The following is a 117,980-nucleotide window of genomic DNA, read 5'->3' as shown; positions in this document are numbered from 1 at the left end:
CCCCACCGAATTCCAAGAGAATTGGCTGCCAGATCAACATCAGCAATCAGAAATAAAAAATTAAGAAAATGAATCTGTCTAAAACAAAAAACAAAACAAAACAAACAAACAAAAAAACCCACAGCTTCTGGAATGTGTGTAGGGGGGTGTCCTCCATTGGATCATTTAAGGAGAAGCCTCCAGGAGGTAAGTCCCACCCACAACCCAGGGCTACCAATCAGTTTTTAGAGCATCAATCTCTGTCTCTGCTTCCCCCATAGCTGGAAATTAAACCCAGGGATTCACATGCTAAACAAGTGCCCTACCACTAGCTACATGCCCAGGTTTAGAACCTCATTTTTTATGAACACACAGACAGGAAATTGAAGGTAAGGTGGAGAAAATAGCATGCTGCAGATGCTCCTCACATTTGCCAAATTTTCAGGAATTCTGCATGCTGGTTGATATCGTCATGTAGATAGCTCAAGATCAGCCACAGTGGAAGTATTTACACTAGAGAAATTGGGCAAACACAGGGACTGGGGATGTGGCTCCATGGTCAATGATAGAGCACTTGTCTGTATGCATGAGGCCCTGGGCTCCAGCATCAGCACATACACACACACACACAAAAAAAAAAAAAAAAAAAAAAAAAAAAGAAAGAAAGAAAAGAAAAGAAAAAGAAAGAAAGAAAACAAAAAACAATGAGGATTTTTTTCTCTCATCCATGAACCTGCACACCAATGGATAGACACTGAGAAATCCAAACCAACTCAAAAGCACTTCAGAAGGAACAGAGACAATGGAAGAAACTGAAGAAAATCATAATTTGAATTCTCAGAGCCATAAGAGAAAACACTAGATTCATTAACATGAATAGGGAAGAAAATATAGACATTTTTAAATACAAAATTTAACAAAAAGAGTTCTTAAAAATCAAGATTTCTCAACCTTAGCACTATTGACATTTTAGGCCGGTTAATTCTTTGTTGTGGAGGCTGCCCTATGCATTGTAAGATACAAGAACTCTGGCTTCTACCTACTAAATGCCATTAGTAATTCCCAAGTTAGGATAGTCAAAAATGGTAGACTCTGGAGCTAAATTCATCCCTCATGGAGAACCAGTGTTACAAAAAAAGAAAAAGAAAAAATTCTAGTACTGGGGATGGAGCTCAAGACCTCACATATGCTAAGCAAGCACTCCACCACTAAAATACATCCCAAGCTCTTTAATTTTAACTTTGTGAGAGGGTCTCACAAGTTGCCCAGGCTAGCCTCAAACTTGTGATCCTTCTGCCTCCATTCTCCTGCCTTCATGTCCCAAGAAGCTAGAATTACAGGTGTGTGCCACCATGCCTGGCATAAATTTAAGAAATAATAACAGGAATAAAATTTTAATAGATAGATAAAAATATAAAGTTGAAAATGTAAAATATGTGAAAAAAAACATAAAAAATTAGAGGACCCAGTGGGTCCTATGTCAGATTAACTGAAGTTCTTGAAAGAGAAGTCAGAAAATGGAATCTATCAGAGAAGTATAAAAATAGTTTCTCATAAATGAATAACAAATTTCCAGATTGAAAGGCTTCCCAACAAAATGCAGAGGGCTATAACAATAAATTTTCAGAATACTAGGGATCAAAAGACCATGAAATTTGAAAAGAAAATATAAGTTACAGAATTATAAGGTCATGCAACTTTTCAAGAACAATCCTAGGAAGTAAAAGACAATGAAACAATAAGCAGTTAGTTAATGGTGTCTTCATCAAGAGGTGAAATCTGGGCTGGGGTTGTGGCTCAATGGTACAGTGCTTGCCTTATACATGTGAGGAACTGGGTTTGATTCCCCCACCCCCAGCACCACATTAAAAAAGAAAAACAAAAAACAAAAAAAACCCAAAGAGGTGAAATCTAATCCCATGCTCTTGAATCTGAGCTGGACTTCATGACTTGCTTTACCAATAGAGTGTGGCAGAAGTACATTCTGGGACTTCAGAAGAAGGTTTTCAACTTACACCTAGGCCTCATGAGACATTTGCTCTTGGAACTCCGAGGTGCCTTATGAGAAGTCCAACTAATCTACTATCAGGAAGCCATGTTATAAGGAAGCTCAAGCTAACCATATTGAGAGACCTGTGTAGCTAAAGAGAGCAGGATACCAGGCAACACCCACTGCTCTGGCCCTCAGCCTTTCACAAAATCCCTTCTAAAGTCCCAGACACTATGGAGCAGAATTAAGCAATTCCTTATGTGCCCTATCCAAATTCATGACCTACAGAATCATAAAATATACTAACAAATCATTGTTTAAGCAACTGAGTTTGGTGGTATTTTGTTATGTAGAAGTAAATAACCGAATGCTATGCCTGCAAAATGCTGAAGACAAATTACTTTTCAACCTAGAATTTTATACCTACCAAAACTATCAATTTCATGTGCAAACAAAATAAAAACATTCTTAGACACACAAAGTCCAAAAGTTTACCTCTTATACATTTTTTTCCCCCTGGGGAAGCTAGTCAGGAACATAATCCATTATATTTATCAAGGGAGTAAGTTAGAAAAAGGAAAGGAAGGAATCCAGGAAATAGAGGGTGCCAACACAGAAAGTGGAGAAAGGGAGCTGAGAGAGCAATGGGTCTCCAGAGGGCTGTCTCTAAGAAAATGGAAACAGAGCTGATGGTTTCGACATTTTAGGGGAGATTTACACCTCTGGCTAGAGTGAAGAGTGATCCTACCCAGGAAACTAAGCAGAAACAGCAAAGGAGGTGGGTGGGAAATCTTTTCTGGAAAGGGCACAGGAACATAATACACTGAGGGGCTTGGATGTGAATGTTTCCATAGTCAGTAGGCTGTAAACTTATTGTGAGCATAAGGGGAGTGCACTGAGGTATAAAAGAATAAAATCCTCCAGCTGGACCTGTAGCTCAGTGGTGAAGTGCTTGCACACATGAGGCCCTTGGGTTCAATTCTCAGTACCTTAAAGAAAATAATAATAATGAGGAGAGAGAGAGGGAGGGGGATGGAGTGAAGAGTGGGGAGAGAGTAAAATCCTCAACTTTCACTTAGGAAAGTAACAGAAAATGTCTAAAGTGAAAAAAAAAAATCAGAAATGACCATATAAACATATTTAGAAACATGTTGACAAATGGAAGAAACAGCTAAAAAGACTAAAGCAGAGAGCAGTTTAAGTTAAATACCCACATGGCTTTGATCAGATGAGCATTGTTATGTGGATGAGGGGTTTCCCAGATTCATGGACACTGTAAGAGATGACCTTGGGTCAGGTAAGAACCCAGTGTGTTCCAGGAATTGAAAGAGGGTCTGTGTGGCTGGAACACAGGGAGCAGGGGAGAAGGGTGAAAGGGGAGGGAGGGGGAGTAGGCAAGTGCTATAGTTGGGATCTAGAGCATCCACAAAGGCCCAGGAGTTAAAGGCTTGGTCCTAGCCCGTGGCACTGTTGAGAGGTGGTGGAATCTTTAATGTCTAAGGAGCAGGAGGTCCTAGGTCATTGACAAGGTGCCTCTGAAGGAGATTATGGGCCTTCAAAAGAGGTTATGGAGGTATCTTCTCCTCCTTCCCCCCCCCCCACTTCCCAGCCATGAGGGAACAGCTTTGCTCCACCCCTCAAGTGCTCCTTCCACAATGTGCTGCTCCCCTGCCACAGGCCCAAAAGCAACAGGGCCAACTGATCATGGGCTGAAATCTCCAAATTATGGGCTAAAATAAACCTTTTCTCTTTTTATGTTGTTTATCTCAGGTATATGTTATAGTAGTGGAAAGTTGACTAGCAAAGCAGGGCCCAGATCATGCAAGGGCCCACAAGCACAATAAAGATGGCTTTTTATTCTAAGAAAAATTGAATAAGATTTTAGAGTCTTAAGCAGGGATTTTTGAGTAGCAGGCATTTTGCTCTTCTAAAAGACCTTTCTAGCTCTTGTGTGTTGGCAAACTGAACCGTGGCAATAGAGTTGGAGAGGAGAGGCAAACGTAAAGCTATAGTTTGGAAGCAGAATGTTTAGAATTCACAGAATTTTTTCACAGCAACCCGTTACAGATGAGGAAACTGAGGCACTAAGTGATGTGCTGAGAATCTCACCATTGGAAGTGAGTGGGATTCACTCCCAGTTTCTCAAACCCAAGACCCTGTTCTGTACTTGACACAGAGGGAAGGGTATAGCCCTGGCCTTTCCCTTGGACCCAACAGGAAAGAAAAAAAAAAGCACAGTTCAATGTGGACCCCAAACCTCCAAATGTTTATCCTTTTGGAACCAGTCATCCAACTAACCTAAAACAAGGAAGCTCTTTTTTTCAGAATGTTGTCCATCACAAGTGAAGATTCCAACCCTGGCCAGTTGGAAGTAACCTAAACATGGCGCACAGGGAGTGGGTGAAGAAGAGGAGACCAAGTACTGGGTGGAATGTTTGGCAGCCATTAAACACTCTGGTGATGAGCAGCAATAGCTACCACATAATGAACACCTACTGGGTGCCAGACATTGAGATGGGCACTATTTAAGAGCCACAAAAACCTTTTAAGGTAGGTACTATTAGACCCACTTTACAGAATGGGAAACTTAAGTTCAGAGAAATAAAGATCCCTCTGGGTGACACACTGCCCTCCTCCGAGCCTGTTTCCTCCTCTGTACAACAGGAATGGAAACCCTAGGAAGTGATGAGGGTGAGCAGGGTGTAGGGATGATCCGAAGGAAAGCTCTTTGTCAATGTCACGGCAACTTTTCATAAACATACTCATTTGATCATAACACGTGCTCAGTTGTGTTGGGAAATGCAGACGAACCCAGCCGCTCAGGAGGAATTAATAATCATCCACGGTCCTCACAATCTTTGGCAGTGCTGAGCCATGCTCAGTTCCTCAGTGAGATGGTGAGAATGCTGTGCATACACCATGCTGTCAGAGTGTGGGTGTGATGGAGTTAGGGCCAAGAGCAGGGACCCGGATGCTGCTGGAGCTGGTCCTGGAGGGTTTGACAGGGATAAAGCAGTGTTCACGTTGCGGAAGGGATGGCAGTGGGGATGGAAGTGACAATGGTGCGCTGATTAATGTGTATGATGGTTAGGAGGGAGATCCAGGAGGAGCTGGCAGAGGTGGTGATTTCGGGGTGGAGATGGTGGTGGACTGGAAATGGAGGTGCAGATAGAGTTCTTGGAGGCAATAGTTGTGGGATGGAGATGATGGTGGTGGGTGGAGATGCAGCTGAGCATGAGTGATGGGGTACACTGTGATGTCCACCCTGTGAGGAAAACTCAGGGGCCTTCATGCTGGGTGGACATGTCAGGACCTGGCATCCCTGAGGGGCTGTAATCGTCCACCTAATCTCTCATCTCTTCTGTTCTCTCCTCTCCCCTCCTTCAGAAGTGAGTCAACAGTTGCAAAAACAGTCATTAGGTGCACAGCCAGCAGGAGTAAAAGGTATATTTATCTCCATTACAAAGTCCATCTCAGTCCCTCTCCCAAGATGGGAGATTACTGTCCTCAAGATCCCTCTACCCAGTCCTCAAGAAAAAAATGGAGCTGACCAGAAGGGCCACGTGCTGTGAATGGCACTTTGTACCCATTATCGCTTAGCATCCGAGGTGGGGGAGAGACGGGGACCAGTCAGTAATGGGGGTCAGATCCAAAGCCAGGTAATCTGTGCTCTCTTTTCTGGGCTTCTGGTGTTTCCTTCCTGACCTGCCAAGATGGCCCCTCAGGTAGGGGAGGTTGAGGGAGAACAGCCTGAACCAGGACCCTCATTCCCCACCACCCCTGAGGCCTCCCCTCACAGCGCCCTTCCTCTGTGCTCGTTGCTTCTTCAGTTTGTCCTATTCCTGTCCCACTCTCATGGTGGCGGGGAGGTCAACAAGTCTACTGTCCGTACTCAACAAGGATGGGACCCTTCGTAAGCACATACAAAGTCTCCCTGCATCAGGTCCTCAACACCCCCTGGAAGGAAGAGAAGGTTCCTCAGCACCCCCCCCCCGCAACCTCCCATTTCCCCCGGGGACCCAGAGTCTCAGGGAAGCAAAGGCTCCTGCCCAACAGAGGCCGTCAGCCAGAGGGGGAGCTGGGATGGCGCCCTCCTGACTTCTGGCCTAGAGACCTCTTTCTTCTCCTCCCTCCGGTTCAGCTGGATAGGCCCTGGGTTTCTTCTCTCTTGCTTCCTCTTTGTCACACGTCACAGCAACTCTTCATAAACATACTCATTTGATCGTAATGAGGCCAAAGTTCAACATCACTCCCTGCATTTGGTTACTTAAGGAAAAAAATGTCCTGTGGGAGCCGGGGAAGACACCAGGGCAGGCTGCCCTCTCATCTGCCTTCCCATCCAGCTGGGGTCACTTGCTTCCAAACTCAGACTCCCCCACGGCTTGCCCTGGCCGCAGGACACCCTTCCTGCCCTTCCCCCCTGGCAGGCAAAGTCCTCACAGGGCCCGGGTCTCAGTGTCCATACAAGCCATTCTCTCCCCTCCTGTGGTCCAAGGACACGGAAAGCCTCTGTTCTTGGTCCACACCCTGCATTTTCTCTCCTTCCTGCATTTGCATCTGTCCTCCCCTCTGCCCAAAAGTCCTTCCCATGCCTTTGGCACGTGTGCAAATTCTCCCATCCTTTAAGGCCTAGCTCAGGGATGGAGCCATGTTCCAGCAATTGGTGTTTCCCCCTCTGGGCCCCTAAATTTCTGGGACTCCAGCAAGGTACCAATGAAAGGAAAGTGGGTGGACTTACCCATGGGCAACTTTCTCTGGGTACCCCCCTTCTCCCAGAAGGCACAGCCTCAGGCCAAGCTTGGTTCTGAAGCAAGGCACAGTTTGATTCCAGCCCCAGCCATCGCCATGCACAGCTGTATGGGGCCTCCTTTCTTTCGGTTTGTTTCACTAAGAGTTGGAGACTCTACATTCTGAAAAGTCTGCTTCCTTGCTCCCAAGCTCTGGTCCCACTCTTATTCTTTTTTTTTTTTTTTCTTTCTTTTTTTTTTTTTTTAAAGAGAGAGTGAGAGAGGGGGAGAGAGAGAGAATTTTAATATTTATTTTTTAGTTATCAGCGGACACAACATCTTTGTTTGTATGTGGTGCTGAGGATCGAACCCGGGCCGCACGCATGCCAGTCGAGCGCGCTACCGCTTGAGCCACATCCCCAGCCCCCCTACTCTTATTCTTTCCCACTCTTTTTTTTTTCTTGCAGGGCAGAGGGGGCAGGGGGGAGGGTGGGAGGCCGGGCGGGGGATGGTACTGGGAACTCAGGGGCACTTGACCACTGAGCCACATCCCCAGCCCTGTTTTGTATTTTATTTAGAGACAGGGTCTCACTGAGTTGTTCAGCACCTCACTTTTGCTGAGGCTGGCTTTGAACTTGTGATCCTCCTATCTCAGCCTCCAGTGCTGCTGGGATCTATTCCTACTTTTAAAAAGCGTTTGGGGCTGGGCATGATGATGAACATCTGTAATATCAGTGGCTCTGGAGGCTGAGGCAGGAGGACCGAAAGTTCAAAGCCAGCTTCAACAAAAGTGAGGCACTAAGCAACTCAGTGAGACCTTGTCTCTAAATAAAATATAAAATATGAGGCTGGGGTTGTGGCTTAGTGGTAGAGGACTTGCCTAGCATATGTGAGGCACTGGGTTCGATTCTCAGCACTGCATATAAATAAATAAAAATAAATGGACCATTGACAACTAAAAAAATTTTTTTTTTAAATACAAAATAGGGGGCTGGGGCTGTAGCTCAGTGGCAGAGGGCTTGCCTAGGTTTGAGGCACTGGGTTTGATCCTCAGCATCCCATAAAAATAAATAAGTAAAATAAAGGCATTCTGTTCATTTACAACTAGGGCTGGAGAGGTGGCTCAGTGGTCAAGTGCCCTTGAGTTCAATCTCTGGTACCAGGAAAAAAAAAAAAAAGTGTTTGAGGAAAGATCAGAGGCAAATGAGGAGATTCTGGACCACACCCCAGAGAATGCAGATAGTCCCTGGGTGTCCTCTTTGGCCCTGCTGGGCCCTGGAAACACCAGCTTGTCAAGCACATTTAGAGGAGGCTTCAAACAGCTGAGAACAGTCCAGGGATGTTCTAGACTTTCTAGAATTCAGATCCACTGGGATTCAGAGCCTCCAGGAGGATGAGAAGGGAGGCCTGCCCATCTTATCCAAGGGCCCAGCCACACCACCCGCCACTTACCACACTTTCATTTCTGCTTTCTCTTGTTGCCTTCCCAAGGAATTATCATTCAGATCACATCATTATGAGAAAACTGAGACTCAGAGATGTTCAGAGAGGGATGCCCAAGAGCAAGGGGCAGAGAATTAGACCCAGAGAAGCTTTAAACGCAGGAGACCCTGGCCAAGGTGTGGTTTGGGCTCCACTCAATCATTCCATGGGGCCTATATCTGCACCCAGAGGGCAGACACCAACTCAGCTAGGGTGTTCCAGGGTGAGGATACGGGACTCACCACCCCTATAGTGCGCCTCCCACAGTTTGCTGCATCTGAGAGACAGATATGGAGTCAGATGGATTCCAACATTTCCCCTCTCATGCAGCCCCAGGCCAATTCCGACCCCCCTCCCTGGGCTTCTGTTTCCCATACTGAGAAGTGGGACTAGGATAAGGTCATGGCCTGTTTTGTTTTATTTTTGCGGTGCTGGGGATCAAACTCAAACCCTAACGCTTGCCAGGCAAGTGCTGTACCACCGAGCCACATCCCCAGCCTGCCTGGCCTGTTTTGATCAAAAGACTCTCATGCTCACTGAGACCCTACCTTGGGCTTGTGCTAACCCAGTAAGCCAGTCCCTACCCTAGGAATGAGTCCGGGACCGAGGTGGCAGCTGAGTCTCCACCATATAGACCACGGCAAGGTGATGTAGTAGGGCCTGGGAATGAGCCAGGTTTGGGGGCCATTAGTCCCCCCTGACACCTCCTCATCCTGGCTGAGGTAGCACTGGACTTGTTCACTGAGTCTGGAGAGAGTATATAAGCACCTAACCCTGCCTGCCTCAGGGCTGTCCAGCTTCTTGGCTGTACTAGCATCCCCACCCTACAGATGAGGAAACTGAGGCCCACAAGAGTTATGCAGTCCAGAGCTTAGATCTAAACCAAGCAGTCAGGGTCAGAGCCCAGCTTTTTCTCCTAAACCTCTAGGGCTCCCAAGGCTCACTTACCTTGTCCTCATCCTTTCCAGTCTCCTATGAAAGGAGCCCAGGTGGGTTAATTAATTTCCCTGGGGGACCCTGCCTCCCTTCCATCCTGTGAAGGACTTGGAAGGGCAGGAAGTAGACATTATCCCCATATTCCAGAAGAAATGGAGACCTCGCAGCTGGTTGGGACTCAACTCCAGGTGTGTCCTGCCCAGCACCACAGCTAGCTCCATCTGCCAGGCATTCCCACCCAGCAGCAGGCAGGATCTTTAAAGACCCCCAAGCTTGCCTCATCTCCAAGGACCCTACCTTACCCCCAGCCAGAAAATCCCAGAGCCCACTGCTGCATCTGAGCCGTGTGTTCCCTACCTGTGCCCCGGAAGGGGCCACAGAGGCCGAGATGATCACCAGCAAGCACAGATAGGCACTGTCTAGGCCTGGCAGCAGCACGCCCTGCAGACTTTGGCACCATCTCTGCCTCTTCTGAGCAATCATTAACCCTGCCAGAGACCACACCTCCCGGGATGGGGCTGACTCCTCAGGAGGCACTGACCACAGCTGTGGGCCAGGGGAGGAGGAAGGGACAGTTCCAGGGCTCACAGTGATCCTGAGACGAGAGTTCAAACTGGAGGAGCAAGGGGGGAAGGACCTGGAAGACCCCCAGCTCAGAGCACCCGGGAACCAAGATCCAGCCCTGTGGTAGGCAGGAGATGGAGAGGGTAATGGAGTGGGGGATGTCAAGACCCTCCCTGCTACAAGAGTCTCCAGAGACCTGTGGAGAAGGTGGGGTTAGGACAGGAGAGGAGACTAGTAAAATGGTTTGACAATCAAACATGGCGACTCCAGGACAGTCCGAGAGGTTTATGCAGGGGAGCGAGGCACCCTGGAACTGCCCCTCCTGTCATTGCTATTTATTCTCTCCACTGAGGCCCTCAAAGAGCAACCACCCTTCTCCAGGAGTTTCATCCACCCCAGGCTGGCTAAAGCTGTCTCAATGCCAATGGCTTCCCATCAGGGACGAGCCCCCAGCCCCTTCTCAGCCAACCTCAAGGCCCAACAATCCCATGTGAACACAAGAAAAGAGGGGCCCAAGTGCAAGATCACCAGCCTTGGGTCCCGCCTCTTTCTGGCTGGGGAAGACAGTACCCCCTTCTGAACCATGCTGTCTGCACCCAGTTCCTCTGGCACCTGCTGGGAGACTGTAGGGTAGACGAGCAAGCACAGCGAACCCCGGCTCTTCCAGAAGGGATCACGGGATGCAAATCCTGGGAATTGGCATCTCATGATCCAGAGAAGTTCTAGTGAAGGCTGATGTTACGCCTTCCAAAGGGAGTTGGAATCAGCATTTACTGAGAACCTACTGTGAGCTTTACATCATGTTCTCAATTATGCCTGACATCACCTAGGAGAGTTAGAGACCCATCATGCCCATTCTACAGAGGAGGAACCTGAGGTTCAGAGAGAGGAAGTGACCATGCCAATGTCCCCCCCCTCAAGAGCAAATAACTGAACTGGCAACACATTCTGACTACAGCCTCGGGGCTCCACAAATGGAAAGGGCAGGGGAGTGGCCACTGTGTCCTTGCTCACTCACCTGGACCCTCCCTCTTGCTCCTTTAGAGGGGGGATTCCTCTGTGCACTTCTTTCCTTGTCTCCGTCTGCCTACCTCCCAGAAGGCCTCCCCTGTTCCCTGGCAGTGGGCACCCGATATTCCCATTGACCAGTAGTCTTTCTCCTGGCAACAGCACCCTAGTTTTTATTTGGGGAAACTCCATGCACCACTCTCCTCTGCTCCATGCTGGGCATAAATGAGGCTGAGCCAGTCAAATCACAGTGTCTCCTGGTCTGCGCAGGTGATCAAAGTTGGGCCAATAAGAATGAATGGGTCTCAAGTAAAGGATTTTTGTTGGAATGGTAGAGGGCAAGAACTTCCTCCCAGTTGGGATGTCTGAGTTGTAAGAAAGTGACTCTGGGGCTTCCAAATGCTATCTTACTATCAGGAAGGCAAAGTCTGACTGAGACATAATCGAAGACTGAGTAAAGCGGAGCTAAGAAACAGAAACACACAGATTCCTTGTGACTCTGTGTGAGCCCCTGATGCAACCTGTTGAACCCATCCATCACCAGATTTTTCAGTTACTGAACCAAAACATTGCCTTTTCTGCTAGAGCTTGTTAAGTTGGTTTCGGATCTGACTACAATCCTCTTCAAGATGGAAGTTCCCTTTCTTCAACATCCCACCCAGATGCAAAGAAAGGGCATAGACAGGTGAGCAAGAGAGGCAGAGTCTAAATGTGGCTTGGCCACTTCCCAGTTAGTAAGCCTCTTGGAGTCCCTGCTCCTCCTTGTATCATGATATCAGACTCCCTCATTTGTTTTGTTTTGTTAAACATTTAGTTTTTAGTTGTAGGTTGACACAGTGCCTTTATTTATTTATTTATTTTGCTGAGGATCAGACCCATTGGCGCACGCATGCTAGGCAAGTGCTCTACCTCTGAGCCACAACCCCAGCCCCAGACATTCTCATTTATAACTCAAAGAAAATATTACCTACTGCATGGGATCTTGTGAGGATTAAATCAGGTAACTGAGACACCACTCCAGTCATGGGATCTTCCCACACACCCTCATCTGGGCTTCCCCAGCATTGAATTCATAACTTTCTTAAGGCATATGCCCTCCATCTTGTCATCCCCATAGGGTGGCCTGTTCCTCATGAGCAGGAGCCACATCTGATTCACATTCAATGGATACACATCAGTTAGTTACTATAGCCAGAAATTTTAACAGGATAATTTGTTCCTCAGCTTCTCAAATTTAAAACAGATTACCAATATATATGCTACAACAAGCTTTATTTTTTTAATTTTTTTTTTATTATTAGTTGTTCATAACATTACAAAACTCTTGACATATCATATTTCATACATTTGATTCACGCGATTATGAACTCCCATTTTTACCCCGTATACAAATTGCAGATTCACGGCTGGGGATGTGGTTCAAGCGATGGCGCACTCCACTGGCATGTGTGCGGCCCGGGTTCGATCCTCAGCACCACATACAAACAAAGATGTTGTGTCCGCCGAAAACTAAAAAATAAATATTAAAATTAAAAAAAAAATAAAATAACAAATTGCATATTCACATCGGTTACACACCCACTGCTACAACAAGCTTTAAAAGGCAAAGAAATCTGGGGTTGGGATTGTGGCTCAGTGGTACAGCACTTTCTAGCATGCGTGAGGCACTGAGTTTGATCCCCAGCACCACAGAAAAAGTACTAAATAAAGGTATTGTGTCTACCTAGAGCTGAAAAATAATATTTTTTAAAAAGGCAAAGAAATCTGGATGAAGGGAAAATGCATGAGAAAACAAGGAGAATCTAAGCTTGAATGGAGTCCACAGAATATTTGCCTTAAAATTGTGGATAAAAGAGGTGGGCCATGAATCAGGTTCTGAGCTTTTCAGCAGGAAGGCAAAAAGGGAAACATGATCCACTGATCCATCTGTTTAAAACCACAAGTCTAGGCCAGGTGCTGTGGCCCATGCCTGTAATCTTGGTGGTTCAGGAAGCTGAGGCAGGAGGATCACGAGTTCAAAGTCAGTCTAAGCAAAAGCAAGGTGCTAAGCAACTCAGTGACACCCTGTCTCTAAATAAAATACAAAATAGAGCTGGGGATGTGGCTCAGTGGTTGAGTGCACTAGAGTACAATCTCTGGTAACAAAAAACTACAAGTCTACACCCAGGATCTGGGAGCTACAATGCAATTACCAAGTTTTGATAAGTAAGAGGTGTTTCCTCTTCCAAGAGGCATTTCTGAGGAAAGGTATAGGGGGCCGTTGCACTGAGTGACCAGCATTTTCCTTCCTGTGATCAGTAGAGGCTCTATTGTAGTGATCTGGCCAATTCACACATTCATAGTGGCCCTAGATGGCTGCCCCGATCCTCGAAGTAGCAGAATGTGTCTTCATGGGCAGGTGTGCCTTCCTGCAGCCCATGGGTCGAGCTATGCTCACCTGTACCTTTGTGATATTATCCCTTGCCCTGTTTGGGATAGAATGTTCCATGGAAACGCCTTTTGTGTGTCCCCTTCTCTTGCTCTGCCTTTAGGTGTGGCCTACCCAGGTGTCAGTCAACCTGCTGACAGTGGACATCAAGAAGCTAGACTCAACCCCCTGAAAACTGACCCCTTGCCTCATTTGAATGGCTTCTCCTATATAAAAGGGTCAGTACGTGCTCTCTCTCTTTCTGTGAACTCTTTAAGGTCAGAGGAGCCGCCGCAGGACGCCCCAAAGAAAAAGGTATCTCTGTCTCTTGTGTGGTTATTTCATGCAGCCCAGTTCCTGTGGAGTGACCCTTAGTGTTTTTGTCGCCAGGAATGTGACAGAAAGGATGCTGTGAACAGTTGGACAGTACTTGACATGACTGGCACAGAAAAGCAGTTAAGAGAACAGGATCAGGATGAGACTCCTGGGTTCAACTTGTTGGAGAGGCAAGCTACATAATATCTCAGAGCCTCAGTTTCCTCATCTGTAAATTGTGGTAATGTATGACACCCTTGGAAGGAGGTGGTGAAGATGAAATGAAGTCCCATATTTAAAACCCTAGGCTTGGCTGGGGATATAGCTCAGTTGATAGAGTGCTTGCCTCACATGCACAAGGTCCTGGGTTCAATCCCCAGCACCACACACACAAAAATAGCCCTAGGCTGGGTGCCTGCACAGAGTGAAATCCCAGTAAATGCCAACTTTTGTTGTGGTGGTGGTTGCATTGTCATTACAAATATTATCTTAGCCAGACATGTTGGTGCACACCTGTAATTCCAGTGGCTCAGGAGGCTGAAGCAGGAGGATTGCAAGTTCAAAGCCAGTCTCAGCAAAAGCAAGGCGCTAAGCAGCTTGGTGAGACTCTATCTCTAAATAAAATACAAAATAGGGCTGGAGATGTGGCTGAGTGGTCAAATGCCACTGAGTTCAATCCTCAGTACCCCAAAAAACAAATAAAAATATTGTCTTATTTAGTCCTCCCCAAAACTTCAAGGATGATTTTTTCCCCTATTACAGATGGGGAAAATAAAAGCCCAGGCAGGTTACGTCACCATCTAAGGCCAGACTGTCAGTAGGCAGCAGAACCAAGACAGTAATACATATCTGCACAACTATTCTTGCCCCTGGATTTCCTGCCAGTCATCAGATTCTCCTCTGAAGAAAGTAGGCACTAATTATCACTGGTGGCTTGATATGTAGAAGGAGAGGCAGGTGACCTCACCCAAGGCTCCAGGTTCCAAACTCCAGCTCTATTTCAGATCACAGAAGTAAGCCTGGTCTCTCTGCACAGACCCCAGACACAACCCTCTGCCCTCCTTCCGTGCTGTGATGATTGGGGCCATCAGTTCTGAGTCACTGTTCTGGCTGTTAGATGTACCCTGGTCTACCCAGACCTTTGGACAGCACCTAGATGAGCCAAATGTGATCCTGCCCATCTCAAGGGACACCCTTTCACCTACCACAAGGCAGCCTGGGAAGCTCGCTGTATTCTAGGCTGTGATGAGCCAGGTCTGAGTAACATGTGCAGGTTCACTTACTTTCAGGGAGCAAGAGCCCAGGATGACCAGGATCCTCATGTCTTCTCCCAAATTTACCATCTGAAGCCTTGGGCAAGGTACTTCATCACTCTGAACCTTAATATCCTTATCTGTAAAATGGGTATAAGGGCAGACTCCAATTCACAGAATTATTTATAAGGATCATTTAATGCATCAAAGCATCCAGCATAGGATAAGTAATAGTGATGTGCACATGAGGTAACAATTTAGATACACATTAGGGTTCCTTCATGATCACTGTTTTAAGTGGGTGCTTTTTCAAAAAGTTGGTCATAAAAACGTCATTGACTATCTTTGCTAAGTTCATCCCTTATGTGCTCAGAAATTGATCAAGTCCAAACCAAGTGCTAGCTTTTCCCTAACTGGCTGAAGCACACTGGCTAGTTCTTCTCTCTGAGCGGCCACTTCTTCATATGCAACATGGAGACATCCTCTAATCCCCACCCTAGAGGTCACAGGTCACCTTCAGAGCCTGAAGATGGCTGCTTAGTGTAAATCCATTCAATCTTTCCTCAATGTCCCAGTCATCCCTTGATGCTACACTCTGTACAGGGTACAAAGTTAATTAATTGTTGTTTACAATTAGTAGACCAGCCCAGGAACAGCCCTCCTTGTTGTCTCAGATTCATTCACTGCCTCCCACCCCAGAAAGAACTTTGGATACACGATACCATATCTCTCCCTGTCCTCGAACCCCAGACCCTTGAGCCCACTTCCAAGGCACACATTCCCTTTAAAGTGCTCTTTCCAGGTTGCTCTTCTACCAAAAAAGGAATCTTTAAAAACTAACCTCGTTGTGCTCTACATGTGTAATACGAAATGAATTACATTCTGCCATCATGTATAACAAATTAGAATAAATAAAAAAATAAAAAGAGGGGCTGGAGTTTGGCTCAGTGGTAGAGCGCTTGCCTAGCACGTGTGAGGCACTGGGTTCAATTCTCAGCACTGCATATAAATAAGTGAAATAAAGACCCAATGACAACTAAAGAATATTTTTAAAAAATGACACATTTTTAAAAATAATAAAATAAAAAAGAATACATTTTATGGAAATTAAAAAAAAAAAAAAAAAACTAAGCCTCGAGTGTGCCTAACCAACATCAGCATAGGAGCTAAGTCCTGGCCTAAGAAAACCGGGACGCTCCGCGGGGAGCCCCTGGGAGGCGTGGCCTACAGGTCCCCGGAGACCTGGCAGCGCGTCACCCTCTGGGAGCTGTAGTATCTATTAACCTGCTCCCTCTGGGGCTGGGGCTCCCAGGTCTGTCAAGCTCTAGTCCAGTCCTATGTAGTGTTAGGTATACAGGGAACGTGGGAACAGAGCTGCAATCCCTTGGCAAGTGTCTTCTTGTCACCGGAGTCTCCCAACTTTCTCCTGAATAAAGCCTCATCGCTCCATCTTGCAGACGAGAAAATGACAAGAGATCCAGAAAATGGCCCAAAGGAGGAACCAAGATCTATTGAGCCCGTTCTTTGTAGGTCTACCAGCAACCCCTGCTCCATTCCGAGGCTGGGGAAGGGGCACAAACTTTCCGGGAAGCAAAGACTCTTTGAAAGGCCACGGAGTCGTATAATTCCTTATTTCACAGACGAGAAAACGGACGCAGTCCTCTTCCAAGGTCACAGAGGTAGTAAGTGGGCGCTTTGCTCTTGCGCACACTTTGCCGCCTAACGTGAGTGGGCGTGGCCGAAAACCGCCCGCCTTCTCCCGCCGGCCACCACCCCCTCGCTTGGTGCGGTCCAGCCGGTTCCATTTGCTCGGGAGCCTGGGTGGGAGGGCCGAAGCTAGCGTGGATTCCCCCGCGCGCCCTTGGGTGGTGAGGTCCGCGGACGGTTCCACAGTGCGAGCCCAGAGGGGGGGCCCGCGGCAGGCGCGGCGTCCGGGCCGCCGCCCGACCGAGACCCTGGGCTGCAGCGGGAGCGACGAGCTGCCGCGGGGTCGGGGAGCAGCCCCACCACCGCCCCAGGTAACGCCCGGCTGCGACCCTGCGCCGAGCGCCCTAGGCGCAGGGTCAACGAGGACGCAGCGGTAGGGGGCGGCCGCGGGCTGGCAGAGTTAACGCTGGGGTTCCAACGAGGCCTCTGCGTGTGCTCACAGCCAGAACTAGCTGTTGTGCATCTGGGTGCCAGTGTGGCGCTCTCTTCCGCCGGTCAGCTATCCAAGTGCCTCAGCTCGGGGATGCCCGGGCAACTACAAGTCCCACTGAGCCCTGCGCCCCGCGCCTGCCCTGATCACAGCCCCCCCGGGTGGGTCCACTTCAGCTGAGATCCAGACATCCGGGAGCCTAAGAGGCGCTGCAGTCCTAAGGCCTCGTTATGCCGGTCCCAAACATTTTTACCGAAGCCCTTTGTGCTAGCCACTGGAATAACCAGAATGACCCGGGCCCTGCCCTGTAGCGGCTGCCGGTCCAGGCAACAGACCTCCAGCCGTCCTTACTGCATTCCAAGGGGGCAAGAGAGGATCAGTGTCTTTTCCAAGACCACACAGCTTCTGTTGTTTGAAAGTCACTAAGCTCTATTCGAGCTGGTGCCGGGAGCCAGAAAGGAGAAGAGGTGAAAGGGGACATTTAATGTGGAGGAAAAATGGGGCACTCGGTTGAACTCATCTCCCGAGTCTGCCAGACACTGTACTCCTGCAGATGCAGGTTATCATCTGTGAACAGTGGGTCGTGGTTCCTAATCCTTTTGTGGACGTTGACAGCTCCAGTGCTGAGAGTTACAGGGACTGGGGTGAGTCAAAAAAGGGAGTCCCCCTACACACACACACACACACACACACACACACACCAAGCTCACACATCCAAATGCAGATCCGGAACCAGAAAGTTAGGCAAGTGTCTCACAAAATGCACAACACACTGAGATCAGTACTCTCATCCCTATTTTACACCTGGATAAAAAAGCCTCACAGAGGTTCATGACTTCTTCAAGGTCACAGAGCTCTTAAGACACAGCAGTTCCTTCATTTAACCATTAGTGTAGTCCTAACTTCTTAGAAACCTAAAGGAGATGAACAACAGTGCTGGGTTGATCCTTTGTGCTCAGTAAATGTCACTGTCATTAGAACTATCATTATTGCCCAATCTTAGAGATGAGAAACCAAGATTTAGAGAAGGCAAATAAATTACCTTGGGTCTCAAAACTGGAGCCAGAATGCTGCAGACATGAACCTCATACCCTGACATCTCTACAAGACACCCAGCACCCTTGCCCCACTGATGCATCTGCACAAACTTGTTCTTTTTAAGGAAGCCAAAACTTAAGCCCTCAGATACATTCAGTCCTGCTCTAAACAGAGAGGATTTGTCAGGGAACCTGTCTACTCGCTCCCAGGTATTTGAGTCTCTAGGCTCAAGTCTGATACTCTGTGTTATCTGGGAGGTCTGAGTCCTAAACTGGCTCTACCAGGCTCTGCTTTCCCCTGAGGTGGTACATCAGTCTCTTTATCTCCTGCCAGCTCTATCCTGGGAAGGTTACTGTACCCTGCCTCTTTGGAGGAGGATTTGAGGAGCCATGCAAGAAGAGTGGAGTGCTCTGTGACCCTGAAGGGGGGAGGAAGGCAGCCTGCTGTCCAGGCTCTGAGTAGGTGGAAACCCTGGCTGGGCAGGGCCCCAGCAGGAAGTGATGACCACACCCTTCTCTTCCGGCCTCAGCCTGCCCAAACCCCTCCCAGCTGCAAAGGAGTTCTGGAGGAGGAAGCTGGAATGTAGTATCATCAAGTGCTTTATACTTGAAAGCATTAGGATTTGAGCCCCTCTGGCTCTCATCTGCTCTGTGTGACTTGGAGCCACCCGCTAGTCCCTGAACCTCTGTGGTCTCCTCTTGCTTTTTTTTTTTTTTTTTTTTTAGTTGTAGATGGACACAATACCTTTATTGTATTTGTTTTTATTTTTATATGGTGCTGGGGATCGAACCCAGTGTCTCACACCTCACACATGCTAGGCAAGCACTCTACCACTGAGCCACAAGGTCCCTCCTCTTGCTTTTGATTATTGAGCAAGTTGAGTAATTATGGGGGCCTTTGTTGGCATTTGCTTTGCCTGAACCAAACTTCAAGAATGTGATCCTAAGGGCTGGGGATATAGCTCAGTTGGTAGAGCGCTTGCCTTGAATGCACAAGGCCCTGGGTTAGGGTTGCCTCTTAATGGCTGTGTAACATGGTGACTCATCACCTCTCACTTAAGTTTCTTCATCTGTAAAATGGGACAAACATTGGCACATAACATTTGTCCCAATGTGGGATCAATATCACATTGCACCTGCATCTTTCCACAAAACACTCAGCAAGCTACCCCCACCTTTGATTTCTGGAGCCCACTGGCCACCTTTCTGGGGCAGTGAGTTCCTGTCTCTGAACCACTTTTATTAGTATGAGAGTAAATAGCACTTGCCTTAAAGGGGGCAAGTGTGACCAGAAAGAGACACATATCACTACATAGGGAGTTGTAGGCCACATCCTCACATTGTAGTTCCAAAGTATAGGATTTTGAAGAAAAGTTCGGATTTCTGCCTTGTATTGAAAATTTAGGATATCTGATAAATTTATGTCCCCTTTTCACTTTGCTCCGGACTGGCTTTCCTTGTGCCCAGAAAAGATATCTTATTGACCTCTGACCTTAGTTGATCTCCAAGGGACTCTGGGAATTTACTGAGGACTTCCTGTCATGCCTAGACACAGGGGATAAATAAGAGAGTTGTACAAGGGCTGGGGTTTTGGTTCGGAGGTAGAGCATGCGTGAGGCACTGGATTCGATTCCCAGCACCACTTACAAATAAAATATTGTGTCCACCTACAACTAAAAAATAAATGTTAAAAAAAAAAAGAGTTTTGCAAGAGAGATTATGGGGAGGAGTTTCCTGGACAAGGATGAGGGGCAAGTACAGAGCCTTTGCTTTGAGCATCCATCATCTAGTATGAGCCAGGCCCTGAACTGGTGTCTGGGCCCTACTGGGAACAGGCTTCTGCTATTGTGATTCAGTGTGACAATTCTGCTGGGGGGAAGCCAGAACAAGCCAGCAGGTTAGGGAAGGCTTAGAAGAAGTAGTCTTTGAGCTGTCCCCAAAGCTTGAGCAGGATTTTGCCACAGGTGAGTAGGGGGAGTTGAGGATATATTAGACAAAAATTATGGCACAGTCAGAGATTGGATCATGGCTGGAAAGTCCCTTTCTGAGGGTGAGAAGTGTAAGGTATTGTGTGGGTTTTTTGGCAAAGTCACTTTGTCTTTGTGAGTCTCAAATATTCACCTGTAAAATGAGATTGGGTCACCCCTGTGCTGCCTAACTTCCAGCAAAGGCCGACTGTTGGCACACTTAAAAGGGCTGAATCCTCTCAGCCAGCAAGAGGATTATTAAGACACGCAGTGATTGTGACAGGGCCATGTGCAAATTAAATGGCATGAGGGGAAGGTCAGGGTACTAGCCCTGTGTGCATAGATGGAGGAGTTCAGTACAGGCTGGAGATATCACAAGCAGCTTCCTGAAAGAGGTGAGATGAGAGCACAGCTTCAAAGGGCAAAAAAGAGGAATGGATTGGTAGGGATTCAGAGGGCATCCAAGACAGGTGGGGAAGGCCAGAGGGAGCACCGCCATGGTGTGGGAGAGAGTTGAGGAGAGGTGAACCCAAAAGGTTTGGACAGAGAGAATTTGTTAAGTACACCCCAAAGACTTAACAATGTGTCGTTGGCAGTAGGAAGTCACTGCAAACTCTGCCGCTGTTGAAGCAAGGGATGCTCTTACAGATGTAGACACCTTTAAATGTGGGGAGGGTTTTCCAACTGCTTTTATATGATGGGGAAAATTAAAAGGTTAAGATTATATGGGCGGTGAAGGAAGAATTGATGATAGGGAGCCAACTGAAGAGATCATTGTGTGAGCTAGGGTGTGTGTAGTGGTCGAGTGCATTCCAGGTAACATCTGTAGCACTGTATCAAGAACTTGGATCTTCTGTTGCTTAGAGATCTGCAAATACCCTGCTGGGTACCATCTTTAGGATGTGCATCCACAGTAATACTGATTTGTTGTTGGTCTACTTGACATGTGATAAGCAAGTCTGTTCCCCAAACTTCTTTCTGGATTCTTCCAATGGACACCTCTACTGAAAAGTGATTTCTGATTTCGAGAAAACAAAAGCTTTTATTGCTTAAAAAACTTAAAACATACTCTTATATGGTAGTTTTAATTAAATTTCCCAGTAGCTTGTACTCTAGAAAATTTTTAAATGAGCAAATGTATATGTTAATATACAAAAAAAGTCTATCCTTCTGATTCAGTTCCCCTTGAGGACAACTGTTAATCAGTTTCCTGGATATCCTTTTAGAAATATTCTATTCAGATGTATATATCCAATTAAAGATATTGATAGTACCGTTACATCCTGTTCAGCATTTTAGATTCAATTTTTATTTTAAAATTTGAGATTATGGCTGGCTCAGGGTAGAGTACTTGCCTAGCATGTGCAAGGGCCTGGGTTCAATCCCTAGTACCACAAAAACAAAACAAAACAAAAAACAAATTCGGGGTTACAAAATACCCAAGCAGCATAAAAATGAGCCCCACCCTGTAGTCCATCACACAGATTTAATAAATCATAAACTTTGCGTTCGCACTTTGTTTCAAAATGTCCTGGAAGTAGCCCCATGGAAATATCCCTGTAGCTGTACAGGGGTTCAGTTATTAGTTGTACGGTTGCACTCACCAGTCTTTATTAGGCTTGTCCCCAGCTCTGGGACAGCTCTAGATATTACTGATTTTTGTTTGTTTATACAATTGATGTGTTACACTGCATTTTGTATCATGTCTCTCTGGGGAGGCATCCAGGCAAAGGATAACAAGGCTTGGCTTTGGTTCAAATGCCTGTCCCCCACACTTACCAGTTCTGTGATGTGGGGCGAGTAAAGGCTCGTGCGCATGCACCCCCACCCCTAAGGTGCTGGGGATCAAACCCAGGGCCTGGCACATGCTAGGCTAGCGCATCCTCAACCCAGGTTAGGTATTTCTTAATCTTCATTTTCCTCATCTGTAAAATGGGATGACTGTCATAATCTCTCGTTGTATAGCTGCTGGGAGGGATAGAAAACTTAAGTATGGAAGCGTGACACAAAACTTCCTCGCCCAGCCAAAAGTAACTAGCGCCTGGTGACTCTAGTTTAATCTTAAACTACAATCTGTTCCCCGCCCCTTTCCCCTGGTCACGTTGGGGGCGGGGCGGCTAATTATCTCTGTGACGTCAACGCGCGCAGGACCAATCTCCCCACCTGGTAGACGTTAGCTCGTTTGCATGGGTCGCCCCTCATTGGTCTGTTGGGCAATCTAGGCCGTCCCACTATATTAAAGGGGCCGCACAGTATAAACAAGGAGATGTGGGGCGACCGGATCATGATGTCATCGCGGTGCTGCAGCTCTTGGAGGTGACGTCATTCTGGGAAGGTTGCTGGCCCGGGGCTGTTGTAGCCATCCTAAGTACTCGATCCGGCTGCCCTGTCCCATTGGAGGTCAGCCCCATTGCACTTCAGTGTGCGGAGCGGCACCTGGTCCCCAAGGAGGTGACCATGACACAGTAAGTCTGGGCTGCGGCTCTGCTGGCGGGACTCATTTCTCCCGCAGGGAAACTAAGCCTCAGAAGCGCGAGTAGTTAGCGAGTTTGCATAGCATGTTTGAGTTGCTGCTCATCGGTCTTGTGCACCCCGAGGTCTTCAGCTTTTTATCAGGCTCTGTTGCCCCGCCCCTTGCCTTTAACAGTGGCTGCTGCGGTCGCTTTAAGTGCGAAGGTGGAAGCGAATAAGAGATTTAAAAAAAAAAAAAATCTTGTCTTTCAAGATGGCGGTCCGCCAGTCACGTGCCTGGCTGCGATGAGTGATTGGCTCTCTGCGCTGCCGTGGGGCGGAGCTCCTGGCGTGGGGCGGGACCGCCGCAAGCTTGCAGCCGGCTACTGTTTGCCTAAATCTCCCGGCGCGCTCCCGCGAGTCCCCCTCCCACCCGGCGCGCGACCCCGCCGCTTCGAATGTTGTGAATCAAATGTGGGGTTTGTTACATTCCGCTGCCGCCGCGGCCAGTTCTTAAAGGGCCAGCCGCCGGCAGCCGCGCAAACCAACTGCGTCCTGCGCGTCCCTCGGCTCCCCTAGGGCCTGGGCCAAGAAAGACTGACTGCGCGTGGGCCTCGCGAGGCGGACGCCGTCGGGCGGACAACAAAGAGAGAGGGCCCCGGAAGGAGCCGGGCTGCCCCCGGACTGGGGGGTGGGGAGGGGAGCACATTGTTCCGCAGGGCGGGGACTCTTAAAGGGTCCAGGCAGCCCCCCCCGCCCCCCTGCCCGGCCTAGCCTTTCTAGATCGCGAACAAAGGAGTCACCGTGTGGCCGGGCGGCCGAAGGTGAGTCAGGGCCAAGGCCCATAACTCCCGATTCCCGCACCCCTGAAACTCAGTTTCTTTCCCCGGGGAATGGGGTTAGTGATCCAGCTGGCTCTGCAGGGGTTAATCACGGGCGGTAGGGACTGGGAGCAGCGAGACCCCTGAGATCAGGGAAGCCCCCCTGCGCCCTCCAAGGCCGGGCCGGGTCTCCCCTCTCCAGAGGTAGAGCGCTGCGGTTGGAGAGGAAGGAGCCGCCCCCTCCCCCTGCGGCCGCCACTTCCTTTGTTGTTGCTTTTGTCTCACGCCGAGCACATGGTCCAGGATCCTCGGCTCTTAAAGTCACAGCGCTCCGGCCCCGGCGCTGCAGTCTGGCCTCCCACCCCGACTGTCCCTCTGAGCGTGGCACAAAGGAATAGGAAAGGGACGCGGGAGGCCCCGAGTCTCAGATCTCTACCCCATCCCCAGGGATGGCTGTGGAAGGTTCCTGGAGCCCCACGTCTTGCGCCTGGCTAGATCTGGAGAGGAGCCCGCCCCTTAGGGACCCGGGCTTTCCTCCCCCTTCTAATATGACCTCCAGTTTTCTTGTCCCCTGCGGCCTTTGGGTGGCATTCCGGGGAAGAGAGATTTCTACCCCATTTACAGTTGGGGCTTCTGAGACTTTCAGAAGCTAAGGGATTTCCTTGACCAAGGTCACCCAGAGAGTATGAACTAGCCGAAGACTTATGGCCCCGCATGTGGTGGTCCCGCCTTCAACCGCCTCCAGGCACCACACGTTGGAGAGCTCCTCTTTGGGGTGGGGGTGGGGCAGGAAAGTAGGGTAGGGGCTTCTGTTCCTGCCTGAGTTTACTCATGCTCCTAGGGTCTGATTTGCTCATCTGCAAAAGGGTGTCTTTCCTGCAAGCAGACCCCAGGCCCAAAAGGCTTGGGCTCCTTAAGCAAGGGTCAGGGTATCTGCATGGGGCCATGGACTGAGGGAGTTGGCTGACAGGGAAGTAGGTGGATGTGGGAGTGTCAGTGCAAAGTGAGATACCTGCTTCTAGGCAAGGTTGGATTTAGAAAGGGGACAGTCAATCCATTTTACACTAACGTTTTTGAAAGCAGAGCGTTAGTGTGGAAAGGCAGAGCAGTTAAGCTGGCCACCCTTGCTGTTTGACCTTGAGCAAGTTGCTACCTCCAACTCGGCCTCACTGGTTTCTCTCCACAACAATGCTATTCACAGGTGCCTGAAAGACAGTGCTTTCTCAGCCTCTTTTATGGCTTGGAATAGAGTTGGATTTGGTGGTTCTTCCTTGGGCTATTGATGCCAGTGAGAGAAAGGAATTGGGAGAGTCTGAGCATAGGGAGCCAGTGAGGACCAATTGTGTTCCTCAGGTTTTGTGGCCTAGATCAAGTTTCTTCCTTTCTCTGGGCTTCAGTTTTGTCAACTGTGCAGTGGGTGTGTCCCCTTTGCAACCTGTGTTCCTTGTGCTTAAAGTAGTGCCCTCTTTCTGCTTGGGGTTTGGGGATGGAGGTCACTGTATCTTATTTTCTGATAATGATCATTCACACCCAAACTGAGTTCAAACTTTACAAATCACTTGTACTGCAGTCCTTGAAGAGCCTTGGGAGGCAGTTAGTGGGTTGTTCCCCTTTTAAAGATAAGAAAGCTAAAGCTCAGAAAAGGGGAAGCCATGTACCTAAAGTCTTCAACCAAGACTCCAGCAAGAAGTGGGGGTGTTAGGTATGGGGCTGTGATGGCTGACGCTGTCTGTCTGCTGGTCTGCTTTCTCAGCTCCTTATTTACCTTTCCTGAAGACTAGGTGCCTTTGTAGGAGGTCTGGCCATGGAACAGATTCCCACAGACCGGTCTCTGTGGGATTAGCACCCATGAGCAGTTGAGGCCACTGGCCGCTACTGAATTGATGGCTAAACATGGGTGCTTTATGGTCAAACTGGGTCATGCCTCAGTGAACTTACCTCCGAAGGTTGTATGGGGACTCATCAAATTGGCACAGAGAAATGTTATAGTTCTTATTGTTACTATTTCTCATTGGCAGAACTGTGGCTCCCTAGATCTCTGGAATCAGCTAGAGCAGAAGTTCCAAACCTGACTGTGCCATAGAAATTGCTAGGGAATTTGATAAAATGTAGGTGCCCATGTTCCCTGAACCTCCAAAGAGGGAATGGGCCAAGAGTTTGTTGCTTCAGTTATCTGTGTCTCCCTTGACCCTTGTTTGCTTGGTAGATGGATAGCAGGAAATAGGAGGGCTATGTATATACATGTGTGGTAAGGATGTGCCCATGCCCAGAGTTCATAAACACTGTCGTCTATGGTGGGCAGGCAGAAAATGGGCTAGAGTGGCTTGGAGAGCACATGAGGAAGGCGTGCAGAAATAAGGTCCAGTGGGACCGGATTTCTCACTTTTCTCCCCTCCCCTGAGAGGTTGTTTTTGTAATCTCCTGGTTTTTAATCACTGGCACTAACATCATCACTGCCAGACTATGTGGCCTTGGACCTGTGTGTTTGACTTTCTTCAGTGCACATTTATAACACCTGCCCTGTGCTAGACACAGAGTGGTCACTGCACCCTGTCCATACCCTCCTCTGAGTGCCATAGCTCTTGAGTTAGGGGAGAAATGTGAATTCCAACCTATATACCTCCTGCCTGTGTGGCTTCAGCCAGGCACTGTCTGTGAAGCGGAGATAATAATTCCTAGGAAGGCTCATTTTCAGAATTAGGGCCCAAGCTTATAAAGCCCAGCACTGAGGAAATGGTTCTTGTAGCTATTGGCAGGAAGAAACAAGATGTTGAACTGACAGTTAACACCAGCTCCCTGGCTGTGTTATTGACAAATAAGGAGGTGACATTTCAAGTTGGGTATCAAGGATGTATTGGAAAATTGTTAAATGGAGAAGTGGTAGAGGGGGTTTCCCTGTGGCATGAACAACAAAGGGCTGGCCCTGTTTGATGTACCCTTCAACTTTGCAGGAACCGACAGGTTCTAGAGCTTTCCCTGCCAGGGCCTTATCCCAACCTATGAAGTTAATGAATGGAAGCCTGGGATTGAACCAAGTCCCTCAGCTTCCCCTACCTGGGCCCCCTCTCTGACTCTGGGGAGGAGGTCCCGCCCCGCCCACTCTTTCTCAACTTCCTCTCTCAGGGTCTTGCTTCCCTTTTTTCCTTAGTAGGCCCCACGTTCCACTTTGGGGGCTGTGTTAGGACCCCCGACTTTTCCCCAGAACAAGGACCTATGCCAGACCCAGTAAGCTATCAGTAACCACTTAGATGCAGGAACAGGCTTGTAGTGGCCCCTATCCTAGCTTTAATGCTTACTGTGGGATCTAGGGCCAGTCCTTTCCTCTTGCTGATCCTTGGTTTTTTTCCTCTGCCAAATGCTCTAACAATACCTTTCTTGAAGAGTAGATAGATTAAGTCACACTGGGGTGGGCACTGTGGGAACTGGTCAAGGAAAGAAAACACTGCTTTGCCTTGAGCTGAAAACCCCCAATGGCAGAAAACAGGTTGGAACCTCTTACCTGGTGATAGTGGGAGGAGAACTGGGTTCCAGGCCTCTTTGGGATCCCTTCTGAAACAGCCAAATGGAAGGGAAGGTGTTTGGAGGCCAAGCTGCAGCCCATGGCAAAAGGAAAGGAAGGTCCCTGCCCAAGTCCTCATACCGGGGGTCAGTACCCAGGAGTCCTGTCCATTAGAATCCTTGCTGGAACCAGCTGGCCCCAACATGTGTTAGCCAGAACTCTGAGGGGACTTGATGCCATTTCACAGAGCTGGAAGCTGAGGCCTACTTCCTTACAGGCAGAGCCTGTCCGTAATCTGTCATCCCTGGCCCCTCAGGCCACTCTGAGGGTGCACATGGAGCCCAGGAGCATAATGAACATCACTGGCCCCTGCAGTCATACTGCAGGGATTCAATTGAGTCTCCCCAGCCTGTAATGGGGCCAGTGACTGGACTTATCCACACCTCAGTGTCTTTGCCTCCTAGGGTTGTGAGCCCTGGCCTAGCCCCTCCAACCCACTGTTCCCCTGATGCGACCATGGGCTCTGGCAGTGACTAGGTGGCCACCCTCTATCCCTGTGGGTCAGCGGCGATTCTCTGCAGGACCTAGCAGCACTCCAGGCCAGCTCTGGGGAAGGTAAGAGGGAATCTCCCAGGCCTGGTATTGAGGTGGCCAGCTTGACTAGGGCCTGGGGTTCCAGAGGGGTGGGGCCCAGGGTCCCAAGCTATCTTCCCTCCCCAGTGGGTGTACAACCCTGGCTTCTCTCCCTGCTCTGTGAATGAGTGGCACCCCTTCAGTCCTATGGGGCCTCCTCTCTGTGGTGCAGCCCCAGCCACGAGGGCCCCCTGGCCAGCCCACCTGCCCAGGATGAGCGCTTACCCTCCCAGCAGCCGCTGCCCCGACCACCACACCTCCCCTTAGAGGAGCACCGAGCCTCGGCTCCTGCCGGCGGGAGCCCCCGAATGCTGCACCCAGCCACCCAGCAGAGCCCGTTCATGGTTGATCTCCACGAACAGGTAGGCACAACACTTGTCCACTCCCCCAGCCTTTGACAAACCAGTCTTAAGAAGCAAAGGCTACAAAACCCTGATTTCATCTTGCTTAACTCATTACATGGTTGTGGGAGACATTATTAGCCTTGTTTTACAGGTAGGTAAACTGAGGCCCAAACAAAGGCAGGGCTTTCCCTGGGGCCACAGAGTGAATGACTGAAAGAGATAGGTAGCCTTCCTGAATTTCTAGAGGTCCTTCCCTGGGGTCCCTGGGCCAGGGAATAGTCTGGTCTGTAATTAATTAAATCCCTAGCTGAGAAGGGACAGGAACCTGGGAGTTGAGCCTGGCAGGACTTTTTCTCCTGAGGGTAATCTGAGTGGTGGGGCCTCCCTACAGTTCCCTGGCTCTCTCTCTACTCACAGGTGCACCAGGGACCTGTCCCTCTGTCCTACACAGTCACCACAGTGACCACCCAAGGCTTCCCCTTGCCTACAAGCCAACACATCCCTGGCTGCAGTGCCCAGCAGCTCCCAGCATGCTCCGTGATGTTCAGTGGGCAGCACTACCCCCTGTGCTGCCTCCCACCCCCGGTGAGTGGGTGCTTTCTTCTCCTACCCTTGCCCCGGTTTCAAGCAGCTATCTTCCCCCAGGACAGCTACGCAGCAACCCCGAACTGAGCTGAGTTTCCGGTGTTCCCCCTGAACTGAGCTGAGCTTCCCGTGTTCCCCCAGGCTGTCATGGTTCCAGTCCATAGTCCTGAAAAGATGTATCAAAGCATGCTCACATGTAGTGATAGAGCGTTTCAGGTTCAGGGACCTCCCTGTACCCAGTGTCTTACATTGGCAGAGGTGCTAGAGTGAAGGCTGTGGGTCTTTAAAATACTATGTCCTCCTGGGAGCCTAAGACAGAGATGGGACTTCTAGATCCACTGAGACTACTGGGTTTGTATTACAATGGGGATCTTTAGCTGGATGGAATAGCCTGTGGCCCTCATCACAAATTAAGGCCTAGCCCAGAACCTTCTCCAGCCTCCCCCTCCCCTTACCCCTTTCTCAGCAGCTGATCCAGGCATGCACCATGCAACAGCTCCCTGTGCCCTACCAGACCTACCCCCACCTCATCTCCAGTGACCACTACATCCTGCACCCGCCACCACCAGCCCCTCCACCCCAGCCCGCCCACATGGCGCCTCTTGGGCAGTTTGTATCACTGCAGACCCAGCACCCCCGTATGGTGAGTCTTGGTGTTGTATCTGTGCTAGAGGGGGAGAGTAGAGGGGAGGGTTGGGCATGTGAGTCTTGGGATTGGGTCTGTGCTAGAGGGGGAGAGTGGTGGGGAGGGTTGGGCATATGTGTCTTGGGGTTGGGTCTGTGCTAAAGGGGGAGAGTGGAGGGGAGGGTTGGGCATTTCTTTTATCACTTCTGTGACTTACCACCCCTACCACTTCTAGCCCTTGCAGCGGCTCGATAATGATGTGGACCTGCGGGGTGAACAGCACCCCTTAGGTGGCTTCACTTATTCCACCTCTGCCCCAGGCCCAGCCTTATCCCCCTCAGTACCCCTACACTATCTGCCCCATGATCCACTGCACCAGGAGCTGTCTTTTGGGATGGTAAGTGCCACCTCCACCTCTCAGCCGGGCTCTGGGGCATTCAGGAAGCAGGCCTGAAGGCTGACCTATGTCCGGCCCCCCTCTTGCAGTCATATTCCCACATGGTGCCACGAAGACTGAGCACCCAGAGATACCGCCTGCAACAGCCACTGCCCCCACCACCACCACCACCACCGCCACCACCTTATTACCCAAGCTTCTTGCCCTACTTCCTGTAAGTACCAGCACATCTGCCCCAGAGCTGTGATACCCCATTGTCCTGGAGACCTTAGGTCCGAAGCCATCCAGTATCCCCAGCAAGCCACATCCACACAACACTCTGTTGAGTTCCCATCCTAGAACAAGCACCAGGGTCCCCGTGGTAAACTGTGCAGAGCTGTGGACTTTTCATGGAAGAGTTAGAGGAGCAGTTCTGTGTTCTTCCCGCCCCCACCCCATGTTAACCTTGACTTTGGGACCCCATACCTTCCTTCTCTAGCTCGATGCTGCCAATGTCACCAACAGCGATGGGGCCCACCATCAGCCTGGATCTGGATGTGGATGATGTGGAAATGGAGAACTATGAGGTTCCGTGGCTTCCCGTGCTGGGAGGTGGGGTTTGGGAAACCTCCAGCCCTGAGTGCTACTGACCCTCCCCTTCTGCCTTTATCTAGGCCCTTCTGAACCTGGCTGAGCGGCTGGGAGATGCCAAGCCTAGAGGCCTCACCAAAGCAGACATAGAGCAGCTCCCATCTTACCGCTTTAACCCAGACAGCCATCAGTCAGAGCAGACACTGTGAGTTCCATGCCACCATCTCTTGCCCCTAAACAACTGGGCTGCAATGAGAGTCCCTTCAAGGAGAATTATACTCTGGTGAGCCTTCCCTCAGCCATCATTGTGCAGCTGAGTGACACTGTGCTCCTCTCCAGGTGTGTGGTCTGCTTCAGTGACTTTGAGGCGCGGCAGCTACTCCGAGTCCTCCCCTGTAACCATGAGTTCCACACCAAGTGTGTCGACAAGTGGTTGAAGGTACGGTGGCCCCAGGTATTCCTCCCATGGTGAGGGGCAGGGCAAGCCTGGAGAACTTCTCTTCTTGTCCCTGCCATCATCCAGAAGTTCTGGCTCCGGGGACCAAGTCCTCACCAGGCAGCTGAACATTAAGGGGTGGGACGGAGGACAAGTGAGAGTGAATCCTGACTTGCTGCTGCTCCCCTAGGCTAACCGGACATGTCCCATTTGCCGAGCTGATGCCTCCGAGGTGCCCAGGGAGGCTGAGTGAAGCCCCACAGCTGCCCACGAGAACCCTGCCCGAAGCTCTGGAAACTCGGGGGGACCCAGGGAGGACGGGGAGGGAATGGCCCAGGCCTGCCCCTTCGTTCCCACCTGCATCTCCAGAGCTGGTGCCAGGGTCCTCCCTGTGAGAAGCCCCTGCAATAAGCCCCTGCATTTGCCAAGCTCCAAAGACTACTTCCCCAATCTGCCTGCCTGTCTGCCCGCCAAGGAGCTGCCTGGGTATCCCCAGCTCAGTCTCCCTCCTGTTCACCCTCGGGTCCTTCTTTTTCCTGCTGGCACTGAGAGCCAGGGGTCTGCTTCCCTCTTACGGCTGGTAGAGATCCTTGGCCCCAGGATGGGCAACGGGCTCGCCGTCCTGGGTCATCTTGTCTCTTGCGCTGAGTGGTGTGCTCTCTGCCCAGGGGCACTGCCAGGCATGTGGACAGACGGTGGTGTGAGACTGTTTCCTAGGACCTGGAACTGAGTCCCCCTGCTTGACTCGGGCAGCCAGCTCTGCACAGGTTGCTCTGCAGGGTGTATCTGTGTGTCTCAAGGACCCTCGCCACAGGCACAGTGATATTCCAGCCCGTCTCCAGACTGTAGGACAGCCCAGACAGCCCTCCTGAGCAAATGGGAGACAGGCCCAAGCTGGGACACATATATCCTGAGGGGATCTGGGCCACACTGGGCAGGGTCCCTGTGCTCCTGGTGGCTGCCCCTCCACCAGCGACAGGGTCAGATCCATGCCCAATCTTCTCCCCTGTTGTTTTGCATGAATGTGAGGAGCAGCAGTTTTTGTTTATTCATTTGGCCCAAAAATGCGTGTAGGATTTGGGGGTGTGGATATTTAAGACATTTTTTTTTCCTTTTGGTTTAATGGTGGGGGGTGGGGTATGGGGACCAACCAGGACCTAATGCCCAGGGGGCAGAGAAGGGTCGAGTGGCGCCGCCCAGCCTGCATGCATGTGTGCGGCTGGGGCTGGGCTGGGCGGCTGGCAGTCATGGGGCAGGGTTGGGGGGGGTCTGTGCTCAGCTGATAACTGCCATGCACTGTACTGCACACGTCCCTAGAGCCTACTGGGACCGTACGCTTTTCAGGGCATTTCTCCCTCTCCAGCCAGGGCCCGTCTCCCACCTGCCTGGGTGAGTCTCCTTCAAGGAATCCCAGGAGGATGGGGACCAGGGAGGGTGTGGACCTCCACCTCCAGGGGACCCCCTCCCAGCCTGATCCCTGCCCTCCAAGGTCTGGAGGAGGCCCCTGTAGGGTCTGGCTGAGCTCCCCACCTTCCTTCTCTGATCCTATTCTTTCCTCTCTTACCCTCAGCTGGGGTTGCTGCCCTGAACGAACCGCGTGTGGGGCCGGCACATCCTAGCAGGCAGCCCTTGGCGCCTGCTGCCTCAGGGATGCTCCAACCACCCTCGTTCTCCCCGCAGCTGCCCTGGCTCCCTGCCTCCTACCTGCCCCAGCCTGCCACGGGACCCGTCAGCCTGGTCCTACCCCCATGGAGAACCCAAAGTCTTACTGTATATAACTCCAGGTGACATTTCTATATTTATAGCAGTGTTGAAAACCCACGTGTTTTACACAAAAAACCACCCTTTCCAAAACCCCCCTCCCTTCCCACCCCAACAAAAGGTTTTCCAAACCCTTACCATTCCTGGGGCAGGCGGAAACAGGCTCACAGATTGTGTGTTGGCTGCAGCAATGATTCCAACAGCAGCTACTGGGGGGGAAACAACATTTTTTTTTTAAATCATCATAAAAAAAGATTTATGAAACAATTATTTAGGATGTTTGTGATTTGCCGACCTTGCTATAGATGCCATGTTACCAATGATTTCCTGTGGTGGGGGCTTGTCATTGTTTACTCTTTTATTTACCAACTTCTGGCCTAGGCATGACAGTGGGCACCTTCCCCCAGCTCTGGCTGGGCCCAGCGCCTGTGTTCTGTGTTAGAAAGGTTTTATATATATATAGTAACATATATATATAAATATATGTAATTTCGGGGGCCCTGTTCCTTGCACATTTTACAGTTACCTCATTTTTCCCATGTATGTATTTGAGAAAATGCTAATATATAGAGAAAAAAAATGGTTCTTAAAGCTTAAATGTGTGGTTTTTTCCATTCCATTGGATTCACATTGGTTTGTAGCATTTAACATAACTAGTATGTTGTATTATATATATGTGTATACTGATTGAAATTTTTAACAGATTTGTACTTTTTTTAAAATGAAAGTTGCTAGTTCTGCTTGACCAAGTAGTGCAATCATTATTTTTTTTAATATTGTTGCTGATTTCAGAGGGATATTCACTAATAAATGTATGATGTATACCAAGTATCGACCAAGCTGCCTTTGGCTGCCTGTGTTCTTTGGTGAGAAGTGGCGGATGATGTCAAGCTGAGGGTGTGGATGCGGGGACAAAGATGATCTGGGAGTGTAGAAGAGGTTGTTTTCTGCTGTGGAACTTTAGGGTAGTCAGCAGCACTTCATCAAGAGTGGCCTGCCAAGTCAGTTTAGTGATTACTTTTCCTGAGCACCTGTCTCAAATGTGAATTTAGGTGAGATTCTGTTGGCAAGTGACAGGATTCCTTCTACCTAATTTGAGGGGGGTAGGGGGAAATTCTCGTTAGTGGCTCCAACTTAAAATTCTGAGGTAGTGGACTGGGGTTAGACCTCAGTTGTGGAGTGCTTGACTAGCTTGTGCCATACCCTGCATTTGATCCCCAGCACCACAACAAATAAAATATAAATGAATTCGAAGATGGGTCTTCTGTTACAGCTGCTCAGGCCTGTCCTGAGGGGAAAAGGTCTCTTTCATCTTCCGACTTGGGCATCATCAAATTCCCACAGAATTTCTGGACTCAAGTCTTTTTAGACCAGTTTTGGTTGTGTTCCCAAACCTGAACCATTCACTATGAGAGGGAGCCGTAATGGCGAGATTGATAGGACTATTACATGCTGCCCATTCACAGGCCCCAGTGAAGCCACAGGAACTTGTACTCCTCAAACCTAGGCTCAGTGGGGAGGAAGTGCCCAAGACACCTCAAGTGCCTGATAGGCAATGAATTTACATTCCTCTTATCCAGAATGATGTCTGGTGCTGCAGGAATGGTGGCTGATTTATTAGCATGTCTAACAACATGATCCAACATGGTTTAGAGGAGCAGTAGGCTGAGATCTTATATCTGATGCTACTAACTGGGGCCTTAGTCAGAGCTGCTTAGATTACCTGCAAGTTAGGGGACAAGATCATTTGAGTAGCTACCTAAGTATGTTTTAGAAAAAATCCAGTGGTAGCAATAATGGTTTGTGTATAATAAAAGCAGAAAAATACATAAGGCACCTCTGGTCAGATAAGCTTGGTCAATTCCATGCTGAAGGCAGTAAGAGTATCAGGGTTTCTCTGAACCAGTATGACTCTAAATCTCCAAGAGTGGATGCTGGGGTCCACATTTCCTATATTGGTGTGTTTGGTCATGAGTAGGGCTCGAATTACATTCCCTGGAGCACTCTGGGACTTAGCAAGTTAGACCAGTAGTAGCAACTAAGTTACCAGGACCCTAGAAGTCTGAGAAAATTGTAAAGTGGGAGGAGTCTCTAAGCTTTTTTCACTGTTTCAGAAAACCTAAAGAAGAAAAAAATCACAGGATCAAATCAAATGATATATTTATCCATGATAAAAACTCAGCTGACCAGAAGAGTGTAACGTCCTCATCATCCTAAAGGACATCAACAAAAGTCTCTGCAACTTCATGCTTAATAGTAAAACACTAGATGCTCCGCTCTGATTAGGACAAGGCAAGGAAGCCCATCTCACGCGCGTCCTATTTGACACCATACTGAAAGTCCCAGCCAGTGTAATTCAGCAAGAAAAAGGAAATAAAGTGGGCTGGGGTTGTGGCTCAGTGGCAAAGCACTCGCCTAGCATGTAGGAGGCCCTGGGTTCGATCCTCAGCACCACATAAAAATAAATAAAATAAGGATGTTAAAAAAAAAAAAAAAAGAAAGAAAGTTAGTCATACAGATTGGAAAGGAAGAAATAAAATTGTCCCAGTTGGCGGCTGACATGGCAGCCTGTAGAAAATTAAGAATCTTTCAGAAAACCGTCAAAACTAAATTCAGCAGATCAAAATATCCAAGATCAACAAAAAATTATGTGAACCGATCCTGGTGGCATGCACCTGAAGTCCTAGCTACTCTGGAAGCTGAGGCAGGAGGATCTCTTGGGAGCCTGGGAAAACATCAAAACAATGTCTCAAATAAAACAAAAAATGTGTTTCATCCAGGCGCAGTGGTGCACAGCCTATAATCCCAGCAGCTCAGGAGGCTGAAACCAGAGGATCATGACTTTAAAGCCAGCTTCAGCAATGGCAAGGTGCTGAACAGTTTAGTGAGACCCTGTCTCTAAATAAAATACAAAATAGGGCTAGGGATGTGGCTCAGTGGTCCAGTCCCCCAGAGTTCAATCCCCGGTACCAAAAAAAAAAAAAAAAAAAATGTGTTTCTATAGCTTGCAATGAAAATGTGGAAATCGAATGCAAAAAAACCCCACCATTTCTAATCAAGAGAAAAATAAAATACATAGGTATGAATCTAGCAAAGTATACAAGATTTGTATGCTGAAATCTTCAAAATACTGATGAAAGAAGTCAGAACTAAATAAGTGTAAACCACATGTTCTTGGATTGGAATAGGAAAATGCAAATTAAACCACAATAAGATATTATTACATACCTATTAATAACAAATATAGTAAAGAGATCATTTCTTCCCAAATTGATCTGTAATTTCTATCAAAATTCCAGGGAATCAGGAGGATTGCAAGTTCAAAGCCAGCCTCAGCAAAAGCGAGGTGCTAAGCAACTCAGTGACACCCTGTCTCTAAATAAAATACAAAAAATGGGCTTGGGATGTGACTCAGTGGTCAAGTGCCCCTGAGTTCAATCCCTGTTACCAAAAAAACAAAAAGAATTCCAGGGAAGTTTTTGTTATACCCCTACCCCTGCTTGCTTTCTTTCTTTCTTTCTTTCTTTTTTTTTTTTAGATACAGACATGGTTATTCTAAAATGTATGTGAAAAGGCATACAAAGTAGCTAAAACCATTTTGTAAAACAAGAGTAAAGTAGGAAGAATGGTTTTAAGACTTTAAACCTCACCCAGTTTTAAGACTTACTAGCAGAGCAAGGTAGCCCATACCTGTAATCCCAGCAGCTCAGAAGGCTAAAGCAGGAGGATCACCAATTCAAAGCCAGTCTCAGCAATTTAATGAGGTCCTAAGCAACTTAGCAAGATCCTGTCTTGAAATGAAAAAGGACTGGGGATGTGGCTTAGTGGTGAAGTGTACCTGAGTTCAATCCCTGGTACCAAAAGAAAAAGAAAAATAGACTTACTGTATAGCTAAATAAATCAAGACAATGTATTAAAGATGGGAAAGACAAAGAAACCAAAGGAACAGAATAAAGAGCCCAGAATGTGGAATGTGGCCTGGTAGTTTCTTTTTTTTTTTTTTTTCTCTCTCCGGATAAATTTAATTCTTCCGTATAATTTGTATTTCTCATCAGAGGATTTTCATTATAAAATTTACTACTGATTTGTTGGCAAATTATTGTTGTTTTTTTTTATTGGTTGTTCAAAATATTACAAAGCTCTTGACATCTCATATTACATATATTAGATTCAAGTGGATTATGAACTCCCATTTTTACCCCAAATACAGATTGCAGAATCATATCGGTTACACATCCATGTTTTTACATAATGCCCTATTAGTAACTGTTGTATTCTGCTACCTTTCCTATCCTCTACTATCCTGGTAGTTTCTTATAAAACTAACATACTCAACCTATGCAAGTACAACTGATTTTTTTTTTTAATTTTTTTAGTTGTAGATGGACACACACTTTTATTTATTTATTTATTTATTTTTATGTAGTACTGAGGATCAAACCCAGGGCCTCACACATGCTAGGCAAGCGTTCTACTACTGAGCCACAACCCGAGCCCACAACTGATTTTTAATCATCTGATGGATAGTCTTTTCCAAAAATCTCATAATTTATACAGAAATTAACACAAAATAGAATTAAGATAACAGGTAAAAAATTTCAGGACCTGGAGCTAAATGAATAATTCTTAGATATAATATCAAAAATGATCCATAAAAGAAAAAAATTAACTTCATCAAAATTAAAAACTTTTAATTTGCAAAATATATATCTGACAAAGGACTTGTATCTCATATGTATAGAGAACTCTCAAAACCCAAAACAAAACATCAACATGAATCTTTTTTTTTGTTTTTAATATTTTTTTAAACAGAGAGAGAGAAGAGAAAGAATTTTAATATTTATTTTTTAGTTTTCGGCAGACACAACATCTTTGTATGTGGTGCTGAGGATCGAACCTGGGCCGTACGCATGCCAGGCGAGCACGCTACCTCTTGAGCCACATCCCCAGCCCAACATGAATCTTATCAAAGAGGATATTTCACATGCTTATGAAAAGATGTTTGACACTGTTAGTCCCTAGGAAAATGCAAATTAAACCACAATGAGATATTATTACATATCTATTAATAACAACTAAAAATATTGACTATAAACCAGGTGTGGTGGTGAATACCTGTAATCCCACCTATTTGGGAGGCTGAGACAGAAGGATCAAAATTTCCAGGCCAGCCTCGGCAATTTAGCAAGACCATGTCTCTAAAAAAAAGGCAGGGGGGACTGGGGATGTAGCTCAGTGTTAGAGGACCTCTGGGTTCAATCCCTGGTATTACCAAAAAAAAAAAAAAAATAGCCAATTCAAGTGAGAATGTAAAGAAACTGGATTTTCATATATTATTTATGGGAATATAAAGTCATTCTAGAATATGGTCTGGTAGTTTTTTATAAAACTAACATACCCTTAGCACTGCAGCCTTCGGAGGGGTGGATAGTTGAATACTTTCTCATGACTTTTGGCCTTTGTGTCCTTTGAGTTCTGCTTGTTAATTGACAGGAAATCAATCCCAAGGAGGATATAAAACCTAGACATTCCATAAGGGCTATTTAATTGTCACTGTCTCCACAGGGCCTGGTAAGGTGCTTGGCAGGTCATCTGTGCCAAATAAATTCATTGAGCAAAACTGACTGAGGCTTCTGCCCTGAGCCAACCCAGGCACTCTGTTCTAGACATCAGGATATCAGGAATCCCGTAGTGAACCTGACAAAGTTCCTGATTTCAGCATTCATAGGAGAGGTGAATATCTACAAATAAACAACCATTTCAAATTATAATAAGGGGGCTGGGGATGTGGCTCAGTAGTAGAGTGCTGGCCTAGCATGTACAAGGCCCAGGGTCCACTCCCCAGCACCAATAAACAAATAAGGGCCATGAGGAAAAAGTGGTGAGTCAGAGGACCTAGGGCAGGGGCATCCTGACACAGGGGTGGCCTCTCAGAGGAGGTGACATTGAAATGAGTAAGACCTAAATGATGAAAAGAGCCAGTAAGGACAAGAGCCCTCCAAAGAGAAGGAACAGAATGTGCAAAGGCCCAGAGGCAAGGATGCACTTGAGTGGGAATATAGTGAAGTTTTCGAGGGTGAATCAGGTCCTAGGGGCCTTATCAACCATAATGTTTTCATTTGCTCCTAAATATCCTGGGTAGAGAAATAATTTTGAGTTTCCCTTGGGAGGATTGAGACTCAGAAAAGCCTGTGTTTAAGCCCAGCTTCATAATGGAAAAATCTGCCCAGCTTTTCAGTCCCCACTCCACTCTCTCTCTCCATCCCCCTCTGTAGTGGTGGGGAATAGAATCCTGGGCCTCATCACGCATGCTGGGCAAGTGCTCTACCACTGAGCTACTTAGCCTGCCCAAGAATCCGCTTTTGAAAGCGTGAACAGAGAGGCCACTGGGTTTGGCTGGCCTCAGAACCTCTGCGATCGCTTGCTTGAGTCAGTTCTCCTCACCTTCTCCAGACTTCAGGTGTGCCCTCCCCAACCAGCCACCTACAGCTTCCCACCGTAGGAGGATGTGAAAGCCCCTGTCCCTTGGAGGGGTTTTGAGGAGATCAGCTGCAACAGAAATTTTGTTAGTTTTTACTTTTTCTTTTTTTGAACGGAGAGATTAAAGTCAGCCCCAAATGTAAACCTTTGTCATTTCAGAGGAAAGTAAAGGATGTCAAGGAAATAGATTTCCTTGTTTGTTCCTTCCTCTCCCCTCTGTCTGCTCCACTTTCTCTGAGGGAAAAGATAGAGGCTGTGGGAGGACCGGCCTCCTTTGTCCACTCTTTGTCAACTCCAACCTCTCCCTCCTCCTTCCCACCAGATGCTTAGGTTTTCCCCAGCCCACCTGCGGCCCCCGCCCAGCCCCTGTGCTCTTTCCTCTGCTTGAAGACCACTAACATCTATGAGTGACTACAGTGCTGCCTCATTATCTCTCATGGGATCCTGTTTTCTTGACTGTGAAACTCACCTTCCTTCTTAGTACCCACAGGAAACAGAGGCTCAGAGAGGAAGGATGACTTGTTCAAGGCCACAAAACCAACAAGAGTTGGGTTTCAGACCCAGGTGTGTGTGCCCCACCCCCACGCCACACACTTCAGCCCATTGTCTCAGATGTTCTGCTCTCTCCCTCCCCCAGCAAGCAGGTGCCTTTTCCACAGCCCAGACCAAAGGCACCGTCCAAGTCCAACCTGAGCCCTCGCTTCCAGCCTGCTGGCTTCCACTGGGGCTTCCACAAGCTGTCAGAGGGTTCTTCATGTATCACCTGTCACAATCGCTCCTGCTGTTCCCCATCTCTCCACTTCACTAGACTGAGGGTCGTCACATGCACATGTTCCCAGACCCTAGAAAAGGGCAAGAACATCATAGGCATCAGTATTTTCTGAATAGATGACTGAATAAGCAAACAAGTGGGTGGCTGCTGGGGGAGAAAGTATGTGGAGGTTGACCCCAGTCCTGGTGACTTGACACAGGCCCCACTCTTTCTTTCTAGTGGCCCACGTTACTGAAACAGGGTGTGATCTGTCCTTTTTTATTATTACTATTATTACTTTATTTTTATTTTTGGTATAATGATAACTCCTTGTTCACTGTCCTCTGTAGTTCTGACAAGCTGGGACAATTCCCTGTCTTTTGTGCTGTTTCTATTGAAAAGGGCCTCTGGGAAAGAGGCTCAGAGCAACAGAGGACTCACAATGCCAGGTCTGCATTCGAGGCCAGCATCAGAGTCCAGCTCATTTCATGTTAGCCAAATCTCTTGAGTATAGTGGATTTTATTTTAGCATATGTATAAACATTTTCTGTGACTTTTTTTTTCTTTTCTTTTTTTTTTTTTTGGTACTGGGGATTGAACTCAGGGGCATTCGACCACTGAGCCACATCCCCAGCTCTGTTTTGTACTTAAATTTTTTTTTTTTTTTTTTTTTTTTTAGTTGTAGGTAGACACAATACCTTTATTTGTTTTTATGTGGTGCCAGGGATCAAACCCAGTGCCTCACTCATGCTAGGCAAGTGTTCTACCACTGAACCACAACCTCAGCCCCATATTTTGTACTTTATTTAGAGACAGGATCTCACTGAGTTGCTTGGTGCCTTGCTGTTGCTGAGGCTGCCTTTGAACTTGCAGTTCTCCTGCCTCAGCCTCCAGAGCTGCTGGAATTACAGGCATGTACAACCTCATCTGGCTTCTGTGACCTTTTTATCCAAAATATATATGCACAGAAAAAAGCCCAATAGAGATACCTAAGTATTAATGTTAATCATTTTGGATGGTGGAAATGTGAGCAATGATTATTTTCTTCTGTATATTTTCTGCATTTTTTTTTTTTTTACAAGGCTCTGCCTCATCTTATGGAGTTCACCTGAGTACAGAAAACCCAGTATGCTTACTGGTTATGCTCCTTCATCCCAAAGGTGGATTCTGACAATGTTGTCCTTTATTTGTTCATCTGTCCAACAACTAGGCTCAACCTATGCTTTTTGAGCTCTGGTTTTAAATTCTGGAACCCACCCAACTCTTCCAACAAGTCTTTCCCCCTTAAATTAGCTTTCTTGCCTGTTGCTTACAAATAAAAACCTCTGATATAGGGACCAAAAGTAACAGCTGTAGGTGTTAATCCAAGTATGTGCAGAGTTTGTGTTCGTATTAGCATACCATGCTAATTATGATTCATAATATATTTTTTTTTTGCTAGTATCTGAGTTACACTGAATCCAAAGTTAAACCAGTTATTTTGGAGGGGGAAGGTACTGGGGATTGAACCCAGGGGTGCTTAACCACTGAGCTACCTCCCCAGCCCTTTTTATTTTTTAGTTTGAAACAAGTTTTCACCAAGTTGCTGAGGCTGGCCTCTAGTTTGCCTCAGCTTTCCCAATCACTGGGATTATAGGCACTTGCCACCATGTTTGGCTTAAACCAGTTTATAAATATGATTCTGGAAATACCAGGGTCATGTGGTCTAGGCACTTCCCTTGTTGGCAATTAGAGGAGTTGGAGAGATTGATTGCATATCTTTTGTTTCTTTTTGTTTGTTTTTTGTGGTGCTGGGGATCAAACCCAGGGCCTTGTACATGCAAGGCAAGCACTCTACCAAAGGAGCTATATCCCCAGGCCTAAGTTGTTTCTCTTGATATCAAGAGATCAAAGAGAATAGTTGTCCAGCTATAGGCAGGAAAGTGCATGGTGTGTCTAGGAACAATCAGGGGATCCTGATTATATCCAACTCAAACCTGATGTTTGTGCTTCTATTAATCTCTCTGTCTCCCTCTCTCTCCTTGTTGTACTATAGAGGATTGAACACATAAGCACTCTGACACTGATCTATATCCCAACATCCCTTCTTATTTTTTTATTTATTTCTTCATTTTTTTAGTACTGGATATTGAACCCAGTGGAGTTTTAACCACTGAGCCACATCTCCAGTTCTTTATAATTATCCTGTCTTCCCTAGTCTTAATTTTGAGACAAGGTCTCACTAAATTGCTAAGGCTGGTCTTGAACTCGTGATCCTCCTGCTTCAGCCTCCTGAGTCACTGTGCCACCAATCCTGACTATTTTTTATTTCAAGACAGGGTCTCACTAGGTTGCTGAGGCTGGCCTCCAACTTGCAATTCTCTTGTCTCAGCCTTTTGAGTTGCTGGGATTATAAGCAAGTACCACCACACTTGGCCTTAACCCAAATCTGATGCTCTATCTTGCTTAATGCCCTTCACTGGCCTCAGAACAAAATGTGAATTCCTTAACTTTAGTTCACATAATTTGATCTTTGATTTGTGGATTAGAGCACAAGGGGACATTTATTCTGTATCAGGTAGCTGCTTATTCAAAAGAGAATAGTTGGTAAAGGTTCTGGAGATGATGGAGATAGATGGGAGACTAAGCACACATTTATACGCTGCTGGTAGGAATATAAATAAATTTTCTGGATTACAATTTGGAGATACCACAACATTTTTTTAAAAAAGTAAAAATTTCTCTCTCTCTCTTGACTCAGAAATTTCACTTTTAGGATTTTTACCATCAGTAGGGCTGAGGATCAAATCCAGGACCTCATGCATGCTAGGCCAGCCTCCAGCCCCTGGATTCTTTTTTTTCCCTCCTGAGAAAATAAGCTTGGTGCCAGCTGCGGTGGCACACACCTGTAATCCCAGCAGTGCAGGAGGCCAGAGGCAAAAGGATCACAAGTTCAAAGCCAGTCTTAGCAATTTAGCAAGGCCCTAAACAACTCAGTGAAACCCTGTCTCAGAATAAAAATAAAAAAAGGCTGGGAAAGTGGCTCAGTAGTTAAGCACCCCTGGGTTCAATCCTCAGTACCAAAAAAGTAAAATTAAAATATTAAAATAAAAAGAGGCAGGGGATGTAGCTCTGTAATAAGTTTTCTCCCTAGTACGTCACACACACCAAAAAATGTGTGCAACCAAAATAATACAGTATTTATAATAATCTTGTTTCTATAGAAAAAAAGTTTTTATGTGCAATGAAAATTCCAGGAAGATATACATTAGAATATTAATACTGGACATCTCTGGACAGTGTGGTATGATTACAGAGCAAGGCTGACCACAGAGGTTCTCAGTCACCAGTTCTTTGCTGTCATGCTGAAAGGATTTCAAATGAGTCACTTAGAGTAGCAGGCATGGGTTTATTAGATAGAATTGGAAAAGGGAAAAAGGAACACTCTCAAAGGAGAAAGGGAGAGAGTGGATCCTCTCAGGAGAGGAACAGTATGTTCCTCCAGTCCTGTTTTATTCGGGGGTTACAGGGAAATTTCTAGACTCCTGCACAGGCCCACTTCTTGATGATGTTTGACTGATAGTTGGATTGCCTCAAATCAAGTCCCATCTGCTAATGGTCTTACTCCATGAAGGATATATTTTCCTATTATAATGGCATGCTAAAGATCCAAGGCAACTCTGGGTCACTGACCAGTCCTAATTGTAACTAGTTTTTACATATTTTATGGTTGGGGACTTTGTTTCTAATTATCCTATCTTCCCTAGTCTTGGAATCTGATCTGTGTAAAGGTAACAAAAGTTCCCCTTCAGGGCAACCCTTGCTCTTTCTATCTGCAGAGAAGAGTCTTTGGGCCTGCATTTCTCCTAATAGGAGAATCCAGAATCCCATTGATTGGAGCCAGGCAGGGCCAGAGCAGCCTCAGGCAAATTGCCCTTTAAAAGAAAGCTTTATATGAGGCACAGTAGGCCTGGTTCACAAAACCGACACCCAACTTCATATTCCTACCACTCATGTCTCTCTGCCACCTATCAGTATTACAAAATCATCTTTGTTGTCTTTTTTCTTTTCACTTCCTAAATTTTTATTTTTTATTTTTTTTTGTATCAGGGATTGAACTCAGAGACACATAACCACTGAGCCACATCTCCAACCCTTTTATCTTTGAGACAAATTCTTTCTAAATTGCTTAGAGCCTCACTAAATTGCTAAGACTGGCCTTGAATTTGTGATCCCCCTTCCTCAGCCTCTCAGTTGTTGGGATTTCAGGCATGCATGAGCCACTGTGCCCAGCTTCTAAATTTTCTTACCATGAAAAATAATTAAATCTTAATCAGGAAAACAATTTATAAAATCTTCCCCTTACCCACAGAGGCAGATTTCAAGAACAGGTAAAACTATGGTGAAAGAATTCAGAATAGTCATCAGGTCTAAAGGGGCTATCAACTGCAGACACAAAGGGGAATTTTCCAGAGTGGTAAGAATATTTTGCATCTTTTTTTTTTTTTTGGTGTGCTAGGAATTGAACACAGGGACTTGCATGTGCTAGGCAAGAACTCTACAACTGGACTACATCCCCAATCCTGAGTATGCTGCAGCTTATTTTGGTGGATACATAGTTAATTTTTAACAAGCTGTAGATTTGGGCATTTTACTGTATGTAAAGTACATCTCATTTTAAAAATATACCCATTAGAAGAGAAAGAGGAAGCAGGTGACATTACAAAACAATTTTGAGGTGAAAAAGGAAGATAACAAAAGTTCTGTGGCAAGAACTCAACTTCTTTCTGGCAGCAGGCTGTTGTAACGGGCTTAGATTGATGTGATGTGGTTAGACTTGGATTCCAGATAGTTCCTTTGCAGCAGAAAGGCAGGCTGGGAACTGGATTAAAGGAAGGGGCACTTACACCCAGGCTTAAGGAGCATACAAGGAGGAAAAACAAATGGTTGCATGACCTTGGGAATTGTAAGTCAGACTGGCTTGTATTGGAGAAGAAAATGAAGACAAGAAAATAGGGGAAATGATATGAGTGGAGAGGAAAAAAAGGTTTTGAGGGCAGGGCAGGGACAGTGGGAGCTGGAAATATAAAGGTGGTCAGAGGGATTAGCATGAGTCCTTGAATGTGAAGCAGTTGCAAGTGCAAAATGGCACTCAAAGAGAAAGACAGGAAAAGGGAACACTGTATTTACAGAGCATCTTCCACCCAATGCCAGACAGTTTGCACACACTGACTCATTTAAACAGCACCTCCACTTTGCAAGGATGTACTATTATATTTATAGATGAGGAAACAGGTTCTGAGGTCAATAATTTGCCTTAGAGCATTCTTAGCAAGTAGCAGAATAATTTCAAATCCAGATTTGACTCCAAAGCCTCTTTCCACCATGCTCAGCTGACCTTTAGGAACAGAATTTTAAGGAATCCACATATGTAGAATTGGAAGTCCTCTAGTGCTAGTGGAGGTAAAAATATAAGTAGACGGCATGTGCTTCAGCAGTATCTTTTAGAACCATGCTTCAAGTTGGCAACAGAAATAGAGATCCTATTACCTGGTGGCCAAGAAATGGGGAAATGTAACCTCCATTAACAGTTTTTTTTTTTTTTTTTTTTTTTAAGCAAGCAGTCTTCAAGGGAAAACTAGGTTTTATTTACAGGTAAGAAACCTTGGAGTTTTGGGTCATCCTTCTGAGAGTTACAAAGAGGGATAGATGGGAGGGACTAGGGCTCTAAGGCTCAGGAAGCATGGTAGCTGAGCTCATAGGCATAAAGAAGGGACTGAGTTCCATCAGGACATGTGGAGTTCCAACTGCAATGCCAGAGAAGTGTCAAGAAAAGTTATCCTGCATGAGTTGCCAATAAACCAAGCCTAAACCTCACCCCCCCTCCTTCTTTCTCCTTTATCCATATCTCAGGTGAATCTTGTGTGAGTAAACTACAAACTTCTACGAACAGGAATAGGAGGCAATATTTACCAAATGCCTACTGTATACCTGCATCCTGCCATGAAATTGACTTAAATATTTATTGCAATGCTACAATTGGTCCTGTTTTACAGCTGCTGAAACCTTTAGAATGAGAGCTGATGTGGCCAAAATCATGGCATCAGTTTGAATTCTCCTTGATTTTGTTGATCCATGGCAATTTTTATACACAAGCTTCACAGTCAATTGTGAAACATTAATTTAGTGGCTTCTGACCTTAGGTGAAAAGAATCTTGCAGACCTAGACTAGAGCAGATGTTCTGGTTTACATTAAGAAGATGGAGAGCCCCAACTCCACCTCTTTGGATAAGCAACCAGGCAGACTTTGAAGGTAACAAGAATCCATAATTCAGCCAGTTTGTGATGATTCATACCTGTAATCTTAGCAACTAAGGAGAAGGCAGGAGTACTGCAGGTTTGAAACTAGCCTGGGCAGCTTGTGAGAGCCTGCCTAAAAAATAACAAAGGGCTGGGGATGTAGCTCAGAGGTAGTATCAAATGTACACACATACAAATCTGTAGTTTACAGGCATGAGTTCTTAGCACAGGAAAAGATAGGTGAAGACAGATGAAGAGAAAGGTTGAAGCTTAAATGAAAACAGGGGGAAAATACCCTAGGAGAGGAATTCCAATAGCACAGAATCTGCTGGAATGGTGTTAGTTACTCTTCTTTCATCACTGTTTTACCAGGATACAGCTCTAACAGGAGAAACAAAAACAGGGCTGGTGCTGGACACCTGAAATCCCAGCAACTTGGGGGCTGAGGCGGGAGGATCACGAGTTCTAAGGCAGCCAGCCTCGCAGTTCAGCGAGGTACTCAGCAACTCAAGAAGACCGTGTCTCTAAACATAGAAAAGGGCTGGGGATGTAGTTCAGTGGTAGAGAACTTGCTTAGCATGGGTGAGGCCCTAGTTAAATCCCCAGTGAGAGTTACCACTCCTCACCAAAAGAAAAAGGGAAAAAAAAATTGAATAAACTCCATATGAAAGGGAGTTTTTTTTTTTTTTAAATATTTTTTAGTTGTCACTGGACATTTATTTATATATGGTGCTGAGAATCAAACCCAGTGCCTCACACATGCTAGACAAGCACTCTACCACTGAGCCACAACCCCAGCCCCGAAATAAGTTATTTCTGCAAGAAAATATTCCTTCAAAATATATCCTTACAGGAAAGGGGGAACAAATGATGGCATCTAAAGTATGTAAGGTGCTTCACATTGATTTGTTCTTTTTTTGGAGGCGGGGGGGGGGGGGTTACTGAAGATTGAATCCAGGGGCACTTTACCACCAAGCTACACCCAGCCCTTTTTATTTCTGAAGACAAGCTGGCTTTGAACCTGCAATCCTCCTGCCTCAGCCTCCTGAAAGGCTGGGATTACCAGTGTGTCTCACCATTTTTGGCTAATTTGTTCTTCAAATCTATCCTGAAAAAGATGGCAAGTTTCATTTATGACTGAGGAAACTAAAGCTTATGGGAGCTAAGAACTCACCTGAGGTCAAAGCTGATAAATGAAAATGAAAATTTGATACCAGATCTGCCTGCTTTTTACACTACCATATTGCCTAAATTGCTATTTCTCACAGGGATACAATATAGATCTATTTTAACTCCTTATTTCTGATTTTTTTTAATTGTTATTGGGGATTGATCCCAGGGGAACCTTACTACTGAGCTACAACCCCAGCCCTTTTTATTTTTATGCTGACAGAGTTTTGCCAAGTTGTTGAGGCTAGCCTTGAACTTGTGATTCTCTTGCCTTGGCCAAGCTGCCGGGATCACAGGTGTGCTGCACCGGCTTCTTCCTTGCTTCTTGACAATGCGATGTCCCATTTACTCCAAAATGTTTTTCAAACTTTCCCTCACACAAAGAAAAAGATGTCACACCTCTACTGGACAGAAAGACCCATAGCCAGTTGTGAAATTTTTGTTATAAAACATTTAATGTTAACCTACAATACAATGTAAACCTTTATGAAAAAAATTTAAAGTACACTAGATTTCTTCAGGAAATTATCACTTAACTATTCAGCTGCAGTACAAGTTGGGGCACTGCATCCTTTGTGGATGGATTTCCCATTGCTGCGTTCTTTACAAATCCTTAAAAAAAAAAAAAAAAAAAAAAAAACAGTTGTAAGGTGGAGCTCCTTGTTCAAGCACCAGGTGATAATACCCCCCTGACTTTGTATTCTGGGAGTTACCACTCTTCATTTTCTGAAACTCTTTCCTTGGCCTTGGCACGGTTAACAATTTTCATAGTGACTGCTTAGTTGATTCCAGGTTCTTTTTAATTTTTTTAAAGAGATAGTCTCCTTCTGCCATTCCTTCTCCAAATCTCATGGTAGAGGCAAGAAAGGAGAAATATTTGCTGCAGGAAATTCTGCACAAGTGGAAGAAAAGACCAGAAGGATCCCACCGAGGCTGCAGAAATTCAATGACCCCAATAGGTGTCTTTGCTTGATCGTGTTCCATGGTTATTCAGCTGTATCTACAACTTCAGTTTTGAGAGTGCAGAACAAAACTTCAAACAAGTGTTTTCTTCAATTGATGACTTGCCATTTGAAATATCCCAGAAGTGATATGGAAATGAGCAAATGCTTGTAGCTTACCAGCACCTCAGCCTTTTCTCCCTTGCAGGTCCCATCAAGCTCCCAGAGGTCCTTGGGAGTAACAGATTGTACAGGCATTAAGTGATAAAATGTGCAGCCCATATTTCACCTACAAGGAAAGGAAATGGCATCCAGGCAGCAGTAGTAGGGGCAGCAAGGAGGCAGGCACAGGGTCTAAAAGGGACTAGATACGGCATGTGCTTCTGCTGAAGCTTCTTGAAACCTACAGTAAATTGGCAGGCTGTCCCAAGAGTTGTATTGATAGAGGGACCTTGTCTTAATATTCTGGCATCTGACCTCCTTTACTAAACAGTTATCAAAGAAAGGCAAGAGGCATAAAGTGCACATTTTAGAATGAGACTGAGTTATTAAGGGGAGAGAAAAATAACTTCCCCAAGGAGATGTGGGCAAAATACTTACATTGTATACCCAGCTTAATGAAGGTCCTTCACACCCTCCCATGTGCTGCCAGGGAAACAGCTGTGAATTGCAAACAGAGAGGGAGGCTCTGAGTGGAGAAATTCCTCTTTGCATGGTTGTCAATGAGCACACTTCATCCAAGGTTGAGTGGAGAACATCATTCATCTGATGTCCACTCCAGACACATTTTGAGAATTTGTGAGGGGGTGGTTTTCCACCCATCTGGCTCTGGGACAGTAGGAAACCAAGTGGAAGAATGATAGGTAGGAACAGAACTACTTTCCCTACAGATGGTGTTCTAGATTCCTGTATCAAGGCCACTGGAAAATTCGCACACTACCCAGGTATTATGGATGAGGTACCTCCCTCAGGCCCATGGGTTTACCTCAACAAACCTGCAGAGGGCTGCAGAGAACAGTAAGCCTATTACTACTAGTAAAGAAAGTGGTCCTTAGGTTTTAGTTAATCAACAGAGAAAGCCTTTGGAGACGACATATCAATCAAGTTGTACTTTAAACCTGACCTGAAGCCCTGCCCTTCACAGCATGCTAGCAACCATAGGACTTCTGAAGGCTTCCATGTATAACCCTGCACCCATCAAGCTATTGAACAATAGCATGTTAATACATGGCCTGACCCATGTACCCATTATCATAAACTCAACCACAGACAAGACATCCAGAGGTTGGGGGGGGGGGAACTATTACTTTGATACAGCAATAGAGGGAGAGGATATGACCGCCTCCAGCTGGTAGCTACATCAGAAAGTGATCTGTGCCTTTCAACAGCTTACAAAGGCTGGGAGTCCAGTCTTGTTTCTCTTCAGGACCTCTCCTCTGGTTCCATCCTTAAAACACACTTCCACTGACAGGCAGGGCACTCTCATGTGGTTCTGCTGGCTCCACAGCAGGCCATGTCAGTCCTTGGGAAGGCACCACGCTTGGCAATTCAGAAAAGCTGGGAGAAGCAGCATGCAATGTCAGAAGAGGAATGAAGAGCTGCTATCCTTTGGTTCGGACCCTTCACCACCACCTGGTACAGATCCAAGGCAAAGCTGCAGGTATATGTAAAGGTGAACATTCACCACACACATGGGTGTAATCTGTACATATATGGCCTTTGTAGGGCTACAGATTCCTCTATTCCTCCAAGTGGGGTGGTTAGGTGGTATGAAAGGATGGCAAGAGTTGGACCAAAATAGGACCTCTCTGGGAACATGAGAGGGGCAATAGCAGAAATAAGCACAAACCAGCCCGGGGCACCTTTATTACACTATTATGGGCTAAAGGAGCCCAGGGCATAAACTCATGTTTAAGAATTGGTTCTTTATCAAACAATGTTAAGGAAAAGAAATACACCTATGTCAGCCTCAATCCTTTGGTCATTACAAAGCAAGAGAAACAAAGTTATACATAAACTGTGGCAGTTCAAGGAACATCTCTGTTCTGTGCTTTCTCTTCCCTCTCTTCTCCAGAGGTGGAAGAAGCAAGTCCTCAGGAGATGCTGCTGTAGCTGGTTGATAGAGGTTTTTCACTTTTATTTTCCATAAAAGCAAGAATGAATGGAAACTAGTGGGAATGTCCCCTTCCCCAGCTGGGACAATGGACGGGTTGGAGGTGAAGAGTCTCCATTCACTTGGAAGATGCATGGTACGGAGGCCATAGGGAAGGGTGAGTTTGCCAAGTGGGTACGTTCACTGCTAACCTTGTGCACACACACAGGTTGTGACTCTTGCAGGCAGCATGGTTTCTGATCCTTCCTTAGGATGCAGCAGTCTTTTAAAAAAAATATTGTATTATAATAATAATAATATGAATTTCTCTCTTTTTTTGTTTTCTCCATTTCTTTAAGGGATTAGGGTGGGAGGGGGAGAGGAAGAAAAAGTGTCATTCGTCTGTTAGGTCCTGAACAAAGAGAACTTCTGTATGGCTGAGTCCCGCCTCCTGCAGTGTAGGAGGGGTGGGCCATTCCTCTGAAGGAACACAGGGCAGTACCCGCCTGGGAAAATTGGCTTCAATCTGAAACTTTTCAGGGCTTTCCTTCAAGGAGAATAAGAAGTCGTGGATTACCTGCAGAAGTCATATAGAAAAAGAATGATAGTGAGAAAAAGAGATGCATGCACCACTATAAAGTCAAATGTCACCCAACTCTTCCTAAGATGATTATGGGACATGAAGCAGTCATATTACACTGGAATTTTCAGGTGTTCCCATTTACCAGAACAAATATGTGGGGTAGTCCTTTAAAAAGAAATCACCTAAGATCAATATTAGTCCTACTCTGAATTGATTCATCTGTTAAAAAAAAAACTTTAAAATAATCACAAAGTTACAAAAAATCAGGATGTGTAGGATATAGAATTTTTTTTCTTTGAACCAGGTCTGAGTGAGCTGCCAACCTGATGTCTCATCACCCCAAAATACTTGAAGGTATGTATGTTTTACAAACAGGACAACCTTCTACATGATGACAACACTGCCTTCAAAATCAGGAAATCTAGGGGCCGGGTTGTGGCTCAGTGGGCAGAGTGCTTGCCTAGCATGCATGAGGCACTGAGTTCGATCCCCGGCACCACATAAATATAGACAAATAAAATAAAGGTATAAAAAAAAAATCAGGAAATCTAATTGACATATTATTACCATAATACAATATATCCCTCAGTATTCATGGGAGATTGGTTCCAGAACCCCATTGTGGATACCAAAATCCCCAGATGCTCAAGTCCCTTATATATAATGAATAACCTTAACTCATTTCTGGATTGCTTATCATATCTAAAAATGTAAATGCTATGTCGTTTATCTTCTGTTTTGTTTAGAGAATAAATAATGACATTAAAATTTTTGATCTGTGTTATTTGAATCCATAGATGCAAAACTCACAGATAGGGAGGGTTGGACTATATTACATTATTTGGGCCCCACTAAAGTTTTGCCAATTGTCTCCTCTTCTTTTTTTTTTTTTTTAAAGAAAGAGTGAGAGAGAGAGTGAGAGAGAGAATTTTTTTTTTTTTAATATTTATTTTTTAGTTCTCGGCAAGCATATCTTTGTTTGTATGTGGTGCTGAGGATCGAACCCGGGCCGCACGCATGCCAGGCGAACGCGCTACCGCTTGAGCCACATCCCCAACCCCTTGCCAATTATCTTTTCTAGCAAAAAATTATCTAGTTTAGAACTATTACATTTGTCATGACTCTTAAATCTCCTTTAGTTCAGAAGAAATCATTCAATTTGTATATAAAGTATGGTCAAATATTTTTCAGAATGTCTTTCAGTTTGTCTGATATTTATTTATAATCAAATTCAGGTTGTGCATCCTTGATAGGAGTATTTCAGAAATGATGCTGCACTCTATTCAATGTACCCTATCTGATTGAAGCACATTTTTAATTTGTTCCATTATCTATGATGTTCATTTTGATTATCTGTTTCAGTTGGTGTCTGCCAGGTCTCTCCACTGAATTTATGCTTTTTTCTTCAGGTAGGATATATTTTGGGGATAGGATATATGTCTATTTCTATCAAATATTCTGAAACTATGAAGATATTCTGTTCCTTAAACATTTACATTTATTTGTAGCAATACAAATTTCTGTCTTCCTATTTTACTCAATAGGTTATAATGTTACAATCATTATTTTAATGTTCAAACTACTCCAGATACAGTCATGATGAATGGCTGCCTTCAGAATCTAACATGTCATCAATTTCTGAACAATTCCTTGCTTTCAGGGTCAAGATGTTCTAGGATAATCTTTTATATTCCTTGTCCAAGTTCTGGAATCAGGCATGTCCTCCAGAGAGATCTGGTTCTTCTTCTTCTTTGTGGTGCTAGAGATTGAGTGAGTCTAGGACCTCATGCATGCTAGGCAAGTGCTCTACAACAGAACGTCATCTCCAGCCTGTTTACTTAATGGACAATGGTATTCAAAAGCCAAGATCTTGGTGCTGGGTATGCTCATTTTGAATGGGAGGTGCTGTTTCTAGGCACTCACTATGGAGAATATGCCTATGTATGTATGGATAAATATATATACAAACTCCCACATCTAGTACATGTGTGTATAAAACCAAAACTTTAAATCTGTAAATCTATGACTCTCTATGTATATTCTTATTATGTTCATATTTTTAGACACCAACCTGAGCTATCTGGACTCAGATTTGAGTTGCCATTCATGTAAACACACTCTTTAACCTGATCAAGATTTGACATTTGGGCTGGGGTTGTGGCTAAGTGGTAGAGTGTTTGCCTAGCACACGTGAGGCACTGGATTTGATCCTAAGCACCACATAAAATAAATAAAAGGTACTGTGCCCACCAATCAATCAATCAATCAATAAGAAAAAGATTTGATATTCTTAAAGAAGCTGAGGCAAGAGAGTAGAAAGTTAGAGGCCAACTGGGGCAACTTATTGAGACCCTGCCTCAAAAATAAAATTTAAAAAGGGCTGGGGGGCTGAAGTTGTGGCTCAATGGTAGAGCACTTGCCTGGCATATGTGAGGCCTTGGGTTTGATCCTTGGCACTGCATATAAATGAATTAATCAAATAAAAAATCCACTGACAACTATAAAATATTTTTAAAAAAGACTTAAAAATATTTAGTGCAAAGTGGGAAGTTAGCAAAACTCAAGATTGCTAAAACTTAAAGTGTGAACAATCTGCTTGTATATAGGCCATGGTTATTTCTCCCTATCTCTTAATGCCCACATTAAGAACAGGTCATCTCCATCATGCTTTCATTTCTATCAAAGACTCTGTGTTGTGAATTGCGTTACTTTGTTTCAGGTCAACCCTCAAAATGAGGAACACACCATTCAAATTATTCTTCCTTTTGTTTTGTAAGAATATATTTTCTCAGGGCAGGGCTGGGGTTGTGGCTCTGTGGTGGAGCACTCGCCTCGAACGTGCAAGACCCTGGGTTCGATCCTCAACATCACATACCAAAATAAACAAGTGAAATAAAGGTGTTGTGTCCAACTACAACTAAAAAATAAATATTAAAAAAAAAAGAATATATTTTCTTTTTGTTCTACCTCTCAGAACAATGAATTTTCTTGGCTTTTTCCCTTCTGCATGAAGCAGTCTTTCTCTCATTTGTCTTCAATTCTTCAGAGAATTTTAAGAAGCTATATTTTTAGAATTTATGGATTAAATCTATTTCTCCCTTATCTAATGACTTTATAAACTTGTCATATTTTAGTCCATCAACTTCAAGCATTTTCTGATTCTTTGCAATCTCCATTAATACTAACTCTCATTTTCTTAAGATGCATCAGTTAGATTTACATCAAGTATTCTTGGTATGAACCCAAAACAGGTTTCATCTGAGGGTAAAATAATAAATATATATTTTTTCCTGGTGCTGGGGACAGAACCCAGGGCCCCATGCATGCTAGGTGAATGCTCTACCAGTGAGCCACATCCCCAACCCTGAAATAATATATATTGTATATCAATTATATTGTATATCAATTATTGCTTGAGACTATCCAATATTCTTATAAAACTGGCATGTTTTCACTTACCAATGAAAAGAGCTGACACCACCAATAAACATGTCACCACATTATGTCCCTTTTAGTTTATAATGGACAGAAAGATGAGTGTGTGGCTGAGTATAAACTGGATCTCTTTTATACACATTTAAGAGAAAGCCAGATGCCACTTTTCTGCCCACTCATGGAATTTAGAGATTTTATCCTTTTTCATTTTAGCATTTTACCACTATCAAGAGCTGAGCATCATGTGCAAATGTGTCATTCTCTGATATTATATGTGGAGATCCGAGCTGATAGGAAAATGACACAAGATCTAAAGAGCACTGAAACATTCTAAATCATTATTTGGTTATATGTTGTTATGTCTGTGAATGTTAAATTCCAGGCCAGAATCAGCACTGCACTTCTCCTTTATACTTTCTTTCTCCCTCTGCAAGCCCAATTTAAAACCAAACATTTCTTTCAGCCTCAGCTGGTTATGATGTTCTTTTTCTTTTCTTTTCTTTCTTTTCTTTTTTTTTTTTTTGGTACTGAGGATTGAACCCAGGATGTTTTACCACTAAATTATATCCTATTATTTTTTTATTTTGGGACAGAATCTCAATATTAACTGCTTAGGGCTTTGCTAAGTTGCTGAGGCTGGCTTCAAACCTATGATTCTCCAGCTTTACTCAGCCTCCCGAGTCACAGGGATTATAGATGTGCACACCAGGCCCAGCAGGATGGTCTTTTTTAAGAAACATCTTTTAGGGAGAAACCTATTTACAAGTCTTTAGTTGAAAAGAGCTCCCAAGGGCTGAAGACTGATATTGGCTAAATTATATTATATGCATGTATGAATACGTAACAACAAATTCCACCACTATGTACAACTATAATGCAGCAATTAAAAATATAAGGAAAAAAGAAATAATTGGTTCCTCTTTAATCACAGGCCTATTCTTATTCTGTTCTACAATTTATTTTTTTTGGGCGGGGGTGGGGAGTGCTGGAGATTGAACCCAGGACCTTGTGCATGTGAGGGAAGCACTCTACCAACTGACCTATATCCCCAGCCCACATTCCACAATTTAAAAAATAATAATTTTAGTTGTATACAGACACAATACCTTTATTTTATTTATTTACTTTTATGTGATGCTGAGGATTGAACCCAGTGCCTCACATGTGCTAGGCAAGTGCTCTACCACTGAGCTACAAGCACAGCCCATGTTCCACAATTTTAATAGATTTTTTTCCTCTAAAACTCTCAGAAGAGTAAATTGGGGTTATTTTACATACAGTTTTATCTGAGCTTTGGGGCTAGAAATTCCATAGAGCTCAGACGTACAAACTGTGAAACTTAGTAATACAAGCTAAAATCCACATGTCCATGTAAACATGTAACTTGAGCAAGCAACTTAGTAATATTACTTTACTAATTTTACCAATGAAGAAATTTAGGCTAGATATGTATCGCAACTAAAGAAATATATCTAGTAACTCTGGTAGTGTGACAGTTTGGTTCTCATTCTGTGAGACTCTAATAAGAGTCTCTGTTTTTAACTACTTACCTATGGAAATGACAATAACAAATATGGATTCCAAATAAATAAGGAACCTCAGGAAGTGGGGCTTCTTATATGATAAGAAGGGCATAAAGGGAGAGATAAAGGCACCTGAACTACTTATATTGAGATATGTAATTCAGTGATTCTTAGGTCACTGAAGACAAAGCTTTTCTTTAAACAACCAGGAGTTCTGAAGTCAATGCCAAAAGAGAACCTGGAAGAACCTCAAAGACCTGGAAGAACAAGGCTTTCTTCTTCTTCTTCTTTTTTTTTTTTTTTTTTGTTTAGCAGAGTTCAAACATTATAATGAAAGAAAACCTTTAAAAAAAATGCTTTGAGCTCAGGCTGGGGTTGTAGCTCAGTGGTAGAGTGCTTGTCTCGAAAGCGTGAGACACTGGGTTTGATTTTTAAAGATATTAAAAAAAAAAAGTGCTTTGAGCTGATAGCCAGAAAAGAAGAAACCTTCAATAGTTATTGTACTCTTCCTGGTGTTTTCTGATGTTACACCCCTTCTCTTATTTCCTTCCCTGTTCATCAGAGCTGAAGATATACTAATAACACTCTCAGAATGCTATGTAGGGGCTCAATGGTAGAGTGCTTGCCTAGCATGCACAAAGCCCTGGGTTCAATCCCCAGCACTGCAAAATACAGAAACAAACAAAACAAAATAGAACAAATACAAATAAGGAATGAAGGCTATAAAAGCTTCTAGACCTATGGCCCAGATGTCAGAAACACTTCAACCCACTTAAGTGATGCTTACTGTTAGAGACTGTGAAAAGTGGAATCGTCTCTCTACTCGAGAATCATTGGGTAATTTGAAAATTATCTTGACACTTTCAGGGTCATCTGGGGAAGGCTCAGGAGGCAGGCACTCCAACTTCCTTTCCTTTTCCTCCTGTAAGTTCTGTAGAGACAAAAGCAAAGGTGAATACAGCTCAACTACAGAAACAGGATCATGTAGGTTTATTATGCACTCAGAAGAAAAACTAATAACTAATTACTCTCAGAAAAACCCCTAGCAAGAGACAAGAAACAACTATTGCATCACATATGTTATTTACTGATTATGTTCAGGTATTAGACTATTTGAGGAAAAGGGTAATGGCTAAAAGACCCTGGCTATAACAAGTACATTACTGAAATGTGTTATCAGCTTACACTAGTACTAAGAATGAATAAGGTCAAAAAATTATAAATCACCCATAATTACCACATAATTTTTCCTTTCATGTTTTCTTTTTCACATTTTTTTTCCCACTTTTTTTTTTTTTTTTTTTTTAATTTCTCTAAGTTCTCCAGGCTGGCCTTGAACTTAAGATTCTTCTGCTTCAGCTTCCCAAGTAGCTGGAATTGCTGGTGTGTGTCAACACCAGGTTCCTTTCACACTTAAGCAATCTCAGTAGTTTGGGAATCACAGAGAACAGAGGCATGCTCCATCACCTGTCGCCTTCTCTCTTCTGCCAGCTTCTGCTGTTGCACCTCCTCCTCCTTCCGCCGCTTCCGCTCCCGTTCCTCCCTTTTCTTCCTTTCTTTCTCCTGGTCAGCCCTGAGAGAGGCCAAATAGGCCTCATCCTGCTGTTGTCGCAGCACCTGGGTCTGGTTCCTTTCTTCCCTAAGAACAGATCAAAAGTATAAAAAGGAAAACAGCAATTTCACATAGCTCTGTGTTCCCGCCCCCCCTCCCAGCCCCTCTTTCTGTGTGTGGCATTCAGGATTAAACCCAGGGTTTCATGCAGTACTGAGCCATATCCCCAGACCTCTGTGAATTTTATGTTGAAAATTTGGAAGAGGGTGAAAATGTTGATCTTCTGAAGGATTTTAAAAGCAGAGAATGGCAGAATCTCAAAGAGCCATCTCTTTCCTCAGTGTAAGTTGGCAGGAAAAGAAATTACAAGCTTCCCTCTCAATTTTTAACTTTTAAAATAAAAGCTTATCCTTTATCATAACATTATTATTATCATTTTGAAATAATCATCAATACTGTATTTTATAAATACCCTTCTAAATTTCTGCACTATTGTATACACAGCACTTGACTCATACATACATCATAAAAGATTTGAAAAAGGCGAAAACGTTATTCAGAATTCTACTAACCACAATAACAACCCTTATCACACCACCCCCATGACCAAAAATGAATTCCACTAAAAACATAAAATATCATAACAATTTGGTGTATTTCCTATTTTTTCACATAACACAAATATTTAGCCAATCAAAATGGTTGAATAAATACACATTCTTGTTTTATACTTTCTTCCCTTTTTTTTTTTCCTTCCAGTACTGGGGACTGTATCCAGGGACACAGTACCACAGAACTACATTCCCAGCACTTTTCAGTTTATTTTATCAGGGTCTAAGTTGCCCAGGCTGGCCTCAAACTTGCAATCCTGCCTCAGCCTCCTGAATTGCTGGGATTACAAGTAAGTACCACCATGTCCGGCTCACAATACTCATTCCTGAGGATAAAGCCCTATATTTTGATTTATACCTCTAAGAATAGATGAAATGATGTAGAGTAATTCAGGTCAAAACATGCAAACATCTTGACCCCAATTAGGGAGGACTATTAAAATTGCTTAAGAGAAGGGAAAAAGGGTTTGTGGAGTCCCATGTCAGCCTCCAGATACACAAATTGATCTCTTCCTTTCAGAAAGTCTCTCATACCTTTCTAAGCGTTCTGACACCAGGTATGTCTGGTTTGCATCCATAATAAATGTTAGCTGGTTAATGAGGTCATCGGGTTGAATGAGGCCCTCTAACCGTCCCACCACAGTCATTCTCCGATCCTTCAACATAATCATGGCCAGGAATGGATAGGTATTCTCTCGTAAAGCCTGTGAGACTGACAGAAACACCCAAGAGATTAAGGGCAGAACTTGGGGATAAAACAAATCAACTCTCAAATTTTCCATAAAGGGAGAGAGAAAACTGCTTTAATCCCGTTGAGATAAATGGGAAATAACATTCATCTCTGCTTCTCTTTTCCCTTCCTAGACATTTTTTGTTTGTTTGTTTGTTTTAACATCAGGGATTGAACTCAGGGGCACTTAACTACTGAGCCACTTCCCCAGCCCAATTATTTTGTATTTAGAGACAGAATCTCACTGAGTTGCTTAGCACCTCACTTTTGCTGAGGCTGGCTTTGAATTTGAGGTCCTCCTGCCTCAGCCTCCCAAGGCACTGGGATCACAACCGTGCCCAGCTCCCTTCCTAGATTCTTAATCTTTTCTCTTTAAGGGTGGGGGGAAGAGGGGGGTTACCAGGATGGAACTCTGGGGTAGTTGACCACTGAGCCACATTCCCAGCCCTATTTTTGTATTTTGAGACAGGGTCTCACTGAGTTGCTTAGGGCCTCACTTTTGCTGAGGCTGGCTTTGAACTTGTGATCCTCCTGCCTCGGCCTCTGAGCTGCTGGGATTACAGGTTTGTGCCACCGGGCCCAGCTCTCTTTGTTATATTTTTGAATCACCACATTTAGGTGCTTAATTAGAATAGGACAGGCTTTCCAGGGGTGTGGTTAGTATATTGCAGACTTCAAAGACAATATCTTCCTAATGGTAGGAAAAGAATCTAAAAAAAATCTTTCTACTGTTTAGCATAGTTCACCCTAGGGGTCAAGCCTAAAAGGGGACAAGTTTACAAGTCTCACCTAGCCTGATGCTACTGGCGATGATTCCCAACATCATCTTCTATCTTTTCTTTTTCTTGCTTAATTTCCTTCCTTATTACTTTCCCTTGGTCTAAAAAGGCTGTTCTGCTCCAAAGGAGAAAGAAAGATGGTCTCCAAATAACCAAAATTTGACCATAATGGAATTCTATTTTCCTTATAAGAAGGGATTTTATAAATCTATAAAAAGTATCCTTAGTTTCTTCTCTTCATCTCCACTACCAGCCTCACAAAGCCATGTTAGAATGGCAAAATGTATGCTGCAGGAACATATCAGATGTTTAAGACATAATTAGGGAATAAAAAGATTCAGATTCCAGGATGCAAGGAAAACACCTGCTGCATCTTTGGTTCTTAAGATCAGCATAATGCCTGACATGTATCATGCTCTCAGGGCTGCTGGAGACAAGGAGCTACAGAACAATGCCTTTTTCTTCACTGGATGTCTTCATATCTTCTAATGACTTCTAAAAATATTTATCTCCAATTAAGAGTTATTGTCAGCAAAGACCTGAGCTTCCTAAGTCCATATCAGCACTCAAGGTACTCAAACAGCTAACTCATTCTGCAAGAAGCTCTGTTAAAATTGCTGATGAGGAGAATAAATTCTTCAATAAAAATACCCATTGAGATTAAAGTGAAAATTACTAGCTAAGGCTCATTTTTAAAAATAAAAGTCTCTGGCAATGGTTAACTATAAAGAATGAAAGTCTGTCAGACCTAATCATGCTCCAAAACTTATTAACTATGTGATCTCAAGCCTGTGGCTTAAACTCTCTGAGACCGTTTCCTAAGCCACAAAGTAGAGGTAATACAATCCTCTCATGACTGCTAAGAAGATTAAATAACATAATATAAAAACCACAACTAGTACAGTGTCTACCACAGAATAGTCATGTTACAAATGACATGGTGTGTCTTTCAAGACCTTGGCAAAGATACCCCCATAATCTCAATAAGACAAAAGAAACACAACTTACCTCTGTATCCCTCAGGCTTGTTTGTAGAACATGCCCAGAACAGCATTCTCGTATTTATTAGTGAAATAACTTCAGGTGCACAGAGAGTATTGCTGTGGAAAAAGAAGTAAGAAGTAGATGAAATGAAAATGAAAAGAAGTAAGAACAACTTGTTGACTATAAACTGTCAGCAGAAAGGCCAGAAAAGAGAAAGAAAACAATTAACTTACCGACAGAACTCATCAGAGTCCTGGTGGTCATCTCCATGAAGATAAACCAAAAGAAAGCGAAGCTCCCGCTTGGCATCATTAAGTGCCTATGAGAAAAAGAAGATCACTAATTATTATAAAAACAGTGCCCTGACCTTTTACTGAAGCTAAGGGTCTTAACATATACACTACAAACATAAGAAAAAAAGAAAAATAAGGAAAAAATGTGAGCAAGAAACCTAAAAAGATCCTGGGCTCCTACCTTTGCACCCCTGGTATTTTTCTCCCCATAAAAAGTCCATACTAATAAGCTTTAATAAAAAGGTTTTAGAGTTGTTAGGATTTAAATTGTATCAAGCACATGAGAGTAGACAAGCTGACATACAAAGGTTCCCTACAAATCACAGAAAAGCCAGCTATTCCCAAAGTCTAAAGAAAAAACAGGAGAATCTGACCAGGTGAAAAGGGAGGTGAGAACTGTCACTTCATAGCTATAACATCCTTGAAATTAAAAAAAAAAAAAAAAAAAAAAAAAACCCTGCGAAGATGATCCTGATCATAGGCCACATAACAAGCAGGAATGAAGGATTATGAGACCCAAAGACATTCTAAGGAGCACAGGATTTAAAAGATTCTCAAAGTTAAGGCTAGTGTCCAAGAGTCTTATTTATACTTTTGCATGTGTTTACTTCTGAGCACCATTTACTTTAATTATTTTCTGAGTGGCCAATGGTGGTCTACCCCTAGGATCACAGGAAAGAGGGTACATGAGAGGTGCACATCTTTTTCATCCCTGTGTCTCCAGCATTCAGCACAGGGCCTTAATGCCATTAGTAGATGCTTGCTGCTGGTTGGTTGCAGTGGTAGCAGCCAGCAAGGAGAATAACTGTGAGAAAAAGCAGATGTGGGAAAATCAAAGCAGAAGCAAGGATAAGCAGTTTTCTCTTTCTCTAGATAGATTCAGGAATTCTAAAGGCTGCAGAATAAAACTACCCTTTTGCCAATATCCACAGTCTTAATTCTCTTTTTCTCTGACCAACTAGAGAAATGCCTAACACCCAGAAAACTGAAGTTTTCCTCCCCTAGGAGGTGATAGTCAGAGGTCTATGTGGCTTAGGATAAATGAGATGAGCTACCCCGAGTCTAAGACTTATAACTTTATTCAATTCTGTAAGGGGTCAAAAAAGATTTAGCCTTTGCATTCAAGCCATGTACAGTCTGGTAAAGGATATAAGACATGAACTCAAATAATTATAAGGAGGAAGTGGAAAATGCTATAAATTTAAAAAGGGGCAGGGGAGAACAAAAGGAGAAATTAATATTTTAGACTACAAGGTAGGGCAGGACAGAACACAATAATTAGAATGGTTAGAAAGGGGAATGACATGAGCTGGTTGAAGATAGGCAAGTTTCAATTAGCCAAAATGTGAGGAAGGCATTCCATGTGGAGGGAATAGCAAAAGCAAAGGCACAGAGGTAGGAAAGTATAGAGTGTGTTGAGGGAAGGGTTTGGCCGGAACATAGGATATAGGGAAATAAGTTATGCAAAAAGACCTCAAAAGAACATTGGAATTAGATCAAACAGGGCCCAGCTAAAAGGTACAGTTTTTTGTTGTTGTTGTTGTTGTTGTTTTCTTTCCCTGTAAGCAGTGAAGAGCTATTTAAGATTTTAGAGTAAAAAACATGATCAGTGCTGGGCTATGCTTTCCTTTGAGGACAGAATCATATCAGTAAGTTGGCATCTACATGGTTTGTGGCACTGACCTGGCTGTACGTTCCCTGGTAGAAGACAGGGTGTGCCCTCCCATATTTCTCTTCAAAAGAGTGCATAAATGAAACAATGTCCCCAACGGGGTCAGTGACCCGGCTGCGAGGGTCAGGCCGTATAAAACGAAGAGCAAACCTGGGAAAGAAGGAATAAATAATCACATGAATCCAGGTTACTGCAGTGCATATGGAGTGGGCCCGTTTGTACAGTTTCCTACAACAGAGCCAGAGGCATGGCAGCAAAGGGAGGTGAATGGTCTAAGTGGATCATCAAACCTGGGAGTAGAATCTGGCTCAAAAGCCATAAAGCTGCAAGTGTTGTTCCATGGCCTGTTCAAGAAGAATGCAAACTACTAGGATTATAAATACCAACATTGGCCTAAACAAATGACTGGAGTGCTTTCTGCAGAAAAATTGAGAACTAGAAGGGGTGGAAAAGGAAGATACTATGGTAAAAAAGACTAGGGGTCAGGCCATGCTCCCAGACACTGTTTAATAGAGTAGCACTGACCATTAGCCACTATGGCTATTCTAAATTTAAATGTTATTAAATCAAAACAATTAAAAATTCAATGCCTCAGTCAGACATGCCACATTTCAAGTGCTTAACAGCCATGTGGTCACTAGCTTCCATACTGAACAGTGCAGAGATAGAATGATTCCATCATCACAGAAAGTTCTACTAGACAGTGCTGATCTAGAACAGACACCTCTTTCTATTTGTCCTATTTGCCCCTCTCTCTCGTTTCTGTTCTCCTGGTATTTTGGATTTTTGTTCAAACTCCAAAGCAATTCAAATTATGGACCGAGACTTCAATCCTGAACTTTTTGTGATTTACTTGCTCTTCAAAGGGGCAAGTAAAATTGGCTTGATAATTTATGGTTGATGTGTCCATGAAGGAAGATTTTTAAAAATAATCCACGATATACTGACAGATTTGTAGTATGGGTAGCTACTGTAAAGTTAAGGATGCATTACCTGATGGTAACACACATCTATTCCTAAAGAGCCCATTCTATTTGTATAGCACCATTTCTTTATGCTTCAAGCTTCCACAGAAGGCAATGGGGCAGGGGCCAATGTGCTACACAACATAAACAAGTTGCCTGGATGATACAGCTGCATTAAAATTAGTAACACACGCCATGCATATTTTCCCAAAGAAAGCAAACAATAGTCATTTACTTAACTTTCAGCACAGAAAAGGTGACTAAACTATGACATCTTCTTTATCAAATTCTAAGCCAATTCCTTCACCCCTCAACAAATCCCCCATGTGTATATAATTACACCAGATATTTTTCTGAGTAATCAAACCAAATTCATTGACACAAACATTCCACAGAAAATAAGAAACACAAAATGTAATAAGCTGTGTATGTAAGAGAGTCATTAGAAATCTTGCATAAAATTGATATTGTCTACTTTCTCTGAAATACTTTAGGGTTATCTTTTTAAGCATTCAAAATTTGAGAAATGGATAAAGATTTTAACTTTTTTATTTCTCATCACAACACATTCCTACAGCCAACACAATTTAGGACAGAGTCTTCATTATGATTTTAAAGGTTTTAAATGTGCCCATTCCTACAAGGATGAAAAAAGTACCAAGCAGGTAATTAGTGGCCATTAAGAACTTTGCTAAAGCAAGGAAGCCATTAAGCAGACAGTCTCATAAAACACCAAGAGGCCAAGGTATTATCTGATCCTTAAATTTCTGTAGCTGCTAGGTCCTAACTTCTAGCCCATCACTTCCAGCTTCTGCTCCTTAGAGCAGAGCAAAGCAAACCCCATATTTGGAGGAAGGTAAAGGTTATACTGTATGCAAGGCACAGGTCACATTTCTAGCTCCACCTGCTGGACTGAATACCCAAAACATGTTCGTTTCCCATATAGCTTAGGTGTGGCTCTAGACAGATACACCAAATCTGAAAGTCAGGCTCCACTCAGCATTTCCTAACCTTGGACCCTCTGTAGCCTCCAACAATGAGCTCTTTGATTGTAACATGAAGGAAGCTAGAAGGTGAAGTTATAAAGCAAGTGGGTGTATATGCAAAAGGGATTCAGTTTCAGCATCCTAGAGATTGTCAGGGTAGAGGGAAATGTACATGAGAGAGTATCTAGAGAGATGCCACTATTGTAGGAGGAATCCAGGGCAAAGTAGGTGACCTCAGACAAGAGAATTTTTTGAGATTATGAGTAGTCAGATGGAGAAGTAGTTTAGGATAAAAGTTCCAAGGAGTGTGAAGTTAGGAGATAATGGTGGTTAGAAAGTAAAGGATGTGGGGATTAACTAGGAAATGTAGAAGTGACAAACATGGTGGAGGGAGAAAGGGGTGACCAATAAATGTAGGCAGATTGATTCTTGCAAACACACAAGACTAACTTAAAACAATTCCATTATATAACATCTGCAACTATGCTTGAACAATTTAAAATATTTTAAACTATAGTAAAAGTTCAGGAAGAATATTCAATCTGATAACAAATTGGCAAGTCAAAATTGATAAAAGCATAAAATTTATGCTCATCTAAGCTTCAGTCCCAAGGTCTACACTGTTGTTATTAATACATAAATATAGAGGTACATACCTAAATATATCAAGTATCGTATAATAGGTAAACCGGAATGGAAGCATTATCAAGTAATAACCCCATCCAAGCAGCCCCTGAAATTCCAAAAACAAAGTTAGAGACTATTCTTCCAATCTCTAATAACTTACAAAATAGCTAATTCAAATTTTTGCACTTTTTTATTCTTTCATGTGATTTCCCCCACTATGATACTCCTCTTCCCCTCTTCCTCATCACCTTCTCCTTGTGTGTTTGTGTGTGTGTGTGTCTGTGGCAGGGGGTTTGGGGGGCATGCATGCATGTGCAGGGTACTAGGGATTAAAGCCAAGGCCTTGTGCATGCTAGGCAAGCACTATTTAAAAAGAGCTGCGTCCCCAGCTCTTTTTAAATTTTATTTTTGAGTCAGTGTCATTAAACTTAATGAGAGCCCAGGCTGGTCTTAAACTTGTGATCCTCCTGCCTCAGCCCTCCAAGTAGCTGGCATTACAGGTACATGCCACATGCTGGGCTACCTTACTTTTTTTTTTTTTTTAAACCTTGTCCTTCTCAAATGCTACGGCCTTTGATCTCATTCCATTTAATACTATTGTTTTTCCTTTTTTTTTTTACCTGACTTTGTCTTAAATCTCCTTTAACACTTTTCCTGCAGCTACTTCCACTGGCTATCAAATTCAACCATAAGTTTGCCTCTCCAAATAATAATACTCATTCTTTTCTTTCTAGATATATATGTATCAAAATATAGTATGTAGATATAGAAAGATCTACTTGGACATTTGTATGTAAATGATAAGTATATTACCACAATAACAAATCCTCATATGGCTGATAGGCTTAGTATTAATACTAAATATTAATATGATTATTACTGTTGTTATTATTAACTAGTAAACATACAGGGCTCTGTAGTTTACAAAGCACTGTTCAGATATCATATTGTGCTAACCTGAGACAGCCAGGGAACTCTGGAGCCCCACATTGACATTAGGGTCCCAAATACCTAGTCAAGCCTAAAGCAAGATAGAGAAACACTGGGCATACACAGAACTACTCTATGAGTTATATAATTCTTTAGGAATCTATACTCTTCTACCTCAGAATACCTTAAAACAAGTATGGTAGCTGCCCTCCTCTTTATCCACAATTTTACTTTTTGCAGTTTCAGTTACCTATATATATAGTCAACCGAGATTTGAAGATATTAAACGGAAAATTCAGAAATAAAGAATTCATAAGTTTTAAAGTGCATGCTGTTCTTATTGTGATAAAAATCTCACTCCACCCTACTCCATCCCACCCAGGATATGAATTGCCCCTTTGTTCAGTGTACCGTGTATTATATCTACCCATTAGTCGATGAGTGGCCATCTTAATCATCAGATTAACTGTCAGGTAACGCAGTGCTTGTGTTAAAGTAGCCCCTACTTTACTTGATGATAGCCCCAAAGCAAATGAGTAGTGATGTTGCCAATCTGGATATGTAAAAAAAAATTAGAAGGTGTTTCCTTTAAGTGAAAAGGCCTAAGTAAGAAAGAGAAAAATATTCTATGCTGAGGTTGCTAAGATATATGGTAAGAACAAATCTTTATTTATGAAACTGTGAAGGAAAAAAAAAAATCCATGCTAGTTTTGCTGTTGTACTACAAACTGCAAAATTTACTGCTGCAAGGAGTAAAGCAGGTGCCTAGTATATGTGAGGCCCCAAGTCTAATCCCCAGTACCACCAAAAAAAAAAGAAGAAGAAGAAAAAAGAGAAAGTTACATCCATAGTATGTAATAGGTGCTTAGGTAAAATGGAAAAGAAAACAACCCGGGAGGCTAAGGCAAGAGGATCATCAAGTTTGAGGCTAGTTTCAGAAATTTAGCGAGACCCTGTCTCATAATAAAAATAAAGGACTATGTGTAGCTCAGTGGTAGAGTACCCCTGGGTTCAATCCCCAGGAGCTCCCCACCACAAAAAAGATGGAAGATGTTCAAGGTTTGGTACCATTGGTAGTTTTAGACATCTACTAGAGGTCTTGAAATGTATCCTTCAAGGATAAAGATGAACTACTGTACTTAAACAGTACTGACTGTATTTATCTATTTAGACAGAGTTCTGCCATGTTGCCCAGACTTGCCTTGAACTCATGATCCTCCTGCCTAAACTCTAATTTTAAAACATCAAGTATTCCGCTGGGTATAGTGGCACACACCTGTAATCCCAGCTGAGGAAGGAGGATCCCAAGTTCAAGGCCAGCCTGGGCAACTTAAGTAAAAAATAAGAAGGACGGGGGATATAGCTCGGTGGTAAAGCACCCCTGGGTTTAATCTCTAGTACCAAAAACCAAAAATGTATTTAAAAATATTAAGTACTCCACAAAAGTATGACGACAAGAGTAAAGTCTATGGCTCCAAGGTTAAAGGGGATGCTTTCTTAGGATTCTGAATGTATGTGTAAGAAATGGATGTAATCTCAAGAAAGAGAAATTCCAAGAAGTTCTATGGAGTTCATTATCAATAAATAAATATAACATATATGACTTCCCTAACTGTTGAGAAATTAAAATTTGAAATGGAAATCCACCTCTAGACGCCCAAAAGAAAAATACCAGGTTACTGGAGCTCTTAAATGCCTGTCAAACTTAAGTGAAACTCCTCTTTGCTTATTAACCCTTCAATATTAACTTTGAAGATGTGGTAGAGGACTTCAATGGATTCCAAACACTTTCTCAAAAGTAGCTGAAATTAACTGAAGCAACAAAGAACTTGGTCAAGAGATTCTAATTTAAAAGTGGGTGATCTATTAAATGTGTAGTAAACAATTTTACACATGTAAATGAACCCATTCAGATATTTAAAACGAGGCACAGAAAACACTCCAAATAACTGGCAAAGAACAAAAAAAAATGATAGTTTCAATGTTAATTAATTAATTTAAAAATCAAATAAAATTATATCTCACAAATCTACCAATGGCCCAAGGCTCTAGCTAACATGTTCACAATCTGAATATTTCTTTCACTCCTACCAAACAGAGATCAAAAGAATCAAGGGAATGAATTTATAAAATCACAAAGGGGGAAATGCCAACTACAAAGTAACTTGCCCTTGGTTGTGGTCTTGAGACAACATAGCTGTAGATCCTGTGGTCAGCAGTATTAACCTGTAGGGGTCGGGATGGAGGTGGGTTGAAAACACTCGGTACACCCTCTTGCTCATTGAGCCTGTCTTGTACAGCAGCCTGAGAAGGAAAACAGAACAGCAAGAGTTTCAATGATGTTCACATCAACCCAGAAGAGATGAGGCAACCATTGGGTGTTTTAAAAAGGGTGATCATTACACAAAGGTGATCTGAGTAGCATATTTTCAAATCTGGTTAAAAAAACAATAACAAAAACAAACAAACAAACAACAACAACAACAAAACACAGAGAACTTGTCTGAAAGCTGTATCAATGCAGCAAGTATAATGCTTTTAGTCAGATGGTATATATTATTCAAGGGAGCTGGGATACAAGGTGCATCACTGTACAATCCCAAGAAAAGCTATTAACAGGGAACAACACAGTGTATAGATCCCCTGGAGTTGTGCAATGTAGCAGTTCTGATGAGAGGCATCTGATTGTAGGACTTTGGCATAGGTCTGCACCCTAGCTTCATCATTCAGAAAAGGCACTCAATTTATAAGCCTCAGATTCCTTATGTGCAAAATGAAGGTAATTTTAAAAACTCATTCTCATCTCAATTCTGCCCTTGAAAAGGGGGCTATCCTAGAGTAGTAAAAAATTTGGCCATACCCAATGAAATGTCTGGTATCTTGGGAGGTAATCTATGCCATATCTCATAGAAGTACTTTTTTGTTTGTGGGTTGTAGCTAGAACTGCCTCACCCAATAGTCTTGGGGTGAAGATTGGCCACGCCAGAAAGAAAAATGTGACTTAGGGTGGGGCCTTTGAGTAACTTGGTTATTAGTAAATTGGAGACTGAGTGCAACCACATAAGTAATTAAATCAATTATGCCAATGTAATGAAGCCCCCCTCACCCCCACCCACCCCCTGAAAAAACCCTCAACATTCCAGACCACAACTAGTTGACAAAACTTCAGGTATATTGCAAAACACCTGTGCCAGGATGGTAATGCATCCTGATTCCATAAGAGAGGAGTATGCAAGTTTTACATTTGGAACCCTTTGAGACTCTGCCCTTTGCGTCTCTTTAACTGATTTTAATTTGTATCAGTTCCCTTTAATAAACTGTAACCACGAGTGTAACAACTTACATGAGTTCTAGTGAATTATCAAACCCCAGGATGATTTTTGAAATACTTTGAACTTGAAGTTGGTGTCAGAATGGGGAGTAAGGCCTTGGAAGGCCATGTATTCTCTAAACTTGATAGCCGGTTTTAAACCGTGTGGTTTGGCTAATTTCAGACATTCTCCTAGTTTTACAATTCAGTGGGGGAAAAAATACTTTTTAAGCAGATGGGGCTGGTTTAACTACTTAGCCACATGCAAAAGAAATTGAACCCCTAAACCTAAACTATGCACAAAATTTAACTCAAAACACACACATTAAGACCTAAGTATAAGAATTAAAATTTTGAAATTTTTTTCCACATTTTTTATTTTTGTGGTGCTAGGGCTCACCAAGCGTTCTCTACCACCAAGCTGCACTTCCAGTCCATTCTATTTTTTGTTCTGAGACAGGGTCTCACTAAGTTGCCCAGACGGGGTCTTGAATTTGCAATTCTCCTGCCTTGGCCTCCTGAGTAGCTGGAATTAAAGATGTGTGCCACTATGCCTGGTTGAAATTTAAATTTTTTTTAAAAAATATTTTTTAGTAGTAGATGGACACAAAACCTTTATTTATTTATTTATGTGGTGCTAAGGATCAAACCCAGGGCCTCACACAAGCTAGGCGAGTGCTCTACCACTGAGCCACAACCTGAGCCCTGAAATTTTAAATTAAAAAAAAAAAAAAATTTTTTTTTTAGTTGTAGATAGACAGTTGTAGAATGCATTTTTATTTATTTATTTTTATGTGATGCTGAATTGAACCCAGTGCCTCACACGTTAAGCAAGTACTCTGCCGCTGAACTACATCCCCAGACCCGTTAGAGAAAACAATGATGTAAATCTTCATGAACATGGATTAGGCCATGTTATCTTAGATTTGACACCAAAAGCATAAGCAACAAAGGAAAAAAGTAAAAAAATCTCTTTATCAAAATGAAAAACTTTTATGCATCTAAAGACACTCTCCAGAAAATAAAAAACAAACTTAAAAAATTGGAGAAAATATTTACAAATCATGTCTGACAAGGATCAAGTATCCAGAATATAAAGAATTCTTACAACTTGGGCTGAGGATGTGGCTCAAGCGGTAGCGCGCTCGCCTGACATGCGTGCGGCCCGGGTTGGATCCTCAGCACCACATACAAATAAGGATGTTGTGTCCGCCGAAAACTAAAAAATAAATATTAAAATTCTCTCTCTCTTTAAAAAAAAAAAAGAATTCTTACAACTCAACACCAAAGACAAACAATCTAGTTTAAAAATAAGCAAAAACAATTTTGCAGATTTTTAAATGGCTAACAAGAACATACATAAAGATACTCAACATTGCCAGGGATGGTAGGGCATGCCTGTAATCTCAGCGGCTTGGGAGGCTAGACAGGGGGATCACACACGGAGTTTAAATCTAGCCTCAGCAACAGTGAGGTGCTAAGCAACTCCCTGAAACCCTGTCTCTGAATAAAATACAAAATAGGGCTGGGAATGTGGCTCAGTGGTTGAGGGCCCCTGAGTTCAATCCTCATACCAAAAAAAAAAAAAAGAAAAGAAAAGAAAAAGAAAAAGAAAAGAAAGAGGCAACTCATGTTACATTCAAAAATAAATTATTAAAAAAAAAAAAAGATACTCAACATAATTTCAGTCATTAGGAAAATGCAAATCAAAACCACAATGAGGGCTGGAGTTGTAGCTTGGTGATAGAGCCCTTGCCTACAATGTGTGAGGCACTGGGTTCAATTCTCAGCACTGCATATGAACAAATAAAAAAATAAAGGTCCATTGACAACTAAAAAAAAATTTTTTTAAAAAAACAACACAATGAAATACTATCCTTAGAATGGCTAAAACTGAAAAGATGCTAACAAGTATTGGTAAGGCTATGGATAAATTGGGATATTCATACATTACTGTTGGAAATTAAAATGGTACATTTTGAAAACAGTCTAGCAGGTCTTCAATAGTTACCATATAGCCCAACAAATTCTACTTCTAAGTATATACTCAAGAAAATTAAAAATATACATTCACACAAAAACTTGCATACTAATTCACTGCAACATTATTAACAGCCCAAAGTGGAAAAACCCAATTATCAATCAAATGATGAATGAATATATTGTGGTGCTATGGTCTGCATTTTTGTAAACCACCCTCCCCAATTTTCCTATATCAAAACCCAGCAACCAGTGTGGTAGGACTCATGATTAGTGATTTTTTTTTTTTTTTTTTTGGTGGTGCTGGGGACTGAATCCAGGGCCTTGTGCATGTGAGGCAAGCACTCTACCAACTGAGCTATATCCCCAGCTCAGGATTAGTGACTTTTAAAAGAAGTCCTAGACAGCTGCCTACCCCTTCCACCATGTGAAAATACAGTAAGAAAGTGTCACATGTGAACCAAAAAATGGATTCTCACTAGACAGTTAGTGCCTTCATTTTTCCAGTATAAGACATAAATTTCTTTTGTTTATAAGCCCTCCTGGTTATGATATTTTGTTGTAGTAGATGACTGGACCAAGAGGTGATTAGTCTTAAAATTCCTTCACAAAGGAATTTTTATTTTTTATTTTTTTGGTGGTGCTAAGGATTAAACCCAGGGTCTTGTGCATGCTAGACAAGCACTCCAGCAAAGTTACACCCCTCAGCCCATTGGGAATATTTTTTGACCATAAAAAGGAATGAGTACTGATACAAGCTACAAGATGAACCTTGAAAACATATAAGTCAGTCACAAGAGACCACATGCTCTGATTCTATTCATATGAAAGTTTAGAAAAAAGAAATCTACACAGAAAGTAGACTAGTTAGGGGTGGAAGGGCAGAAAGTAATAGCTAAAGAGTATGGGGTTTCTTTTTGGGGTAATCTTCTAAATGATCTAAAATATTTTTATGAAAATGTTTTAAAATTGATTGTGATGGTAACTGTACAAGTCTGTGACTATGAGATGGAACCTAAGGGAATTTTACCACTGAACTACATCCTCAAACTTACTTATTATTTTGAGACAGGGTCTTGCTAAGTTGCTGAAGCTGGCCTCCAATTTGCAACCTTCCTGCTCATTCTCAAATTGCTGGGATTACTGGTGTGCTCCACAGTACTCAGTTAAACATAGTTATCTTTTATAAAAGTGGTTTTTTTTTTTTTTTTTTTTTTTTTTTTGGTACTGGGGAGGCACTCAACCCCTAAGCCACCTCCCCAGCCCTATTTTGTATTTTATTTAGAAACAGGGTCTCACTCAGTTGCTTACACCTCATCATTGCTGAGGCTGGCTTTAAAGTCATGATCCTCCTGTCTTAGCCTCCTGAGCCACTGGGATTATAAACATGAATGCGCCACTGCGCCCAGCAAAAGTAATTTTAATAGTTTTTGTTGTTATTGTTTTTGTGGTACTGGGAATCAAAATCAGGACCTCATGCATACTAGGCAAAACTATGTACCCCCAGTCCAACATATAATGAGCTGTCTTAAAAATAAATTAATAAACTTCATTAGTATCTATAAACTAAAACTCCAGTTCACTTGGGAAAAAGCTCTGATCTATATAGGAAATATATAACAAAAATATTTTTAGGGGCTGGGGATGTGGCTCAAGCAGTAGCGCGCTTGCCTAGCATGCGTGCGGCCTGGGTTCGATCCTCAGCACCACACACAAATAAAGATGTTGTGTCTCCCGAAAACTAAAAAAAAATAAATATTAAAAAAAATTCTCAAAAAAATATATTTTTTAGATAGGCATTAATAATATCTGGACAAATATCAAAAGAAATTATTAGTGGGTATGGTGGCACACACCAGTAATCCCGCTGGCTGAGGAGGCTGAGGTAGGAGGTTCTTGAGTCAAGGTCAGCTTAGGAAACTTGGTGAAACCCTGTCTCAAAATAAAAAATAAAAAGGGTGAGGGATATGGCTCAGTGGCAAAATGCCCCTGGGTTAAAGTGCTCTCCAGTACAAAGGGTGGGGATGGGAGAAGATAGTTAACATGGCAGTTTTAGGAAAGCAGGACTAAGAAACAATGTAGGAAAGTGATATTAATGGAATTTCTTTGATACTTTATCTTAGGCTTTCTTTGAACTTTTGAAAAAACTAAAATTATTTTTATATATTTTGTCTATTATTTTTACAAGCTATAAAATAGATGAAAGTGAAAAAACTGCAAATATTGCACAATCCTATCTCAAAAAATTATATATAAATCGATATAGTCATTTCAAAGGGCTGGAATTGTGGATCATTGGTAGAGCACTTGCCTAGCATGAGTGAAGCACTGGGTTCGATTCTCAGCACCACATATAAATAAATAAAATAAAAGGTGCATTGACAACTAAAATATATTTTAAAAATGTCTATTTTTAAAAAATCCATATAGTCATTTCAATAGAGATTCAGAAAGAAAATACACTAAAATATAACAATATCTATACATAAAGTGGTTTAAAGTGGTTTATAGGTGATAGATTTCTTCTTTATGCTTTTTGAAACCTTTTGCCTATGTGGGTGTGTAACATGTACATGGCTTTTCCTTTTCAGTGCAGAGGTACTCTGCATGGAGCTGCATGCCCAGCCCTTTTTAAATTTTTATTTTGAGACAGGTCTTACTAACTTGCTACTGCTGGCCTTCAACTTTTGATCCTCCTGTCTTAGCCTCCCGAGTTGCTGGGATTACAGGCATGAGTCTATGATATTAATAAGTCTATAGTATTAATGCCTTGTAGCATTAATATTCTAAGAATGGATTTAGTCAACAGATATTTATTGAGAGTCCATGATGTGCCAAGCTCAATGTTATATGCTGGGAACAAGGCAGTTAGTAAAACTAGAAGAGGGCTGGGGACATAGCTCAGTTGGTAGAGTGCTTGCCTTGCATGCACTAGGCCCTGGGTTTGATCCCTAAAACCATACACAAAAAAAAAACCTAAAAGAAACAAACAAACAAAAATCCTCTGCTCTCATAAAGTTTACATTCTGGTGAATCTAACTCAAAGCAACAACCAATATTACAACTGATAATACAATATCAGAAACATGACAGTGAGAACAGATGTTTGCTACTACTATTGATGACTTAGACAATATTCTAAAGTTCTAGCCAATTCATAATCAAATAAAAGAAACAAAAGATGCAAGTAATGAAAAAAAAAATCACTGAGCTGCAAATGACATGATCACCTAGAAAACCAAAAGAATAAGCTACAAAATATGTAATAAGAAGGTTCACATTAAAGTATCTGTTAAACACCAAATATAAAAATCTAATAGTTTCCTCAAACAGCTATTAAGAAAAATTAAGAAGGGAATAAGAGTATGGGATTTCTTCACTATTTATGATCTCATACATTTTTGACAGGCTTTCTCCATTTCCCACACCTTTAATTTCGGGGAAAGGTTCCTGCCATGGAAAGGTTCCTGCCAATATCAACACATATTGTTGATTCTTTGTCAGACCAGGACAACAAATGGAATAAGCTTAGAACAAATCCTATTATATACCTCTATGTTCCAGTTATGCTGTTCCAAAGTATGGCGACATTGATCCATAGATTCTATGCCAGTCAGATCCTAAAAAGAAAGATAAAAGTTACTTGAGAAAAAATCAATAGTACTTACTTTTTTGTTTGGAGCACTTTTACCCCAAAGGAATCCTTATTGAATAATGATAGGAAAATGCACTAAATGTTTAAGGTAGATGTTTAAAGCATGGTAAAACTTTGATTAAAAATTTATCTAGGCCAGGCACAGTGGCGCACATGTGCAATCCCAGGGACTTGGGAGGATAAGACAGAAGGATCACCAGTTCAAAGCCAGCTTTCACAACTCTGCGAGGCCCTAAGTAACTCAGTGAATCTCTGTCTCTAAATAAAATACAAAAATAGTCTGGGGATGTGGTTCAGTGGTTAAGCATCCCTGGGTTCAAAAAAAAAAAAAAAAATTAACTATTCTAGACTCACAGAATTTCTAAAACTTCAAGGCTTTCAATTAAAGAGAACTAGTGTTAAAATAAATTTTTCTCACTCAAATTCAAGTTAAAATTTTAAATATTTTGTCAACCTCTGGGTCTAGCAAAATATTTTCTAAAGGTAAACAACTATACTGATTTTAATATATAATGATACAATGCAGTTTTCCTGAAAAATGCTATGCCTTTCCTTAATTTATATCACTTAATTTATATTACTTTATAAATAGCTTCAATATGAACTGTATAAAGCTTTTTATGAAAAAGAATCTGTAATTCAGATGTTTTCTTCTTCTTCTTATCCCTCTAAATGTAATTTCCTAAGGATATATCCTTGGTTTTCTCTTTGGCAATCTTATTCAGTCCCCAACCTTCAAGCATCCTTTCTATGTAGAACTGCTAGTACAATCTCTGGGCCCACTATTTCTTCCAATTCTTAGCAACACACTTCCAGTAGCCCATTCACCACATCCACCGAGACAAGGCACAGTACCTCATTCAAATCCACCCTTTAAAATTACTGTATCTGTTAGTGATACCACAAAAACATCTAGACAGAAGACATCTGGCTGGGCGTGGTGGCACACAATTACAATCCCAGCATTAGAGAAACTGAAGTAGGAGGATAAAAAGTTTTGAATAGCCTAGGCAATTCAGGAAGATCTTGTCTCCAAATAAAAGGGGATGGGGATAGACCTCAGTGGTAGAGCACTTGACTAGTATACAGGAGGCCCTGAGTTCAATCCAATCCCCATTATCACAAAAAAATGGAAAAAAAGAAAGAAAGAAAGAAAGAAAGAAATCTGGAAACCTCAACCTCACCTTGCCACACTTCATCGGTAAACAAGTTTTGACAGTTCCATTTTCCATTTATCTTACATCTGTAACATTTCCATTTTCACAGCCAGAATCTTTAATTAACCTTTCTTAACACCTCAAATCAACTGTCAATAAATAATTTAATTTCTCTCTTTCCTTTTGATTCTTATTCCTGTGTATTTAGTGTGTTTGTGTGCATTACTCCTCTGTTTGAAACCTTTGAATAGTCAGTTGAAATAATTTCAAGTTATTTTTGTTATTTAAATGAAAGTAATAATTCCAAAATCTTTAGCCCAGATTTAAGTGTTTCTATAATGTGAACCCAATCTGGCTTTCTAGGTTATTTCCCTCAATAATTGCCTTGAGGGGGCTGGGGGTGCAGCTCAGTGGTAGGGTGCTTTCCTAGCATGCACAAGGCCCTGGGTTCAATCTCTAGTGCTGCCCCCCATCCAAAGTTTCCCTTCAGATGCCCAATACCTAGTAAATCTAATAGTTCATTGCATATATGATATCCAGTGAGCTAAACACTAGCCTTCCTTCAAGGACCACTACAGGCGTCTTATCTTTCCATCCATTCACCTTTTCATTCAACAAATACCTACTGTGTGCCTATTCTGTATAGCAAGTATATAATGTCTAAGGGCTAGAGAAATGAGGTAAAAAGTCTATATCCTCAGGAAACTTCTCTTGATAACTGACAATCATCAGGACAAAGAGTGATCTCAACCTGACAAGAATACATTGACATAGATTAACTAGTCATAAGACTCAAGTTCTTGCTTGATTTTGCTCTCCATGTTCATGGATAGCCATATTTTAAAACATTCTGGAATTTATTTTCCTTTATTTACAACATGAGGGGTTTAATTTGGACTCGATATCCTTTACAGAGCTTGAAAAAACAAAAACACTAAAGCTTGGATTTTTCAGGACTTATTTATTTATTTGGTGCTGGGTATTGACCCAGGGATCCTCTGCCACATCCCCAGCCCCTTTTATTTTTTGAGATGGGGGTTTGCTAAATTGCCTAGGTTGGCACTGAACTTGCAATCCTCTTGCCTTACCCTCCTGAGTTGCTGGGATTACAGACATGCACCACCATGCCTTGCTATAATTGTTTTTTAAAATTCACAAGTGATAAATAAACTTTCTAATTAAAAATGTTTAAAGTTTGAATTACTATTAAAAACTCCAATACTAAAATTTAAAAAGTATTAATAGCTATACAACTCTGTTAAGAAATGATGACTTCAATAGCTCTGACAATCTGGATTTTATCTCCTGACCATTCCAGGCCTTTTTCCATTTTGGCAATGATCTTCTTTCTGGCTTGTGACAGGCCCTCCTTACTTTTCAATTTCCTACATTACAGTCCATATAAAGGACTTCCATGTCCTCTTTCTCACTGTGTATTCTCTTTAAGAATTAGACTATAGTTGGGTGCAGTGACTCATGTCTGTAATTCCTGTGTCTCAAGAGGCTGAGACAGGAAAATCACAAGTTTGAGGTCAGCCTGAACAACTCAGCAAAACCTTTATCTCAAAAATAAAATAAAAAGGGTTGGAGATATAATTCAGAGGTATTGTACTCCTGGGTTCAATCCCCAGTGCAACAACAACAAAAAGGAATGAAACTCCATGGGCTGGGGTTGTAGCTCAGCAGTAAAGCACTTGCCTGGCCCTTGCAAGGCGCTCAGCACCACATAAAAATAAATAAAGTTATTGGGTCCAATTACAACTTAAAAAATATTTATAAAAATAATAATAAAGAAATGAAACTCGGGCTGGGGATGTGGCTCAAGTGGTAGCGCGCCCGCCTGGCGTTCGATCCTCAGCACCACATACAAACAAAGATGTTGTGTCCGCCAAGTACTAAAAAATAAATATTAAAAAAAAAAACTCTCTCTCTCTCTCTCTCTCTTTCTTTAAAAAAAAAAAAAAGAAAAAAGAAATGAAACTCTAATTTTACCGGGCTGGGGATGTGACTCAAGCGGTAGCGCACTCGCCTAGCATGCGTGCAGCCCGGGTTCGATCCTCAGTACCACGTACAAACAAAGATGTTGTATTCGCCAAAAACTAAAAAATAAATATTAAAAAAAAATTCTCTCTCTCTCTCTTTAAAAGAAAAAGAAAAACCTCTAATTTTACCTTCTCACAGGAGTCTGAAGGATCACTCCCTACCTAAAATACCAAAATTGTTTTCTAATTTCTACTATAATTATTTACATCCATGCTACTGCCTTCTCAGAGGGTGTAGGTTCCTTGAAAGCAGTGTCCATGACTCACTTATGATATTCCCTAGCACCTAGCCCATAGAAAGAGCTTAAACAGTTACAGAAAAAGTGCAAATTAAAAAGATTTTGTGTGTATGTTTCAATAGTAGTAATAAACTGAATTCTTCTAGAAATTATCATAAAATCTTACTGTATAACCATATACTGGTTTATTTTTTTTTTTAAAGTGCTGGGGATGGATTTTAGGGCCTCATGAATGTAGGCAAGGGCTCTACTGAACTACCCTCAGTCCCAGTGGGATTTATTATTTTTTCTTTTTTTACTTGTAGAAGGACACAATACCTTTATTTTATTTATTTATTTTTATATGGTGCTGAGGATCGAACCCAGTGCCTCACACATGCCAGGCAAGTGCTCTACCACTGAGCCATAACCCCAATACCCCCAGTGGGATTCTGAAACACCAAATGTTCAATTAATTAGATGCCAGACTACATGTTAAAAATACAAAATTGTAGAACCTTCCTAATCAGGAAATAGTACTTTTTTTTTTTTTTTAAGTTCCTCAGCTAACCTTTTTTTTTTTTTTAAAATTCCTTAACTGATTCTAATTACAGCAGGACTAGGAAGTCAGTGGTTATTAATATGCAATTACAAGTATGAGCAGAGATATTTGTTTTTGAAGTACCATGGATTGAACGCAGGTCCTTGATCTCGGCAAATACTCTATCCCTGAGATACACTTCAACCCTGGAACAAAGATTTTAAGTCTCTAATTAAAACATATTTTTTAAAAAGGGTTATCAACATGTAGGAGAGAATAAAGTAATTGCACATTTTCAATATACTGAAATAACCTAATCTGCAAGCAAATCCCTTTTGTAAGTAGTGAGGCAGTTAATCAAGAAGCTGAATTGAACAAATCTGCTTTCAGATACTATTAATCATGAAACCATGACTAGGAATAAGACTAGACACACCTAGGACAGGATTATTCATTCATACATCAAGATATTTTTACTGACCCAGTATTTTAAATATTCAGGAAACAGAAAAGTCCCTGCTCTCACTAAATTTGTATCTTAGTAGAGGGAGATTGTCCAAACAATACAGAGAAAAAGAGAGAGAGAAGAAATTAAATGAATACAATTTTTCATTCTGTTCGGAGAGTCCTTTAGGTTGAATGCCCAAGGAAGGCCTTCCCATTGAGCACAGAAGGGAATGAAAGATAAGGGGGTAACCATGGGGCAATATGTGGGAAGATTATTCCAGGCAAAAGGACAACAAATGTAAAAATTCTAAGACAAATAGATGTGTGACACTTTGCATTTATCAAAACTTAACTAACTTCACAGCGTGAATCTTAATGTATACAAATTTAAAAAATCATATAGGATGCTAGGTGATTTCTGGATGGAGTACAAACTGTGATGAAATAATCTAATTGTATTTCAAATAAATTAAACAATCTCACTGAAGCAGGTGTAGAAAAGGTGCTGACCTAAGAAACTTTGGAAATGACTGGAATCTAAGACAAAAGGCAACAGGTACTACAAATAAGCACTAAGAGTCTTCCAAAGGACTCTATTAATCTGAAGCTGCTGAATCTATATATGTACATTGAAACTGAACAAATAAGTAAATATATGATAGATGGTGGGAGCCAGATTTTTCACTGCTGAAGAGTGAGCTTACAGAGAGAGAAAAAACCAAAGAGAAAAAGCTGGAATGATCTATGTGGTAATACAGACATCTGTACCAATTCATGTTGAGCTTTTCTTTTTTGCTACTGGGTTTTGAACCACGGGCACTTTACCACTTATCTATATATCCCCAGCCCTTTTTATTTTTATTTAAATCCAAGTATTCAGGGCTGGGTTGTAGCTCAGTGGTAGAGCACTTGCTTGCCTAGCACATGTGAGGGTCTGAGTTCCATCCTCAACACCGCATAAAAATAAAGATATTGGGTCCATTGACAACTAACTAACTAAATAAATAAATCCAAGTATTCACTAAGTTGCTGAGGCTGACCATGAATTTGAGATCATTCTGCCTCAGCCTCCTGAATTGCTGGGATTACATGTGTACCACCATACCTGGCTCATGCTTAGCTTAATACAGATGCACATGGGTACATACAGAAAAACTCACTTTAGCCTCTTTGCTGTCAGCTTTGAGGCCCTATGTACACAACTAAGACCCAGATCTTATTTTTTTATGTAGTTTTTTTTTTTATTTGTTTTATATTTATGTGGTGCTAAGGATCAAATCCAGCACCTCACATATGCAAGGCAAGCACTCTGCCACTGAGCTACAGCTCCAGCCCCCAGATCTGATTTTCTAATACCATTCTCCAATAAAAGGAAACAGGGTTCCTTGCAGAAAAGGCTAACTAAAGAACTGCAGCAAATATGTAAATGAAGGTGGAGAAAATTATAATGCTGAGAATTAAGGAAGTACTCAAAAAATAAAACAAAAAAACTATAATGTCTATGTCAAAGGGATACAGTAGTCAATTGAAAAAGACCCCATAGGGGCTGGGGTCATGATTCAATGGCACAGTGCTCACTTAGCATGCATGAGGCACTGGGTTCAATCCTCAGCACCACATAAAAATAAAATATATTGTGTCCACCTAAATCTAAATCAAAGTACAAAATAAACATATCTGGCACAAATACATGATTGAATAAATAAATGGAGGAGAAGAGACAAATATCCTGTACGGAAGAATTTCAAATAACTTAGGTAGATACTTTACCTTCAAACTAAAGCATAACTTCCTAGTCTTTCCCAACATATAGTGACTTTTTTCCAAAAAATACAGTGTGGAAAACGGAATAGGGAATATTAACTTTACAGTGGATAAACTGATAAGCACTACCTCACTCAGGTAAATAATCAACAGTGTTAAATTTTGTTGAATACTATATACTCTAAATATGATGTAATAAAAATAGTGTTTTACCTCTGTGGTCTTCCTCCCTAAAATATATAACTTTAGCCAAATGTCAACCAGAGGACATACAACAACCTGACATGTATTCCTGAAAATTGTCAAGGTTATCAAAATCAAAGAAAGTCCTAAAAACTGTCATAACCAAGAGGAGCTTAAGATGTGACTACTGAATATAATGTGGTAATTTAGATGGAATCCTGAAACAAAAAAGGACATTAGGTAAAAACCAAACACAGAAGGCTGAATGATATAGGAGGATCTCAAGTTTGAAGCCAGCTTGGGAAATTGACGGGAAATCTTGTTTCAAAATAAAAAAATAAGCCAGGTACTCTGGCATACACCTATAATCCTAGCAGCTCAGGAGGCTGAGGCAGGAGAATTGTAAGTTTAAAGCCAGCCTCAGTTAATTTATGGAGGCCCTAAGCAACTTAATGAGAACCTGTCTCAAAAAGTAAAAAGGGGAGGAGATGTGGTTCAATGATTAAGCACCCCTGGGTTCAATCCCTGGTACCAAAAAGTAAAAATAAAAAGGGTGTGGGCTGGTGCTCAATGGTAGAGCACTTGCCTAGCACGTGTGCAGCCCTAAGTTCGATCCTCAGCAACACATAAAAATAAATAAATAGAATAAAGGCATTATGAAAATAATAATAATAAAGGGTTGGAATGTGGCTCAATGGCTAAATGCCCCTGGATTCAATTCCTAGTACAAAAAAAAAAAAAAAAAAAAAAGAATAAATAGGACGGGGGTGGGGTGGGGGGTGGGGGGGTGGGGGTGGGTGAAAGTGCTTGCCTAGCATGTATGACACCCAGAGTTCAATATCCAGCAATGCAAAAAAAGGAAGGGAGGAAGGAAGGGTGAACGGGAGGGAAAGACAGACAACACAACTTTTGAGAGGAGGAAACCTGTGAAGCTGAACAAGCGTGGGAAGTTGGCAGATAAGGTCTGAGAAGTAGACAGAGGAGAGATCATTCATCTAAGGGAAGCGTTCTCAATCTTGCCCGCATATCAGAAGCACTTGAGTAGATTTTTTTAAATATCCTATCAAAAAAAAAAAAAAAAAAAAAAGACCCTAAGCAGTTTTTTCAAATTCTCTGAAGACTACCTAGCCTAGGTAATTTTTTTCTGTAGAGGTCTGGAATTTCCATGTAATTCTAATATGCAACTAGGGATGAGAATCACTAAATCCAAAGCCATAATTTCAAATTCAATGGAAGTGGCATAATCATATGTACACTATTTAAGAAGCTATTCTGGTTGCACATGAAAAATTAATTACACAGGGCATGAAAAAGAGCAAAATACCAGCAAAAAAACAAAAAACAAAAAAGGGAAAACTGTTGGGACAATGTTATTCATCTTTGTTAGAAACATTTATGGTAAAATAAAACTGTTTATAAATTCTTGATAGGTAGGAAGCCTGGCAGGATGGCCAACATCTGTAATCCCAGCAACTCAGGAGGATAAGGCAGGAGGATCCCAAGTTCAAGGCCAGGCTGGGCAACTTAATGGGACCCCATCTCAAAATAAGAAATAAAAAGGATTGGGGATGTTGCTCAGCGGTAAGGCACCCTTGAGTTCAGTTCCTAGTACCTCCATACCCCCCTCACACAAAGATAAAGTTGTTTAAATACTAAGAAAGTAGTCCTAACCACTAATAATACAGTAATTCAATGGTTTACATTTTAGTATATTTCCTTTCAGTTCCCCACACTCCAAAATAAGGATTTAGGATTTTGACTCAACCTCTTCTCCATATTCATTTTTTTTTTTAAATTATTGGCGAAACTGGTTAAAGGTATTTGTTCCTTTCTAAGCCATAATTATTTATCTATCTATAGTTCTGGGGATGGAACCCAGAGGCACTCTTACTATATCTAAGCTATATCTCCAGCATTTTTTACTTTGAGACAAGGTCTTGCTAAGTTACCCAGACTGGCTCAAACTTGGGATCCCCCTGCCTCAGTCTCCCAAGTCACTGGGATTACACGTGTACACTACAACACTCAGGTATTTTTAATGCATGTGAAAGAACTATTCCAATTACACTGGATAGGGCTGGTTTTAATTTGAGTTAAAACCTGAGTGTGTCTCCAGCACAATATCCATTCTCATTTCAGTACAAGAGTTTTGCAATGCCAACTTTGTTCAGAAAGAAAGTCTATTGTAGTTTTGGCAGGAGATAATTCCATTATCTCTGCTACCAATTCTTGCCTCAGCAATAATAAAGTTTGGCTATTAGCATTTCTGGAAGAGAAATAAAACAAAGAGGAGGGAACATTAAACTTAATTACCTTGGTCACAGATTTCAAGCTCCTCCCAAAGAACTTTCTTTAGAGTCCAATAGGTAATTCTCTTTTAAAAAGTAATTTTTTGGGGGGTGCTGGAGATTAAACCCAGGGCTTTGCATGTGCTAGGCATGTACTCTAACACTGAGCTAAACCCTAGCCCTGCAAATTTTTTTTCCCTTAGAAAAAAAAACTTATTTATCTTTATATTCCCAAAACCTAGCATAATGCCTTGCAACAGGAAATGTTTGAGTAACTAAATAAATTCTCTATCACCCAAATAACTTGTTTCGAAACTTCACCTTTCTCATTTCTTTTTTTTGTTACTGAACCCAGGGATGTTATATCCCCAGTTCTTTCTTTCTTTTTTTGAGACTGTGTCTTGCTAAGGCCGGCCTCAAATTTGAGACCTTCCTGCCTAAGCCTCCCAGGTTGCTGGGATTACAGACATGAGCCATCACACCTGGCTACTTTTCTATATTTTCTTAAACATTATTCTTCTTACTATTATTACTAATTTATTCCTACGTTCACAATATTTTCTCCAACTATCTGTGAGACAAATATTGTTGTTGTGTCCATTACAAATTGAGAATAATGAATCTTTTAAAAAAGAATATGTGGGGCTGGGGATGTGGCTCAAGCGGTACTGCGCTCGCCTGGCATGCGTGAGGCCCGGGTTCGATCCTCAGCACCACATACAAAGATGTTGTGTCCGCCGAAAACTAAAAAAAATAAATAAATATTAAAATTCTAAAAAAAAAAAAAAAAAAGAGTATGTAAACATCCCACACCCGTTTGGGTATAAAATTGGTGTTCATGGGCTGGAGTTGTGGATCAATGGTAGAACACTTGCCTCCCAGGCATGAGGCACTGGGTTTGATCCCCAGAACCATATTAAAAAAAAACTAAATAAACAAAATAAAGGTATTGTGTCCATCTACAAGGAAAAATATATTTTTTAAAAGATTGGGGCTGGGGTTGTGGGTTCAACATTAGAGCGCTCGCCTTGCACGTGCAAGACCCTGGGATCGATCCTCAGCACCACATCCAATAAATAAATAAATAAACAAGTGAAAAAGAAATTAATTACAAAAAAAAGGATTGGTCCTCACTATAAGTTGATCAAATCTCCAATTTCTCCTACTGCTTTGCTCTTCAGAGTAAATGTGATTTACATTCAGATCTACTGATATCTAAGGTGACTACAAACAGCACTGGACAAAACAGATGTAATGGGAAATAGAGCTTAACTTTGGAATCTCTTTCTCCCTCTAATTTCTTAAGGGAAAAGTGTCAAATGTCACCAACTGCTGCCATACATCCCCGACTGGGCAGTTCATCCAAACGTCTGAGAAATATCCCTTGTTCCAACTTTTCCCCCTTTCATATCCCCTCAGAGGTAACTACCCTTCAATGAACTGACCTCCTAAGGATTTGGGAGAATACTGCATTTAGACACAGTGATTTATATAAAAGTATAACTGATAATAGCATTATAGGCAGAAGGGCAGTATTTACCTTGGGGCAAAAATAAAAACAAAAACAAACCCCAATCCATTGGCAAAACTGGGAGAGGGTTCTGAACTATTCTATAACCCTAGCCTATACCATCTAGTCTTGGTCTTAACTATCTCCTCTCTCAAGTCAAAAGATAAGAGGACATCAACCACCTGGCAACCAACTTTGGAACATTGTAATCCCTGAGCTATCTCTTGCCAAACTATGATCCAAGGATGGTCACATTAGGTGGTATGTGTATAATCACCATGTTTTTTTTTCCTACCAGGGATTAAATCCAGAGGCATTTAACCAGCCCCTTTTATTTTGAGACAGCGTCTCTCTAAGTTGCTTAGACTCACTAAATTGCTGAAGCTGGCTTTTAACTTGCTAGTCTCCCGCCTCTGCTTCCCAAACTGCTGGAATTACAGGAGTATGCCACCACACCCTATTTAACAGGATATCTTAATCAAGTGTTTTGACAGGCATTGGGTAACTAGGGCATAATAACTTACCCAAGAAGTGTTTCTCTTTTCATATCTCAACTGTTTATACAAAAAACAAAACTGAAGGGGGGTGGTGTGGAAATCTCAGTTGAGATGTAAGTTCTCCAAATTCCAATTGGCTTGCTAGGTCTAGCTTGTTGAGGATGCACATTTTAAGCTTTGTTTTCAACTATGCCCAGAGAGAAATTTGGCAAAACCAGGGGATCTTTGTTTTTCCCTTTCTACCATGTAGACAATTTGGCTTTGCTTTATGTAACAGGCACTATGCCTTATGTGGTACTAGGAACTGAATCCAGGAGTGCTTTACCACTGAGTTACATCCACAGCCCTGTTTATTTTTGAGATGGGTCTTCCTAAGTTGGCTACACTGGCCTCAAGGTTGCACTCCTCCTGCCTTAGCCTCATGAGTAGCTGGGATTATAGGCATGCACCACCATGCATGGCAGGAGAAACAGAAAAAGTCCATGCTAAAAGTAACCACAGCTGAGCCCTGATAAAAATAATTAATAAAAAATGAAAAAAATATATACAGGTGTGTGTGTATATATATATATTTATTTATTTATACTGGAGATTGTCCCCTTGAGTACTTTCCCACTAATCTAAATCCCCAGCCCTTTTTAATTTTTAATTTTGAGACAGGGTTTCACTAAGTTGACTAGTGCCTCACAAAGTTATTGAGGCTGGCCTTGAATTTGCAATTCTCCTGCCTCAGCCTCCCAAATCTCTGGGATTACAGGTGTGCACCATGTGCTTGGCTGTAACTAAAATTCTTATATACAGATCTTTATTATTCACATTAAATTACTGGTTTCCCAAATTAATTACCAGCAACTCCCACTATGTATAATGACATAGTAATAGGTGCTTATTATTGCTATATAAGCACCTATTACTATGTAATAAGCTTTGTAAACATCAAAACCCTTTTTTTTTAGCACTGAGAAAGATAAGAATTCAAAAAGCCATGAACCTTTTCTAAGAATACATATAGTGATAAGTAGTGAAGTTGAGACTGAAACCTAGAAAACTACCTCCAAAGTCTGAGTCCTCTCTTGTGCCATGATGCCTCCAATTATTATTTGATAAGTTCATGTTTGAAAACAACAAATTTTCAATTTAGAAAATGTCAGTTTCTTGATTTTTTTGGGGGGGGGGCAGGGTGGAGGGAGAATACTGGTGTTTGAACCCACGGTTTCATATATGACAGGTAAGCACTCTATCACTGAGCTACATTTCCAGCAAAAAATCCAATTTCTTTAATGTCTTTATCTGTAGCTGAATAAAAGCTCGAAGATGTACTTAAAGTTGTTCTCCTTTATGCCCAGAATCAACACATGTTAAAATAGTTTTGCTCTATAGCCAAAGGGCTTTGGGGTCAAATAAGACTAGAAAATGTTGTACAACAATTTCCCCTTTTGGAAATTTGCAATATAATCTTTTAAAAGGCTTTAAAAGGTCCTTCTTTGAAAAATAAATTTAACCTCACACCTTACATATGAAAGATCTTTTTAGGAACTCTACTGATATTGCTCGACAAGTTTTCACTTAGAATCAAAGTGGAAATCACTGATTTAGATTATCACAAGATGTCAACTAAATGTCCTGTGTGAATCAGGAGATAACCATACCCACATACTAGAGTCTTAAATATTTGATAACTTATTTAAACCAAATTACATTATGTATGTGGAGATGTTTTATAGACAAATATATAAATCTACATTAAAACTGCCTAAGGGGGGAAAAAAGACTGAATAAGTAAAATGGGGCAGGGGGAATCTACACAAGGGCTGAGGATGTGTCACTCAATGCGAGAGTGCTTTGCCTAGCATATGTGAGGCCCTAGGTTCAATCCCCAGCACCTTAAAACAGAATAAAACATACATACATATACCACAAACACACACAAAACCCACATGAATAAATATTTCCAAGAAATCCATAATATCTTTTATCTGAACAATTAAGAATACATGGAATAAGTGGTTGACCTTTGTTGGAAAGGTAGAAGGACACGATCTTCAATAATCTTTCCTTTTCAGCTGAGCCAGGTGACACATGCCTGTAATCCAGGTACTCAGGAGGCTGAGGCAGGAGGACCGAAGGTTTGAGGCTAGCCCAGGCAACTTAGCGAAACCCTGTCTCAAAATAAAAATAAGGACTGGGGATGTAGCTCAGTGGTAGAGCACCCCTGGATTCTATTCCCAAAAGAGAGAAAGAAAAAAAAAAAATCCTGCTTTCTATTTCTACATAAACTACCTTGGTAACCTTAGAATCTTGTGTTTACTTTCCTCATTGGTAAAGTGTAAACAAAAAGTACTTAAACGTTTGGGTTGTAAAAATGAAGAATACAGTCTTGACAGAGGTTAGCTATTATTATTATTATTAAGAAACATGAAGGGACTGGGGATATAGCTCAGTTGGTAGAGTGCTTGCCTCACATGCACAAGGCCTTGGGTTCAATCTCCAGCAAAGAAAGAGAGAGAAGAGAGGGGGGGGGGGGAGGAAGGAAGGAAGGAAGGAAGGAAGATAGATAGATGAAGGACATATTAAAAAGACATTTGTTAATAAAGTGTAGTGGTATATAACTGTAATCCCAGCAACTCAGGAGGTTGAAGCAGGAGGATCAACAAGTTCAAGGCCAGCCTCAGCAATTTAGTGAGGCACTAAGTAACTCAATGGAACACTATCTCAAAATAAAAATAAGTAATGGGAATGTAGCTAAGTGGTAAAGCATGTCTGGATTAAATGCCTAGTACCAAGCGGGGGGGGGGGGTGGCCTGATATTTAGCATAAAAACTTTTCTCATGGGGGTGTAGTAGTAACCCACACCTGTAATCCCAGCTACTTAGGAGACTGAAGCTGGAGGATCAGAAGTTGAAACCCTGTCTCAAAACAAAAAACAAAAATAAAAGGGCTGGGATTTAGTTCAGTGGTAAAGCACCACTAGGTTTCATTCCCAGTACTGTGTTAAAAAAAAGAAAAAAGAAAAAGAAAAGAAACAAAACTTTCCATATATATTCCAGGACTGTGAGAAATTTTTCAAAATTTTATTAGTGGGGAAGCCCAAAGCCCACAGGCCCTTAAAGTGTTTATGGGATTTCTGCTATTTATCATTTCTGGCACTCCCATTAAAGATAGTATTTTTAATCTGGGCATGGTGCCAAATGCCTGTAATCCTAGCTCCTTGGGAGACTATGGCAGGAGGATCATAAGTTCAAAGCCAGCCTCAGCAACTCAGTGAGTCCCTAAACAACTTAGTGAGGCCCTATCTCAAAACAAAAAAGGCTAGAGTTGTAGCTCAGTGGTTAAACACCCCCTCAGTCTCTGGTGGGCTGGAGGGAGTGTTTTTAATATTTTTAATGTACACACAAGCAAAAGCAGTTACCAATTTTTAATTTTATAAACTGTACTACTTCATTTTTGCTTCTCATTTTAAGCAAAAATATAATGTTGAGGAAACCACAACTAGAGTTTTTGAATGTACACAATGATGCTTAGGTGGCCCAAAAGAAAACTGACAAAATTAAATAAATTTTTATTAAGACCTACCTTAGAAGACCTACTTCTGGGTTTGGGCTGTAGCTCAGTGGTAAAATGTTTGCCTCACATATGTGAGGCACTAGGTTCAATCCTCAACACCACATAAAAATAAATAAAGATATTGTGTGTCCATCCACAACTAAAAAAAAATTTAAAAAAAAAAAGACCTACATCTAAAAGAATATGTATAGTACAGGGAATACTCCACTCAGAGAAACCTGAAATTATACTAATGTGTCATATACAGAAATACTCCTTAAAATACTTAGAAGAGGACATAATCATTATGCCCAGCCCATCCTAAAGAAATAATACTAATCTTAAACCAATTTGATCATAAATGTTTGTATAAAATAAAGATGGGGGGCAGCTAGCACTACTGAATCAAAAATTCCCAGAATGTAACCATATTCTTGAATAGGAAGATTCAACAATACAAAAATGTCAATCCAGCTTCTGAAGTTAATTTACAAATACAATAAAATTACAGTTTAAAAAAGTTGATTATAGGGGCTGGGGATGTGGCTCAAGCGGTAGCGCGCTCGCCTGGCATGTGTGCGGCCCGGGTTCGATCCTCAGCACCACATACAAACAAAGATGTTGTGCCTGCTGAGAAACTAAAAAAAAAAAAAAAAAAAAAAAAAAGTTGATTATAACATGAGCGCATTGGTACATGCCTGTAATCCCAACAGCTAGGGAGACTGAGGCAGGAAGATCCAAGTTCAAAGCCAGCCTCAGCAATTTGGTGAGGTCCTAAGCAACTTAGCAAGACCCTGTCTCAAAATATAATATGAAAAGGGCTGGGTATGTGATTCAATGGTAAAGTGCCGCTGGGTTCAATCCCTGGTGCCCCCCCCAAAAAAAAAAAATCCAGGAGGACCTTAAAAACAAAGAGCAATGGGGCAAAGGGGAGTGGGTAATAACCTTCTGGATTGAAATATATTACAAGCCTCTATAATTAAGAGTAATGTTGAGGGCTGGGGATGTAGCTCAGTTGGTAGAGTGCTTGCTTCACATGCACAAGGCCCTGGATTCAGTCCCCAGCACAACCAAAAAAAAAAAAAAAAAAAGTAATATCGTGGCAGGCATGGGGCACATGCTCTAATCACAGCTACTTGGGAGGCTGAGGCAGAAAGACCATAAATTCAAAGTTAGCCTGAGCAAGATCCTTTTTCAAAATAAAAAATAAAAAGTGCTGGAATGTTGCTCAGTGGTAGAGTGCCACTGGATTCAATCCCTAATTCAAAAGAGTATTGTTGCCATATATATGCAAAGACTAATGGTACAGAAAAGAAAATCTAGAAACAGTCCTAAATATGGATTGAAATCTAATATTGATATGGTAAGCATCTCAGAACAATGGAAGAAAAGATTTATTTTTTACTTAATAGATTTTATTTCTTAGCACAGTTCTAGATTTACAGAAAATTTTAACAGAAAATACAGAGTTCTCAACAGGCCTTTCCCAACCCCTTTCCCCATTTCCCCCAATTATTAATATGTTGTATTGGTGATACCCATTTGTTATGGCTGCACATCATTGTTAACTAAGGTCCATGGTTTACATTAGGGTTCACTCTTTGTGTTGTACATTCTTATGGGTTTTGCTAAATGTACAATGCCAGGTGCAGTATCATAAAGAGTTATAGGGCATAGCTCTGCCTAAAAATCTTCTTTGCTTCACCTATTTTTCCCGCTCCCTGACTTCCATTCTTGGCATCATCCATTGATCTTTACATTCTCTACAGTTCTGCCTTTTCCAGAATGTCACAGTTGGGAATCAGACTTTTCTAACTGGCTTCTTTCACTCAGTAATATGTATTTAAAGTTTCCCTATGCCTCTTACATGGCTTGACAAGCTAAAAGTATTTTACTTGCAGCATACAGACACAGAGAAATAATCCTCCAAATTACTTTAAAACATAGTAAATATATTATACACCCTTCAAAATAAAAGGCTCAGGGGCTGAGGATACAGCTCAGTGGTAGATTGTCTGCCTAACCCGCCTAAGGCCCTACTGCCGAAAGAAAAAGGAAAAAGCTTAACTTATTTAAATAATCATACTGTTAGTTAGTAGTATGGATATTGCTATTTTGAGACAATTATGTGCGAAAGCAAAAGATTCAGTTGTTTTTTTTTTTTTTTTTGGTACTGAGGATTGAACTCAGGGGTACTCGACCACTGAGCCACATCCCCAGCCCTCTTTTTTGTATTTTATTAGAGACAAGGTCTCACTAAGTTACTTAGTGCTTCACAGTTGCTGAAGCTGGCTTTGAACTCAAGATTCTCCTGTCTCAGCCTCCCAAGCCACTGGGATCGCAAGCATGTGCCACCCACGCCTGGCTACATTTGTTATCTTATTAAAAAACAAATTTGAGATGGGCTTGGTGGTGCAAGCCTGTAATCCCAGTGGCTGGGGAGGCCAAGGCAGGAGGATAGCAAATTCAAAGCCAGTTTCAGCAACAGTGAGGCACTAAGCAACTCAGTGAGACCCTGTCTCTAAATAAAATATAAAACAGGGCAGGGGATGTGGCTCAGTGGTCCAGTGCCCCTGGGTTCAATCCCCAATATCAAAAAACAACAAGATTTGGAGACATGAAAAAGTAGATAGACATAGGTGTAATGCAGAATCAGGATTGGTAGTCTTAAATTTGAAATGGAATACTAAATTATTATATCATGAAAATAAACAAAAATATATGTCTACATAGATAATGTATTTCCAAACCGACATTAATTAATTCTAGACCAATCCAGTGGCAACAAGCATTCAGTTTCCATACTGTGGTTTCTAAATATCCTTCCTCAGGTTCCTTAGAGATATGGTTGATTCTGGATCTAAGAAAGCACCTTGTTGTATGAAAAAGCTAAAAAGCTACCAAAGATGACTAGGGCCATGATAACATGACAAAAGTTCTTGAGAGCAATCATATAAGACTTTTTTACACATTCAAAGAAGAGCTTTTTGGATTTCACACAAAAAAATTGGGTAACAATTGACTTTTTAAAAAAACAGTCCTTAGGAGCCTTCCAAAAATATTTTCAGTTATCAAACATGGCAAAATCTGTGCCCCAATTAATATAAACATAATGAATTATAAAATATTAACTATGTTTAAATTCATGAGCTCACTGCAATATTCAAATTTTGAAAAGTCTCAGTAGTCAGGTTTAGAGAATGCTAGGAAAACCAACTTATTTTAAAAAAAAAAGTAAATAACTAAAAAGAATCAACATTATCATGTCTAAGTATATGATAATTTAGTATAACAGGTGAGAGAATATTTCTCTTTACAGAGAAATCCCTATTAATAAATACAGAAGTTGCTGGCTATGGTGAAACACACCTATAATATCTGTGACTTGGGAGGCTGAGGCAGGAGGATTACAACAAGCTTCCCCTCTAAGATCAGAAACAAGGTAAGGGTGTGTCCCTCCTACCATTGCTTTTCAAGATTGTAGTAGAGGGGACTTGGGTTGTGTCTCAAGCAGTAGAGTGCTTGCCTAGCATGCATGAGGTACTGGGTTCGATCATCAGCGCCACATAAAGATAAAATATTGTGTCCACATAAAAAAAAATGAAACAAATAAACAAAAAAAATTGTACTAAAAGTCCTAATTAATACAATAAGATAAGAGAAAGAATAAAAAGCATATACAGGGATTGGGGCTATGGCTCAGTGGTAGAGCGCTCACCTGGAGTGCGTAAGGCACTGAGTTCGATTCTCAGCACCACATAAAAATAAAGGTATTGCGTCCATCTACAACTAAATACACACACACACACATAGTGTGTGTGTGTGTGTGTGTATATATATATATATATATGCATATAGATTGAGAAAGAAGAAATAAAATTCTTTGCAGATGAGATGATCATCTATGTAAAAAAAAATATGAAAGAACTAACACTCCTAGAACTAGTAAGTGATTATAGCAACTCAGGGACATCCTGTCTCAAAATACAAAATAAAAAGGATTGGGGATATAGGTCAGTGATAGAGCAACCCTGGATTTAATCTGCTGTGCCACAATAATAATGACAATTATTATTATCATTATTACAAAATAAATTAGTTAAATTAAAAACTGCTTTTTGAAAAGACAATGTCAAGGGCCTGGGGTTGTGGCTCAGAGGTAGAGCACTCGCCTAGTATGTGTGAGGCACTGGGTTAAATCCTCAGCACCACATAAAAATAAAATAAAAGATACTGTGTCTACCTATAACTAAAAAATAAATTTAAAAAAAAGAAAGAAAGAAAAGACATCAAGAAAATGAAAAGTCAAGCCATGGACTGGGAAAAGAACTCTTAAAACTCACATTAAGAAAATGATTGTAATGTTTTGAACAACTAATAAAAAAAATGATATGTCAAGAGCTTTGTAATGTTTTGAACAACTAATAATAAAAAAGAAAAGAAAATGAACAACTCAGGGGCTGGGGTTGTGGTTCAGTGGTAGAATGCTTGCCTAGCACATCTGAGGCACTGGGTTTGATCCTCAGCACCACATAAAAATTAAATAAATGAAAGAAAGAAAGGAAGGAAGGAAGGAAGGTAGGTAGGTAGGTAGGTGTCATGTCCATCTATAACTAAAAAAAATTGAAAAAAAGAAAATAACTCGATTTAAAAAATAAAATTTCGATGATTAGCCATTCACACAATAAATACTCTGATTGAAATTAAAAAACAAAATAATATCTGAATGAATACTTCACCAAGAAAGAAATACAAATGACGAGAAAACACTAAGAGACATCCAACATCATGTCATTAGAGAACTGCCAAATTAAAATTATGAGACACCATTATACACCTATTAGAATGGCTAAAACCCCAAACAGTTACATCATCAAATGCTGATTAAAAAAAGGTGGAGCAAAAGGAAATACCATTCACCACTGGTAGGAATACAAAACCGTACAGATACTTTGGGATAGCTGACAGTTTCTTACAAAAGTAATTAGTCTTATACAATCAGTATGCCACATCCTAAGTATTTATCTAAATGAGTAAAAAACACATCCATGCAAAAACTTGTATTAGGTGTTTATAGCAATTTTATTCATAAATGCCAAAGTTTGGAAGCAAACAAGATGTCCTTCAGTAATACCTACAGTATATCCAGATAACAGCATACTATTCAATGCTATAAGGCCATAAAAGAGGACTTAAATACATATCACCAAGTGAAAGAAGCCAAACTGAAAAGGATACATACTGTGTAATAACTATGAGATATTCTGGAAAAGGCAAAATTAAGGAACAGTAAAAAATTTTGTGGTTGCCAAGAGTTAAGGAAGAGGGATAAATACACAGAGACTAGAGGATTTTTAGGGAAATGAATCTATTCTGTATGATATTGTAATGGTGGATAAGTGTCATTACATATTTTTGTAAAACCACAGAATATACAACACCAAGACTCTAATGTCAACTATGGCATTGACTTCGTAAAATGTGAGTAAAAATTCATCAACTGTACCCAATTTTCACTGTGGTGCAGAATGTGAATATTGTCTCTGTGGTAAGAAAGAGTATATGGTTTCTCTTTCCACTCAACTTTGCTGTAAACCTAAAACTACTCTAAAAAATATAGTTTAATTAAAACAAATTCACCTGTAACTCTCAGAAGGTAATACCAATTAAGTAAAAAATTTTATTCAAAGAAAATACTTGGTTATTCACTCAATTAGCACTTGTCAAAATGCACAGATTTTATAGAGGTGGCCTGTTATACTTGGAACAGAGAAAAACTATATACCAAGAGTAAGATGACTGGGATTCTAAAACAACAGTAACTTACATTAACTGAGTAATGATTATGTATCAGGAATTGTGCTGCACAGTTAATATACACTATCTGATTCCAATAATCCTTGGACATTAAGTACTATTTTTGTTGTTGTTTTTATAAAAAAAGAAACTCACTACTTAAAGAATGAACTAACATTCCCATGAATATTCCCATTAGTAAATGGGAAGCAAGTTGTACTGAACTTGGAGTACTCAGATTTCATTTTATGCTCTTGTCACATTATGCTTCCCATTATTCCTAAGCCAGCTGATTTCTCACCTATTAAAATGAGATGTCGAAAATCATCTGAATCACCTATGAGTCACTAAGAAGGTAATGTTGTGAGGTAAAAGTTAATGAAACATAATGCATTAATATTAAACTTGTGAGAATGTGTGAAGCTCTATCTGATGTATGTGTGTACATATGTATGTGTAATGGTAGTGGTGGTGGTGGTTATCAAAGGCTGCCTTGGGCATGCTAGACACATTACTCTACCACTGAGCTACATTCTCAGCACCTAATATCTGAATTTTTAAATGGAAAAAAATCATAAAGTTAAAGCACTTTTAATGTTCAAATGACAGGTTTAATTTTGTATATGTAAAAAATATCAGATAAATCTTTCATATATAAAAAATCTTCAGGTCCCTGTGAAAAGGACTTGCAGTCTTTCAAGTGTGTATCCGGCTACATGATATGTGGTTTAGTTTGTTTTTGGTATTGGGGATGAAACCTAGGAATGCTTCACCAATAAGCTACATCCCCAGCCCTTTTTTTTTTAACTCTTCTTTATTTTTAATTATTATTATTTTTTTAGTTGTAGATGAACACAATACCTTTGTTTATCTATATGTGGTGTAAGGCAAACGGTCTACCACTGAGCCACAACTCCAGCCCCCAGCCCTTTTTATTTTAAGATAGTGTCTCACTCAGTTGCTTAGGGCCTTGTTACGTTATCAAGGCTGACCTCAAACTTGTGATCCTCCTACCTAGTATCGGGATTATACACATGCGCCACTGTACCTGGCAATAAGTGTTTCCTACCTTAACACACTTAAAAAGGACAATATTGCAGACTGGGGTTGTGGCTCAGTGGTAGAGGATTTGCCTAGCATGTGTGAGGCACTGGGTTCAATCCTCAGCACCACAAAAAAACAAGCAAATAAAATAAAGACATGCTGTTCATCTACAACTACAAAAAATAAATAAATAAATGACAATATTACCAGGTGCACTAGTACACACTTGTAATCCCAGTGACAAAGAAAGGCTGAGGCAGGAGGACTGAAAGTTTAAGGCCAGGAATGCAGCTCAATGGTAAAGTGTCCCTATATTTAATCCCCATTACAAAAAGTGGGGGGCGGGGATATTTTTGCACAAATTCTCAATTTCATCCTCTATTGAATGGTCCCCAGAAAAACGAAAACGAAGACAAATATTAGAGAACAGGAAGTGGGGATGTACTTCAGTATTACAGCACTTGCCTAGCATGCACAATGCCCTGGGGCGGATTCTCAACACCGAAGAAGAAATTAAAAAAATATATATATAATATATATACACACACGTGTGTGTGTGTGTGTGTGTGTGTGTAAAAAAAAAAAAAAAAAAGAGTGTGTATAATTGAAGCTCAGGACTGTTCCTTTTGTATAGAATTCCCCTGAAACTATTAGAACAAAAGAATTCAGCAAGGTTGCAGGTATAAGACCAATATACAAAACCCAATTACATTTCTTTTTTCTTTTTTTTGGCAGGGGGTTACCAGGGATTGAACTCAGAGGAATTTAACTTAACCACTGAGTCACATCCCCACTGTATTTTATTTAGAAACAGGGTCTCAGTGAGTTGCTTAATGCCTCACCATTACTGAAGCTGATTTTGAACTTGAGATTCTCCTGCCTCACCCTCTGGAGCTGCTGGGATTATAGGCGTGCACCACCATGCCTAGCAAAACCCAGTTATAATTCTATGCACTAGCAATGAACAATTAGAAAATAAAATTAAGAAAACAATTACATTCACAATACCATCAAAAAGAATAAAACTTTCAGGAATACATTTTTTTTTCTTTTTAGAGAGAGAGAGAGAGAGAGAGAGTGAATTTTTAATATTTATTTTTTAGTTTTCAGCGGACACAACATCATTGTTTGTATGTGGTGCTGAGGATAGAACCCGGGCCGCATGCATGCCAGGCGAGCGCGCTACCGCTTGAGCCACATCCCCAACCCTCAGGAATACATTTAACAAAAGAAGAGTAAGACTTGAAAACTACACATCAGGGGCTGGGGATGTGGCTCAAGTGGTAGCGCGCTCGCCTGGCATGCGTGCGGCCCGGGTTCAATCAATCCTCAGCACCACATACAAACAATGATGTTGTGTCCGCCGAAAACTAAAAAATAAATAAATATTAAAAAAAAAAAGAAAACTACAAATCAGAATAAAATAAAGAAATAAGAATAACAGAAAAAGAATAGATAGGCAGACCCAGTGGTGCATGCCTATAATCCCAGCTCTCAGGAGTCTGAGGTAGGAGGATACAAGTATGAGGCCAACCTGGACAGTTTAGCAAAACTCTGTCTCAAAATAAAATCTAAAAGGGCTAGGAATATAGCTCAGTGGTAGAATGCCCCTGGGATCAATCCCCAGCAGCACACACACAGATACACAAACACACAGAAGGAAAAGAAAGACTGAGGATGACCTAAATAAATAGAAAAGACTTCCTATGTTCATGAATTGGAAGGTTCAATAGTATTATGTTGGCAATGCCACATACTAATCTATAGAGCCAATTCCAACTATCCACACACACCCCCACCCAATAAATTAACAAGGTGATCCTTGTTAGGTGTTAGGTTGGTGGTGGCGACTTAGAACAAAGCAGCCCATGGGGGAAAGGAACATCAATCAGGCGCTGGCAGAAATGCCTGTCAATCAGCAGGACCCCCTGGCCAATCCTCGAGTTCAGTCAACTCCCCTGACCAACTCCAATGGGACAAGGGATCCTAAGAACACCTAAGAACACATTTTCCTGTCCCAAGCCCTTCCCTTCCTGCTGTAAGCCCCATAAAAGTCCAGTCCAGTCGAGCTTCCGCACAGTTTCTCCTCAGCCCCTTCTCCTGTCCACTCTGTGGGTCTGATCAAGTTCCGCCTGTGAGTGGTATCTCAATAAAGCCTCCTTCAGCGGCCTTTTTAAATCTGCCTCCTTTGGTCGCTGCCTGCCTCACTTGATCTGACAATCCTAACATTCATTTGGAAATACAATGGACCCAGAACAGCCAAACAATTTGAAAAAGAGGAAAGTTGGAAGATTCACAATTCCTGATTTCAAGCTTACTACACAGGTGCAATAGTGAAGACAGTGGGATGTGGTTCTGGCATAATTACTGACACATGTCAGTGAGACATTAACAAGAGCCAGGGGCTGGGGATGTGGCTCAAGCCATAGCGCGCTTGCCTGGCATGTGTGCGGCCCAGGATGGATCCTCAGCACCCCATACAAACAAAGATGTTGTGTCTGCCGAAAACTAAAATAAATAAATAAATATTAAAAAAAACTCTCTCTCTCTCTCAAAAAAAAAAAAAAAAAAAAAAAAAAAAACCAAAAACACAAGAGTCAGAAACAAATCCTCAGTTATTGTCAACTCATTTTTGAGAAAAGTTCCAAAGTCATTCAATGTAGACAGAATAATCTTTTCAACTAAGTGCTAGGAAAAATGAATATCCACATGCAAAATAAATCAGACCCCTAACTCACAACTGCTAGCTACAAAAGGATCACAGACCTAAATAAAAGAGCTAAAGATGCAGATTTCTTAAAAGAAAGCATAGATAGGGCTGGGGTTAGGGCTCAGGGGTAGAGTGCTTGCCTGGCATATATGAGGCACTGGGTTCAATTCTCAACACTGCATATAAGTAATTGAATAAAATAAAGATCCATCAACAACTAAAAGAATTTTAAAAAGAAAGCATAGGCATAAAGATTTGTGATCTTATGATTTCTTAGGACATGATTTCTTAGGTATGACACCAAACATACAAGCAACAGACAAACTGTACTCTATAATTTAAAGCTTAAAAGCATACCCTCAAGAAAGTGAAGGGCTGGGGCTGGGGCTCAGCAGTAGAGCGCTCGCCTAGCATATGCAAGGTGCTGGGTTCAATCCTCAGCACCACATAAAAATAAATAAATAAAATAAAGGTACTTTGTCCAACTATAACTAAAAACATATTTAAAAAAAAAAAAAGTGAAGGCAAGGGCTGGGGATATACCTCAGCTGGCAGAGCGCTTTTCTTGCACATGTGAGACACTGGGCTCTATCCTCAGTACCACATAAAAATAAATTAAATGAAGGCACTTTATGTTGTCCATCTACAACTGAGGAAAAAAAAAAAAAAGAGTAATGACCTTGGAAGTAGGAGAGACCATAGAATGAAACTGATAAAAACATTATAAGACATAAGACTGATATTTATTAAAAAAAAAAAAAAAAGATAGCTGGGCTCAATAGTACACACCTGTAATCCCAGTGGCTGGGGAGGCTGAGACAGGAGGATCTCCAGGTCAAAACCAGCCTCAGCAATGGGGAGGCACTAAGCAACTTAGTGAGATCCTGTCTCTAAATAAAATACAAAAACAGGGCTGGGAATGTGACTCAGTGGTTAAGTGCCCCTGAGTTCAATCCCTGGTAGCAAAGAAAGAAAAGAAAAGATAACCTACAGAATGGGAGAATATTTTTGCCAATCACATATCTGATTAAAGATTTGTATCCAGAATATATAAAGAACTCTTACCACTTAAACAAGTAAGTCAAAAAATGGGTAGAAAATTTAAATGAACATTTCTCCATAAATACACAAATGACCAACAAGCACTGGAAAGACATTCCACATCATTTCAGTTTTAGAAAATGCAAATCAAACCCCACAATGAGAAATCCCTTCAAGCTCACCAGGATAATTAACAAATATGGACCATAACAAATATTGGCATGATATGGAAAAATTAGAACCTTCACATACTGAGGGTCGGAATGCTGGTGCAGCTGCTTCAGAAAATTGTTCAGTAATTTCATAAAAAGTTAAATATAGACCCAGCAATCTTCCCCCCACCCCCCAGTTCTGGGGATTGAATCCAGGACATTCCATCACTGAACTACATCCCAGTCCTTTTTGTTTTTTTAGACAGGGTCTCCCTAAGTTGCCTAGGCTGGCCTTGAACTTGTGATCCTCCTGCTTCCCAAGTAGCTGAGATTACAGGCATGCACTACCATGTGTACAGATTTTCTGTGTGGACATATTTTCATTTTGCAATTCCAATAATCTCAAAACTGCATAAATGATTTTTTATATTTTTGTACTAGGGCCTGAACCCAAGGGTGCTTTTACCAGTGTGATACATCCCCATTTCTTTTTAATTTTTTATTTTGAGACAGGGTTTTGTGAAGTTGTTGTGGCTGACCTCAAATTTTATCCTCCTGCCACAGCTTCCCCAGTTGCTAGGATTACAGATGTGCACCACTGAGACTGGCTAAAAGAGTGATTTTTAAATGCAAATGAAAGCCCTTGTAAGAATTACAAATAATTTTTCAGGAAGAAAAAAACAAAGATTAGTGAAAGTCCTATTTTATCAGACATTAAAATTTAGTATAAATCTAAGGTTATTCAATAAATACCAGACCAGTTAGTGAAAAACATAGAGGGCTACTTAAAATCAGTGTAAACCTATAGTTTTTCCTGGAAAAAAAGTGACATTGGTTTTTTATCAAATATCACACACAAAAAAAATTAAATGCTATGGGGATTAAAGATCCAATTTTAAAAAATAAAACTACAAAGCTGGGCATGATGGCATATGCCTTGCTTCTTGGGACACTGAGGAAGGGAGATTGCAAGTTTGAAGCCAGTCTTGGCAATTTTGCAAGATCCTATCTCAAAATGAGAGGAAAAAAAAAAAAACAGGGGGTTTGGGGATGTAGGTCAGTGGTAAAGTGTCCCTGGGTTCAATCCTCAGTACCACAAAAACAAATACAATTTTAGAAATTAAAATGAAATTAAAATTGAACTATATAAAATTCCAAAGGGAGGGCCAGGGTTGTGGCTCAGTGGTAGAGCACTTGCACAGCATGTGTGAGACACTGGGTTTGATTCCTAGCACCACATAAAAATAAACAAATAAATAAAGGTCCATCAATAACTAATAAAAATATTTTTAAAAAATAAAATAAAATTCCAAAGGGAAAAATGTATTTGTATAGTCCCATTAAGTGGAAGCAAACCAGTGAAACAGAAAACCTAATAGCCAGGAAGAAAAAAAAAGTGCTATAAAAACATCAAACAGCCAGATATTGTGGCACACACCTGTAATCCCAGCTACCAGGGAGGCTGAAGCAGAAGGATCACCAAGTACAAGGCCAGCCTGGGCAACTTAGTGAGACCTGTTTTTAAAACATTAAATTAAAAAATGAAAAGAGCTTAGAGATATAGTAGAGCGCCCAGTGGTAGAGTGCCTGAGCGCCTCTGGGTTCAAATCTGGGTTCAAATCCTCAATGCCACAAAACGGGAGGGCAGGGAGACCAGCATTTGCTGTTTAAAACAAAATCAAATACCACAGCCTCCCTGGCACCTGTTGCCACCACCAGTGCCTCCAGAATGCAAATTAAAATAAGATTTTTTTTCATTCCATCAGATTAATTAAAAAAAAAAGATATCTGAGACTAGCAGAACTATGGGAAAAGGCATCCTATTATTGATCTTGGTAGAAATGAGCTGCCAAAATCCTTCTCGAAAATAGTCTAGTAGTCACTTTTAAAATTTAACAAGTATATTTGTTTAACTAGTGCTATGATTTCAATGTGCCTCCCAAAGTTCAAGTGTTGGAAATTTAATCCCCAACACAATAGTGCTAGGAAGTAGGACCTTTAAAAGGTGTTTAGGTCATGAGGACAGGGATTAATGTCATCATCTCTGAAAGGGATTCTGATACAAGTATGAGTCAGTCTTCCTTCTCATGTTCTCTTACCCTTCCACCTTCTGTCACAAGGCCCTCTCCAGATGTGGACCCTCAACCTTGGATTTCCTAACCTCCAGAACTATAAGAAATAAATCTTTTCTTTATAAACTAACGGGTTTTGAGTATTCCATTACAGTAGCACAAAATGGACTAAGATTTTCAGAAACCCCCATTTTTAGTACTTTTATTCTACAGAAATTAAACCCCCCACTATATCGGCAATATTCCCTTTATTCTTAGCCTCTAAATATTTTCTCCATCTTTACGGTCTAACTGAAACCTTGAGCCACTCATGGTGGCCTACCACTGTAATCCCAGCAACCCAGATGGCCTAGCCAGGATCAAAAATTTGAGAACAACCTGCGCAACTTAGCAAGATCTTGTCTCAAAATAAAAAATTTTTAAAAGGCTGGGGATGTAGGAGGATCACCAAGTACAAGGCCAGCCTGGGCAACTTAGTGAGACCTGTTTTTAAAACATCAAATTAAAAAATAAAAAGGACTTAGAGATATAGTAGAGCGGGCTGGGGATGTGCCTCATGGGCTGGGGATGTGGCTCAAGCGGTAGCGCGCTCGCCTGGCATGCGTGCGGCCAGCCCGGGTTCGATCTTCAGCACCACATAAAACAAAGATGTTGTGTCCGCCGAAAACTAAAAAATAATATTAAAAATTCTCTCTCTTTAAAAGAGAGAGAGAGAGAGAGAGAGAGAGAGAGAGAGAGAGAGACAGTAGAGTGCCCAGTGATAGAACGCCTGAGCGCTCTTCATAAAACAAGCACCCCTGGTTTCAATATCACCACCACCCCCAAATAAAAAAAGAAAGAAAAGAAAATGAAACTGCTTTTCCTAGAGGGCACTCTTTCCAGATATTCTCTCTCCCCCATATCAGTGGACATGGTTCATTTCTGTTTTGGGGTGGCCACTTTCACATAAAGGATACTAAGAGTTACCATGAGTGATATGTCTAGAATAAGAACCACACTTTTTGTCTTCCTCTGCTGAATTCTCTTTCTTAGAACTGCCATGTAAGGCTCAGGGTATAGTTCAGTGGTAAAGTACCTGCCTAGCACAGTCAAGTTCAATTCCCAGCACTGCAAAAATAAATAAATAAATAAACCTGCTACATAGCTATTTCTACTGGCCCTTTTCCCATATGTGATGTTAAAAACAAATTAACACTTAAGAGCCAAAAAAGTAGTGCTAGGAAATAGGAAAGAGGAAATGCAATCCAGGTCAAATCTCAGATCATAATTAACATTGAATGTTACCTACAGATACTAGTTAACTTGGCAAAACAGGAACCTATTCCATTTGTTTACTGAGAGAATTCACCAGGAGAATTCACTGATAGAATGACTCTAGAATTATGTAGGCCAAAGTAAATGCTTAATAAATATTTAAACAACATCACAAAACACCTTTAAATCTCAAGGTTTCATCAGATTGTACCAATCAATATCCTGTTCTTGTTGGGAAATCTGCTCACTCTAAATCATTGCCTTAAATTCTTTTAAAATTTTAGTTCCTAGTTGCCTGTCATCCTCTCCAACTCTACTAGTATCCTGGTGTTTTTACTATTTGCATAATTGTTCTAATACATTCAGCATTCTGCATCCATAAATTTAACCAATAGCAGATCACAAATACTCAGGGAGAAAAATGTGTCTGTACTCAGTGTGGAGATTTGTTTTGGTCATTATTCTTTAAACAATACAGTATAACAACTATTTAATAGCATTTACATTGTATTAGGTATTATAAAATATACGGGAAGATATGCTTAAGTTATAAGCAAATACACTGCCATTTTATATAAGGGACTCAAACATGTTCAGATAGGGATATCACTGGGGTTCTTGGAATCCGCTCAGATAATAAGAGACATCTGTCTGTCCTCATTTTCCAAGTACTTCACGACTCTAAGATATAACACTAGTTTTCCTTCTATCTCTCTTGCTACTTACATCTTCTTTGTATGTTCTCATGACATCCTCCAAATGCTAAAGATTAAGTACCTCAGAGCTTAGTCCTTTTCTATTTTTTTTTTTTTTTTTTTTTGGAGGGAAAGTACTAGGGGTTGAACCCTGGAGTGTTCTACCACTGAGCCACACTTGAGAAGGTCTCTGGCTAAATTAACCAGGCTGACCTTGAATTTGTAATCCTCTTGCCTCAGTCTCCCAAATAGATGAGGTTACAGGACTGTGCCACTGTGCCCAGCTTCAAGCAGTTTCATGGCTTAAAATATTATCTATATATGGATAACACTCAAATTTGTATTGCCAATTACAGATTATTCTCTTGCACACAAGACTTCAGCTACCTACTAAGCATCTTCACTTGGATACCTAATAGAAATCTCAGACTTCACAGAACAAATCTAAACTCCTGATCTCACCCTTACATGGCTTCACTGGCATTCTCGTACTTTCAATTAATGACTTCTACCCTTCCTATTACTCAGGGCAAAAATCTTTTTTTTTTTTAAATTTTTGCCAATGGGTTTTTCACTTTGTTTATTCATATGTGGTGCTAAGGTTCGAACCCAGGGCCTCACACATGCTAGGCAAGTGCTCTACCACTGAGCCACAGCCCCAGCAAAAATCTTTAAAAAAAAAAAAAAAAGGTACCTCTAACTTCCTTTCTCACCAGGAAATCAATCTCTCAGAAAATCCCATCTACTCTACCTTAAAAACAGACTCAGAATTCAGCAAATACTCAGCATTACCACCTCTTTACCCTTGCCCAAGCCTTTTGAAACCACTGGAAAAAAATCCTAATTGGTCTCTACTTCCTCCCTTACCTCAGGGTCTCCTAAATATAGCACCCAAAGTAATCCTATTAAATCATAAATCAAATCCTGTCATCATCCTATTCAAAACCTTCTCAAGGTTACCCACCTTACCTCAGAGTTAAACCCAAAACTCCTTACAATGGCTTACAAGGCCTTCTACAGATGGTCTTATCACATCTTTCATCTCCTGCTATATACCTCCTTCCTCTCTTGGTTCAAGGCACACTGGCCTCCCTGCCATTCCCTGAAACCAAAAACCAAACCATGCCTCAGAGCTTCTGCACCTTTATTTCCTCTATCCAGAATACTCTTCCCTCAGCTATCTATGTGATTTGTTCCAATACTTCCTTCACAAATGACACTTTCTTAGTGATGTCTTCCTGTAATCATCCTATTTAAAATTAAACCCATTCCTCAAAATTCTTTATTTCTCACCACAGTACTAACCACTATCTAACATAGTACACATTTCACTTGTTTATTTTATCTCCTGTCTCTTCCCCCTAGAATATGTTTACTGTACCACTGCATTATGTGCCTAGAACTTTAGACAGAGTAGGTGGCTGAATAAATAACAGTTGACTGAGAATGGGATAAATCTATATGTACAAGGATGTATTGATTTAGTGAATTAGAATTATACATAATAGTGGGATTCACTATGCCATATTTACAGGAATATTCACTGCAGCATTATTTGTATGACCACAAATAACAAAAATAACATTTTTATCCATAATGTTTTTAAGTAACTACAAAGTAATAATAAAGTTTAACATTCAAGTTTTTAATATTTCCTAGTGCTTTAGATATGGTAACAATTAAAACACTGAAACAACCCTGTGAATAGGTAATATATTATTAATCCATGGATGAAAAAATTAAGGCACAGAGAGGTTAAATGATATGCTCAGGTCACAAAACTAGTAAGTGGAGATCCAGAATTCAAATCCAGGAAGACTTATTCCAAAGTTAATCTTCCTAGCCACTTATTATGATCTGCTTTCATAAGTCAAATATGATCATATCCCTATAAAACAATGAGAGCAGAACTTCTCTTACCCAATAAGAATGAAACCTATAACTAATCCAATTGATTGAAGTCATATAAAGCAAGGAATAAAAATATGCTATACATTCTTATTTAAGATGAAAAGTATAAATGTTTATGCAGCAATTTTTTTTTTTTTTAAATAAAAGCTACCATTTTCAGGACTGTGGTCTTAATTCAGTGGAAGAGCACTTGCCTAGCATGTGTGAGGCACTGGGTTCAATTCTCAGCACCAAATATAAATAAACAAAATAAAGCCCATCAACAACTAAAAAATATTTTAAAAAATAAAATAAAAATAGGCCTACCCTTTTCTTCAGGGAATGGCTACACTGGGATTCCTTGTACTTTCTAGCAAAACCACACTGATTGGATTTCTTTAAGTGTAGTGCAACCTTAAAACAAATGCCAAGCAGTCATGCATAATCTTCTACCTCAATGATTTTTCCAAAAGTCATTTACAGACATCTTGCCCACACCTAAGTCAATTACAATTTTTTTTCAGCAACTTATCCTTCCTTATACAGCCTTTCTAAAGCCATATAAAATTTTCATATAAACTATGTACTGGTATTTTATTATACTGGTATTTTATTGGTTTATGTAATAGTTAATTAAATGTATACAACAAACACCAGCACACACTAATTTAGGAAAAAACACAATTGACTCCCTGTCAAGAGTACAATTCAACTGATGAAGAGCAGAAACACTTAAATATATTAGAAAATGGAGCATAGTCTTTTTCAACTCATCAGTCCAGTGTCAGGGTAAGAGATTCTACATTAAGAATTTATAGATGTGCACATATATTAGAAAAAAGTATACAAAGACATGCAACATACCCCAAATTAAAACTAGAAGAATGAGACTTAATTGTTTAATATAGGTATGTGGCTAACCTACAAGCATGTATTACTTTTTTTTTTTTTTTTTTTTTTTAGGGGCACTCAATCACTGAGCCACATCCCCAGCTCTATTTTTGTATTTTGTTTAGAGACAGGATCTCATTGAATTGCTTAGCACCTCACTGTTGCTGAGGCTGGCTTTGAACTGGGGATTCTCCTGCCTCAGTCTCCCGAGCCTCTGGGATTATAGGGAAGCCACTGGTATTACAAGCGTGTGACACCACGCCGGGCTAAAATAGGTTTGTTTTTTAAAGTAAAAAAAGAAATCAAATGCTGTAAACTAGATAAAAGTATTAACAATTTATAGAAGAAGAAAGAGACTCAATGAAGGGAGAACTTTCCCGAAATTGCAGAATTCACCAGAAGCTAAACTGAAAGGCTCTAATTGTATATGCCTAGAGTTTCAAAGTTCATATTTCTCCACAATGTCAAATTCATTGCCCGCCTCAAACAAACAAACAAACAAACAAAAAATCCCTTAGATGACTATGAATTTTTATTTTTGGTACCAGGGCCATTTAATTGAGCCACATCCAAACCCTTTTTATTTTGAGACAGGGTCTCGATATATTGCTGAGGTTGGCCTCAAACTTGTGATCTTCCTGCTTATCCTCCCCAAGGGTGTGCCATCACAGTCATTTTGAATTTTTAAATACACAAAAAAAGCATCATATATTTGTTTTATCCTGCTAGGTAACTAATGAAGAACACTGAAAGATTTTCAAAATGAGTATAAACTTGATTCTACAGTTCAATTCAGGCTTTACTTGGTATAATTCAAAAGAATGAGGACAGCCAGGTATGGTAGTACACATCTGTAATCCCAACCACCCAGGAGGCTGAGGCAGGAGGATCACAAGTTTAAAGGCAGCCCTGGAAACTTAGCAAGACCCTGTCTTGATATAAAAAAAATAAAAAAGGGCTGGGGATGTAGCTCAGTGGTAGTGGAAAAAGAAAGAATGAGGGTCATAATACCCCACTATACATTTAAAAGGAAATTTTTCTTTACTCCTGCAAAAGCAGAAAAGAGATCACTTCTTCCTCCAGGGGCAATTGCATAGCTCATTTAGTTTCTTCTCTCTCTTAGGGAAGTTACTATATATGAATATTTGGGGAATGGACTCCTTTCATATCCCTGCATTAGTTCTCCTTATAACACATGCCCCTATTCTCTCCCATTGAAATATCTTAAAACAAACACCTAAACTAGGTATTAATACTCAACTGATTCCAAAATAAACAGAAGCAATGGAGAACTACAAAAAAATCTTAGAAATATCAGATGGGCTGAGAAACATGATAAATATACTTTAGGGAGTTCCAATCAAATTACATGTCACACAAAAAAATAAAATAGAGGAAAACTTGAGATTTCCAAAATATTTTACTTTCACTAATCTCAATGTATCAAATGAGGAAATTGAGAGCCAGCTCCTAGCCAAGCAGCATCATACTGTTCTATTCTGACCCTGTGGAGATTCTAAGTACGTGTTGAATACTGTTCCAGAAGCAAACAGAAATCTAATGTTGTCACTCTCTGGTTGAAAAAAACTTTTGATGGTTTCCCATGCCTACAGATTCAGAAGTTTAAACCATTGTGTAGAGGTTTGAAGGCCTCTAAAATCAGGCTCTAGTTTATTTTTTCAGTCTCCTTTTCCACCCTCAATTCTCTAAAACCATCACAATAGACACACTTCACACTTTCCCATCTCCATACAGTACAACCTGTTGTGCAGCAGTTAAAAGCCCAAGAAAGACTCTGGAAAGATGGACCTGAGTTTAAATATGACACCGTCACATACTAGCTATGTAAGCTAAGCATATTACTCTAAAGCTTCATGTCCTTCATCTTTAAAATAGGTACTGTGACAGTTGGAACCTGAGTATTAAATGAGATTAATGTATTTTTTTGTTAAATGTTTAGCAAAATGCTTACAACTTTGTAAATACTTAGTAAATAGTATTCTACCTGAGTGCCTGAGCACTAAGATTTTTCCTAATACTGACGAATAAATGAATATTTAGCACATTTCATATTAGGAAATAAATGTAATACTAACTTCTTTTCTAAAGTAAATAATGATGAACAGCAGCAATACTGTTTGAGAGCATTTAACTGTTTAGAATGCCCTTCTAATATCCATAAACTCATTTGTTCTCCACAACATCCTCAAGGGAGTAGACACTTTTAAAATATGCAGACAGGAGAACTGCTAACAAAACCCTGATTATCCACCCTAATGGTCTCCTACAACCAGATTCTCCAGCTGAGAGGTGAAGTGCTTAGTGTCAAATGTTCTTAACGTAAAATTCACTAAAATGCAGATTCCTCAAGTATAGTCAAGCACAGGAGTCTAGGAATGAGCCGAGGTGTAACAAACCCCTCAGAAGCCATCGATGATCATATTTATGTTGTACTGTTTCGGTATATGGTGTCCTCCCACAACTACAGAGCAGGAGCCAGGCCTGTGTGTAGGTGTTTCCTCCCCCACCACAGCCCGCAACACAAGACCTGGTACCAAAGAGGCACTGGGTGAATGTTTGTGGAAACAGTACGGGACAGTGGTGGAAATGATCCGGAAACCTGAATTCACGCCAACTCCGAGATAGGAATTATGCATTTCGGGCAGATCTAGAGTCCTTGGGCGGACATGGTCTGACAGGTAACTGGGTTGACAAGGATGATTGAGGACTAGCGCCGCAAAGAGAAACGAGGGAAGCTGACCCGCTGAGGGTAGAGGGGCACGCAGAAGATGCGCCTGGCTGGCAGAGATTGCTAGAAGGCTGAGACCCGACAGAGGCTCGGAGACTAGGGGAATCCAGACAGTTGGCATCTGAGGAGGGGGGGGGGGGCTCCTGCTGGTCTGAGAAAGAGCCCGGACCCAATCTGAGTTAGGAGGGTTATGCGATCCTCTAGGGGCCCACTCCCCATCCCGCGGGGACATCTGCTGCGCCGACTACTCGCTGCTACCTGAAACTGCAGCAGCTTCTCTGTCTGCTCCTGGGTTAGATCCCGCTCCTCAGGCGCCGCCATTTTGCCGCCGCCTCTACGCTCCTGACCCGTCCGCACCGTCACCCGCCGGAAGTGACCTCAGGCGCAACCACTTCCGGTCTGAACGGTCGCCGGCACGCAACTGCGTGTGCGCGCGCTGGCTCACACGCCCCTTCCTCAGCCTGCAACCAGAGGGCGCTACTCTCCGGCCAATGCCGAACAATTCCGGAAACTGCCGAGGGGCTGTCGGTACTGGTCGCCCTTTGGTTTCAAGCCTCGAACGGTGACGGGAGTCCCAAGATTCCTGAGTAGAACGCAGAGAACCGAAGGGGCTTGACTGTGTTTCGGAAAGGTCCCAAATGGCGTTCGGCCGATTTGGACTGCTCCCTAACTATCTTCCAATCACTTCCGATAATCCTGAAGGATTCTCAGCAAATCGTGACCATTGGGAAATGTCGGCCGTTGACACTTGATTCACATCCTGACTATTCAAAAGTTCCGGATCGTCTCTTGGGAGGCTCCGAAAGTCTGAATGTTGGTGGGGCGTTTCCTTCGCCGCCTTGGTACAGGAAGCTGTGGGAAAGCTTTTTGTTTAAATTGCGATCTCCGCATCATTTGGCAGGAGTGTTTGGACCTGGCTTCCTGGCTGTTGGTGGTGCTCCCGTATATTGGGGGAGCTTTCCAAAACCTTGTAGCCAAGTTACCTTAGCCTCAAGCTTTCTCAGGTCATTCTGCACTTAGCGCCAAGGGCCTAGACCAGTGGCCCCCTACAGCCCAAGAAGGATCCCAGGACTTGGTTCAGGAGAGTTAGGTTCAAGTTCTAGTTACCACCTTGCAAATGCTGGGCGTCCTTCGGCTAACCTCTTGGGTTCCATCTTACCAATGATTGAATAAGATTTTCCCTTAGAGCCCTGACATACCGCCTCTATTCATTTCCCTTAGAGAAGGTTCCTTACCCTTTTCATATGCTATTTCTGTTTTACCCCACCTCTGAGTCTCTACTTCCCTTGCAAAAAGAGAAGCCTAACACTTCTCCTTAGATCTCCCATTTTCGTTACTGCTACTTGATGCAAAGAGCTGGGTTTGGTACACACTTTTCCACTGCCATATTAAATATAAATATAAATTTGTGGGGCTGGACATGGTGGCAACAGGGGCACTTAACCACTGAGCCTATTTTTATATTTTATTTAGAGATAGGGTCTCTGAGTTGCTTAGGTCCTCACTTTGAACTCGAGATCCTCCTGCCTCAGGCTCTGAATTGCTGTGATTACAGGCATACACCACCAAGCCAGGCATCATTTTCTATTTTGAGACAGGACTCTCTAGGTTACTGAAGCTGGCCTTGAACTTGTGATCCTCCCATCTCATCCTTCTGAGTTGAGGTGATTACAGGCCAATACCATAGTGCCCAGTGGGAATTTTTCCTCTTAACACTACCATGCCACTGCCAGCAAGGAATTTGGCCTCCTGGGCCCCACCTTCCATTATAATCCCCATCCTGCTAACAGAAAGTGCTTTGAACTTCAGTAAATTCTCTCAAGAGTTAAGTTAAAGAATAGAAGGACTTGCGGGTACAGTGGCGCACACCTGTAATCCCAGTGACTCCAGAGGCTGAGACTGGAGGATCTTGAGCCAGCTTCAGCAAAAAGTGGGGCACTAAACAACTCATTGAGACCCTGTCTGTAAATGAAATACAAAAAATAGGACTGGGAATATGGTTTAGTGGTTGAGCTCCCCTGAGTTCAATCCCTCTTGCAAAAAAAAAAAATAAAATAAGAAGAAGAAGAAAGAAAGAAAAGGAAAAAAAAAACAGAATGGAAGAACTTTTATTTTGTTTATTTTCTTTCTAGTCTTGATCAGGTTTCAGCAATAAAATGGAGCCCTTGCTCAATGGGCTACAGTCATCTGCTGGGTATTAACCAAAAGATGGGCTTACAATTGTAAATATGTGCCTCTCTCAAAAAAGTGGTGGCATTGGCATAACCTGGGGGTGGAGTAGGCCTCCAGATATCGGGGGTTCACCAGTGGGCTAGGGATATAGTTGGTAGAGTGCTTACCTCACATACACAAGGTCCTGGGTTCAATCGCCAGCACCACAAGAAAAAAAAAGAAAATGAGGTCACCCATATGGCATTTGTGCGGGCCCAACCAGAGAGCCAGTGTAGAGATTCAGTATTTCTGACAAAAATGGCCTTCAAATCCTTGAAAAATAATCTAGGCAATCCAGGTTTTGTAAAGGTGGTCCACTTTATGGTTTGAACATAGACATTGCTGCTCTGCCACTGCGACTTTTTTTTTTTTTTTTGGTACCAGGGACTGAACTCAGGGGCACTCTGAGCTACATCCCCAGCCCTATTTTGTATTTTATTTACTGACAGGGTCTCACTGAGTTGCTCAGCACCTTGCTTTTGCTGAGGCTGGCTTGGAACTCTCAATCTCCTGCCTCAGCCTCTAGAGTCACTGTAATTACAAGGTGTGTACCACCACACCCTTCGCCATTTATTTTTTAAAAGACATTTCTTTCTCTTCCTCTTTCCCCTGCTCCTCCCTAATGTCTCCCTCTCCCTAATCTCAGGGGAAATAGGATTCCCTTTCTTCCCCATTCTAGGCAGTTATCTGTCCTTGAACACTTATAGGAAGGAAATAATTCAAACTTTGGGTTTGGCTCCAGAAGATCTCAGAAATGACTATCTCCCAAATTAACAAATTAATACAACTCTGGACAGAACACATGGAATGTAGCCTTTGAGTCACCTCTTTAAAAGCCCCCTGCTTCCCTTGATGGGCAAATCCCTGCGCTTCTCCTTTGCTATCAAAGCAATAAACCTTTTTCCTTTTTCTCAAACTGTGTCTTGTTATTGGATTGGCATTGGGGACAAGGACTGAGGTTTAAGGAACAAATTTGGTACCCCAGGTGGAACCCCAGAGCAGCCCCCACTCTAGCTTTCTTGGGCAGGCCTAACTCTCCAAGGAACCCCACTTCCATGCTGAGTTCCTGAGTTTGGCTAATTTCACTTAGCCTGATATTCTCCATTTCCATTCCTTTACTGGCAATGCCATAATTTCATTCTTTTTCATGGCTAAGTAGAACTCCATTGTATACATACACTATAATTTATTAATCCATTCATGTAGTGACAGGCATCTGGGTTGATTTCATAATTTAGCTATTGTGGGGCTAGGGATGTGGCTCAAGCGGTAGCTTGCTCACCTGGCGTGCGTGCAGCCTGGGTTCGATCCTCAGCACCACATACAAACAAAGATGTGTCGGCTAAAAAATAAACATTAAAATTCTCTCTCACTCTCTCTTAAAAAAAATAATAATTTAGCTATTGTGAATTGTGCTGCTATAAATGATGTGGCTGTGTCACTGTAGTATGCCAATTTTACATCTTTTGGGAAAATATCCAGGAGTGGATAGCTGGGTCATATGGTGATTCCATTCCTAGTTTTTTGAGGACTCTCCAAACTGCTTTCCAGAGTGCTAGTACTAGTCTGTTGTCCCACCTACAATATACAAATGTTGCTTTCTCCCCACAATTTCACTATAATTTATTGTTTTATTCTTGATATTTGCCAATCTGACTGAAGTGAGATTTTCTCCCATTCTGTAGGCTCTGTTTACACACTGTAATTATTTCCTTAGCTGTGCAGAAACTTTTTAGTCCAATGGCATCCCATTTATTAATTGTTAGCTTTTTTTTTTCTTGTGCTTTTGGGGTCTTCTTAAGGCAATCTGTGCCAGCACCTATATGATAGTGTTGACCCTAGGTTTTCTTCTAGCAGTTGTAATGTTTCTGTTCTAATTCCTAAGTCTCTGATCCATTTTGATTCAAGCTTTGTGCAGGGTGAAATTGAAAAACCAGCCTCTACCTCAGCAAAGCCTGTCCAAGGAAGGGGACTTGACCCTTGTCCTTGGAAAGACCCACAGGGTACTCCTAGGCACATACCCACCCTGCTGAGTTGTTTATCTACAAATAACAGGAGAGATTTGCTGCGCCAGGTGTCCCTGACTCAGTCAGGCTAGGTGGGGACCCATAGCAACCCCCTAGCAGCCACCAATCAGCATGAGACAGAGAAATACCTGGGATGCCAGATGACCCTCCCAGTAGTTTATGGTGGTTGATAACATGTTGGAAAACCATTGTAGTTCAGCAAGAACATCCCTCTTGGCTTAAGCCAATCAGTTCAGAGGAATCCCCCTTTTGTAGTAACCAATCACCCTTATCCAACTTGTTCCCACCAGTGAATGTGCTAATCATGTTTTAGAGTTGTTTTATGATTTTCCCGCTGTGTGTGATGGTTTGCTAAGAGATGTTATGATGTATGTGAAGTCCCTGCCCTCTCCAAAGAATGAATAAAACTGCTGCAAACCCTGGGCTCGAGGCCTCTCAGCGTCACCAGTTGCTGTGTGTGTGCGTGGAGGGCCGAGCTAGCTCGCAATAAACACCTCTTTGCTGCTTACATAGTGGTCTTTTGGGGGTCCCGAATTCAAGCATAACAAAATATAAAAGTCTAATTTCATTTTTCTACAGATAGCTACCCTTTGTTTAAAAGGCTGTCTTTTCTCCAAGTTATATTTTTGGCACCTTTGTCAAATATCAGAGGGCTATAGGCTTGAGGGTTTCTATCTGTATCTTCAATTCTATTCCATTGGTTTTCATTTATATTTTGGAGCCAATATCATGCTGTCTTAATTACTACAGCTCTGCAGTATAATTTCAGATTGGTATTGTGATACCTCCTGCTTTACTTTTCTTGCTCAGTATTGCTCTGGCTATTCTGGGTCTCTTATTGGTCCAAATAAATTTAATAATTGTTTTTCCTAATTCTGCAAAGAATGTCAGGGAATACCAGCATCTTGATTGCTGAGTAATGAGATGTCAGTCACAGTTTTGTTGTTGTTGTTGTTGTTTGTTTGTTGTTATAATATTAAATATCCTCAGGCTTCTGAGAAAATATTTGAAGTTAGGTTTGGATAGCTAGGCTTGGTGATGCACACAGGAGGATTGCAAGTTTGAGGACAGCCTCAGCAACTTAACATACCCTGTCTAAAAATAAAAGGGCTTGGGGCACAGTGTATTTCAATGATAGAGCACCCCTGGATTCAATCCCTAGTACCACAAGGGGGATAAAAACACCTCCAAATTAGGTTTTGGAGCCAAGTTTGCTTTATACAGATCACAAAGTATATTTCAAGTTCTTCAGGGAGATCTGAGTACAAACTCTGATGCCACCATTAATTGACCATGTGAGTTTGTCAATTCTTCGTTTGTTCACCCCTCAGCTGTAAACACACTAACATTACACCCATCACACAGGGCAGTGGCAAGGATTAAATCAGAGAGAAGCTGGGTCCCATGATGCCTTGTATCCCAGTGACTTGGGAGGCTGGGTCAGGAGGATTGCAAGTTCAAGACTAGCCTCACCAATTTAGTGAGACCCTATCTCAAAATATAAAATAAAAATGACTGAGGATATAGCTCAGTGGTTAGACATCTCTGGTTCAATCTCAGTATAAATAAATAAATAAGAGGATATGAAAAGTTCATATCCTAATCATAGCTACCCTTGCACACTTGGGGAGAGGATCAAATTGAATGATGAATTAAAAAGAGGCTTTGACATTGCTAAAGCCCTTTACAGAAGGCAGCTTTTTATTACTTTATACTAATTAGTTTGATTTTGGGAAGGTGGGGGACAGGTACCAGAGATTGAACTCAGGGGCACTCAACCATTAAACCACATTCTCAGCCCTACTTTGTATTTTATTTACAGACAGGATCTCACTGAGCTGCTTAGCACCTCACCATTGCTGAGGCTGGTTTATAAACTCAATGTCCTCCTGTCTCAGCCCCCAAAGTGCTGAGATTACAGAGGCCACTGTGCCCGGTTTATTCCTGATCTTAAAGGAAGAGCATTCTGTCTTTTATTGTTAAGTTTAATGTTGTTCTTTATTAGTTTGAGGAAGTTCCCTTTGATTTGTAGTTTGCTTAGAGTTATTTTGTTGTTGGTTCTTTCTTTCTCCCCTTCCTCCTTTCTTCCTTCCTCCCTTCTTCCTTCTTTTCAGACTGGGTCTTACTAAGTTGCCCAGGTTGGCTAAAAGCTCACGGGCTCAAGACATCTTCCAGTCTCAGTTTCCTGAGTAGCTGGGACTGCAGGTGTGCCCCCCTGTGCTGACTCTTGCTAAGAGTTTTTATTAGGAATTCGTGGTAGATTTAGTCAGATTGATTTTTCTGTTATTGAGATGATACATGTTTATCTTTTGGTTTGTTGATAAGGTGAATCATATTGATTAATTATTTTTAATTTGTTGTAAAGATATATAATAAAAATTTTATTGGGCTGGGGCTGTAGGTCAATGGCAGAGTGCTTGCCTGGCATTCGTGAGGCACTGGGTTCAATCCTTAGCACCACATAAAAAGTAGAATAAAGGCATTCTTGATATAATCTGTGAGCTGGCATGGTGGCACACACCTGTAATCCCAGCGACTCTGGAGGCAGAGGTAGGAGGATCACAAATTCAAGGCCAATTTCAGAAAATTAGCAAAACTCTGTCTCAAAGTGAAAAATAAAAAGGCTTAGGGTTATAGCTCTGTGGGAAAATGACACTAGGTTCAGTTCCCAGTACAAAAAAAAAAAAAAAAAAGTTACAAATGAAAAAGCCATAGTGAGCATTATACTCAATGGTAGAAAACTCTTCTAAGATCAGGAACATGGCAAGTATGGGTTGTTGTTGTTGTTGTTTTACATTGAGTCTTACCAAATTGCTGAGGCCCTCACTAGGTTGCTGAAATTGGCCTGAAACTTGCAATCCTTCTGTCTCAGCCTCCTGAGTTGCTGAGTTGCTGGGATTATAGGCATTCATAGGCATGTGCCACCATGCCTGGCTAAGCATGTCCACTTTCACCATTTCTATTCAACATAGTACTGGAAGTCCCAGGCAGGGAATTAGATAAGAAAAGAAACAAAAGGCATCTAAATTGAAAAGGAAGAAGTAAAATTATACCTGTTTACAGATGATAAGCTCTTATGTGAATAAAATCCTAATGATTCTACAAAAAAAAAATGTTAAAACTAAAATTCAGCAAAATAGTAGGATATAAATCAATTCATGAAAACCAGTTGCATTTCTTTACACTAACAATGAGCATTTTAAAAAGACAAAGAAGCCTGGCCAGGTGGAGGTGGTACACACCTGTAATCCCAACAGCTCTGGAGGCTGAGGCAGGAGGATCTGGAGTTCAAAGCCAGCCTCAGCAAAAGGGAGGTGCTAAGCAACTCAGTGGACCCTGTCTCTAAATAAAATACAAAAACAGGACTGGGGATGTGGCTCAGTGGTCGAGTGCCCCTGAGTTCAATCCCCAATACCAAAAAGGAGAAGGAGGAGGAGGAGGAGGGGGAGGAGGAGGGGTGGCAAAGAAATTAAGGAGGGCTGGGGATGTGGCTCAAGCGGTAGCGCATGCGGCCTGGGTTCGATTCTCAGCACCACATATAAACGAAGATGTTGTGTCCTCCGATAACTAAAAAATAAATAAATATTTAAAAAAAGACATTAAGGAAACAATTTCATTTAAATAGTATAAAAGAGAATCAGGTACATAGGAATTAAGTTAACCAATGAAGTGAAAGACTTCTACCATAACAACAGCAAATTGTTGCTAAGAGAAATTGAGAAGACACTAATTAATGGAAAGACATCCCATAGTCAAGTATTGAACAACTTAGTATTGTTAGGATGGCAATATAACTGGGTACAATAGCACATGTCTATAATCCCAAATACTTGGGAGACTGAGGCAGGAGGGTTGCAAGTTCAAAGCTAGCCTCATCAACTTAGGAAGACCCTCTCTCAAAATAAAAAATAAAAAGCTTGGGATGTAACTCATTGGTAGAGCATCCTGGGGATTAAATCCCCAGCACTATAAACACATAAAATTAAGCATGAAAATTTCCATATGATCTATGAATTACATTTTGTAGTATAAATTCCAAAGAATTGCAAGCAGGGTCTAAAAGAGATATTTTATTCTTGGGCTAGGGCTATAGCTCAGTTGGTAGAGTGTTTGCCTTGCCTGCACAAGGCCCTGGGTTCAATCCCCAGGACCTTACCTCCCCCCGCTCCCAAAAAAAGAGAGATGTTATTCTCATATTCAGAGCAGCATTTTCACAATAACTTAGACGTGGAAGCAACTCCAACAGATAAGATAAGCAAAATATGATATATAAATACAACAGAATTTAGCTTTAAAAAGGAAGGGAATTGTACTATATGCATCTAATATGGTTGGAATTTGAGGCTACTATTCTCTAAATAAAATGAGCCAGTCACGCAAAGACAAATACTGTATGATTTTCTTTATATGCGGTATTAAGACTAGTCAAAATCATAGAGACATTGGGGCACCATCACCAACGCCTGTAGTCACAGCCGCTTGGGGGGCTGAGGAAGGAGGATTTCAAGTTCAAAACCAGCCTCAGCAACTTAGGGAGAGTAAGGTCCTTGCTTAGCATCTGGACACCCATCTTAAGTGACTGCTGCCATTCTGAGAAAAATTTTGCTTTCCTGCCCAAGGGCCTTTCTGAGAAAGGCTCACCACTCCTTCATACCAACCCAACACTTCACCCCAGCATTAGGACCTGCCCAGCTCTAATCCCTAAACCTGCCCCATAAAAGTCCTGAAGCTCAAGCCTGTATTCTTCTCTCTGTCTAAGGAGAAATGGCCTTTGTTAGACAGCTCTGACAAATAAACTCTCGTGTGTAAACTCTCTGCCTGGTCTCCATCTTTCATTTCTCACTCGCCTGTCTCCCGGTTCCTCACTTTCCTTTCAGGGAGGCACTAAGCAACTCAGCAAGACCCTGTCTCTAAGTAAAATGTAAACCAAGGCTGGAGATGTAGCTTAGTGGTTAAGACTTTAGGTTCAATTCCCAGTGATACAGGTCTTGGAAATCAGGATCCAG

At 41.7% G+C, this 117,980-nt stretch overlaps 2 protein-coding genes across 9 annotated transcripts; one reads left to right on the top strand and one right to left on the bottom strand.

Annotated features, from left to right (window-relative positions):
• Positions 1 to 15,988: 15,988 nt before the first annotated feature.
• Positions 15,989 to 32,755, top strand: Rnf44 (ring finger protein 44). Of its 8 annotated transcripts, none has more exons than XM_076856583.2 (11): positions 15,989 to 16,187; positions 27,038 to 27,188; positions 27,379 to 27,568; positions 27,968 to 28,135; positions 28,602 to 28,778; positions 28,996 to 29,157; positions 29,247 to 29,371; positions 29,636 to 29,723; positions 29,811 to 29,932; positions 30,067 to 30,166; positions 30,354 to 32,755. In XM_076856583.2, the coding sequence occupies exons 2-11, from the start codon at positions 27,082 to 27,084 to the stop codon at positions 30,414 to 30,416; spliced, it is 1,302 nt and encodes a 433-aa protein (XP_076712698.1). In that variant the 5' UTR covers positions 15,989 to 16,187; positions 27,038 to 27,081; the 3' UTR covers positions 30,417 to 32,755. The 8 variants fall into 8 exon arrangements, with proteins under 8 accessions (XP_076712698.1, XP_076712693.1, XP_076712699.1 ...); XM_076856578.2 differs by lacking the exon at positions 15,989 to 16,187 and adding an exon at positions 16,514 to 16,679; XM_076856584.2 differs by lacking the exon at positions 15,989 to 16,187 and adding an exon at positions 16,515 to 16,679 and having other exon boundaries at positions 28,605 to 28,778.
• Positions 32,756 to 47,092: 14,337 nt separating this feature from the next.
• On the bottom strand, positions 47,093 to 109,082 carry Faf2 (Fas associated factor family member 2). Its single transcript, XM_076856577.2, has 11 exons — positions 108,995 to 109,082; positions 74,149 to 74,217; positions 67,477 to 67,611; positions 64,407 to 64,483; positions 61,811 to 61,949; positions 60,068 to 60,153; positions 59,859 to 59,950; positions 57,876 to 58,053; positions 56,646 to 56,817; positions 55,966 to 56,109; positions 47,093 to 50,214 (listed from the first exon to the last, which is right to left on the bottom strand). The coding sequence occupies exons 1-11, from the start codon at positions 109,055 to 109,057 to the stop codon at positions 50,032 to 50,034; spliced, it is 1,338 nt and encodes a 445-aa protein (XP_076712692.1). The 5' UTR covers positions 109,058 to 109,082; the 3' UTR covers positions 47,093 to 50,031.
• Between the last annotated feature and the right edge of the window lie 8,898 nt (positions 109,083 to 117,980).

Source organism: Callospermophilus lateralis, chromosome 5, assembly GCF_048772815.1.
Source record: "Callospermophilus lateralis isolate mCalLat2 chromosome 5, mCalLat2.hap1, whole genome shotgun sequence".
NCBI lineage: Eukaryota > Metazoa > Chordata > Mammalia > Rodentia > Sciuridae > Callospermophilus > Callospermophilus lateralis.
This window is presented reverse-complemented; position numbering and strand designations above follow the sequence as displayed.

Excerpts from the sequence above, each read along its gene's own strand:
- Rnf44 (XM_076856583.2), top strand. The coding sequence starts at position 27,082 with ATGCGACCATGGGCTCTGGCAGTGACTAGGTGGCCACCCTCTATCCCT. Across the intron at positions 28,779-28,995 it reads AGACCCAGCACCCCCGTATG|CCCTTGCAGCGGCTCGATAA; the intron begins GTGAGTCTTGGT and ends TACCACTTCTAG. Across the intron at positions 30,167-30,353 it reads GTGTCGACAAGTGGTTGAAG|GCTAACCGGACATGTCCCAT; the intron begins GTACGGTGGCCC and ends CTGCTCCCCTAG.
- Faf2 (XM_076856577.2), bottom strand. The coding sequence starts at position 109,057 with ATGGCGGCGCCTGAGGAGCGGGATCTAACCCAGGAGCAGACAGAGAAG. Across the intron at positions 60,154-61,810 it reads ACCAGGGAACGTACAGCCAG|GCACTTAATGATGCCAAGCG; the intron begins GTCAGTGCCACA and ends TTTTTCTCATAG. Across the intron at positions 58,054-59,858 it reads CAAGCCTGAGGGATACAGAG|TCTCACAGGCTTTACGAGAG; the intron begins GTAAGTTGTGTT and ends TGTTTCTGTCAG.